We start from the raw sequence: 105,832 nt of genomic DNA, 5'->3' as shown, positions 1-105,832 counted from the left end.
TCTTAAAGCCATTTGGAAACCAGAACCTGGGAGCAAAGGACCTGCAGATGCCAGTCACTTGCATTCTCAGCTAGCAGAGGTGTTCCAGACACCATCGGCCTTCATTGAAGGTATCTTCTTGTTGGTGCTTTAGTTTGAACACTTTTACGGCCTTAGAACTGTAAATTTGTAACCTAATAAATCCCTTTTATAAAAGCCAACAAGAAATAAAAATATCCCTCTTTTATGAACCAAAATTTCTTCTTTTTAAATATTCATCAAAGTAGTGCATACACACGGTTCATAATCAAACAGTGCATTAAGGCTTAGAGTGAAAAACAAATGTGCTTTGTCCCACCCCTTTCCCATTCCTAAGTCCTTCTTGCCAGCGGCAATCCCTTTTAACTCCTTTAGCTGTTGCTTCTTGTAGTTACCTCCATTTTTTAAATAAATAATATTATGTTTTTTCTTGATTTATCCAATTTAGGCATTCTATATTTATTCTTGCTGTAATTGATAAGGAATTTAACTGTCTCATGCTGCCTTCCATCCCTTATTCTCCTAATATCATTAAATCATCATATTTAGTTACATCAATAGGTAGTTTTTATGCTATTGTGACTTTATAAATGTTGAATAGGAGAGCCAAATACTACAATGGATTATAATTATATTCATTCCTTATACAGATTTTCTTTTTGGCTTGCAGTTTCTAATTATATATATTTTTTCTTGTAAGTGTTTTCATTATAATCAATTTCCTTTCTCTCCCTACCCCACTCCAAATGCCATTGTACCAGTTATTCTATCAAACCCTCTCTTCCTTGGAATACCCCCTCTTGGAACCCTCTGTATTACTCCTCTAATCTGGACTGGTGGCTTTGGGTAATGCCTCCTATGTGGATATCTGTTCCAGTTTGCTAATGCTGCCCTTTTGCAAAATACCAGAAATAGATTGGCTTTTATAAAGGGGGTTTATTTGGTTACAAAGTTACAGTCTTAAGGCCATAAAGTGTCCAAAGTAAGGCATCAAAAAAGGGTACCATTAACTAGAGAAAGGCCGTTGGCATCCAGAAAACCTCTGTTAGCTGGGAAGGCACGTGGCTGGCATCTGCTTACTCCCAGGTTACATTTCAAAATGGCATTCTCCAAAGTGTTGCTCTTGGGACATTTTGCCCTCTATTTGCTACAGCTGCTCTTCAAAATGTCACACTCAGTTGCTCTTGGGGCATTTGTCCTCTCTTATCTTCTCCAGACAAAGTCTGCTTTCAACGGCCATCTTCAAACTGTCTCTCATCTACAGCAAGCATCTGGGCCTATGTGGCTCTTTTTAAAGTATTCCAGTGATCCAATTAAGACCCATCCAGAAAGGGTGGGGCAACACGTCCATGGAAATAATTCAGTGAAAAGTCCCACCCACAGCTGAGATTGAGTCACATCTCCATGGAAACACTGAACTAATAGGTTCCAATCTAATCAACACTAATACATCTGCCACCCACAAGATTGTGTTAAAGAATATGGCTTTTTCTGGAGGACATAATATATACAAGCCAGCACATTATCTTCTTAGAACTTCTCTTGACTGCTCCTGGGCTGGATCCACTGAATCCTTCATCTCAACACTTTTTTGTGTGCTCCCTTCTTTTGCTGGAACATATCAGAGACCTTCTGATGAGTATATGTAAGGCAAATTTTGTAAGTCCTTAGATGTCTAAAAATGCCTGTATATTAAACACACACAATTTAATGCCAGTTTAGCTCGGTATCAGATTTCATGTTTAAACCAAATAATTTTCCTTCAAAAATATGAAAGCACTGGTCTTTGTCTTCTAGCAACCAATGTTGCTGTTGATTCTTGTTCCTTTGTAGGTGACTTTTTTTTTCTGGATAGTCTTAGAATAATCTTATTATCTCTGGTAAAGTATCACGATAATGTGCCCTGGTATGTGTGTAGGTGTTTTTAGTTTTGATTCATTGTGCTCACAGTGAGTGGTGGCAAGAAGATGGTTGTTTTAATTTAAATAGTGAGATAAGCACAGAATAATAAGGTAGTCTCCATTTTTCCTGCTATATAAAATTTATTTTAAAAAAGCAATTGATTTGCATATTTTGATCTAGCAACCTCACTAAACTCTAAATTATTTTAGTCATTTATCTGTAGATGATTTCATTTTATTCATAACCAGTATTATCTCCAAATAATGGCATTTGTATTTCTTCCTTTTGGAACATTGTTTCTCTTTCCTGCCTCACTGAGATGCATAGGATCTCCTGCTGAGTTGCATAGAAGAGGTGGTAGTCCAAATGCCTCTTTGTTGCTCAGATGTTGCCCTCTTTCTCTCTAGCTAAGCCAACTTGGCAGGTGAAATCACTGCCCTCCCCTCTATGTGGGATCAGACACTCAGGGGAGTGAATCTCCCTGGCAACGTGGAATATGACTCCCGGGGAGGAATGTAGACCCAGCATCGTGGGATGGAGAACATCTTCTTGACCAAAAGGGGGAAATGAAAGGAAATGAAATAAGCTTCAGTGGCAGAGAGATTCCAAGAGGAGCTGAGAGGTCACTCTGGTGGGCTCTCTTACGCACAATATAGATAACCCTTTTTAGGTTCTAATGAATTGGGGTAGCTGGCAGTAGATACCTGAAACTATCAAACTACAACCCAGAACCCATGAATCTTGAAGATAATTGTATAAAAATGTAGCTTATGAGTGGTGACAATGGGATTGGGAAAGCCATAAGGGCCACACTCCACTTTGTCTAGTTTATGGATGGATGAGTAGAAAAATGGGGGAAGGAAACAAACAAACAAACAAACAAACAAACAAAGGCACCCAGTGTTCTTTTTTACTTTAATTACTCTTTTTCACTTTAATTATTATTATTGTTATTTTTGTGTGTGTGGTAATGAAGGTGTCAGGGATTGATTTTGGTGATGAATGTACAACTATGTAATGGTACTGTGAACAATCGAATGTACGATTTGTTTTGTATGACTGCATGGTATGTGAATATATCTCAATAAAATGAATATTAAAAAAAAAGAGGTGGTAGTAAGCAACCCTGTCTTGTTCCATTTTTAAAGGGACTTTATTCTGTATTTCACTATTAAGTCTCATACTGTAATTTTGTTTGTTTGGTTTTTGTTTTTTTTTTTGTAAATCCCCTTCAACAGGTCAAGGCAATTCTCTTCTTTTCCTAGATTATTAAGATTTATTTTTTTATAATAATTCCCAAACATTTATCTCCACCCCAAATCTTTCACCAGAGGTTCAGATCTGCACATCCAGCTGTCTAACTCTGTATCCATTTAACAGATGTTTGCTAAGCACCTACTATGAGCTAGAGGTTAGGTTATTCTATCACCTGGAGTTCAGCAGTAAACTAGACAGACCAAGTCCTTATGACCGTGGCACTGACATCCAGTGAGAGAGCACAATCAGAAAAGAAATGTAAACAATATTAAACCAAGTCAGCATTGGATTATTATTAAGTGTAATGATAGAAATAAATAGGATGAGTGAATAAATAAATAGGATGAGTGAATAACTGAGGAAGAGTCTATTCCAGAGAAAATACTTAAAGTTCTTTCTCAAGATATCATATTTGGGTTTAGATCTGAATTACAAGCAGAAGATGCCATTTGAAGATTCCAGGAAAGAGCATTCCAGGCAGAGGAAGCAGCTAATTGCTAAGGTATGAGAGAGTTCAGCTAGTCCAGAGACTAGAAAAGAGGTCAGCATGGTGGAGCAGCTCCATTGAAGCCTAATGAAAAAGGGACTTTGAGAGGTGGTTGGAAAAGCAGGCAGGGGGTCATCTCACAATGAGCCTCACTGACCACAGCAGAGTTTAGAATTTAGTTTAGTGGCAATGGAAACCATAGGAGGGGTATGATTAAATCTACATTTTTTAAAGCCCACTTTGGTGCTGTATGGAAAAGAGAAGAGATTGCTAGACCAGTCAGAGAGCTATTATAGAAGGTGAGGCAAGAGAAGGTGATTGCTTGAGCCAGGATGGAGGCAGAAGTGATAAACTTGGGGTGGGAGGGGGGAGAGTGGGAATGGATTTGAGATAAATTTTGGAAGTAAAACAGGGCTTGCTGACCATCGGAATGTGAATGAAGAGGAAAGGGAAGAATCAAAGGCAACTCCTAGGTTATGACTCCTGCAACAACTGGCTGGATTTCAAAATTGGGAAGGGAAGGAAACAGTTTTTAGGGAGATATGTGTTATTTTTTAGCTGCTTATTAGACATCCAAGCAGCAATGTCAAAACAGCAAGTGCATATATAAGACTGGAGCTCAAAGAGGCCAAAGCTATACAAATAAATTTGGGAAGATCAGCATTAGGTTTCCTAGGGACAGAGTATAGTGAGATTTAAAAAAAAAAAAAAAAAAAAAAAGCCTAAAAATCTAAAACTGAGCCCCTGAAGCACCCAAACATTTGGAGGTCAGGAGAGGAGGAGGAGCCGGCAAAGGAGGCTAACAAAGAGTGGACAGAGGTGGAAAACCAGTGTGTAGCATCACAAAAGCCAAGACAGGAAAATTTTCTCTGGAGGACGGATTGGTCAACTGCCAGATGCTGCTGAGGGTAGAGAAAGATGAGAGCTGAGGCACGTGCACTGAATTTGGAAACATAGAAGTTGTTGACCTTGATAGAAGTATTTTTCTGTGGCACTGCTGACAACAGGCCAAGCAGAGTGGGCTGAAGACTGAATGTGAGGTGAGGAAGTGGAGATCTCAGTAGTGAGTGCTTATTTGAGGTCTGTGGTCACAAACTGAAAGTAGAACCAGTAGGTCCAGTTGAGTAATTTTTTTTTCCCAGTAATATTCAGCTGCTCAGGTACAGGTACAGAAAAGGCTGATAGTTGGTTTCGTTCAGAGTTAAGCATTAGCCAGTCAAGTAAAATAGAGAGCTGAAGACAGACAGGTGAATTTGTTGAGGGCTCATGAAGAGAGTGATTGTATAATGGACCATTCCCCAAGCTGGATAGAGAAGTGAAAACAGAAGGGAGTTGATGGATAGTTAAAAAGAGGTACAGAAATGGGGTCTTGATAAGGTTGAAGAATTGCATGGTGTGGACACTAAAGCAAGTGAGCTGGACAGACAGCAAGTGGTGGTCATGGGAGGTGGCTTGAAACCCAGAATTTGGGTGTGGTATGTTTATGGGTGATGAGGCTGTCTCATGTGATCATGGGAGAGGCTGGCTGGTGGGAGAGATCACTAGAGGTGATGCTGATGAAATAAGTCAAGCCCAAAGGGACAGATGTCATATGACTGCACTTACATGAAATGGCTAGAATACAAATTCATAGAGACAGAAAGTAGACTACAGGTTATGGGAGGGTAGAGAGAATGGGGAATTAATGCATAATGGGTACTGGAATTATCTTTGGGATGGTGGAAAAGTTCTGGTAATGGATGGTGGTGAGGATAGCACCTCGTTATGAATGTGATTAATCCCACTGAATTGTATGCTTAGGAGTGGTTGAACTGGGACAGTTCATGCTGTATATAAGTTTCCACAATTTTAAAAGAGAGAGAGAGAGAGACTGAAGAGACAATAACAACTGAATGCAATATATGATTCTGAAGTGGATCTAATAATGAAGGGGAAAATTCCCAAAAGGAGATTGTTGGGACATATGAAAAAATCAGAATTTAGACTGTACTCAAATCAATGTTAAATTTCCTGAACTTGATAACTGTGCTTAATGTGGTTACATAAGTGAATGGCCTTGTTCTTAGGAAATGTAATGGAAGTATTAAGTGGTCAAGGAGCATGATATATGCAACCTACACTCAAGTGTTTAGAAAACAGATAGACAGAGATAGAGGTAACTAGATAGATAGACATATAGATGGATGGATGGATAGATGGATGAATGGGTAGACAGATGAGAGAGATGGATGTATAGAATGATATGGCAAAAGTGTCAAAATGTTAAAAGTTGTACAATCTGGATACTTGGTTGGGAGGTATGTTGGAGTTCTCTGCATGAGTTTTGTATTTTTGCAACTGTCCTGTAAGTTTGAAGCTATTTCAAAATAAAAATATTATTTAAAAAAAGTCATTTAAAGAAGATCATCGGAAGAGAGGAAGTCAAGAAGGTGACAGGCAGGGGTACTGGATGGGTTAACCATGTGGGTAGTTAAGTCCTCAAGAACAAGGGCTGGAGTGGGTTGAAGGTAAAAGCTGTTAACCAGGGGCCAAAGTTATTGGTGAGTGGGTCAGCAGATAATAGCACTAAAGGAAAGTAGCAAGTGGTACAGCTAGATGGCATTAACCTCAAAATAACTAGGGTTTGGGCAGGAAAAGGAGGAGGAAAGGTTGAGAATCAGCAATAGGGAACAAGGTGAATATGCTAATATCTGCTGGCCCTGAGATCCATGGGAGAAAAAGACAGCCTTCTCTGAAGAGTGGTGAGGAACCTGAGTCCTTAGATGACAGCCAGATTTGGGTAAGGCCAGGAAGTAGAGAAGTATCCCAGGGGAGGCACAGACTGTCCTGATGTGAACTCATAGTCTACTCCCCAGACCTGCTCTACCACAACAAATGGTTGTCACCCAGTCACCCAGATCAGAAATGGGAGAGTCAGCCTTGGTGTCCTCCTTCCTCACCCCTACATTTGATCCATCACCCAGGCCTAAATTTTTCTTGAACCAGTTCTCTCTTTTCCATTCCCACGGACACTCCTTAATCTCAGCCTGAATGACTGACACAGTCACCTTACAGAGGTCCTCTGGCCACTGATCTGGACCCTCTCTTCCCTCATCTATTCTCAGCAGCCAGTCCTAAGCAGAGATAAACCCAGAGCTGGAACCCAAGCCTCAGCTCTCATTTTCTGCTGTTCTCACAGAGCAGTGGTCAGAAACAGTGAATTTGAGTCTCAGAGCGTGCTAGGATCTATTTCCTTTCTCACTTGACCCAGGTGCTCAGGGCTCCAAGAGGCTGGCCCTTGTTCTTCCAGGTGCCACCCAGCTCCGAACTCTGGCCCCCTCACCTGTCTCAGCTCTTTGTTGACTTTAGCAACAAGGAAGTTGTTGATCTTAGTAATTATGTTAATCATAGAATTGTGGGGGTAGAAGTGATAGAGTGGCTTTATCAAGAAATTTGACTATCAAAGAGTTAAGAGATAGAAGGCAATGTATAGAAAGTGGGGCTGAAGGAGAGATTTTTGTTGTTGGGTTTTGGTTGTGCTTGTTTAGGATGAGGGAGTTGAGAATAAGCTGTAATATTGACGGTAAGCAGTCAGTAGAAAGAAAGAGGATAAAGATTCAGGAGAACAAGGGAGTAATGAATTGAGCAGGGTCCCCAAGAAGGACAGAGGGTGTGCCTCAGAGCACAGGTGGAGTAGTAGGCCTTAAACAGGAAGAAGAATACTGCCTTTGTAACTAGAGAGGAGGAGGAAGGAGCCCTGTGGATGCAGGTGTGAGTTTGTAGCTGTAGGGGCAGAGGCTGAGGGAGTTTTCTGTGTGATCTAAACATGAGGATAAAGGGGGGCTGAAGGGGAAAGAGTCACTGTGGAGAACAGTATAACGAGTTTACTAGGGAAACACAGAAGTATGGCTGGGCAACCTTGAGAGCACAGTTGATGTTTGAATAAATTTATAGTGGCACCATTCTACTCAGATGATTTCTTTTTTTTTCCAGCAGTGCTCACCTGACCAGATGTAAACACTGGGAATCAGTAGACACTGATTCAGGGCTGTTTTGACAGAAAGGCAGCTAGGCAAAAGAGTTGACTTGAGGATACTGGCAAAAGAGTTGAAATGATGAACCAGAGGCTCCTGTTACTGAAACACCAATGATACTATAAATCATAAAATTATGTTTTATTGGCATCATTCTTCCAAGACAAGGTTCTTTAAATGTGTGTATATAACCCATTATTAAAAGGAACTTCATTACTCAGTGATCCACATGCTGCAAAAAATGTTTGGAATTTGTTATGTTTGTAGCCACCTAAATTCCTTTAACAAAATACCTGGCAGTTGCTCTACCCCTTTATGATTTTTCAATATCAGAACCAACTCCAGGCAGCAGGGGTGTGTTTTAGGCATGGACTTGATGGCCTGCTGTGGGTGACATGGGCAGAAAAGCATGATTTCTCCATAAAAGACAGCCTTCGTGAGCTAATGACTGAAGCCTATGGCTCATACAGGGCATGGATTCTTGACCCCAAAAGGAGTGAGGATGACTAAAGCGAGCATACTGTGGGAATGGCACAGCCTAGCCTAGGACCGTGGCTTGGGGCCCTGGCATCTGATGCCACTCTTCCAGGTTCATGGCATGCTTTGCACATTGCATACCAGAATGAGTCAAGATCCACAGGAGTCTGTGTAAACTGTAGAAGCTCAAGAAGTAGCTGTGCTCTTTCTGGCTGCCGTGATGCCAACCTAGGCTTCGTCATCTTCCTGGCGTAAGAGGTCCCTTCTGGGGCTACCAGGATTCTAGGGTGTTAGCAATTGCCCATCCCTACTCAGTGAGATGCGGTGCTTGTGCTGAAATTGCCCATTTCCTGGTCTCCCTCCCCCAGTGCTGAGGCCAATGGCTGGCTCTGAAATGTTGACCTCCTCACCCCCCTGCCTGCCAACTCAGTTTTCTCATTGAATTAAAGGAGAACGCAACCTCATAGGACTACTGTGACGAATAAATGAGAAAATGTAGGTAAAGACTCAGCACAGTGCTTAACATGCGATAAATGCTCAGAAATTCCCTTCTTACTTTGATCTTCAAGACCAAACATAAACATTATTGTCGTCGTTAAATTTCCCTAATATCTCATCCCCACCTGGACACAAAATCAATCCTCCTCTGGAATCCCAAGGCCTTTTGCCCATTGTTTACAATGGCCTGCACACAGACACAACTACACACACACAAAATAACAGAAACATGGTTTGATGGCCATGAAGAGGCTGCAAGTTGATTTCTTAGTGGCTCAAATCCTGATGCTGTGGCTGCTGAACTTAACATTTCTAAATAACAGGTCCTATTTTTTAAAGTTTGTTTACTTCAGGGGGATGAAAGGATGCTCTCCTATGATGACCCTGTTATATTCCCGACGCTGTTGAAAATTCACTTTTTCACTCCTTCAGACAATCATTTATTCAGTCATCCATCCACTTATTTTTCACTCATTCATTCAGCAGGGATGTGCAAATGAGAAAAAGCTGGCTGTGAAAGGCAATCTTGGAGTATTCAGGACCTAATTCATATTCTACATGCAGACAAAACTCTGGCCCTTAAGGGGCTCTCCTTCCCAAAGAAAATCAAAGTCATTTAACCCAATGCTTTAAAGATTCTGATTTCGATTGAATTTGCACTTCAGTTCTCTAGTAGAGCTCTTCCTGAACCCGTGTTCTCCCTGGCACAGCTCTTGTCTCTGGACAGAATATGTTGAATTGCATAAAAAGAGCAAGCTCATGCTCATAAAGTCTTCCTAGACACTCAACGTACTAAACTAAGCCCCGCTCCCCAAAAGAAGCATACCTGCACCTGGTTGCCCTATTTAGTTCTACTTTGGAAATGTATATGTTGATATAATTATATGATCAATGATAACAGTAATTCTTGCAGAAGAACTGCAGCAACAGTAATTCTTGCAGAACTGCAGCAGATGTCTGGGCTCCCCAAGGCGGGGCACTGCCAACTCCACCCTCCGCATCTCCATTGGAGGATTTTTCTGGTTGGGTCTGCTCTGCCAGCATGGCCAGCCCAGAGTGCTGGAGATCTAACACAGCCTTCCTGCTCCCCAGCAGTTCTCCATTTGTGATCCATGGGAGCTGGTTATTTATCCCAGCTCATCACCCTCAGGGGGAGCAATTCTGAGGGGCCTGTTCTAAGCTGGCTCTCAGTGGTCCCCCAAGGAATTGAGCCCAATTGCCCACAGAGGTGACAGTGCTCTCCTAAACTGGCTTCCTTCTGTTCCTTGCTTCAAGTCCCTACACGTTTCCTGGGATCAGCTCCCCACTAAGCCTCTTGTGTTCAAATCATTGTCTTCAGGTCTCCTGGGAGAATCCAAACTAAGACAGGGGCACGTTGTCAAGCCCTTTGAAAATACAATTATTATATAATCAGAAGCACACACACACACACACACACACACACTCCCTCTCTCTCTCTCTCTCTCTCTCTCTCTCTCTCTCTCTCTCTCTCTCTCTCTCATCCCCCTAAATAATTTAGCTTTGAGGAAAACACAGAAGAATTTTATACTCACTCACAGTGTGGGAGTGAGGGAATGGGGGAGTGGGGAGGGGAGTAGGAGATGCAGTAGATATTGGGGGCTGGTTGTATGTCAGCCTTAGTGCTGCTTTATTATTTCTTTCACTTACTTAACTTTGACTCTTGCACATATAAAAGTAGAGAGAATAGAATATTGAACCCCTATGTACCCACCACCAGGTTTGACAATTACCAATTCATGGCCAATCTTATTTCTTCTATATCCCCACTCATTTCGTCTTCCACCATCCCCGCCAAGTTATTTTGATGCAAAATCCAGATATCCAGATACGATTCCATTTCACCTATAAATATTCAGTATCTGTAAAATATATGCTAGCAAATATTCAATATCTCTAAAATATGTGTAAACATAAGCATAATAGCATTATCACATCCCCAAAATTAATAATAGTTTCTTCATGTCATCAGATATTGAGTCACTGTTTAAATGTCCCCGACTGTTTTATTATTATTATTACTATTTCCAGTTTGTTTGTATTATGATCTAAATAAACTCCATATCTTTTGATTGGCTGATATGTCTCTTAAGTCTCTCTTAGCCCATAGGGTCCCCCTCCACCACTTTTTTCTTTCCTTGCAATTTATTTTTTGAAGAAACTTGGCCATTTGTTCCTATATGGCTTCCTAAGATCTGGATTTTACTGACTGCATCATCATGGTATCATTTTATATGTTCTCCTATTCCCTGTATTTTCCATAAAGTGGTAGTCAGATCTAGAGATTTGATCAGATTCAGTTCAATTTCTTTCCAAAACTACTTTGTATCTGGTGTTGGGTACATCCATCAAGGGGGTAGGTACATCAGTCTGGTTTTCCTTTTTTTCTAGTTTCTATCTTTATGAAAAAGCTGTAGTGTTTATACTGTCATGGGACAAACAGAATCAGGTATCACCAATAAAGTTGTGTAAAGCCTTTGTGTAGACATATGTTTTCAATTCTCTTGGGTATAAGTACCTAGGAGAGAATGGAGGGTTGTATGCCAAACTGTTTTCCAAAGTGGTTACCATTTTACATTCCCAGTGGTGTATGAGAGTTCCAGTTTCCCCACATCTTCACCAATACATTGTATGGTCAGTTAAAAAAAATTTTTTAGCCATTCTAGTGGTATCTCATTGTGATTTTTACTTGTATTTTCCTGCTGAGGAATGATGTCTTTTTCAGGTGCTTATCTGCCATCCATTTATCTTCTTTGATGACGTATCTGTTAAAATCTTTTTGCCCATTTTTAAAGTTGGGTTTTGTCTTCTTATGGAATTGTAAAAGTTCTTTATGTGCTCAAGATACAAGTCCTTTGTCAGATCTATGGTTTGCAAATATTCTCTCGTAGGCTGTGGTTCACCATTTCATTTTTATAACAGTGTCTCTTGAAGAGGAAAAGTTTTTATTTTGATGATGTCTGAGTTGTCTATTTTTTCTTTTATAGGTTGTATTTTTTGTGTCATATTTAATAAATCTTCGCCAAAGCCAAGATCACTAATATTTTCCCACCTGTTTTATTCTAGAAGCTTTATAGTTTTAGATCTTACATTTAGATCCATTCAGTGTTAGGTTTTGTTTATGGTGTGAGGGAAAAGTCAAGGTTCACTAATTACAGCAGGTATTTATTGAACAATATTTATTACTTGGGTTATCTGGTAGTCCTGACAACAATTCTTTGAAGTAGGTGTTTTCATACCCATTTTACAAGGAAGAAACAGAGGCTCAGAGATGTTAAGTGCTTTGTTAGCTCCCTCCCCTGGGTTGCACTGATAGACATGTGCACGTGATTCTTCCTACTCTATGAATCCCCATCTTCCCATTGTTAAAAATGTGAATAGTCCTTTATCCACTAGGATTCTTCTGTTGCAGACAGCTGGAATCACCCAACACTTAACCCTACTGCCTAAAACAAGCAGAGGATGTTATTGGGTGTCCTAACCCTCAGAGTAGGGCTGGCTCCCTTAGTTTATCGGGGCACAAGTGATGTCCCCAGGACTTGGAAGATTCCCGTCTCTCTCTGCATGTCTTCACTCACCTCCTTTCATTGGCTTCCTTCTCAGGTTTCTGGTAGAGGCTGAATGATGGTAGCAGCTTGCAGAGTCAAGGCCAGCCAAAAAAAGCATCTGCCTCATTCCCAGAAGCCCCAGCCTCCCGCTTGCTCAACCTGGAACCTCAGCTTCTGGGTAGATGACTCAGGAGGTAATAAGACAAATCCTCTTTCTGCAAATGAACCAGAGGGCTGCTGCTCAAAGCCTATCCACAGGCCACCTACCTTAGAACCACCCGGGGCATCTGTTAACATGCAGCTTTCTGGGCCCAAGTCCCTCTTCTTACAGATGGGCTATAAGGCCCCCAGAAGGGGAGCGACTTCGTCAGTGAGCCAGGGTGATCTAGGGCAGGAACTCTGGTCCTCTAATTCCAAACCCAGGGAGGAATGGAGAGTGAATGAGGAGTAGGAAACATGTCCCAGCTTTGACTCTTCTGAATCCCAGATATTTTTCCTTTGGCTCCAGATATTAGGAGAAAAGCCCAGGACTGATCCTGGCCAGAGCCTTTGTAAGGAGGTGGCCTCCAGCTGTGGCTGGGACTCTGTGTGTGCCTGACAGGCGCCACTGCCCCTCACCACCAGGGGATGCTCAGTGTAATCGTTGAGGATCAGGTCTCCCGGCCTCTTATAAGGCTTCCTTGGTTAAAGGAGGAGGCCTGGCTCAGGGGAAGGAGCTGGGTGGGGCCTCAGCTCTGACATGGTGTGGGAGAGCTGGACAGACAGGCAGGCAACCTAGGCAGAGCCCATCAGTTAGGGAGAGAATCACAGGGAGGCCAGGAAGTCAGCCAAAGAGGAGGCCACACCTTCTCCTTCTACCCAGCAGAACCCTGTCCACCGCCATCTTTGACTCAGCAAGGGCCTCCATGGGCAGAGGTGGGGAGAAGCTGCCAAGCCCTGGGGAGCTGAAAGCTTCAGGGACCTCAGCAGGCTCTTCCGGCCCAGGCTAATGTACCTTTGCCTGTGGTCACTTGTCAGCCAGGTAGTGGACACTGCATCCAAGCTGCATCAATGCCACTTTTAAACTGTCTGCCCTCTCCTGCCATCAAATGTCTCCTGTGGCCACTGCATCAGTAATCAATTCAACTTAGGAATAGTGTAGGAATAGAGTCTTCTGATCTAAAACTCTCATTTTGTAGATGGAAAAATGAGGCTTGGGAGGAGCAGGACCTGGCTGTATCCTACCTTTTCTCATGGAGCACTATGGTGAAAAAGTTACCTATTATTATTATTACTATTTACACATATGCACATGGATATAAAATATGAAATAAATATATACACATGTATCTTTATACCATATATGTATATATATTAATATGCATATATATATGTGTATGTATATATATGTATATATGAAATACATGAACAAAGTACAATATTCAAAAGACAAAAAAAATTAACTTTCCTTCCCACTACAATCCCCGGTCTCCCAACACCCCATTAGAGGACAACATTATTATCTGTCTCTTATTTATCCTTCTGGAGACATTCTATACCTATTAAACTGCTATGGGTTGGATTGTGTCCCTCCAAAAGCCATGTTCAAATCCTAATCACGATCTTTGTTGCTCAGATGTGGCCCGCTCTCTCTCTCTCTCTCTAACTGAGCCACCTCAGCAGGTGAACTCACTGCTCTCCCCCCTACATGGGACCTGACTCCCAGGGGTGTAAATCTCCCTGGCAATGCAGGATATGACTCCCAGGGATGAATCTGGACCCAGCATTGTGGGATTGAGAACATCTTGACCAAAAGGGGGATGCAAAATGAAACGAAATAAAGTTTCAGTGGCTGAGAGATTTCAAATGGAGTCGAGAGGTCACTCTAGTGGACATTTTATGCATTATATAGATAACACCTCTTAGGTTTTAATGTCTTTGAATAGCTAAAAGTAAATACCTGAAACTGTCAAACTCCAGCCCAGTAGTCTGGACTTCTGAAGACAATTGTATAACAATGTAGCTTACAATGTGATGATGTGACAGTGTGATTGTGAAAACCTTGTGGATCGCACTCCCTTTATCTAGTGTATGGATGGATGAGTAGCAAAATGGGGACAAAAACTAAATGGAAAATATGGTGGGATGGGGGGGATGATTTGGGTGTTCTTTTTTATTTTTATTTTTTATTCTTATTCTGATTCTTTCTGGTGTAAGGAAAATGTTAGAAATAGATCAGGGTGATAAACGCACAACTAAAAAAATAATATGAGCTTTGTAATGCATATAATATATAGGCATTAATACAGAATAGTCATACACAGTCTAGTTTAACTAGCATGTATTTAAATGTTCTGTTAATATAAATGACAGTTGACGAAATTAAAAACAAAAAACAAAAAACATTATGCTGAGTGAAAGAAGCCAGACACAAAAGACTAGATACTATTTGACTCTATTTATATGAAGCTCTAGAACAGGTAAATCTATGTTGGAAAAAAAAAACAGGGAGCTGAGGATATGGACTGACTGGAAAGGAGCATGGAGTGATGGTAACATTTCATATCTTAATAGGGGTTTGGGTTACACAGGTGCATGCATCTGTGAAACTCATCAAATGGTACACTTAAGATCTATGATTTCATTGCATATAAATTTCATCTATAAAAATCTCAAAACCCATAAACACTGAACTACTTAATAATATACATAGTAAAGTATACTGATGTTTGTCATTTACTCTGAAATGCATAAAAAATAAGATGGGTTGATGGATGAATAGATGGATGGAGAAATAGACATGTGATTAAAAAAACAGTAAAATGTAAATTATAGATTCTGATGGTGGTTGTATTGGTAATCACAGCACAGTTTTTTTCAATTTTTTGAGGTCATAGGTGCATTGAACCTCATTGGCAATTTTTTTTTTCCAGTGGTAAACATATGTGGATGTTTGTAATACTTTTCTTTATATGTCTGTTTTTGAAATATTCTGTAATAACTAACTAAATAAATAACATTTCCAGGTGAAAAAAAAAATAGATTGGGGTGATGAATGCATAGCTATATGATGGTACTGTAAACAGTTGATTGTACACAATGGATGAGTGTATGGTATGTGAATATATTTCAATAAAATTGAATTTAATTTAAAAAAAAGTATATGGCCTAGACTAAAACCAAATGATCTTATTAAAAAAAAAAAAAAAATCCTAATCACAAGCCATGAATGTAGCCCTGTTTGGGAATTGGGTCTTTGAGGATGTGATTAGTTAAAATAAGGCCAAAGTGGATTAGGATGAACCATGATCCAATATGACTGGTGTTCTGATAAGGAGAGGGAAATTTGCACTCGGAGACATAGACACAAGAAGGCCATGTGTGATGGAAGCAGAGATTAAAGTGCTATAGTTGCAAACCAAGGAAAGCCAGGGATGGCTGGCAAACCACCAGAAGCTCAGAAGAGGCAAGGAAGGATTCTCCCCTATGGATTTCGTAGGGAGCATGACCCTGTCAACACCTTGATTTCAGACTGCTGACCTCTAGAACTGTGAGACAATAAATCTCTGTTGTTCTAAGCCACCAGGTTGTGGTAATTTGTTACAGCAGCCCTAAGAATAATATACAAACATATACATGTTTTAAATCACAAACTTTACCATCCTTGGCTTTTGCATGTAATGATATATCTTATTAATTTTGGTAGCTGGCTACCTCATTCTTTTTAATAATGACATAATACTTAATTACATGGCTTTAGAATAATTAATTTAACCAGCCCCCTATTTAGGTTCTAAATTTTAGCTGCAAAAACAATACTGCATTGACTATACTGGTGGATATTATATGTGTCTTTGGGCACCGTATCCCAGTAGGATAAATTTCTGGAAGTGGAATACAAGGGGTTTGTATTTTCCATTTTTTGCTAATTTGTCCTCTGATGGGGTGGTACCAATTTACTTTTCCACCAACAGTGTGTGAAGGTGCCTCCTTCCCCAGCTTTACCAGCTTGTGGGGTTGTTAGTTGGCTTTTTTTGGTTTGTTTGTTTTGCCAATCTGATAAGTGAAAAATGATGCCTCTTAGTTTTAATTTACATTTCTTATATTATGAATGAGGCTGAGCATCCAAGACAAAAACGTGGAGGACAGTTTGCAACCGGACTAGGCTGCGGCCCCTACCCCAGGCTGAGCCACAGCACCCTCCCAACCCCCTCTCCAGACCTCCAAAAGAGCTGTACCACGCCCCCCCACCAACCCTCACCCAGGATGAGTAAGTTTCTCCTGGGTGCCTGGTAGAGTCATGTTTTATTCAGGCACCCTGGTCTGTCCTGCTTTTCTGTCTCCGAGGGCTGGGACTCAGCCTCTGCTGTAAAACAGAAGGATTCATGGCCAGAGCATGGCAAGATGAGACCTGTTTTTATTGGAAATAGAGGTGGATGAGTGAGTAGGGGGGATAGTGGTCTGCTCACCCAGAAGGCAGGAGCTGCTGAAGTCTGAGCCAAGCAGCGGGGATGGATCCTGAGGTATGTCAGAGGTGGCCCTGTAGGGCCCTGTAGGTCTGGGCCCTGAGGCCCAGGAGGGAGCGAGGCAGACAGGCAACGGCAGGGTAGCTGCGGTGAATTGGTGCGAAGACGAAGAGTAAGTTGGAGGTCACCTATGGGATGGACAAAGAAGAGGATGAAATGTTTGTCAGATGACCAGACGCCCTAGGGATGGCGTAGTCATATGCCCAAGCGAGGGGCAAGGAGTACAGGTCTGTCTGGCCACATCAGGTTAAACCACCTCTGGGGCATGTCCTGCTCCTGACTTGCTGCGATGACACAGTCTGGTTTCCTGGGAGACAATTAACAAAGAGCTGAAGTTGCTGAGCCCTCCTAGCAGTGCCCCTGATTTATCAGTGGTCTAACTCCTTTCTTTGGTTCCTTCTCCCGCCCTGCTGGCTGGGGGATGGGAGGATGGGGGTGGGGTGGGGAATCTTAGCCTGGTAGCTACACTGCCCAAGCTGGAGGGGGCAGCAAGTTAAGTCGGAGGTGGGGGCCAGCCCCACCAGCTTTCCAGTATTTGCTGCTGGCCTGAGAGCAGCAAGTGGTCAACCAGACCTGGAGGCCATTGCCCTTCCCGGGCCTCTGTGCTTCTCCCAGAGCTCCCAACCCCTCAGGTGGCAGCAAGAGCTCTTTCATCTCTATTAGGGCTGTCAGATAAAATACAGGATGCTCAGCAAAATATAAGTTTCAGGTAAACAATGAATAGTTTGTTAGTATAAGTATAACCCAAATATTGCCCGGGATATGCTTACACTAAAAAACATTTTGTTGTTTATCTGAAATTCGAATTTCATTGGACATCCTGTATTTTTACTTGCTAAAACTGGCAACCCAACCTGTTCTCCCACAGCTGGGGACCACAGCCACTGCGGCCTGCTGGCTCACAGGCCATGGCCCCAGAGAACACAGGCATGACTGCTGCCCTTCACCCCCATGATCTTGGTAGATGGTCAGAAAGGTAGAGGCTCCAAGGGGTGAAATGTAAGGTCAAACAGTAATAAGGAACCAAGGGAGAATCCCAGCCCTTGCCAGTCTGACTCCCAAGTTCAAGTTCTCTGCACACCCCATGCAGCTTGGCAGATCACCCCCTCTCTTAGCAGGAAGGCTTTAGCGGTGGGGTTCGATGCATACAAAAGGAAAAAGGCCAAGGGGGTGGAGGTCCCCAGGAAGTCAGGTGCAGAACAGACAGGATTCTGTGCTAGAATATTCAAAGCAATTTCGAAACCAAGCACCTCTTAGTAATAACAATACTAACCCTGGTCGTTTGCATAGCCCTCTACGGTTAACAAAGGGTGTCCACAGCTACTAATAAGAATGACAGAGAAAGCAGATGGAGGAGAGAGTGGCCTGTAGGACCTCTCTGCAGCCCTGGGACATTTCCTGTGCTCTCACTGGGTGTGGGGGTGGGGGTCAGAGGAGGGCAGACCCACCCTGGCCGACTTCCAGGAACTTCTAGCTTTGGGACCTGGACCCACAGGCAGGGAAGACGGAGCAGGGCAGCAGGCAATGAGCTCTCGTTGGGGGCTGCACTTTCCAGCTCTGCCTGTAACGCCCCAGCGGGTGTGAATGTGTGAACGGTTTACAGTTCCTGACACTTCCTGCTGCATTGTATTCCAAACAGTGGTAACCAATCTGTGCTCTCAGCGAGTGTCTGAAAGGTGGCTGGATCGGACTTGGATGGGAGGGAATGGGGAGCCCGGGCCCCGGGCTGCGGAGAAAGCCGAAGGCGGGTTAGGGACAGTTGGAGAGGAGGGGCTTGGACACCTGCGATGAAAGAAGACGTTGGAGAAAATTTGATCAGAATGAGATTTATGTAAATTAAACCGTATTTCCCCTTTGACTCAGGATCCTTTTGGACACTTCACCTCAAGTTCTGATCTCTGCAGTTGGTGGAGGCTACTAAATACTTGCATTTTGAGTTTCTCTTCTGCTTTTCATGTGCCATGGGGAGCAGTGGGCGGGGTGGGCAGTGTGCTTAAGGCCACCTGGGCTTAGGAGCTCCAGGAAGCTGTTTAAAGGAAAACTAGGGAGTCTTCTGAAAAGCTTAAAAAAAAAAAAAAAAAAAATGGGGATTCAGATACTCCTCCTCCCACACAATTTTTTTTTTTTTTGGATGTAGCTTTGTTTTTTTCTTACCCAATTTCCTCTGTAGTGGCTCTGTCTAAAAGTGTAATCATGTAAAATCTGCTAAAAGATGGGTTGATATGACCACAGGTTATAAGTTTTGTTTCAAATTTACTGCTAAGGAAGATACTTTTAAGAATCCAATTTGCAGACTCCCTTTGGGCAGAAACATCTGATATGGAAAAAACATTAGATAGTCATTGTCAAACTGGATTTAAAAAATAATCTGGGTAAATAAAGATCATTAGACTGTTGGCAAGATGGAAGGCTGGTTGTGTGTGTAAATCTAACTCCCAGAGGAGGTCTGACTCTCAATAAAATCTACTTAAAGCCACTCAAGAATTTTATGAGGAATGCTAATTACTTCCTGAAAGAGTCAAGGAATTACACTAAGCAAAATTTCTGTCCCCAGTGAGGTTTGAGCCAATGGCCACAGTGAGACCCCACTCCAGGCTGGCTGGACCCTTCCATTCTCACCTGTGAAAAGGCAGCCTGGGGGACACGGAGTCCCTGGACGCCCGTGCAGTGCCACGGGAGTGTCAATGGAAAGCATTTTGACAGTTTCTGCTAAAGCTAAACATAGCCCACCCTAAAACCCCTTGTATCCCTGAGCACATGCCCAAGAGAACTGAGGGCTTATGTCCATCAAAAGACACAGGCTGACAGTATGCCATGCCCTTAGCAAAAGTAGTCTCAAAATATCTAGGTCTGAGATTCCTTAAAAGATTCACTCACTAAGTTGTATCTCTCAGAAACTTAAATCTTCCAGAGTGCACCTAGGCCAGACAAGTCCTGAAACCCAGAGGCAACAGCCTCTTTAAGAACAACAATCAGATGCAGCCGCTTTCCCCACGCTGTCGACACCCTCTTTCAAGATGAACAAGTTAGGGTGGTCACTGTCTAGACACCCCTGAAGATCAAGAAAGAGTTTAATCGAGAGGAAGGGGTAACAACAGACAAGTCAGGCTTTAACAAAGGTTTATGAATACTGTAACTTTATATAAATAAATATGTATATTTTTAGATGCTAGAGTATTAGAATAGTTAAAAGGAAATAACTAAACTGGTGGAACCGTAACCTATAACATTTTTTGAAATTTGCTCTATAACTATTAGTTGAACTGTGCTTCGAAAGTTTTCACCTTTCTGTATATACCCTATATTTCATAATAAGGAAAGAACTGAAAGTGTGGAACTGTAACCCATAACAATTTTCAAATTTACCTGTGTAACTGCTTATTGAGCTGTACATTGAAAGTAAACACCTTTCTGTATATATATTTTACAATAATAGAAATAACTGAAATTGTGGAATTGTAACCCATAACATTCTTCAAAATTTGCTCTCTAACTGCTTGTTAAATCATGCTTTGAAAGTTATCACTGTTATGTATCTATCTTAAAGTTCGCAGTAAAAAAATACATATAAAAGAGACGGAGGGGCAAGATGGCGGCATAGAGAGGAGTGGAAGCTAAGCAGTCCCCCTGGAACAACTACAAAAAACCAGAAACAACTAGTAAATAATCCAGAATAACTGCGGGGGGACAAACGAGACCATCCACTCATCATATACCAACCTGAATTGGGAGGAATGCCCTAGAACACAGCATAAAATCTGTAAGTAAAACCTGCGGAACCAGGTCGGGAGACCCCCTCCCCCATAGCCCGAGCTGCGGAGCCGCATGGTGCCACAGAGAAGCTCTCTCCCAGCAAGCGAATACAGCTCAGCTGAGCTCCAACTGGGGTTTTAAGTAGCAAGTGTGAACTGCTCACTACAGGTACGCAGCCCCAAAAAACAGACAGAGGCTTTGGGTGACGACTGACCTGGGAGAGCCGGAGGGTCGCCTTGACTGGGTCTGAAGGGGACTATCTATTTCTTTTTCGGCTCAGTGGAGAAAGACCCAGTCATTTTAAGTTTCCAGGGCTGTGACTCAGGGAAGGGCGGAGACAGCACAAGCAGAGAGAGAGAGACCATTGAAATGCTAATGACCTCCACCTGGGGGCTCTGTCTTCTCTAGAAGGAAAGGGGAGGGGCCCTTTCCATTCAGAACCAGACCCCAGAGCCTGGGGGAACACGGCCATACCTCCTCACACCAGTCAAGAATTATAGGCTAACAGGCATCACCTGCTGGGCAGAAAAGCACAGTGACCCGAGGCATCAAAGGGTGGAGCAATTTTCTAAGACACACCCGCAGGGAAACCAGATACTGAATATTTCTTCCCTCTGTTCTGGTCTGGGAAAACCTGATTTGGATAAACAAGGAAACCATGCCTAGACAACAGAAAATTACAACCTACACTAAGAAAAACAAAGTTATGGCCCAGTCAAAGGAACAAACGTACACTTCAACTGAGATACAGGAATTTAAACAACTAATGCTAAATCAATTCAAAAAGTTTAGAGAAGATATTGCAAAAGAGATAGAGGCTGTAAAGGAAGCACTGGACATGTATACAGCAGAAAGCAAAAGTTCAAAAAACCTACTGGTAGAATCTATGGAAATGAAAGGCACAACACAAGAGATGAAAGACACAATGGAAACATACAACAGCAGATCTCAAGAGGCAGAAGAAAACACTCAGGAACTGGAGAACAAAACACCTGAAAGCCTACACACAAAGGAGTAGATGGAGAAAAGAATGAAAAAATATGAGCAACGTCTCCGGGAACTCAAAAGATGAAACAAAGTACAATAATGTACGTATCATTGGTGTCCCAGAAGGAGAAGAGAGGGGAAAGGGGGCAGAAGCAATAATAGAGGAAATAATTAATGAAAATTTCCCATCTCTTAAGAAAGACATAAAATTACAGATCCAAGAAGCGCAGCGTACTCCAAACAGAAGAGATATGAATAGGCCTACACCAAGACACTTAATAATCAGATTATCAAATGTCAAAGACAAAGAGAGAATCCTGAAAGCAGCAAGAGAAAAGCAATCCATTACATACAAAGGAAGCTTAATAAGACTATGTGCGGATCTCTCAGTAGAAACCATGGAGGCAAGAAGGAAGTGGTGTGATATGTTTAAGATACTGAAAGAGAAAAACCACCAACCAAGAATCCTGTATCCAGCAAAGCTGTCCTTCAAATATGAGGGAGAGCTCAAAATATTTTCTGACAAACAGACAATGAGAGACTTTGTGAACAAGATACCTGCCCTACAGGCAATACTAAAGGGAGCACTACAGGGTGATAGAAGACAGGAGTGTGTGGTTTGGAACACAATTTTGGGAGATGGTAGCACAACAATGATGAATAAAGAGAAAGAGAGAGGAAACCACAAACAAAACCCAGCAAAGAAGGAAGAGTCCAGCAGATGCCGCCATGTGCCTTGCCATGTAGCAGAGGAGTCTAGGATCGGCAGCAGCTGATCTTTGAGAAAAAAGTATCACCTCGATGATGCCTTGATTTGGACAGTTTTCTCAGCCTCAAAACTGTAAGCTAATAAATTCCCATTGTTTAAAGCCAAAAAAAAATAAATAAATAAAAGAAAGACATGGGCAGGAATGTTTGTAGCAGCTTTATTGAATGGCCCCAAATTGGAAATAGCCCAGATGTCCATCAACAGGAAAATGAATAAATAATTCATGGTATATTCATATCTTGGAATGTTACTTAGAAATTTTTAAAAGAACAGCTACTTATATACACAATATGTTCACCAAGAAGTTAGGTATCTAGATGTTTCTTTTTACTTTCTAGTACAGTAGAATAGCCAGAAGGAAATACCTGAAATTTCTGAACTGTAATCCAGCTGCCTTGATCTCTGATAATGATCATATAACTATACAGACTTTATTTTGTGATTGTAAAAGCCTTGTGGCTGATCCCTACTTGTACCCCTTTATCCTGTTTTTCAACTTTAGAATCTTATGATCACTAAAGATGGCCCCTAATGTTTATTAATGAAGGGCCTTGAGTCAGCCCAGAACTAACCACCCCTCATTTCCAAAACTATCTTGCTGAAAGGAGCTGAATCTAACCAAAATTGGCCTGCCTGACATGCACAGTAGCTTAAATTTTAACCTATAAGTGACCTATACTTCATTACAATACCAAAAATCAAGCCCATCATCATAATAAGGCTGCCATTTTCTTACATACGTTCTGTGACCAAGCATGCAATCAGTCTTTGCATGCTCAATAATTAGATCATCTCTAACCTCGCCACCTGGAGCAATTGTTCTCATTATCTTAAAGCCTGCCCATCTTTTGATACTACGAAACTATCAGAGTTATTGCAGTTTGGGGAGACAGACTTTTTGACCTATAGGCCATCTGATCTCCTGCTTCATGCCTAGCAATAAACTCTTTCTCTCTTTGAAACCCCGATCTTTCAAGAATTAGTCATTTGAGTGTATTGGGTAGAGATCCACCACTTATGATTAGTATCATATGGATAAACTTCACAGATATCATGTTGAGCAAAAGAATGCAGACATGTATATGTATAAATGTATGAAGTCCAAAAAGAGGCAAATTGTCAGAATAGCAGTTAATTGGGGGTTGGGAGGTGATGAGAACCTGGTGTATCTTGAACTGGGTGGTGGTTACACTACACGTTGCATTAAGCTGAATAATGGCCCCCAGAAATGTCAAGTCCTAATCTGTAGCACCTGTAAATGTCACCTTGTATGGGAAAAGAATCTTTGCAAATGTGATTACATTAATTACATTGTGATGGAGAGCTCATCCTGCATTATTGTGGTAGGCTCTAAATGCAATCACAAGCGTCATTATAAGTGAGAGGCAGAGACTTGGTAAGACAGAGGAGGAGAAGGCAATGTGGCGATGGAGGCAGAGACTGAAGGGATGTGGTCACAGCCACAGATTCTCCCCTAGACCTTCTGGAGGCTGCCCTGCCAATGCCTCAGTTTCAGCCCAGTGACACTGATTTTGGATTTCTGGCCACCAGAACCATGAGAAAATAAATTTCTGTATTTTTAAATCACCAAGTTTATGGTAATTTATTACAGTAGCCACAGGAAACCAATATACATGGTAGATACATATGCTAAAATTCATTGATCTGTACACTTAAGATGGGTGTAGTTTACTGTATTTATGATATACCTCAATATAAAATTTAAAGAGAAAGGGACTGCAGCGTGGCTTGGCTCTGTGGTTCTCAACATATTTTTTTGCCTCCACCTGGTTGCATGAGCAAGCCCCCTCCTTCCATCTCTCTCCACTGAGAGGGGCAGGTGGGCAGAGGGGCTTGAAGAGGGGAGAGAGGGGGACAAGGCTTTCGGTCCCAAGGAGGTATTTGACCAGGTAAGGAAGAGGGTCACCCTCAACACCACTTGGGAAGATTCCTGTATCAGAATCTTCATTTTTAACAAGCTCCCTGGGGAACTGAGAACCAGTTCATTAGGATTAGCTTAGAACCCAGAGGCCCGGGTCCCTGCTGAGCAGGAAGAGGCGGGGACTTCCTCTGGGCAATAGCGAGGCCACCAAAGATGGAGGAGAGGGCATCTGTGATAGAGGAACACAAGCTGAAGGGTAACATTTCATGATGTCTGCAATTGAAATTGGCTTTCAAATGGTTCTACCAACCTTCCCTGCACACACGGGTACCTGAGACAGACAAAGCAAATGTGGCAAAACTATAATGATTGTTGAATCTGCATGGTGGGGACACACATGATAACTGTACTCGTTTTTCAGCTTTCCTCTAAGTTTGCAATTTTTCCCAATGAAAAATTAGAGAAAAAAATTAAAAACGAAGATCCCAGCCTCACTCTGGGGTGGGGTCTTTCATCCCCAAGCCAGGGCGGTCAGTCTCTGGAGTGGACACAGGAGGGTCTGCAATTGGCTGTCCTTCTTTCTGGCCTTTTCTAGGAAAGTGGCCTCCCTGTTTCTTGGTGGGGGCAGGGAGAGCTCTGCAGCTTCCCCCATCCCATGGGGATGTCAGTACAGGGTCAGCCTAGCAGAGGCAGCTTAATCTGGGCTCAGAGGGTTGGGAACGGGGTGCTCAGAGATCCCTCTCTCTGCAGTCCATATACACAGGCTTACACAGAGAAGTGTGCACACACATGTACAGGCACACATGGGGTCTGTATGCACGCGGACGCTGTGTGTGGGGCCCTTCCCGCGCAACGTGGTGACCTCTGTGGCCGGCCTGTCAGCCCAGGACATCAGCCAGCCCCTGCAGAACAGCTTCATCCACACGGGCCATGGTGACAGCAACCCCCGCCACTGCTGGGGCTTCCCCGACAAGATCGACGAGCTGTATCTGGGAAACCCCATGGATCCTCCTGACCTGCTAAGCGTGGAACTGAGCACCTCCCGACCCAGCCAGCTCCTAGGAAGGGCGAAAAAACCCGCCTATGACCCTGTGAGTGAGGACCAAGACCCCTTGTCCAGTGACTTCAAGAGGCTGGGCCTGCGGAAGCCCAGCCTGCCCCGAGGGCTGTGGCTAGCGAAGCCCTCAGCCTGGGTACCCGGCACCAAGGCCGGCCACGGCGGCGGGGGCGAGGTCACGCTCATAGACTTCGGCGAGGAGCCTGTGGCCCCAGGCCCACGGCCCTGTGCTCCCTCCCTGGCCCAGCTGGCCATGGACGCCTGCTCCTTGTTGGACAAGACCCCGCCACAGAGCCCCACGCAGGCTCCCTTCCCTCCAGCACCAGGAGCTCTGGGCCTTCCTCAACCTTCTGGAGGACAGTTTTCTCCAGGAATTCCTCTCCAAAGACCCCTGTTTCCAGATTTCAGATAAGTATCTCCTGGCCATGGTGCTGGTTTACTTCCGGCGCGCCAACATGCAGCTCAGCGAATACACCCACAGCAACCTGTTCTTGGCACTGTACCTTGCAAATGACATGGAGGAGGACCTGGAGGACCCCAAATGTGAGATTTTCCCGTGGGCTCTGGGCAAAGGTTGGCGTCCTCGGGTCTCAGACTTCCTGCACCAGAGGGACAAGCTGTGGGCGCGGATGGACTTCCGGGCCGTCGTGAGCCGCCAGTCCTGCGAGGAGGTCATGGCGAAGGAGCCGTCCCACTGGGCCTGGACTCGGGAGCGGCGCCCCCACCATGGTGGGGCACAGAGGGGCTGCCCAGAGGGTCCGGTCTCCCTCCCCCGGGGCCCCGGCCTCTCGCCACCCCCCTGTTCCCTCTGTGGCCTGCCCCCGTGCCGCCACCGGCTCTGCCGCCACTTGCCTGTGTCATTCAAGTGCCCTTCCCGGACCCCTGAGTGTCGTGGCTCTCCCTCCCGAGTCTGTCTCTCGGTGGTTGAAGACCCCTGGGGTGGGGGCTTCCTCATTGTCCTGCCCTCACAGCTGCAACTGGAGCCAGGCATCTACACCCTCCACGTCCTCCGGGAGCCTCCGCTGTGCCCTGGGCCCTAGCACTCGGCGGGGTGAAGAGCCGCCGGCCTGCTGGCCCCTGCACCCAACGCTCCACTGGCTGTGCCCCGCCCCCCGTGGCCTCCTCTCTTGTTGGCTTCAGGCTGGCAGTGCCACCCACGCCCCCTGCCCCTTCCTCCCAACCTGCAACTTGTACCCACGCTGGCCCTGGCCCCCTCCAATAAACTCGTGTCACAGGACACCAGCTGTGCTTAAAAAAAAAAACTCACAGAACACTCACAGATACACATTTGCACCTAGCTGCAAAAAGCCTCTCTGGGAGAAGCATGTTCAGACTAGCGATGGATGGTGTTAGGCAGGGAGATTGGGAAAGAAAAGAGAATAAAGGGGAGCAGAGGAGAGAGAGTCCTGGGGACAAGGGATTGGAGAGGCTGGGCCATGCCTGGGGACCCCAGGAGGTGCAGGAGTCCCAGTTCCCTTTCTGGGAACTCAGTCTTTCCCTGGCCAGCTAGAGGCAAGCCCCTCCCCGGGGCTCTGCCCACCAGCAAAGGCATTTGGAGCCAAGAAAAGGCTGTTTTTTTTTGGAGTGATGGGTTCAGCTGGAAATTGGTGGGCACTGGTTCCTTGGGGTGATACATCCATCTACTCAGACCATGCTGTGGCTTTCCCCGAGCCTCTGTGCCGTGGGACCAGCAGTGCATGAAGGCAGTGGGGTGAAGGGGCCATTTTGGTGGTTCTGAGCTTTCCCCTTCCTGACCCCCTCCCTCTGTCCACCTGTGCTCCACCCCCACCTTGCCTGACTTCATTGATGGCCTGCCTCCACCCCTCAGGCTTCCTCCCACTTGCTTCCTGTTTTGACCAGGACCCCTACTCACCTGATGGCCATACGCTGTCATCCTCACCTGGTCTGGCCCACCCCCCAGGAGCCACTTTCTAGGTTTGTCTCCTAGTGGGGACCCAGGCTGGAAGAACTGTGCCAGTGAGGACAGAGGCAAGGATGAGGTTCAGAGGAGAAGAGGCAGGGAGAAGCCATTTATGATTAATAGCTTAGGGCACAGTTCTGTGCATAATTAATGCACGGGCACCTTTTTTAAGCATCAACTTTTAAAAATCACCACTTACAGGTGCATATTCTGGTTCAAACTCAAGAACAGCCCCACAAGCTTTGCCACAGTTATTTCCAGCAACACACTGGGCACCTTCAAGCTCTGTGTCCTAGCCTCAGTTTCCCCAACTCTGATAGACTGTGTCTACCTCTGTGCCCCTTGAAGAGGAGAGATGCCAAGGGAAGATACTCAGCTTCCAGCAGCTGTTCCCACACTCCATCAGACAGGCACCTCCAGGGAGGAAGCAGTATGATGGGGTGCTGGAGTTGGCTCCTCCCAGTTTGCAAGAGCCTGCTGCAGGCATATCTTCCCAACTCGGTGTGTTTAGTGATGTCATGTTGATAGCTTGGCCATGGTGGGAGTATTTACACCACAGAAACTGGCAAATGCTACAAATCCCCCTTCCCTGCTCAACAGGTTATTACCATTTACCCACACACCATTGGAATCTCCTTGTTTCCCAGACTCCTGCTGAAGCTCTCAGCCTAGCCCTGCTGGGCACGGGCTCTGGGGACAGGGTAGAAGTGTTATGGGCAGGAGAAGTGCATGGGGGTGGGGAAGTAGGCCGTGGGCGTGAGTGTGGGAAACGGGCATTTCTAGACCTGTGGGTGGCTAGGCGAAGTGGCACAGGGGCCTGTCCTCTGTGCTCCCAGTTACAACTGTTCCCTTTGCCTGGAAGCTCTTTCCCTTCTCCAGGTTTCACAATCTGAACTTCAAAGTCCAGCTGACTTTCTGCCTTCTCTGGGAGGCTTCCTGCATGTCCCTGCAGGGGGTGAGGATGTCTAGAGCCAGCCAGAGCCCCAACTCTGCCACTTACTAGCTCTGTGGCTTTAGGTGACTTAACTGTGCAAAGCCTCAGTCCCCTTCTCCATAAAGTAGGGTAATGATATTTATGTCAACATAGTGTAGGCACTGGGCAAGGACACCTGTGGGACACGTGTACCACAGAGCGGGCACCCAACCAATAATTGATAAATAGTAGTTCCTTTTTCCTCCTCCCGTCAGGCCCATGGCAGATCGCAGGCCCCTATGATTAGCCTGAGTCACAATAATTGTGAATGCACCAACCTGGCCAGACTGGCTGTCAGATTGGATTAAAAAAATCCAGATTCGTGTTGCTTACAAAAGACTCTCCTAAAACATAAGGATATGAAAGATTGAAGCTAAATGGATGGAAAATACTAATCAAAAGAAAGCTGGTGTATCTATGCAAATATCAAAGGAAAGAGTATATAAGGCAAAAATTATTTATGAAGGGAGGAAAGGATGTCAGCATCATGGTTATAGGAACAACTCATTAAGATGAAACATTTCTCAGATTGTATATTATTTTTTTAAATGTAATTTTATTGAAATATATTCACATACCATACAATCATCCAAAGTGTATAATTGTTCACAGTTTCATCATATGGCTGTTTACTCAACATCACAATAAATTTTTGAACATTTTCATTACTCCAAAAAATAAATGAAAATAATAAAAATAAAAGTAAAAGAGAACACTCAAAGCAACCCATGCCCCTCCTCTTCCCTCATTTACTTTATTTAAAAAAAATTTTTAATTGAAATATATTCATATATCATACAATCATCCACAGTATAAAACAATTGTATATTATTGTACCTCAAATATGTATAAAGAAACCGACAAAAAAGTGAAAAGGTAACTCACAGAATGGGAGAATATATTTACAAATCATATACCTGATAAGGGACTTGTATCTGGAATACACGAGAACTCCTACAACTCTATAATAAAAAGACAAATAATCCAATTTAAGAATGGGGAAATGATCCAAATAGACATGTCTCCAAAAAAGATATACAAATGGCCAGTCAGCACATGGAAAGATGCTCAACACCTAAACAAAAGGGAAATGTAAATCAAAACCGTGAGATACCAGGTCACACTTGCTAGGATGGCTATAATTGAAAAGATAGAGAACAACAAGTGGTGAGTATGTGGTCAAACTGGAACCCTCATATACTGCTGGTGAGATGTAAAATTGTGCAGCTGCTTTGGAAAGCAATCTGGCAGTTCCTCAAGAGTCATATGGTAACTCCAGCAATTTTACTCCCAGAGTAAAGTTTCCCGAGAGAAATGAAAGTGTAAGTCCACACAAAAACTTGTGCATGATAGTTCAAAGCAGCATTATTCATAATAGCCTAAATGTAGAAACAACCCAATGAATAAATAGAATGTGATATATTCATTTAATGGAGTATTATTTGGCAATAAAAAGGAATGAAGTACTGATACATGCTATAGTATAGATGAACCTTTATAGTATTATATATTATAACTGAAAGAAGCCAGTCACACAAAAGACCACATATTAAATGATTCCATATTATATAAAATGTCCAGAATAGGCAAATCCATAGATATAGAGTGTGGATGGGTGGTTGCCTAAGGTTGGGGAAGTTGGGGGGAAATGGGGATAGGGTTTCTTTTGGAGCGATGAAATATTCTCAAGTTGGTTGTGGTGATGGTTACATTACTCTGTAAATATACAAAAATCACTGAAATTTACACTTCAATTGGGTGAGTTTACAGTATGTGGATTACCTTGCAATAAAGCTGTTATTATATATACACCGATACATACATTTATATAGCAAAAGTGAATTAGCCTTGATTTTATTCTGCCTTGTTATTTCCAGGTCGGCTTCTCAGGAAAAGACCCGGAGCCCCGCAAGCCAGTCATTCCCATCTTGGAAGGAAACGCCTCTGCCACTTGCCATCAGGTGGTGTTTGGCAAGGACCTTGAGGCTGTATTTCCAAGCCTTTCATCAGCTCCTGCCTCAGAATGTGCCCTCAAAGGGTTCCCAACCTTCTCTTTTGTGACTGGATAGAATCAGGATGGGATGAGAGTTCTGGGGAGAGGCATATATAGACAATCTGCCCATGTTACTCATTTGACCATGTGTCTGGTCAGATTCACCCTAACTGGAGACTTGGGGTCTTGGGGAGAGTCACTCCGAAGCACCAGCCATTTCCCATTGTGTCTGACTCCCTCCCTCTTCTTGCCCTCTCAGAACCCAAACCGATCTCTTTCCTGGACTCACACACTGAGCAGTTTGTTGACCATATTGTGTTTGTGTATGTATTTTGCTTTTTATTTTGAAAACTTTCAAATGTAAAGGACAGTAACAAAAATTATACAAACCCCATCCAGGAAACACCAACAAACCCCCAACCCTCCAGATACCCAGATCCACCAATTTTAATATTTTGTCACATTTGCTATATCATTCTATCTATCCATCTATCTATTAATCCATTTACCTACCCATCTATCTGTTAATCCATTTTCTGAACACTTGGGTGTAGGTTGTATACATCATGCTCCCCAAACACAAGACTACCATTTTACGTTTCCCAAGAACAAGAGTATTCACTTATTTATCCACCTTAAGAGCAGTTAGGAGTTATCAAGTTTAAGAAATTTAACATTGATATAAAATTTACAGTCTATATTCCAATTTTTTGATATGTCCCAGTAATGTCCTTTAGAGCTTTTCTCCTCCCTTGTTAGATCCCATGCAGGATCATGCACTGCATTAAATTGCCACTGCCTTTTTAGTTGATCTTTCTCTTTTTTTTAATTGTGGGAGGATATATACAAAATAAACTTTCCCATCTCAACCATTTCCAAGCAGGCCATTCAGTGGGATTAATTTCATTCACAATGTTATGGTGCCCTCACTCTCTTCCATTACTGAAACTTTCCCATCTCCCCAAACAGAAACCCTATACCCTTTATACATCAACTCCCCAGTCCTCCTGTCCCCCATCCCTGGCAACTTAAACTCTAATTTCTGTTTCTATGAGCTTGCATATTCTTTGGTATTTTCTTTGTAGTTACCATGAGGTTTAAGTTTCACATCCTAAAGCTACAACAATCTTATTTGTTTTGACAGAAGTTTAACTTCAATAACATACACAAACTATGTTCCTCTACCCTTCTGTCCCCCTACCTTTAGGTAATTCTTGTCACAAATTACTTGTTTATACATTATGGGTCCCAATTTTTAGGTTCTGTAGGAAGTAAAAAGTGGAGTTACAAAGCAAATATACAATAGTACTGGCATTTATATTTACCTCTGTCGTTACTCTTGCTGGAGATCGTTATTGATCTGTTGTCTGCTGTCCTTTTCTCTCAACCTGAAGAACTTGCTTTCACATCTCTTGTAGGGTTGCTCTACTGGTGATGAACTTCCTCAGTTTTGGTTTATCTAGGGAATGTCTTAATCTCTCCTTCATTTTCAAATGACAATTTTGTCAGATATAGAATTCTTGGTTGGCAATTTTTTCCTTTCAGCACTTTGAATATTTCACCCCACTGTCTTCTTGCCTTCATGGTTTCTGATAAGAAACTGGCACTTAATCTTATTAAGGCTCCCTTGTAGATGACACATTGCTTGTCTTCTGTGGCTTTCAAAATTCTCTTTATCTTTGGCATTCAACAGTTTGAAACATGGCACAATGTGGGTCTATTTGAGTTTATCCTGTTTGGAATTCATTGAGAGTTTTGTATGTGTATATTCATGTCTTTCATTAAGTTTGGGAAGTTTTCAGCCATTATTTCTTTGACTATTTTCTTTGCCCCTTTCTCTCATTCTTCTTGTGGGACTCCCAGAATGCGTATATTGGTATGTTTGATGGTGTCCCACAGGTTCCTCAGGCTCTGTTTATTTTTCTTCATACTTTCTTCTTTCTGATCCTCAGACTGGATGATTTCAATTGTCTTATTTTCAAGTTCACTGATTCTTTCTGCCACCAGTTCCAATCTGCTTGTGAACCCCTCTAGGGAATTTTAAATTTCTATTCCTGTGGTCTTCAGCTCTGCTTGGTTCCTTTTCATAATTTCCATCTCTCTATTGATGTTCTCTTTCTGCTCGTCTATCACTTTTCTGATTTCCTTAATTCTTTGTCCATATTTTCTTTTAGTCCTTTGAACATATTTAGGACCATTAAAAAAAAAAGTCTTTGTCTGATATATCCCAAGTCTGATCCTCCTCATTGATGGTTTCTAATGTTTTTTTTTTCAATTAAATTCAGTTTTATTAAAATATATTCACATACCATACAATCATCCATGGTGTACAATCAACTGTTCACAATACCATCATATAGTTATGCATTCATCACACCAATCTATTTTTGAACATTTTCCTTACATCAGAAAGAATAAAAAATAAAAATAAAAAAGAACACCCAAATCATCCCCCCATCCCACCATATTTTTCATTCAGTTTTTGTCCCCATTTTGCTACTCATCCATTTATGCACTAGATAAAGGGAGTGTGATCCAGAAGGTTTTCACAATCACACTGTCACCCTAGTAAGCTACATTGTTAGACAATTGTCTTCAAGAGTCCAGACTACTAGGTTGGAGTTTGATAGTTTCAGGTATTTACTTCTAGCTATTCCAATACATTAAAACCTAAAAGGTATTATCTATAATAGTGCATAAGAATATCCACCAGAATGACCTCTCGATTCCATTTGAAATCTCTCAGCCACTGAAGCTTTATTTCTTTTCATTTTGCATCCCCTTTTGGTCAAGAAGATGTTCTCAATCCCACAATGCCGGGTCCAGATTCATCCCCAGGAGTCATATCCTGCGTTGCCAGGGAGATTTACACCCCTAGGGGTCAGGTCCCACATAGTGGGGAGGGCAGTGAGTTCACCTGCCGAGGTGGCTTAGTTTGAGAGAGAGAGAGAGAGAGGACCACATCTGAGCAACAAAGAGGTACTCAGGGGGAGACTCATAGGCACAATTATACGCAAGTTTAGCCTCTCCTTTGCAGTAACAAGCTTCATAAGGGCAAGTCAGTTTCTAATGTTTTAATCTTCTCCTTTGCCTGAGCCTTTGCTTCCTATTTCTTTGTGTGTTTTGTAACCTTTTGTTGAAACCTGGACAGTTTGATATTATAATGTTATTTTGTTGGAATTTAGACTCTGAGGCATCTGTTCCTCAAGCTTGTCTCCAACTAGTGTTATGATATGGCTGATTACATCTACAATCAACTGAGGAGACTACCTTCAGCAATGTGAGACATTTCATCCAATCAGTAGAAGGCTTTAAAAGGAGCCCTGATGATTTTAGCAGTCAGAAGAGAGAATTTTCATCTCTGCTTTAGCCAGCTAGCTCCTCCTGGGGGATTCATCAGAAACTTTCATTGGAGTTGCCAGCTTGCAGCCTGCCCCACAGAATTTGGACTTGTGCATCCCCACAGTTGCATGAGGCAATCTTATAAAATTTCATAATATTTACAGGTATCTCCTGTCGGTTCTGCTTCCCTAGAGAACCCTGACTAATACACCTTTCCCAGTCTTTGTAGAGTGACTTGTGCAAGTGGAAGGGCTCCCCTTCAGGGCTTATCCATCCATGCAATAAGTATAGAGACTAGCTGTAGGCTAAAGTATTGGGCCCTCCCTTGTCCTTTCTGTTCATGGGCCTTGTCTTGGGCATGCACAGTGTAGCTCTAGGAATTCCTCAGTTTACATGGATACAAATGTCCCCTCTTCTCTAGGACTAGTTTCCTCACAGTCCCAGGCATGGTACTGTATGTCCTACAGCCAGCAACCCTTGTCCCAGCAGCCATGATTCGACTGCTCTCCAACAGTGTTCCATAGGAGAGCTTGGTGAGCTGCCTTCTACACGCAGGGCAAGTTCTAGTGATGGCCAGCCCCTTAGGCCACCACCAGACAGACTGGGCCAGGCATATATGCTCCTGGTACATGCAAGAGGGTTATTCTGCTGGAACTAGGACCGCGGATCCAACTGAGAGCCTGGGCCAGCTCAGCACTGAGCTGGTGAGGAACGGGAGAGGGGCCTGCCGAGGTACCACAAGATCCCACTCCTTTTAAGTAGCTTTTTTCCTGATTCTGGGCTCACCCTGTTATGGCAGTCCTTTAACTGTTTTCTGGAGCTTTGAGAAAGATGATTCTGGTTGTTCAAAACTTCTGCGGTGGGGATGGAGCCCTGAAGCTTCTCACTCTGCCATCTTGATCGTGTGTGTTTTCATATAAAGGAAGTAAAGCAATGATCTTAGGCCTGTGCTCTTTCCTGAGCCTCCTCTGTTAAATAAACGCCTGGGACCCCAAGCGGCTTACTTTGGAGTTTCTTCTAAACCAAGCATCTGCAAACTCTGGCTCTGGGGCCAAGCTGATAATGGCTTTGAGCTAATAATGCCTCTTTAACATTTGTTTGTTCAGAAAAATACATCTCTCCTCTCCCTCCAGGAATCCCCCAGTCCCCAAAAGGGAAATTCCGAGGAATGCAATTGTTTCCACCTCATTATAGGTGGAAGGCTACACACACCCTGTCAGAGGAGAATGTAAAGAGAGTTCTTGGTGAAGAAGGGTCCCTGTCCCCAGGGAAGCATCCTTGGGAAAAGAACAGAGGAGTAAAGGAAGCCTCTCCTCTTTCCCTTCGTCCCTCCTTCCACCCTGATTTTGTCACAGAGGAAGGGTCTGAGTTGGAGGATCCTGGAGATGAGTCTACACCAGATGGGCAGATGGGAAGACAGGTCCAGAGACACCCCAAGGTCCAGCCAGGGTCATGGGCCTGGCTGGTTGACTCACCGGAGAACTCAGCACTTCATGGGTGCCCCAAGAAGGCATATGCTGACTCCAAGAGCTCTGGAGCCCTTGTCTGGGTGAGCCAACCCTGCGGGACGCTGGGACCCTGGGACCCTGCTCTGGAACGACAACCCGGGAAGAAGTGTCTCTTCTTTGTCTTTAGTGACACCTGGTGGCCACTCACCATCATAGTGCTACTTTCCCTTAAAAGCGGAGCCTCCGAAGCATACCCAGGCACATAACTTCATTTCATAGAGAAGACTCAGAGGATGGCGCTGACCTGTCTGAAGTTACACAGCAATTCATTCCTTTTTAAATTCTTAAAATGTGAATGACCCTGAGTGCCAAGCACCCTGGCACTGACAATACAGCAACCAACAAGAGAGACAAGTGAAGGGAAGGAAAATAAACAAGAAAAATATCAAACAGTGATAGGAGCTGTGCAGGGAATTAAACTGTGGAGCTGGGACAGAGAGTGAATGGGTGTTTACTTTGAATTGGGTGGTCTGGGAAGGCTTCTTGGAAGAGGTGACATGAGCCAATATCTGAATGATGAGAAAAACTTGTTGTGCAGCATTCTAAGCATGGAATTATTAAATTCCCTGGAATGGGGACAGCTTGGCACATTTGAGGAACAGAGAGCTATATGACTTAAGCAGAGTGGGCAAAGGGGAGGGTGATAAGTGGCGTGGCACTGAGAAGGTAGGATCAGATCACTAGGGCCTGAAGCCAGGAGGAGTTTGATTTTACTGTGTGTGTGGTGGGAAATCGTTGGAAAGTTTTATCCCCCACTGGAGTGTTTTAGGCAGAGAGGTGACTTTATCTGATTTCCATTTTACATTTACTCTGGCTTCTGTGTAGATGGTGGACTGAACGGTTGAAAGGGTGGAAGCAGAGAGTCCTGTTAGGATCCCATTACTGTGGTCCAGGTGGCTTGGAGTAGGATGTTAGGAGATGGAGAGAGGCAGTGTTGGCAGGATTTGCTGAAGGAGTGGATGGATGTGTGGGTGAAGGAAAAAGAAGACTCAGAGATTTTTTACTTGCGCATCTGGGTGGATGGTGGTGTGAGAAGACGGAGGAGGGAGGCATTTGGGAGCAGGAATTGAGAATTCTGTTTTGGCCACAGTAAGTTTGAGTTGCCAGTTGCACATCCAGGTGGGGATGTCAAGGAGACAGCTGAAAATGTAAGTCTGAAGCTCGGGGAGAAGTCAAGGCCGAGGATCCAGATTTTGAGAGTTGTAGAGATGACCTTAAAAGCATCTTGCTGGCCGAGTGACTGGCGTGTGTGTGTGGGGAGGGCAGGGGGGCAAGAAAGGTGGAGAGGCGGAGGGCCTGGGATTGAGCTCTGAGATCTACTTTTAGAGCAGACGGCAGAGGATAAAGATCCAGGCATAGAAACTTAGAAAGAGGAGAAGAGGAGCCGGCGAGGCTGCAAAGAGGGCATTTGGTGACCTGGCAAGCTGTGACCCTGAGCCATCTTGGTTGAAAGATGAAGACAAACTGTTGGGGCAGTGGGAAGAGAATTCAAGGTAAAGAGACCCATACAGTGATTCAAGGTGGTGCTGTGAAGGGGTGCGGAAAATTGCCTGGTGATTAGAAGGGGGTGAGGGAGTTAGGGTAACTTTTAAAAAGATAGATGATAATACGTACTGAGACTCTGTTTTGGGAATGATCTAGCAGCAGGGTGGGGGGTGTGGGTTCTTAGTTTCCTGCTGCTAAGACAAATGCCACACAATGGTTGGCTTAAACAATGGGAATTTATCGGCTCATGGTTTTGAGACTAGGAGAAGTCCATAATCAAGGCACGAGCATGGCAATGCTTTCTTCTGGAAGACGATGGCATTCTGGGGCTGGCTGTTGGGAGCCTTGGGGTTCCTTGGCTTTTCCTCTACATGGCAGTGTACGTGGTGGTGACTTCTCTATACTCTTCCAGTTTCCCTTGACTTACGGCTTTTTCCTCTCTGTGTCCAACTTCCTTTGCTTTTAAGGGTTTTGGATTAAGGCCCATGCTCACTCAGTGTGGACACACCTTAACTAATAACATCTTCTGAGGTCCTATTTATAAATGGATTCACACCTACAGGACCAGGGATTGGGACCTGAACATGCCTTTTGTGGGGGACATGGTTCAGTCCCCAACAAGGAGATAGTTGAAGCTGGAGGGATGGGATAATTACGGGGACAAACTCCCTGAGGATGAGAGCCAGATGGCGAGGAGGGGCTGGCCTTCGACTGGGAGTGGGGCCCTGTTCTGGTTTGCTAATGCTGCCATTACGCAAAATACCAGAAATGGATTGGTTTTTATTCACGGGGTTTATTTGGTTACAAATTTACAGTCTTAAAATGTCTAAGTAAGGCATCAAATGAGCATATCTTCACCAAAGGAAGATCAACGATGCTGGAAAACCTCTGTTAGCTGGGAAGGCACGTGACTGGCAACTGCAGATTCCAGGTTGTGTTCCAGCTCCTCTCTGAGCTTCTGTGAGTTTTTCAAAATGTTGCTCTTGGGGCGTTTTGTCCTCTCAGCTTCTCCAGAGCAAATTCTGGGCTAGCATCTCCAAAGTTTCAGTAAAGTTCTGCTTTCAGTGGCTGTCTCCAAAATGTCTCTCTCATCTTCTCTCCAAAATGTCCCTCTCAGCTGCCCTGAGCTCTTCTGTCTGTGAACTCTTTTATAGAACTCCAGTAATTTAATTAAGACCCCCCTGACTAGGTGGGGTAACACCTCCATGGAAATTAATCAAAAGCCTCACCCCCAGTTGATTGAGTCACATCTTCATGGAAACACTAATACAATAGGTTCCAACCTAATCAACACTAATAGGTTGGCCCCCACAAAATTACATTAAAGAACATGCTTTTGGCAGGACATAATGCATCCAAACTAGCACAGGCCTCTTCATCCTCAGAAACTCCAGGGAAGGCGGGGAGGTGGGGAGATGCAAGAAGGGTGGGAGATTGGGGCCATAGGAAAATGAGGGGTTTATTTTTGTTTGCTGCTTCTTTTTCCCCTCAATTATTTATGGAGCAAAGGCATTAACTGAGAGCGAAGGGAGGAACAGAACGTGGGCATTTGAGGAGAAAGGAGACCATGTGAAACAATCACTTTGGGAAGAGGAGCCTTGCTGGGCATTGCCATGTGCTCGATGGAAATTTGTGGCATGGATTTAAAGCATGTTCCCTGACAAACTACTTTATTTTCCAGTGACATCTGGCTGTTGGAATGCAGGCATGAAGCAGAGGGTTAGGCCAGGGCTGGGGCTTTGACAGGCCAGTCAAGGGAGAGAGAGAGGGATGAGGTAGTTAAGGGTGATGGTAGTGAAGAGCCTTGACATCAAAGCTGGCTCTGGCGAGGGATGAGCAGTGGCCCTGGGCTGGGTGTGGGGCACTGGAGGTCTCTATGGGTTAAAAATAAATGTGGGGATTTATGGTCAGAGAGGATGATGCTTAGAGTCAAGATTGGAAAGGTGCTGCTGCTGATGGTGGTGACCGTGGGACTGAAGGACATGAGAAGGAGTGCCAGGGAAGGACAAAAAGCTATTTATAAGGAGAAGTGGGGGAGCCAGGAGGCCCCAGTGATGGCATGATCATCCCCATGGATGGTGAAGTCACCAGAGAGGTGACAGGAACAGGGAGGGTGGAAAGAGACTGGGTCAGGCATCAAAGTCTGGGTGCAGCCAAGTAAGATGACCAGGAGACCACTGAGGATGTGGACCAGGAGGAGCGTGGCTGGGTCTGATGGCGTGAATGTCACAGGAGCTGGGGGTTTTGAAAGACAAGGAAGGAAAATGGTTGGAAGTGGCAATGGGCAAGTAGGACACCCACTGTTCTGCAAGGTCCTGAGGAATGAAGGGTAGGAGGGACAAAGAGCAAACTCTCCTCCACCTGAGAGTTTGCAGGAGGTCATGTCATCAGTGGATGGTCAGGTTCATTTGGGGCTAAAGTGAAGGGATTCTTCTGAGAAGAACGTGAGAGTGGCAGAGAATTTGGTGCTGATTGATGATGAGTCCTGAGGGGTGGGGTGCAGGAAATTGGGTCAGATGACGAGAGGTAGAGGGGAGGAGCAGGAAGATGAGCATGGTGGGGTGGGGTCCGGTAGTCTCCCATGGGAAAGCTCAGAAGCTAGTTGTGGTAGTCACCCTCCAAGTCAGCCTCCTGGTGTTCAGGTCCTTGGGTAATCTCTCCCACAGTGAATTAGGGTGGAGCTATGTGGCCAATGGAATATGGCAGAAGGGATGGTGGTGGTTTACAAGGCAAGGTCATAGAAGGCATCACAGTGTTTGCTTTGGTCTCTTGGATTGCTCCCTCTGGGGCAACCAGTCTCTGTGCCACGAGGATGCTCAAGCAGCCCGGCGGGGAGGCTCGCGTGGAGAGGCACTGAGGCCTCCCACTAACAGCCAGTACCGTCTTGCCAGTCCCTGTGAGGGAGCTGTCTTGCAAGCAGATCCTTCAGCCTCAGTCAAGCACATGACTGCAACAGTAGGGGAGACCCTGAGCCTAAGAGCCCAGCCAAACCACTCCTGAACTCCTGACCCACAGAAACCATGAAAGATCATAAATTATTATTATTGTTTGAGCGGCTGAATTTTGGAGTGATTTGCTAAGCAGCAATAGATAACTGGTATGGGGCCATGGGCATCTCTTCATTGCCTTAGTTCCCAGGGGTGTATGGCCATGAGGGCGGCAGAGAACTTCTCAGGGGCCTGATCTCTTAGGCAGCTGCAGGCGCCTTGTCTCTCCAGTAGCTTGGGGATGGGGTAGTTTGCCATGGAGCTGGGGGCCTGGAGGCTACAACTAGGATAAAGGACACTGAAGACAGAGCTGGGACTAGAACCTGAGACTCATGTCCCCTGGGCTTCCAAATTCTTTCACTGTCCTCCTGTGAAAATCCCAATAATGAGCAGAAAGTATTATGATAAAGGTGAGCACTTATAGAGCCTGAAGGCTTCCTGAGGGAGGGGGCTTCTGAGAAGATTCTGGGAACATGGGCAGGAGTCAGCATCAGGAAGCAGATGGGTGGGTGTGGAAAGCACAGGGAGTTGGGGATGGGGTCTTTTGGAGCATTCTCTTTCTCCTTTTCACCCACCTCTGCCTACTTCTTCTTTTCCTCTCTCTTTCTTTCTTTACTGCTCTCTTTCCCCCTCTTCCCCTCAGCTTACCAGCTCCATGCCCCCAGCCCAGGCCCATCACTCAGAGTGCTAGATCCCTGTATTCATGGCTGCCAAGGCAAAGGTGGAATTTTCAAAACTGCTACCAAATCAGGAGAGCACAGGTGAAGAGGTGGAGTGGGCCTTTCCGGGCGTGAATACCTGACCTTTCGGTTGTAGCTATACCCACAGGGCAGTGGCAGCCCTGACCCTGTGGCCACATGTCCAGCTCACACCTGTATATTTATTTTGTTTTGTTTCTAGCACTATTTTTTTTTGGTTATGAAAGCTATACATGCCACTATATTTTCTTTCATTATTATTATTACACAAGCGATACATTGCAGAAAATAAGACAGGGAGGTAATACAGCCAACAGGATAAGAGCACAGAGTTGGAGCAGTTATTTGGCCTCTTTGTCCCTCCATGTCCTCATCTGAAAAACATATAATTACCATACCTAATTCACAGGGGGTTTTGGGTTCTGAGTGAGCAGGACCCAACACACGGTAAGTGCTGTGTTAGTGTTCACCGTGATTTTTATAGGCAAGTAGAGAAAGAAAAAAGAAAAAAAAATCACCTATAACCTTATGATCTGAAGATAAATCCTGTTAATCCTTTGGGATTTATCCCTTCACACTTTTGCTGTGTGTGTGCACTGTGTAAATATGCCAGTTTCACAACTTGGCATACAATATAGTCACAAATATTATTTTCCCAATTAATCGCTCAAGCCTGCACGTGCTTTACTAGCAAGAAACCGAGGACCTTGAGACCACCGGGAATTATCTGGGAACCCCTGAGGGCTTACATCTCGTTTCCACGCCTGGAATAGCTCATGCCTGCTGTGGCCTCTTGTGACCACTGGGTGTCGCTATGGAAGCCTAGTCTTACCTGGTCTCCAAGATGCTAGTGGATGATGCAGTTAACGTCTTTTAGAAAATGTATTGAACTCTGCTAGAGGCGTCCCGGGCTTGAGATTCCAAGCTTGAGGCTTTCAGTGTTCAGAAGCTCTTCCCTGCACACTTCCCACCAGCTAGGGTGCCCACTAGCTTCAAGAGCCCTGGGGTAAGACAGCTTCTGCACCTGCCACCTCCTAGATCCAGCACTTCAATTTTGCCTTCCTCCTTTGGAATCTGCACCAGGCACTCATTTAAATCCTTCAAACTTAAAGGATCAAATTGCACCTCCTTTTCTTGGGAACGTGGTTGCTCACTTTTTCTTGCAGGACAGGCAATTCTCTCAGGCTCCAAGCTGCTTAGCCATCTGGGAAAGATGCTGTTTTCTTACCCAGTGACCATTTTCGTCTCCCTTCTTCCTCAGGGACAGAGGTAGCCTCTCAAGATACCCACCGTCCCAGATTTCCTTGAAGTTGAGACATGGATATATGACCAGTCCTGGCCCAGTGGACCATGAGGGAATGCCAGCTGGGAAATTTCTAGAAAAGACTTTCCTCCCAGATAAAGACATATGGATACCTTTCAGGAGAAATCTCCTTCCTTCTTTTTTATGAGATGACCAGCCTCAGGGTGAAGGCTGTGGTAGCCAGCTTCTAAGATAATCCCCAGTGACTTTCGCCTCCTGGTAGTAGCCCCTCCCACAATGAATCAGGGCTGGCCTGTGTGACCAATAGCATAAGGCAGAAGTGATGGGGTGTGTGGTGGACTGAATTACGTACCCCAATTTAGACGCATTCTTGGTCTTGATCTGCATTCCTGTGGGTGTGAACCATTCATAAATGGGATCTCCTGAAGATGTTACTTTAAATTAAGGTGGGGCCCAACTGAATGAGGTTGGGTCTTAATCTGGGTAATGGGAGTCCTTATAAAGAGAAAGAAACTGGACACCAGGGTGAGAGAAAGCCATGGGGAGGAACCAGAAGCTGGCAGTCAGTGGGAATCTAGAAGAGAAAGGAGAGGACATCAGCGTGTGATGGGAAAGCTGAAAAACCCAAGGGCTGCTGGCCAGGCAGAATGCTATTGACCCCCAGGGCGAAGCAAGTCTTCTAGCCTCCAAAACTGTGAGCCAGTAAATTCCTATTGGGTAACCCAACCCATTGTGTGGTACTTGTTATAGCAGCTGAGGAAATTGAGACAGTGTGTGACCTCCAAGGCTGGGTTGTGGAAGGTATTGCCTTGGTTTCCCTTGGGCTGCTCCCACTGGGGGAAGCCAGCTACCATACTGAGGATTCTCAAGCAGCCTCATGGAGATGTCCTCGTGGAGAGGAGCCAAGGCCTCCCACCAAGAACCAGTGCCATTTTTCCAGCCATGTGAGGGACCCACCTTGGGAATGGACACTCCAGCCCCAGGCAAACCTGCAGGTTTCAGTCCCACCTGACAGCTGACTGCAACCACACAGGGGATACCAGGCCAGAAGCATCTGACTAGGCTGCGCCTGAATTCCTGACCTACTGAAACCATGAAAGATAATGAATGATTATTGTATAAAGCCATATGTTTTTGGGTGATTTGTTATGCAGTGATAGAAAAGTAATCAAAGGCCAAAACAGTAAACATTGCAAAGAAGAAAGATGGAAGATATTGGACTTTGATGATGTCATGGTGCCGCTGAGTTAACCTACTGCCTACTTCCCAACTTCTAATCATATGAGGGAGATAATTAACATACCTGTTTAGCTGCTCTTAGATCCTACGTTACCTGTAGCCAAAACAGTCCTTACTGACAATCCTCTAAAAGAACTTCCTGGGAATTGCTGGACATGATTTCCAGGTGATTTCTGTTCACCTCTTATTCTGTGAGGCTTGAAATTTGTTTTGCTAAAGGGGAACAAATTTAAACTCTGACGGGAGCCATTTGGGAAGGGTCTCCACTAAAAATAATCTTGAATGAGCTTCTGTATCAGCCAGGGTCATGGGAGAAGGCAGCCAATTGAGTTGTGGCTGACTGACTCACATTTTTACACATTTTTCTTTTATTTAGTTTTATCATTTTACCAAAATGGGATCATACTGTACATGCATTTTGTACCCTCTTATTTACACTGCACCCTCATATCCTTAACACTGTTCAGATAACTTAGTGCACCATCATGTAGAAGGTGCTCTGTAAAGAGTGGTTCTAGTGTGTTAGAAGTGCCATTATTTGATGAACCCCCTGAAGAAAGAAATCTAGAATGTTGGATATTACAAACAGCACAGCTACTTTTTAAAAAAATACCTTTCTCCCTAATTACTTTGTTTATTTATCATTTTTTTTAGGGCAGTTGTAGGTTTATGGAAAAATCACACAGCACATACAGAGTTCCCATATCCCCCATCTACCATCACACAAACGCACACACACAGTTTTCCCTATTATTAACATTTTGCATTAATTGTGGTACATTTGTGACAATGAATGAACTGGTATTATTATAATTATACTATTAATTAAAGTCTATGGTTTACATCAGGGTTCACCTGTGTTGTACAATCTATGTTTTTTTTTTTTAATTTTATTGTGGGAACATGCATACAACATGAGGTTTCCCATTTTAACCACGGTCAAGTATACAATTCAGTAGAAAATACCACATACACCTTTTTCAGCTTTAAACTTTTTATTGTAGTGTAACAAATATACAGCACGCAATTTCCCATTTTAACCACATTCTGGCTTACAATTCAGTAGCGTTAATGATATTCACAATATTGTGCTGTCATCGCCGACACACATTTTCTTTTAAGGGAAAGTGATTTTGAAAGCATTATGCCTCAGTGTGTGAAAACTGCAGCTCTGCAGTGCCAGGCAGCCCGGGTCATGCTGCGGCTGGGAGGGACTGTCGCCCGTGCCGAAGGATTTGCAGGCAGTGCGGGGACCATCCATCCGTTCCCATTTCCTCCCATGTGCACTGAGGGCTCCGGATCACACGCAAAGTTATCCTCTTCAGTGGCTGTTTTTCTCCCTCAGAAACAGTGTTTCCTGTCAGAGAGTTTTCTGTTCTTTGGAAAGCAGGACTTTCTGGTCCTGATTCCCGCTTGGAAGGTCAGCAGGTGACAGTGGCAGCTTTCTTCAGCCAGGTGACTCCTGGAGAAATGAATGGGATACTTCCTGGGTTCCTCCTGGGAGACGCTCCAGGATGCCTGCTCTCAGGGAGCTGTGGCTGAGTCGAGAAACAGACACTTGCACAAACTGCAAAGCTGGGTGGGCCTTCTAGAACCATCCAGACTCCCCGCCACCACGACCACCAATGCTGATGGGGAAGCTGAGCCCAGAGAGGGGAGGGTCCTTTGGTGCCTCACATTCTTGCCACTAGAACCCAGAATTCCCACCTGGGTTCCATGACTCTTTGCCTCCCCTGCTGGCAGCCTGCTCCTGGGTGTTGGTGTCCTTCAGCTTTATTCCCAACATCCCTCTGGGGGCCGGATCCCAGGCATCCCTGGTGGGAGAAGCTACACGTGGAAGCCAAGGAGTCCAGGAGAACTGGTCATGTTCCTGCTCTCCTGGACATCAACCAGCCTCCCTGATTTGACCAACTATGGGGATTTCTGACCCAGCAGCCTCTCCCTTATCTCTAACTGGCTCTGAAAGCCAAGTCAGGGTGCCATTCTGGCCTGGAAAAGATGAGGGCCAGACCCTGGAAATGGACAGCCACCCAGGACACTTCCTGAGTTGGGAGCTTGGTGCTTCTCGCTGCAACACTGTGTGCAGTTTGTGCGAGTGTGTGTGGGTGTGCATGTGTGCACTTGTGTACCTGGGTTCACACTCATACACTTATGCTTGTGGGTGTAGCTCTGAAGGCAGGGGCTGAGACCAAAGTCTCCTCTATGTGTGCCAGAGAAAATCCCATTTTATTTGACAAACACCCACATGGCACTTCCTCAATGTCAGGGAAAGTCCTCGGCACTTTTCAAATATTATCTTATTTAGGCTACAACAACCCTATGAGAAATGTACTCTTATAGTCCCCATTTTACACATGAGGAAACTGAGGCACAGAAAGGTTACTGGTCACGTGGCCAGGAAGTGGTGGGTGTAGTTCCGGGATCGTAGCTACCATGCTGCACTGCCCCCATGTGCTCAGGAGGACCCAATTCTGAACTTCCCTTTGTTCCACCAAGAATGTCCAATCATCATCAGCATCACAACAAGAACAACACTCACCCAGTGCTTCCTCTAGGAGAGGAATATTACATGCATCGATCTTAGTTCCTTCTCACGATTACTCCAGAAGCACATGTTATTATTTTCTCTGTATAACAAATGAGGACATTGAGGCTCAGAGAAGTTAGGGATTTGCCCAAGGCACACAGCAAGGAAGTAGCTAAGGTGGAATTTGAACCCCGACCTGTCAGTCTGCAAAGCCCACACTGACACCATGTCACCAGACTGGCTTTTTGTATGCTTGCTTTAACTTTTTTTTTTTTTTTTTTTGGCCATTTAAACCATTATGATGTTTGCTATTCAGTGGCATTAATTACATTCACAGTGTTGTGCTACCGTCACCTCCATCCATTACCAAAACTTTTTCATCACCCCAACAGAAATGCTATACCAATTATTGTGGATTGAATTGAGTACCCTCCCCCCCAAAAGACGTGTTCAATCCTAGCCCCTGGTCCTGTGGGTGTGAGCCCATTTGTAAATAGGACCTTTTAAGATGCTATTATGAGTTAAGGTGTGGTCACATTTGTGAACAGGATCCTCAAAGATCCTATTTAGATGAGGCCAAATTAGATCAGGGTGGGTCTTAATCCAGATGACTGGAGTCCTCTAAGCAAAAGAAATTTGTATGCAGTTGGTCAGTAGATGCCAGAAACCACCAGAAATCAGAGAAGCATGTACTAGGAGAGATATCACCATGTGTTTCCATGTGCTGCCAGAATGCAGTATACCAGAAATGGGTTTGCTTTTTCAATGGGGATTTATTAGGTTATAAATTTACAGTTCTAAGGTCATGAAAATATCCAAATTAAAGCACCAAGAGGAAGGCTGCTGGCATCTGGGGTTCCTCTGTCACATGGGAAGGCACATAGCGATGTCTGCTGGTCCTTCTCTCCTGGGTTCTGGTTTTGGTGGCTCTCTCCAAAATGCCTCTGGGCTTCTATGGGCATTTTTCTCTCTCTTATCCTCATAAAGGACCCCAGTAAAGGGATTAAGATCCATCCTGAATGGGCTGGGTCACATCTCAATTGAACCAAAAGGTCCTACCCTCAATAGGACTGCCCCCACAGGGGTAGATTGAAAGGACATGGCCTTTTGTAGGGTACATAATAGCTCCAAACCAGCACACCATGTGATGGAGGATTGCCAGAATCTTAGAGTCTCCAGAATCCAAGCACAGTCTGTTGAGATCTTGATTTTGGACTTCTCATCTCCAAAACCACGAGGCAATAAATTCCTATTGCTCAAGTCAACTCATTTGTGGTATTTGTTGACATAGTCCTGGTAAACTAAGACATCCACTAAGCAACCCCCCCCCCCAAGCTACTCCTCTAATCTACTTTCTGTTTTAATGAATTTGCTTATTCCAGTTATTTCATATAAGCAGAATCATAAAATATCTATTCTTTTGTGTCTGGCTTATTTCACTCAGCATAATATTTTCAAGGTTCATTTGTGTTTTGGCATGTATCAGAACTTCATTCTTTTTTATCACCAAATTGCATGGATATATTACATTCTGTTTATCCATCTCTCAGTTAATGGATATTTGCATTGTTTCCACCATTTGGCTACTGTGACTAATGCTGCTATGAATATTGGTATGCAAGTATTGCTTCAACTTTTTTTCTTGGATATAAATTTCCACCCGACATAAAGTTGCAATACAGTACAAAGAACACCCATATACCCTTCACCCAGATTCATCTATTATTAACTATATGTATATATTACCTTTTTTCTGGAACTACTTGAGAGTCCTTTATCCCTAAATATATCAGAAAAAAGGATATTCATTTATGTAACAATAGTAGTTACCAGCTTCAGTAAATTTGACACTGATATATTTCTTCCTAACCTACTGTCTGCATCCCAATTTTATTAGTTGATCTGATAATGTACATTTCCCTCCAGTACAGGATCCAGTCTAGGACCCTGGGTTGCACTTACTTGTTATCTCTTTTGCCTCTGTTAATCTGAAACAGTCTGGATTAATTTCCCAGTTGCTAAAACAAATACCACACCATGGGTGACCTTAAACAATGGGAATCTATTGGCTCACGGTTTTGAGGCTAGGAGTAAGTCCAAAATTGAGGTGTCAGCAAGGCAATGCTTTCTCCTCAAAGACATGTGGCATTCTGGGGCTGAGTGCCCGCCATCCTTGGCTTTTCTGTCACGTGACAATGCAATGGCAATGTCTTTTCCTTTTTCCTCTGGTTTCCATTGACTTCCTGCTTCTCTCTTCTCATGGCTCATCTCTCTCTCTCTCTCTCACTCTCGTGCTTGCTCTCGCTCCCTGAATTTTATTCTGCTTATAAAAGATTTCAGTCATCTGATTAAAACCCAACCTGATTCAGTAGGGCCACACCTTAAGTGATGGAACATCTTCAAGAGATCCTATTTACGATGGGTCCACATCTACAAGATTGAGGACCAAGACCAAGAACATTCAAACTGGGGTACATGTCATGGCCCAAGAGGGCTTTTGTTGCCAAAGGACTAAAGAAAGCACCGGACACGTTCTGAGACATGAGCTTTAGTTATGGGGCTTATCAACAGGGTGGAAAGTTGAGTCAGTTTCCCTGAATTCAGTTTCCCTGAATTCAGGAGCTTTTCTGAATGGATTTAGGAGCTGCTCTGAATGGCGGCGGGGTTCAGAGTTCAACGTGAAGATATTTTGCCCGTTGAGGGGGCTGAATAAGCTGGTTATAAGGGCTCGACATTCCAGTAGATATGAGAGCATAAGGCAGGAGGTGGGGGGGGGTGTGTCTTGCAAAGTAAGGAGGGATTGCTTGTAATCAACAGGGAGGAGGGGAGGAATAGATTATCTTGTAGATAACAGTATCTCAGGGAGTCTCAGGGAGGAGGTAATTTCAGGTATAGATTACATTTAGCACCTGATTTTCAAGGAGACTAGGTCAAATCTTAACTGACCTAGGTCACACAAACTGCTGTATACAGTCTTCAATGTCCTTGGGGAAGGCCCCAGGCTCCCACAGTACACAACACAAAGGACCACACAGTCCCTCAGTCCTTCTCAGCCCTTTAGGACTTGAATATTTTATTTTTTAAAATAGTACAGTCCCTTTAAAAAAAAAAAGTCGTGTTCCTCATTTGAGTTTGTCTGTTGTTTCCTCATGTTTCAATTCAGGGTATACATTCCTGACCTGGATCCTGCGTAGACAGTCTTGTGACCTTCTCAGGGCATCGCATCTGGAGGTGCACAAAGCCCACCGGCCCTTCATTGGGGGTGTTATTTATTTCTTTATTTATTAAAGAATGAACTTTATTTTTAGAGCAGTTTTAGGGTTGACAGAAAAATTGCCCAGAAAGTAGTTTCCATATACTCCAACCCCCCCCATAAGGTTCCCTATTATTAATATTTTGCTTGAGCGTGGTGACTTTGTTATAATCGATGAACCAATCTTGATACATCATCAGTAGCTAATGTGCAGAGTTTACATTAGGGTGTGATGTTGTTTTAAGGTGTGAGGTCAGGATGTTGCCCGATTTCTCTGCTGTGTAGTTGCTAGTCTTTTCCGTTGTGACTGATAAACAAGCTGTAAAACAGACGCTTTAAGACCATGCCAATAACCTGCCTCATCACAAATTTCCCCCTAGACTTAGCGTCTCTTGATGAGTTTTGCCCATAGTCTGTCTCCTTGCAGGCCCCTCCCTCTGCCAGCTCTTTCTTTCTCCCGACAGTGTGGGGTACTCAGCGGGCGCCAGCCCTTACTTCCCACTGTGTCTGGGGCTGCTCTCCTGGCCAGGGCCAGCCTCCCTGCTTTCACCTGGGCTTGCGTCCCCTGTTTGTAGCCCACCTCTCATGGAGGCAGCCGGGCCCTCTCATGGTGAGTGGGACACTTGGAGAGTCATCTCACTTCCTGTCCCGAGAAACTTCTCTTTCTCACTGCAGCCACTGCAGCCATAGGCTGCGATCGAGGGGACCACAGAGCCATCCGGTCACCAAGGGGGGCGCGAGGAGGCGTCTGCCCCTCCCGCAGACCTCGGAGGCGGAGGATGGCTAAATCTTACCGGCGAGCGTGTGGTGGGCGCTGCAGGAACCTGCGATAAGTTGCCCAGCGGTTAGGGAAGCTGCCTTGAGGTCGGGAGGCCGGGAGCCCACAGGAAGTGAGTCACTGCAGAGCTGAGGTGCCTTCGCCCGGCACCTTGCCCGCAACAGGAGCTGCAGGCTGGCGCGGCTGCCGGCATGGCCACGGAGGGCCCGGAGCTTGGGCCAGCGGGGCCGCCCGGAGGGTCCCCGGCGCCCGGGAGGCTCTATGGGGCCTTGGCCTCAGACTGGGTCTCCCCTCCGGCCACACCCGCCGCCTGGAGCCTGCCCCGCTGGAGGGCGTACCTGGCTGCCGCCGTGCTCTGCTACGTCAACCTCTTGAACTACATGAACTGGTTCATCATCGCAGGTGAGGGAGGGGGCGGGGCATCCCGGAGCACCACCTGCTGGGCTCCGAGGGGTTCCTTCTCCCCTGGCGCACATCTCTGGTGGTGTTACCCCTGGAGGTGGGTTTTAGCCCTTCCTGAATGGGGGCACCCAACCAAGGTCCCAATCCTCTCAAAACAGGCATGGGGGGAGAGCGTGGTGGTGGTGGTGCAGCGGATACCGTGGGGGTGGGAGGGTGAGGACAGCAGGGAGGTATGGGCCTTGCAGGCAGAGGCCTCGAGGTTCTGGGTGGGGTGGCTAGGTTGTGCAGGACAGGGCAGCCTGGACCCAGTCCCAGGCAAGAAGTGGTTCTTGTGATTTCTGTTTCTAGGGTAGGAGATGCTTGCAAACCCTGCACATTGTGCCTTCCTTCCTGCAGGCCTCAGGGCTCAACCTGCTTCTGTAGTCTCGTGCCTCTCTCAGTCACTTATTCACTCATTCAAGATTGAATGGAGCTTAACTTGCTTTTCTCTTCTTGTCATTCATTCATTCATTCATTCATTCAAGATCAACTGAGCATTAACTGTGGTGGACTCTGGGAATCCATCAGGGGGGCATCAGACTTGTAGTTTCTGCCTGACCTCAGGAATGACCATTTCGTGGGGCAAAGGGAGAAGCTCATTAACAGGAATCCTGCAAGGCTGAGCGATGCAGCCAGTCAAGGAAGGCACAGCCCAGGCTGGGGAGATCCTGGGGGGCCCTGCAGCAGCCGGGTATCCCTGAGGCCAGGGCCTTGCTTTCTTGGTTACTTGCTCTGCACCCCAGAGAATGGCTGTGGAGTGAATGGGACTCTGGGGTCTACAGACATTACCAGACCCAGTCTCCATCTTCGAGGAGTGAAGAGGCACACACATCACACGTCCATGTAGCTCTAATACAGGACAGAGTGTTGGGAGAGTGTCATCTGGGCAGAACCCTGAGGACGATTGACTGAGGGATCAGGCAGACTTTATGGGGGTGGGCACATTTGGTTTGGGCCTTGAAGGCTGAGAAAGTTGAACAGGCAGGGGTTGGGGCAAGGGGAGGGCACTCAGACACAGGGGTCAGCATGAGCCAAGCCCACAGGGTGAAGGAGTGTGCTCTGACAGGGGTGGCGAGAGGGGGGGAAGAGGGAATTATTCAGCAGAGCATGTTTGGGGCCATGTCCTGGGCTTCCTGGGTGCCAGGCTGGGATCTTGGACTTCCTACTTTGGGCAATGAGGAGCCATGGAACTTTCCTTTTTTTTAAGCTGGGGAATGTAATCAGATTTGAAGTTGTGACGGAGGCAAAACGAGACAGGGAGGTGGGTTCGAGGCTACTGCAATGGGTCAGGCCAGGGCCAAGGAGGCCTGAGTTGGAGTGTGGGCCAAGGGGACGGAGAGGAGGGGATGGAGGCCAGAGTCAAATGGGCGTGGAGGAATCATCAGTATGGGGGGGAGGGGTTCACACTCTTCCTCCCACTCACCCTGGGGACCCCTGGCTGGGCTGCCAGACCCCAACTCCTCCCACCCAAGACCTCTTACTTGTTCAGACTTCTTCTGATGTGGGAGAGGCGAGGCTGCATTCTCATTCGGATGATGGAGGGGGGCCTGGAAAAATGAAGCCACCAGAGCCCCCTGGGGACTGTGGGGGCAGGGAGTTCAGAGGGCAGTTAAAATGATTCCATGGGAATCAGCCTTTTTGGGGGCCAGAGGTGATGGGGTACAGGTAAAGGTGAGGCTGGGTTCACACTTGTCCCTGGGCCACCTCCAGAGTGCCACAGGGCTGGGAGGAGCCCAGGAGAAGACAAAACAAGAGGACAAATCCCCATTCCTAACGTTTGAAGATGAATGTCCCATTATAGAGAATTTATATTTAGCTATTTATTTTGCTTACCCATGTTGTCTATTTTTCTCCAATAAATAGGGCTTCTTTGTATAATTAAAAACATTGAAGAGGAAAAAAGACATACATACTTGCATGCCCGGATGCTGTGGCAATCAGACCCAAATTCAATGTCTAAACAAAAGTCCCTTATTTTGCTTCTTTGATTCTTTGATCTTTCTTCACCAGGAGGAGGTGAGGAGGCAGGCTTTCTCCCCCACTGGTGGGTGTTTCTGCAGCACCCCATTTGGGGGCTTCTGCTTCCTTTCTGGGCAGGAAGGCGGGGCATCTCTGGCTGGGATTCCAGGACCAGCTCCCCCAATTCCAGCTGGGCATACCCTGGGCAGGCTGGAGCATCTGTCTCCTCATGTGTAAAATGGGGAAAATGATAGCCCCCTAATCACCACAAGTGTCCAACACGGGGCCTGGCTCTCAGCAATCTCATAATTAAATGGAAGTGACACTTGTCCTCCTTCATGATAATGGCAGGACCAGAGGCCCAAGGCCCAGAGAAGCAGGTGCCGTGGATCCTGGCTAGCCCTTTCTACACCAAACCGTACCACTGAGGGGCCGAGGGGATTTCAAGAAGCAGAGCTTGGTGTCTGGAGGCCCGTTCCTCCCTCTGCCTGAGGCTGAGTGTCTACTGCACCAGCCACGGCTTAGCAAGAGCTTGGGGCAGCTGCAGAGAGCCAGCTGGTGTGGAACCTGGCTGGTGCACAGCAGAAGCTTGCCACCCTCGGGGAGGTGGGGTGGATGACAGATCTCCATGGGACCTAAGTCTCTGAGGCTCTGTGTGTGCATGCTCATGATGTGTGCTCATGCCTCTGGTAGAATGTGCTTGTGTGTACATGTGTGCAGGCTAGGGCATATGCATCTCTTTGTATATACATCTTCATGTGCATATATGTATGTCTATGCATATCCGGTGTTTGTGCACAAGCAGGGCTGCTGGGTTACACAATTCCAGGAACTTCCACTTACACTGTAGTTGAAGCAAATGGCTGCACACTGTGCAGCAATGGAGAGCTGCCAGTCACTCTGACACCAATGGGTGCTATGTATGCACACACATTCCATGTGTGCCTATGCCCTGCACATGTGCATCTGCACGCATGCTTGTCTTGGTTTGTCCTTATGTGGGCATCTCAGTGTATACGTGTATGTGTGTACATACGAGGTATATGAGGTTGGGTTTACAGCTTGTGAGTGCAGGCTCCCATGCCTGCAAGTGTATCTGTGCCTCTGCAGGTGTATTTTTCTGGGAATGCCTTTTTGCATGTATGCACTTATGTGTATATGCATGTCTATGTGTCTCCATGACCACATGTCTAGGTGTGTGAGTGCATGTATGTGTAAATGTGTGTGCCTATGTGTGCTTGTCTCTATGTGGGCCTGATGTGTACACGTCTCTGTGTGTGGCCCCTGGATTTATGTGTGCATGTGGTTATATATGCATATGGGAGAGAGGACAGAACAGTTGGTCAGCTGTGGTCAACTGTGGCCCTATCCCAAAAGCAGAGGCACCTCCTGCCCATTTCCTGAGCACTGCCCCTCTGCCCACAGGAGTGCTGCTGGATGTACAGAAGTTTTTTCAGATCAGTGACAGCAATGCTGGTTTGCTTCAGACGGGTAAGGAGCAAGTCCCCACCCCCTGGATCTGGGGTCGTGGGTTCGTGTTGGGGTGGGGTCTTTCAGTAGGTCCTGCTCTGTGCCCAGTTCCAGCTCCTGGGAAATGGGGAGTGTGGCTGAGCCCTGCTAAACCCCTGGCACAGAGGAGGGGCACTGAGGATGGGTGGGATTTGGGCATGGGGATTGTCTGTGTAGGAGGAAGAGACAGCTGGAGCCAAGACCCAGGGCTTGAATAGGCCCTTTTTGGTTTGAGTGTGGGGGTTGCAGAGAGAGGGCAGGGGCGGGGCTGGAGAAGGCCCTTGAGCGTCAAATCACGGCAGGGGAGTTGGTCTCTCATTCTGTTCATATTTGTCAAGCTCAGCCATGTGAAGAGACTCTTTGGGGTTTGAGAACCCCTGCCTTCCTCTCAAGGACCTGAAATATCTGTCCATCAGGACGTCCACGTCTGTGCACACACACCGGCACACATGCACACAAACACACATGTGCACACACAAGCCCTGGGGGAGCTGCCGCATATCCCATTACATGGTGCGGCAGTTGGGGTCATGAGGCACTAACTTTTCCCGTGGACAACTGGATGGTGACATGCACTTGCACACACATGTACCGTCGGGTATGCACACAAAGACCCAACACATGAAACACATGTGTGCACACCCCCAGCCTGTAACTAGCACACACACAGTTCCTCTCGGCAGCACCCTCCCTCCTCCTAGCAGTCCCTCCCTCGATGCTTTAGAACACAGCTCTCAACCTGGCATACGGGTGCCCCTGGGGACACACAAAAACGTTCCAGAGGGTATATGAGCACAAAGAGCTTTGAGAGAATCCGTTTGCAGATCCTCAAGGCCTGTGTTTCTTTCCTAAAATGGATCTGCTTGAGAACATGCTTGTGGGCTGTCTGAGGTTCTCCTTTCTCACCTCCCCTTTTATGATGGCTTTTCTGCCATTTTCAGCAGGCAGGCACACCTCTCACCCCATCCTGGATTTTGCTGTAGTGCACCACCCTAGGGTGTAAAAACCCTCCAGGACACCAAATACCCTCTGTGAATACTTGGCTTCTGTGGGGAGGCCCTGGGAGCAAGGCAGAGAGAGCATCATGGCTTGGGGATATTTCCTCCTGGCTGCAAACCCAGGGCAGGGTGCCAGCCTTAGCTGGCTATCCTGCTGTGTGGCCGTCTAACTTTCATCTATGAGTTAGAATTCACGAGTGAGATGGCTGGCTCAGGGATGGGTGGCAATGTATTTATTTCAATGAAAAAGTGAAAGACAGTCTGATTTGGCCGTTTGGTTTGGCAAATGAGAACCGGCTTAGCTAATTAGACCCTGCAACAGTGGACAATTCCCATAGACTGAGTGAATGCAATCTGCAGCTCCAAGGATTTGCATGAAAATATCTTTAGAAACATTTACTCTAATGCTGAAAATTGCATCCTTTGCAACTGTTTAAACTTGCAATAAAAACATTTTAAAAGTCTGCTGAAAATGTGTGAGGGGGTACATAGTTCTCTAAACTTCTTTAAGAGTCATGAGAGCAAAAGAGAAGCCCACTGCTTCACTGCTTCAGTCGTGCCTGTAGCTAAAGTAAATCCATCTCAGCTGAACACCCTGAACATCTGTTTGATCTTCTCGATTAAACAGATAATAGTAGTTGAGTCAACACTTCCCATCCCTGTCTATTACCATGGTGAATACAAGGCCCCTGATAAGTGAGGCATCGTGGAGGGAAGTGTGTATGACTATGAGTGTGTATGTGTGTGTGAATGCATGGTATAGGGATGTGTGTGTGAGTGTGTTAATGTGTGAGTTAGTGTGTGCATGGATGTGTGTGTGTGTGGGTGGATGTGCTTGTGGTAGGAGTGTGCTTATAAGAGTATGTGTGTGTAAGTATGAATGTGGGAATGTGTGTGGTATATATGTGCTTGTGAGTGGGTGAAGGGAGGGGTCAGCTTTGCAGAAGCAGCCGAAGAAGGTGTGTGGAGAGGGCAGTGGGCTTGCAGGCCTGATGACCAGGCTTATCCCCAGCACTTAGTCAATGGGTTACCATCGTGTCGTAAGGGCGCCCCCTGCTGTCTATCCACAGGGTGCAGAGAGGAGGAGACCCAGAGCTTGGTCAGCTGTGAGGGGTGGGTTTGGGAAGGGGGGAAATGTGTCAGATACCTCCTCCCGGTAGGACAGAGAAGCTGCTGAATGGCATTAACTAATTTGTTAATTAATTAATATTTAAAACTAATATTACCATGCCAGACACTATTCCAAGTGCAGTACAATATTACCTCATTTAATCTTCACAACAATCCCATGGGGCAGGTACTATAATTATCCTCATTTTACTGATGTGGGACCTGAGGCACAGAGAGGTTATGGACTTGCTGAAGGTCACACAGCTAGGTAGTGGCAGAGCTGGGATTCGAATCCAGGCAGTTTGCCTCCAAAGTCCATCTCTTATCCCCTGTGCTTATTAATGACTCCCACCTTGCCACAGAAATGATTTGAATTTTGAGATGCCAGGAGTGAGGAGTGCCTGCCTTCCCCTTGGGGGTAGGTCTCCCCATCCAAGGGTATCTTCAGACATAAGGCATAAAGGACTCTGGCTCCCAAACCATAAAAGTATTAGAAGATTTGGGGAAATATTTTTTATAACCTTTGGGTAAAGAAGATATGCATAAACAAGAACAACCCCCCCCCCCATAGAGGCAGATTGATAAATTTGACTGTATCAAAACTAAATATTTCTGTGTGATGGTGATTGAAACTATAGATGCAACTATAGCTATCAATGCATCCCGCACACTGACACACACATCCACACAGTAACAGTTATTGAGCATTTACAGGAAGTCACTTGCTGCCTTTTTAAATTTAATCCTCTCAATCACCTTATCAGGGAGGTATTGTTACTATCCCATCTGAGAGTCGAGGAAAGGGAGGCATGGAGAGACTGAGGCATTTGTCCAAGATCTCAAATCTTGGTAATTTAGCCAGATAATTTAGTCCCAGAGCTCACATTCTTAATCTTTAAAACAAATATAAAGAATAGGGAGAATTTACTTCCAAAATATACTAGAAGTCAAGCAACTGCCCAATAGAAAAGAGCACTCTCTGCGGAAGTATTAGGTCGAACCGTATTAAATTGCCATTTTTGTAGGTCAAAACGGGGCCTAATTTCGGCAACCGCATATGGCTCAACCCGATTCTACAGCGGGTCAGGAAGAGTGGGAGGGGCTGGAACCCGAGCCGGGAGGAATCTGGTCATTCATTGGGCTCAGCACATGTCAATCTTCTGTGCTCAGGGGACAATGGACGCCCGGATTCTGGACCGGGTCCTCAAAAGCCCGCGCGCTTGATCTGGGGACCCGGTGGAGGAGGGTTCCAAGCGTCCCTTCTCCACCGCTGGGTCTTGCCGGGAAGTCCAACAGGGGGGCGGCGAGCCCGTCCCTGCAGGTTGGAGGCGATTTTCTCGAAGGAGCGGGAGCCTCGTGGGCAAAGTGTCCGTGTGCCACAACCACGGGGGTTTCTTTGTCTTCACAGACTAGCTAACCACTTTCATTAATTCAGTAGGCTATATTAGTAAGGGTTTACTTTTAAAAATTGATTGTATAAATGCCACTGGCATTGTCAGGGGACTGAAACCAACTCGTTCCCAGCCTCCTGGGATGGCCGGTTTACAACCACCTGCTCCTTCTAAACTGGCTCATCTGTACATCAAACAGGCCCCTTCCCTCCTGTTACCCCTTTACCCCCACCCTCCCCTGCCAGTCCCAATATCTTGACAGGAAACTAGCATTGACTGAGCACTGCGAGGCTCTGAGCCAGGGTCCCCATATCCATGGCTTTGCAGAGAATGCTGACTTCTCCATTGTTGAGATGGTGCTCAGCGAGGTGGAGTGAGTTACCCAAGGTCACACAGTGAGCAAGTGGCAGAGCTGGGATTTGAACCTGGGCCCAGGTTGCCACATAATTCCCAGGTGCCCCCACTCTGGGCACCAGTTCGTAGGTTGTACAGAGATTGGAGATTTGCCCTAGCTTTTCCTCCTCATGCCCTGGCCCCACTGGCCCCGTGCCAGCTTCTGGCATCTGAGCCAGGCCCCTTCCCTGGGCTTGCTGGGTCCATCTGCCACCCACCGTCGTACCCCTTCTGTGTCGTGTCTCCACCAGTCTTCGTTGGCTGTCTGCTGCTGTCTGCACCTGTGTTTGGCTACCTGGGCGACCGACACAGCCGCAAGGCCACACTGAGCTTCGGAATCCTGCTCTGGTCAGCGGCTGGCCTCTCCAGCTCCTTCATCTCCCCCCAGGTAGGTGCCCACACCCCTGCCAGGCCCCAGGGACCTCCCCCTACCTGCTTCCACCCTGGGATGGTTCTGCTCCATTCCAGGCTCCGGCTTGGGAAGAGAGGAGGTGAGGGCACAGACTCTAGGTCCGAGCCTGGGCAGGGTCCAGAGCTGGTTAGACTTTCTTAAGAGGAGGCTTCCTCTCTTGCAGCTTCATTTCTCCTAGACTCTGCTGGGGGTGTGTATGTGGGGGTGGTGGGAGTGACAGCCACTCTCTTGGAGAATTGGCCTGGTTAGCAAAGGAAAAGGGGATCCCTGGGCTTGCGGGGAGATGGTGGCTGCAGGCAACAGCAGGAGACACCCATGTGATTTTGGGAACCTGGGGTAGCTGAATGGTAGCCCCAATCCCCAATCCCTTCGCTCTTCCTCCTTGCCCCTGGGTGATTTCTGGAACTCACTGTGGTCCTGTGCCTGCTCACCAGTATTCCTGGCTCTTCTTCCTCTCCCGGGGAGTGGTGGGTGCTGGGACAGCCAGCTGCTCTACCATCGCGCCCACCGTCCTGGGAGACCTCTTTGTGAGGGACCAGCGGACCCAGGTGCTGGCCATCTTCTACATCTTCATCCCCGTGGGAAGGTTGGTATCGTCCCTGGATCCACTTCCCCAGGTGGTAAACTGAGGCCCAAAGGAGTTGGAACAGGGGCTGGGTGGAGGAAGAGAGGTCAAAGCAGGTGGGGGTGGGCTTTGACTCCCAACTCTGCCCTTTTGAGACTATGCTAGTTTACTTCTCTGAGCCTCAGTTTCCTCATCTGCAAATGGGGTCAAGAACACTGACTGACGGCTGCGGTGAGCATTAGAGATAATAAGGTTGCTCCATACAGGCCTGCTCACACCTGGAAGAGCAGGATGGGCTGCTCCGGCGGGTGATGCTTCCTTGCAGGAGAAGCAGGGCCCTGCACTCCAAAGTGGAGAAGGACACAGTGGGGTTTGCAGTCAGGCCCCCGAGGTGTGACCGGGTTGCCTGAAATTGCCTGACTCAGGCAGGGCTGAGTCTGGGGTGGGGGTGGAATGAGGGTGGGGCTCAAATAGGGAGGGAGCAGTGCTGGGGGTGGGTCAGGAGCCACCCAAGGCATTGGACATCCGGGCCTCTCTTCTGGTGTTTGCTGAGAGCAATGGGTCTGCCAAGGGCTGGCTTCCTGGAGTGGGGGCACTCCCGGTCAAGCTGCAGGCCTTGGGGCCTTGGGCCTGCCTCCTTGCCTCCCGCCTCACTGCCCATTTCCCTTGTCACAGTGGTCTGGGCTACATCCTGGGGTCGGCTGTGACGGCGCTGACTGGGAACTGGCGCTGGGCCCTCCGAGTGAGTCCTGCTTCCTTTTCTTCCCTCTGCTTTCCTCTGGGCTGGCCGGGACTTTCCAGCCTCGGTGGCCTTAGCCAAGGGAGGTGTCAGATGTCGGGATATGTAAGCATTGGGGCTGCATACGGAATGTGGGTTATAGAATTTGTGGGCCTGGCTGCTTAGTTTACCAGCGGTGTGACCTCAAGCAAGTCAGCCCCTTCTTCTGAGCCTCAGTTTACCTGTCTGTAAAGTGGGCTTAGAAAATGCTACCTTATTGAACCTCGAGGATTCGTGGTATGGGCATGGAAGGTTCCTGGGCCAGGATACACCATAGGGTCACTCAGCTGGTAGAGGCAGGACACCTGGGAGTATGTGAAAAATTCCTGCTGGGTTCTGCTGGGATGCATCAGCCACCACTGGATCAGGCTTGGACAGGGATGTAGATCAATAGCAGGAGAAGGCTCCGTGGCAGAGGGGCCAGGGGCTTGGCCCTGTGAGGAGTGTCCTTGGACATGGTCTCTGAGTGCAGGTCTCTGCTGGGCCACCCTTCCCTGAGGGAGCTGACCATGCCATGTGTGAGACCATGGAAGACAAAGTCGGGACCTGGGGTGGGTGGGCTTCAAGAGGCAGGTCTCAGCTTGGCCTGAGTAAGAACCTTCTCGTGGTCTGAGCTGTCTTCAAACAGTGAGTTCCCCATCCTTGGGATATTAGCAGAGGGGCTGCTATGGCAGGACTGGAGTGGTAAATGGAGACATGGGCCAGGAAAAGGGGCAGTTCTTAGGGCCAGAGTACTCAGCATTTGGGGCCAAGGTAGTGAGAGCTCCAGCCCTCAGCCTTCTCAGGCCCAATGATCTGGGCATCTGCACTGGACAGACAGGTCCCAAGGATCATGTCCCAAGGGGACCCCACTTCCCAGTGAGGCTGTTTTCTGGGTGTGTTGGGGGCAGGGGGGCAGGAAACAGTGATATGTCAGCTCTGTGTGCCTGTGAACCTGGATCCCAGACTTCAGACACCGAAGCTCAGGATCTCCTGAGCTTCCTGGGCTCTCCTGTCCCCAGATCATGCCCTGCCTGGAGGCCATGGCTTTGCTCCTGCTTATCCTGCTGGTTCCAGACCCACCCCGGGGAGCTGCTGAGAAGCAGGGGGAGGTGGCTATGGGGGACACGAGGAGCAGCTGGTGTGAGGACGTCAGGTATCTGGGGAGAAAGTGAGTGTCCCTGCTTCCAGCCACAGAAAACCCCCTTCTCTGTTCTAGCATTACCGGCCTCCCTCCCTCTGCCTCCAGGGAGCCCTCCTTGATTGTCCCAACATTCACAGCCCTCTTCCTCCTCTGAGTTCCCATCTCCCCAGCTGGGCAGGCTCCACCCTCCCTTGGGGCTCAGCCCCATTGCCTGGCCACGGGACAGAAATGCGGAGGGAGGCAGGTGGCACGAGATCCAGCCTTGGTTCTTCCATCAACTTACCCCGAGTGACCCTGAGATTCAGAGCCTGTTTCCTCTTTTATTTGAAGGACATAATCCCCCAGCCTCACCTGCCTGCTGGGAGGTGCTGGGAGTTAAACAGTCAGCTCCATGCATCGGGGGACTGCCTCATCCTCTGTCCCAGGCATGGTGGGAGACACAGGTGGGAGTCAACTGTCCCCCTCCCCCAAGCCTCAAGATTCACCAAAATGTGGTCATGGACAGCACACAAGTCTCTGTTACGCAGAGGAGGGAGGGAGGCATAGCACGAGAGTAGGTGTGGAGGCGGGATGTGCAGGTGTCTTCAGGGAATGCTGGAGCCCGCGGTGACCTGAATGCCGAGGAGAAGATGGGGGCAGATGGGCACCTTTGCCCCTCCCTCTGCTGACTCCAACCAGGGTGCCTTCTCTTGCAGCTGGAGTTTTGTGTGGTCAACCCTTGGAGTGACAACCATGGCCTTTGTGACTGGTGCCCTGGGCTTCTGGGTCCCCAAGTTTCTGTTCGAGGCCCGGGTGGTCCATGGGATGCAGAGTCCCTGTTTTCAGGAGCCATGCGACAGCCAGGACAGGTGAGGGGCCTCTGGGGGCCTCTGGGAGCCCTGGGCACGTGGCCCAGGTGAGGGGGGGTGCATGGTGAGGAAGTTCCCTGGGGGTTCTGAGCCCCATAGCTCAATTTGTCTGGGCACATGACGCTTTGTGGAGAAAGCAGGGACCAGGAACCCAGCTGGCAGGCAGGAGGCCTGGGTTCAAGCTCTGGCTCAGCCTCCACCACCCCAAATGGCCACAGGCAGCTCAGTTGCCCTCTCTGGGCCCCAGTCACTGTCTTTCCATTCTTGGGCTGCTGTGGGGGTTCAGAAGACACTGGACGGGGTGCCTTGAGATGATGAGAGTCCTGAGCAACCTTCCTTCATGGGGCCCTTAGTGTCTTCTGTGATGCATATCTATCCATTTTACAGATAGCAAATTGAGGCACCGAGAAGAAGGCTCATCAGCGTTCCTTTATCTGGTTTAGGGAATGAATGCATTCATTCATTCTCAGTCTCATTTGAGGCGCTGAGAGTCCTGGGACGGAAAGGTGCTGCAAGGCTGGGGAGGGGCTGTCAGAGGCCCTCAATCACGCACTCTCCTTGGCTGGGATAAGCCCCAGGATGAGGGTGGGGCAGGGGCAGGAAGCTGTAGGACATAGGCCAGCTCAGCCTGAAGGACAGCTGACCTATATGGATGTGGGGTAGTGAGCTGCCCATCCCTGAGGGGTTAGATAGTGCCAGGATTCAGGACATCAGGCCTGCAAGTGCCCTTTGGCTTTAGAGGGTCTGTGATTCTGGGAAGGACTTGTGGGGATGGGGTTTGGGGGCCTTTCAAAGGAGGAAGGTGCAGGGCTTGGCAGCTCCGCATCCTACCGAGGGGTCACCTTTGGGTTGCCTGTCTGAATTATCAATCCTAAGTATCACAAAGGTCTGGAGAACCTGCCAACGCTGGCTCAGACCAGGGCTTGGAGGTGGGTGGCATTCATCTGGGATTGGGGTTACTTGACTGGGCTCAGCCAGAGCCTTGCACCTTTAAGCTGCCTAAGGGCAGGCTGGGAACTGGGGTGCTGGGCAAGTCACCCACATGGTCCATGAACACCCCTAGGATGAGGGTCCCTGATCAGGGTCCCAAGGCCCCAGGAGCACCAGTTGGGAGAGAGGGGCAGTGGAAACCCACATCAGGGGCACACAGCCACATTCCCTGCAGGAACCAGACCCTGAACCAGGAGCAGGAGGCTGAACCTGGGGTTGGTTGGGGGGCATGGAGGACCCCACCCAACTGACCTATCCCTCTCTGCTCTCCTTCCCATCAGCCTTATTTTTGGGGCATTGACCATTGTGACTGGCATCGTTGGGGTCATACTGGGGGCAGAGGCTTCGAGGAGGTACAAGAAAGTCAACCCGAGGGCTGAGCCCCTCATTTGCGCCTCCAGCCTGCTTGCCACGGCCCCCTGCCTCTACCTGGCTCTCGTCCTGGCCCCAACCACCCTCCTGGCCTCCTACGTGAGTAAGGGCCCCTTGGGGTGGGCGGGGATTTCGTGTCAGGTCTTCCCGTACATTAAGTTTATTGCTCCTTCCAGGTAGAATGTGTTGGCTCCATCTTACAGATGAGTAAACTGAGGCTGAGATGTGGTTACCATCCCTCGGCTGGGCTGACCCAGAGTTAACACAGCTAGGAAAGCACAGAGCTGAGATTTGAACCCAAACTTCTTTGGCTCTAAAGTGTGTCCTGGGAGCTCCTGGTTAACGCTTTGAATTGAGATAACTGCTCCGCCATCTTCCCTGGGGACGCATTTATTCACAGGGTATGTGAGCCAGAGAAAAAACAGGGCAGTACTCCCCAGGTTACAGATGAGGAATGCAGTGGGACAACTGCTTTAAAGGTGGCAATCGTGGTACTCTCGTGTTTTCCAGACCCACGTCCCCATCCCTTCCCGCGCCTCCCTCTCTGGCTGTAGCGGAGACCCCGGTGCCCTCGCTGCCCGGCTGTGCTATGCCCGTTCCTCCCACTAGGGGCGCCATCCCCCCTCTTCTGGGCATCCCGAAATCCTCCCGCAAGACCCGACCCAAAGGCCTTCCCAGTTCCCTCTGCCCTCTCGGCAGAATCCACGGCTTCTTCCATTGGGGCTCTGCCTGCCTGGGGGCCCCATGAGCCTCCCTGGTAGGTGGCGTGTCCCATATGTGGGATTCAAAGGGCAGGGACCACATCCTGTCCCTCCTCGTGTGCAGCAGTGTCCCTGGCATCCCAGGCCCCAGCCCTGCCTGTCCCCCACGTGGGGAGGGGCCGCTGCTTCTGGGAAGATGGCACCAGCCCACCCCAGCCCAGCCCGACGGGCTGGAGTCCCCACCCCTCCCCTGGCCCCGTGGTTCTTGATCTTCTCTGCTGGGCCCAGGGGACCCACCCTTGCACCTGGGCCCCAGGACCGTTCTGCCTTTGGGTGCTGATGCCCCTGCAGTCTGGGCCAGAGGGTGAATCAACAGCAGCTTTATTGTCCCCCCACCCAGTTCCAGTGGTTTTCCACCCACGACCAGACGCCAGAGATCTTCTGGTCACATCCATGAATGAAAAAATCTGGTCCATTTAAATAACTTTGGATATACTTCCAAATGAAGCTTCTAACCAAGCCCAGAAAATTGCATTGGGAAGAGAGGGAGCTGCTGTCTGGTTTCATTCTGGACAAAGCATTACCTTCCGGAGTGGTTTTGGCTGACTGTCACTCCACGTGGCAGATGCCCAAGTGCTGGTTTACTCGTCTCTTGGGAGCCCTTTTGGGGGGTGTTTGGGGATCCCTGGCCCTGGCTTTTGCATTGCTCATTTCCTTGTCCAGGTGTCAGAGTCATGTGTGGTCGGCTCACAGACTCCCTTCTGCTCCTCCTCTGGGGTCTCCCTCATCTGGAGTCTCTCTCCGCCTGGGGTCACCCTTCCAGCCCCTTCCTGCCATGCCCTCTTGCTCTGGATGTGTGCTCCCCTCTTTACCACTCCCTTGTCTTGACCTGGACAAGCTCAGGAAGTGCAGGCCGCACCCACTGCTGCCGTCTCTCCTCACTCCACCCCTGCAGGGTGCTCCGTCTGGTCCCCTCCCTTCAGATGTCCCCAGGGTCCAGGGCCCAGACTCCCCAAGCTCTAAGTGACAAGGATCGGGGTGCCTGGAGGATGCCTTTGGTGCAGGCCCCTCAGGTAGCCCTGGGGCAGGAGGGTCTGCCTTTAGGCAGCGTCCAGACAGGGAGCAAGGCTACTTCCCTCTGGGCAGGCCCTGCCCTCCTCGTGGGTGGTTCTCCTGAAGCTCCTCAACTCAGCTCAAGAAGGGCATGCTTCAAAGGAATCCTCCCAGCCCGCATCTCCAGCCTTTTTCTGGGTAAGCTGGTGGGTGGGTGGGGGCCTGCAGGACAGTTTCTTTTCTCTCACCAACTCTTGAAGGAGTGTCTGGCACCTGCCACCCCTTGTCCTTGTCCTTGGGCTTCGGCTGAAATTCCCGGAATATAGAAAAGTCCTGTTACCATTCTCTTCTCCACATGCTTCTCTTTAGTCTTCACAACACCCTTGTGGGGAAGGGTTTTTTTTTTTTTCTCATTCCCACTTGACAGGTTGGAACCCTGAGGCCCAGAGGCAGCACCAGACAAATAGTGGGACAGGTAAAACTCAAATTCAGCTCTTCAGATTCCAAAGCCTGTGTCTTTCCTGTGTACTGTCCCTTGTCACCCACGTGGGAGACAAGCCAAGTCTGGTGTACACTAGGTGCTATTAAATGCATTTATGCTAATGTGGTCCCCCTTGAGTGAGGGACCATTGTCCAGTGGCCAGGGAGATGGTGGCCCCTCCAAGGCCTGCCCCTGCTTTGGCTGGAGCAGCGGACCCCCCTCCAGCTCTGCTTCTGCCACCGCCTTGGTTGACTCTGGGAGGTGGCTCTGTGGCTGAGCTTTGGGGACACAGCTGCCCCTCCTTCCCTGCAGCCTGGCGTGTCTCCAGAGCTGAATGGGCTCATCTGCAAGTGACATTGTGTCTTGGCCAACAAAGCCAGCTGGAGAAGTTCTTCTCTTGGCTTCTTCTTGGGGGGTGAGTGTGTGTGAGGGGCTGGAAGGCAGGCAGGGTCAGTGCTGAGAACCCGCTCCTCTCTGTGGCCCGTGTCTGGGCCTGGTGTGATACCAGAAGTGCTAACCCACGCAGGGAGAATTTCTACTTGTAAATTACCCTGCAGGAGTGGTGCAGTTCCTTCCAGACCTCCTGATCTGATCCCGCACCTGTGGCTCCTTCCACGCCTCTGAGGTCCGGAGATTCAGGCTCCAGCTCCTCTCCTGCCTCCATCTGCCAGTCATGGAAACCTTAACATCTCCCAAATCTACCCTGTCTTCTCCTTCCCATCTGCCCTGCCCTGGCTTACCCCTTACCATCTTTATCCAGGACTGTTCCGGAGCCACCTTGTTGGTCTCCTTGCTTTCCAGTTCAGTCGCCAGAATCCATTCTTCTAGCACATCCAGAGTGAACTTTCTGACACTATGGACCTTCCCTGCTCAAAAGCCTTTCATGGCTCCCTGGTGCTTCTGGAACTAAGTCTACCTCCTCATCCTGGCATTTGAAGCCCCTCACTTATTGCTCTGACCACCTCAGTAGCCTTATCCCTCCATGGTGGTCCTGCCACACAAGACCCCTCCCTCATTCCCTGGACGTGCCCCACGCTTTCCACTGCTGGGTCCTTCCTTTCCCCCTCCCACTTCTTCATATGCCCAGATCATCCTGGGCTTTTAAGAGTCAGGTTACACACCATCTCCTCCATGGAGCCTTCCCAGATTGCTGGACCTGACCCTCTCCCCCTCCTTAGCACCCCTCAGCCCTGTCTTCCTTAGGTCATGGTTATTATGCTCTGGTCTCTTGCCTAGCTCCATCTTGGGAGCTTTAGCAGGGCAGGGCCCAGGTCTGGTTGCTATGTTTTTCTGCACTACAGCCTGCAGCACAGTCAGGCATGTAAAGGGAGGAGGTGGTGGTGGTGTGGTCACTGTTTGCTGAATGAATGGCTGAGTGATGAGCTGAGCTGTTTGCATTCATTTATTTATTTGATTAACATTCATTGAGTGCCTATTAAGGAGCATGCTAGATTAAATGTTGTGCATATAATATCTAGGGAAGGGAGATAGGATGTGTGGGAGTCTTGTTTTTTTTGGAGGGAGGAGGCTTCAATTTTTTTTTAATTGAAATATGTTCACATACCATACAATTATCCACAGTGTAAAACATTTGTTCACAGTATCATTTAGTTGTGCATTCATCATCACAATCAATTTTTGAACATTTTCATTACTCCAAAAATAAAAATAAGAATAAAAATAAAAGTAAAAAGATCACTCAAAACATCCCATACCCCTCCTCCCTGTTATTCATTTACTTTTTGTCCCCATTTTTCTACTCATTTGTCCATACACTGGGTAAAGAAAGTGCAAGCCATGGGTTTTCACAATCACGTGGTCACACCAAATAAGCTATATAGTTAATATATGCTCACCTTCAAGAATCAAGGATACTGGATTGCAGTTCAACAGTTTCAGATATTTCCTTCTAACTATTCTAATGAACTAAAAACTAAAAAGGGTATATATATATAACGCAAAAGAGTTACCTCCAGAATGACATCTCAACTCCTTTTGGAATCTCTCAGCCACTGAAACTTTATTTTGTTTCCTTTCTCTTCCCCCTTTTGGTCAGAAGTCTTTCTCAATCATACCATGCAGTGTCCAGGCTCATCCCCAGGAGCCATGTCCCACGTTGCCAGGGAGATTTATACCCCTGGGAGTCATGTCCCACGTAGTGGGGAGGGCAGTGAGTTTACCTGCTGAGTTGGTTAGAGAGAGGCCACAAATGAGCAACAAAAGAGGCCCTCTGGGGGTGACTCTTAGGCACAATTATGAGTAGGCTTAGCCTGTCCTTTGCAGTAACAAGCTTTATAAGGGTAAGCCCTAAGATTGAGGACTTGGTCTACCAAGCTGGTAGACCTCAATCCCTGTGAGAACATCAGGAATTCCCCAGCTGGGGAAGTTCAATATTTCCACACTTTTCCCCAGTTCCCCAAGTGGGCCTTGCAAATACTTTTTATTCTCTGCCCAAATTACTCTGGGTTGTATCAGGGCTTCATGCTAACCTGTATAAACCAAGATATCACTCCTTAGTCAAGGTTCCATGTAATTATGGTATTTGAGTAAACTGACCATACAAGTTAAATTATATAGTGTGCTATAGAAAATATAGATTTTGTACCAAATAAACATCTCTTCCTTTAGTTTCATATAGAGGTTGAAGTTTTAAAACACAGTTATTATCATCCTCTACCCTTTAGTCTGATCTTCCCCAATCTCAACCAAGTCCATTTCATTCATATCTCCAATCGCAGTCTGATCTCCTTTTCAGCCTCTTTAACAGTTGATTCATGGGGCAATGCCGACACTCGCAGCTGCCAAACTCTGGTTCTGAGTCCCAGGTGCTACACAGACACCTAAAGCTCCAGGGATTGACCACATCACACACAAACAGCTCAGTGCCTCAAAATTTAGAAATAACTGTTAGAACTCATGAACAGTCTCAGCCTTTATCTTCTGTCTTTCCTTCTGGTGTCATACATATCTCCAACCTTCCCCTCTCAACCATATGCACAGTCATCTTTTTTCAGTGTACTTACAATATTGTGTTACCATTTCATAGTATTGTGCTGTCCATTTCTGGATCCATTCAATCAATCCTCTAGAACATTCCATACTCCTTCAATATCAAACGCCCAATCTCTACCCTCTTTCTACCTCCTGATATCTTCATTTCTACACTCTTCTCCAAGTCTCTCTACCTGTCTTTTCCTATCTGTCTGTAGCACTCCCTTTAGTATTTCTTATAGAGGAGGTCTCCTGTTTATGAACCCTCTCAGTATCCGTTTATCTGTAAATATTTTAAACTCTCGCTCATTTTTGATGGACAGTTTGCCAGATATAGGATTCTTGGTTAGCAGTTTTTCTCTTTCAGTATCTTCACTGTATCATATCACTGCCTTCTCCGCTCCATGGTCTCTGCTGAGAAATCTGCATTTAGTCTTATCGCGCTTCCCTTGTATGTGATGAATTGCTTTTCTCTTGTTACTTTCAAATTCTCTCTTTGTCTTTGACATTTGAAAATCTGATTGGTAAGTGTCTTGGAGTAAGTCTATTTGGATCAATTCTGTTTGGCATATGCTTTGCTTCTTGGACCTGTAATTTTATGTCTTTCATAAGAGTTGGGAAATTTTCATTGATTATTTCCTCTATTATTCCTTCTGTTGCTTTTCCCTTCTCTTCTCCATATGGGACACTTATAACATGTATATTGTGCACTTCTTGTTTTCATTCAGTTCCCTGAGACCCTGCTCATATTTTCCCATTCTTTTCCCTATCTGTTCCTTTGTGTGCAGGATTTCAGATGTCTTGTCCTCCAGCTCACTGATCTTTCTTCTGCCTCTCCCAGTCTGCTGTTTTATGGCTCCATTGTGTTTTTCATCTCTTATATTGTGCCTTTCATTCCCATAAGTTCTGGTGTTTGTTTTTTCAAGCTTATGAATTCTTCCTTATGATCACCCAGTGTCTTCTTTATATCCTTCATCTCTTTTGTCACATTCTCTCTCAACTTATTAATTTGATTTAAAAGATTTGTTTGAACATCTGTAATTAGTTGTTTCAACTCCTGAATCTCAGTTGAGGTGTTAGTTTCTTTCTCTGACTGGGCCATATTTTCGTGTTTCCTAATGTGGCTCATGATTTTTTTGCTGTCTTGGCATCTGAGTTTCTTGACTGGTTTATTCTGGAGGTTTTCTTGTTGTTTGTCTTTGCTTTCTATGTTTTCTTTGTTTCTCTCCCTGGCCAGTTGTCAGATTGGCTCTGCCCCCCAGTTTTCCCCCAAAATCAGGCACCCACTGTGACCTGCCACGGGGATGGGAGTTAGGCACTGGGCACCCCAGCAAGTTCACTGTGAATGGTAATATAGATCTGCTGGCTTCCAGTGGTGCTCTGTTTTCCACTGACTAGCAAGACCTGGGTTTGTTTTGGAGCCCTGTTTTGACAGTTGTTTTCTCAGCCCAAACAGGGTTGGGTTTCCATACAGGGCATGTAGACCAGTTGCTGTGCTCCTAAGAAAGGGTCTGAAGTATCTTTTAAAAAATATTTTATTTCCTTTGTACTATCCAAGCTGTTCAGCAGTTGGTGCTGTTTGGCAACTTAATTGTACTCAGAGGCTGCCCTGTCTCTGAGCACAGGCTCTGTCTGACCCAGCAGGGCTGAAACTGTGGGATTTTTATTCCCTCACTTTGCCAGCCAAAATCTGGATCAATGTGGGGCTACACCTGTGACCGAGTACTCTCTCAGTTGACCCAGCACTCCAGCTATCTCCAAGGCAAGGAAATGGCTGCCGGCTCCTCCTTCCCTGAAGGGTGGGGGAGGGGCTTTCAGACCCAGGGCTGGAAACAGTCTCTGTCCACGTTTTCTTGGTCTCTTTTTTCCTCACTGATCTGGGCCTTGAATGTCCTCCCCTGTCCCTGGGGTCTTCAAACAGTGAAGGTATTTTTCATTGCTGTGTGAGATTTTAGAATCTGTGTCCCTGGTGGGAGGGTTCCCACATGCTGATTCTGTGCCTCAGAGACCAAGTGAGGGGGAGGGGAGAGGACTGGCTGATCTGGGACCAAAGATTCCTACCTGATATTTCTTCTTCTTCTTCAATTCGGCATTTGCAGGGTCTTTTTCAAGTCTACATTCTCCTCCAGAGTTTCAAACAATTCAGAATTGTCCTTTTTTTCATTGAATCTCTGGAGACAAGTTTTCAGTAGCTGTTTACCTTGCCTTGTTGGTGACGTCACCAACCAGGGGCCTTCGGTTTTATGTGGCATGGTCAGAGGGGCAAATTGAGAATGTGAAAGGCCTGTAGTAGGCAAAGGGGTGAAATACGTGGATATTTGGGGAGCAGTATTCCAGGCAGAGGGAACAGCAACCATAAAGGTCCTGAGGCAGTAGTGTACCTGGTGGGTTTGAGAAACTGCAAGAGGCCACATGGTTAGTGTGGAGAGAGTGAAGGGAGGGACAATGAGGGTGGAGAGATGATGGAGGCCAGATCCCATTGGGCCTTATGGGCACTAGCAAGACTTTGTCTTCTCCTGAGAGTAAGATGGTGTTCTGTGCAGAGAAGTGGAAAACCTGGCTTATGTTTTCTGTGTCTATTGGGATGATCATGTAGTTTATCCTCTTTTCTAATACAGTGTAATACATTGATTGATATTTGTATGTTGAACCAACCTTGCCTTTGCAAAATAAATCCCCCTTGTTCATGGTGTATAATTATTTTTAAGTGTTCCTGGATTTGGTTTGTTAGTATTTTGTTGAGAATTTTTATATCTATATACATAAGGGATATTGGTCTGTAGTTCTCTTGTAATGTCTTGGTCTGTTTTGGTATCAGGATATTGGCCTCATAGGATGAGTTGGAAAGTGTTTCTTTCTCTTTTACATTTTGGAAGAGTTTGTGAAGGATTAGTATTAATTCTTCTTTAAACATTTGGTAGAAATCACCGGTGAAGCCACCTGGCCCTGGGCTTTTCTTTTTGGGATGTGTTTTGATACTAATTCAATCTCTTTGTTTGTTTTAGGTCTATTCAAATTTTCTGTTTCTTCTTGAGTGACTTCAAGTAGTTTGTGTCTTTTTAGGAATTTGTCCACTTCATTTAAGTTCATCTAAGTTATCTAATTTTGGTAGCATAGACTTGTTCATAGTATGCTCTTATAATCCTTTTAATTTCTGTTAGGTCAGTAATAATGTCCCCTCCTTCATTCCTGTTTTTAGTCATATGAGTCTTCTCTCTTTTTTCTTGGTCAATCTAACCAGACCAAGTCAATGTTGTTAATCTTTCAGAGTACCAATATCAGCTTCATTGCATTTCTCTTTTGTTTTTCCATTATTGGCTTAGGTTTAATAGAATCACTCTGGTTACTCCATTGTGATTAGACTTGGGAGCAAGGGCAGAAGCAGAGAGAAGAGTTAGGTTGCTTCTATACTCCAGGTAAGGGACAATGGGGGCTTGAACGCAAAAGGCAGCAGTGAAGGTGGTGAGAAGTGGTTGTATTATAGATACAATTTTGAAGGTAGGGCTATCAGAATTCCCTGATGGATCTGATGTGGGCTGTGGAAGAAAGAACAATCAAAAGTGAGTTCTAGGATACTGGCCTTAGCAGCTGCTGGAAGGAAGAAGAGGGCATTGACTGAGATATGGAGGCAGGAGCAGTAGGTTTGGGGGAAAGATCGACAGTTTGATTTTGTACATTCTGCGCTGTGGCAGGAGTTGGCATCCAGGTGGAGGTGTTTAGGAGAGAGTTGGATTCAGGGCCTGGAGCCCAGGGAAGATAGCACCATCCCTGAGATTGCAATGGGTAGGGTCTGGCTGCAGCCCACCGTGAAGGATAACATTAGGTCTTGGGGAGCTCTGGGCTCAGCATCAGAAGGAGCATTCAAAGGGGTTAATGAATTGGCTTCTCTCAGGCTTCAAAATATGAAAAAGTCACTTTAGTCTCTTCCATCCATCCATCCATCCATCCATCCATCCTTCTATCCATCCATTCTTCCATACTTCACTTCACTTTCTCAAATTCCATAAACTAAAGTCCTTCCTCACTATCTCTGCTGCTGAGGGAACAAGTGCTGGGGAGACTAACAGGTCCCCAGATCTTGGAAAGGGCCCATGGAAATGTGGGCATGTGTGTGAATGTGCAAGTATGCTGGTGTGTGCATGCATCTAAGTGTGAATGTATTCAGACCTGTGAATATGAGCATGTATGTGTGTGTTCTTGTGTATATACATCTCTCTGTGAGTATATGTATAGTCATGCAAATTTTTGCACATATATATATATATAGGGGCACATATATATGCACCATGATATATATGTGTGTCCACATGTGCCGTTTTGTATACACATGTTTGCACATGAGTGTGCACATGCATGTGTTTCAGGGTATGTAGATAATTTTGTGGGATGTGTGTGCACATGAGTGTTTGCAGCTGAGGACAGCTTTTCTCCCATTGCTTTTGTGGTGTAACTGCATGGCATGGGAAGGAGTTTTTGGCAGCAAAATCTGCCCCCAAATTTCCTGAAGTGGGGACCAAGTTGTGCTGCATGTTTCATGCAAATGAGGTTTCACGTGCACATAAAATCTGGTCTAGAGCCTTCCCTGGGGAAGCCCATGCCCTGTAACCCACCTGCAAGCTCAAAGGCTTCCATCCCTTTCCACCTTCCCGTCCCCTTGGCAGGGGAAGTGGACTTTCCGGCTGTTAATTGGGATCCAGACACACACAGCAGGTCTTGGCTCAAACCCCCTTGCTTGGCCTTCTTCCCAGAGCCTCTGCCCTTCAGAGGAGAAGGGGTTTGTGCTCAGAGGAGGAACCGAGCCTGAGGCAGGGACTCCAGAGAACAAAGCCTCTCACCGTCACTGGCTGGTGGCTGGAGGACATGTCTGGACTTTGGCAATCCCTTACCCGTGGGCTTTGTGCTCAGATGGAGAACTGGGGGTGGGGTGGGGTGGGAGAGAGCCCTCCCTGAGATGTCTGAGGGATCCGGACATCATTCCCGATTCTTCAGCGTGTGACCTAGGGCAAGGCCTCCACCTTGCTGAGCCTCAATGTTCTCAGCTATCAGATGAGACTACTAGTATTTACCTCTTGGTTTCTTTGAGGGCATAAATGAACTTTGGGGCCTGTTCTAGTTACTAAGGATGCCTAACAAAACCTAGTGGCCTAAAACAACAAAAATATTTATTTTGAAATTGCATTTGGGGCCAGACTTGGAGAGGATAACTTATCTCTGTTATGCTTAGCTTTAGCTAGCCTGTTGGGCGGTGGATGCTGGCTATTGGCTGACCCCTCAGCTGGGGTGGAACACCTACCCATGGTCTTTCCATGTGGCCTGGGCTTCCTCATGACATGGAGGCTATTTTCTGGGCCCTAGCATCCAGATAGAGAGAGAGCTGAAGCTGTAGTTGTATTGCTTGTTATGGCCTGGCCTTAATTACACAGCATCACTTCTGCTGCATTTAACTCTTTGAAGCAGCCACAGATTCCTGCTCAGATTCGAGGGGAGAGGAAAGGGACTCACTCTGTCCTTTGATGGGGAGTCTCGATGATCTGAAACAGCATGGGCAGCAGGAAGTACTGCAATGGCCATTTTTGGAAAATAAAGTCTGCCCTGAGTCTAAGGACGACTCCTCCATTTTGCAATGTCTGGCATTGCAGGAAAGAGTGTCTGTGCACGTGGGCCACCTCCCAGGTGAGCCTCTGGTTCCACGCTGCCCTCCGGTCTCATAGATGAGAAACCTGGGGTTAAGACTGAGGGAGCAGTTGTGTCCGAGGCCACAAGGGGTGTGAATGGGAGGCAGGTCTCAGCCATTTCACTTTTTTATCAAGCACCTCCTGTGTGTGCAATGCTGTTCCAGGCACTGGGCAAACAGCATTGAACAAAACAGGCAGAAATATGTATGTAAGAAAATAAAAATGAAAAATAAATAGTATGTTAGCCAAGGACGAGATCCACAGAGAATAGTTGAGCAGGGAAAGAGGACGGGCAGAATGGGTGGGGCAATGCAGTGGGGTCAGGGAAGGGGCCGCCCTGAGGTGACATCTCAGTAGTGGCCTGAAGGAAGTGAGGGAAGGAGCCACGCAGATGTGGGGGTGGGTAGGTGGAGACGAGCCCTCCAGGCAGAGGGGCTAGCCAGTGCAAAGGCCCTGAGCTGAAAGCCTGGGGTGGTGTGTGGGAGGAAATGTGACTAGGGTGGAGAAAGCCGGGGGGAGAGTAGAGCAGATGAGGTCGGAGGGGTAATGGAACTGGGGAGTGGGGCTGCAGATGTTGAAGGATCTTGGACATAGAATGATTTTGATTTCAAATTTAAGTGAAGTGGAAACCATTCAAGAAATGAGATGATCTGACTTATAATTCATATTAGTTACCTACTTCTGCATAACAAACCATCGCCAAACTTAGTGGCTTAAAACAGCAGTGATTTTTATTTCTTAGGATTCTGTGCCTTGGCTGGCCAGTTCCTCTGCTGGTTTCCCCTGGGTTCCCTCATGTGGGAACCTGGATGAGCAGCTGGGCTGGAATGTCCAAGGTGGCCTCGCCTGCATGTCTGCATGTCTGCTGGGACTCACTGGCTCTCTCCTCCATGGGGCCTCTCATCCTCGGCTTCCTTACATGGTGGTCTCACGGCAGCATTCCAACAAAGCAAGAGTGGAAGCTGCAAAGTCCCTTGAGGTCTAGTGCAGGAACTCACGTAGGCTCACTTCTGCCTTCCTGAGCAAAGCAGGTTGGGAGGCCAGCCCGGACTCACTGCGGGAGGCTGTGTGTACTGAGAAGCAGGGTGAATTGGGGGCCGTTTTGTAATGATCTACCACATGGTTGAACAGACTCTCTGCCTGCTGTGTTGAGAACAGAGCGAAGGAGGAGAAAGTCAAAAACAGGGAGACAAAATAGGAAGTGTCTCAATCAGACAGGCAAGACGTGGTTGTGGCTGGCACCAGGGTAGTTATGGAGAAAGTGTGGGGAAGTGGTCAGGTTCTGGTGTATTTTGGAAGTAGGATCAACAGGATTTCCTGACGGATTGGGTGTGAAGTGTGACAGAAATGGAGGAGCTGAGGGGCCTCCTAGGTTTTTGGCCTGAGCCACTGGAAGCCTGGAGTTGCCATTTACAGAGATGGGGGAAACGTGAGGGAGGAGCAGGGATTTTTTTGGATGAGGGCAGGTTAGGAGTTCAATTTTAGACATGCTAAATTTGAGATGCCTGCTAGGACATTCAGCTGGAGATGGTAAGTGGCAGTTGGATATATGAGTCTGGAGTTTAGAAGAGAGATCCAAGACGGTTCTTTCTTTCTTTCTTTTTTAATAATTCAATTTTATTGAGATATATTCACATATCATACAGTCATACAAAGCATACAAACAGTTGTTCACAGTACCACCATATAGTTGTGTGTCCATCAACAAAATTAATTTTTGAACATTGTCATTACCACACACACAACAGTAATAAGAATAAAAATTAAAGTGAAAAAGAACAATTAAAGTAAAAAAGATTACTGGGTGTTTTTTTTTTTTTTTTTTTTTTTTTGCCCCTGTATTTCTATTCATCCATCCTTACACTGGAAGAAGGGGAGTGTGATCCACATGGCTTTCCCAATCACATTGTCACCCCTCATAAGCTACATTTTTATACAATCATCTTCAAGATTCAAGGTTTCTGGGTTGTAGTTTGATAGTTTCAGGTATTTACTGCTAGCTATTCCAATTCATTAGAACCTAAAAAGGGTTGTCTATATTGTGCATAAGAGTGCCCACCAGAGTGACCTCTCGGCTCCTTTTGGAATCTCTCAGCCACTGAAACTTATTTCATTTCATTTCACATCCCCTTTTTGGTCAAGAAGTTGTTCTCCATCCCATGATGCTGGGTCTAGATTCCTTCCCGGGAGTCATAATCCACGTTGCCAGGGGTATTTATACCACTGGGTGTCAGATCCCACGTAGGGGGGAGGGCAGTGATTTCACCTGCCAAGTTGGCTTAGCTAGAGAGAGAGGGCCACATCTGAGCAACAAAGAGGCATTCGGGAGGAGGCTCTTAGGCATAATTATGAGCAGGCCTAGCCTCTCCTTTGCAGTAAGTCTTCCCAAGGGCAAGTCCCGTGATTGAGGGTTCAGACCATCAAACCACCAGTCCCCAATGTCTGTGAGCACATCAGCAACCATCAAGGTGGGGAAGCCCAACACCCCATGCATTCTCCACCAGCAATGTTCACATTAGTGATTGCATATAATATTTCTCTTTTTGTGCCTGGCTTATTTCGCTCAGCATTATGTCTTCAAGGTTCATCCAAGTTGCAAGAGATGAGATGAGATTGAACAAGATCACCAAGGGACCAAGCATAAATAGAAAAGAGAAAAGGACCCAAGGATGAGGCTTGGGGGCTGTCCACATGCCAAGGGGTGGTGCATAATACGACCATAGGAAAGTCAGGACTTCGGACCAATAATCCCATCTACCACACTGTATCAAATTACATGGCATGTGCTTCATATCTCAATAAATTTTGTTTAAAAATTACATTATCATGGATAATTGTATATGAACAATCACAATAAAAAAATTACATTATCATATGACTCAAATGACCTTATATTTTCATTTGGAGGAAATTTAAAACCAAAAGCAAAAACAGAAAAGCACAAAAAAGTTGAAAATAACAATTATTCATATTCTCATTACCCAGAATTAACTATTTTTTTAAACTTCTTGGCTAATTTGCACCTATTTTAAAAATTTAATAAGGTGACCATCATTCTATTCATTTCTTTCTGTATATATACTGAGATTTATAGTTAGTTAGAAAGAAATACCTTTTATTATTCTTGAGTCATATAATAATGTAATTTTTTTGTTGTGATTGTTCATATACCATACAATTATCCATGATAATGTAATTTTTAAACAAAATTTATTGAGATACAAAGCACATGCCATACAATTTACCCACCTGAAGTGTACAATTCAGTGGATTTTAGTATATTAAGAGTTGTGTGACCATCCCAACAAACAATTTTAGCACATTCTCATCACCCCAGAGAGAAACCCATACCCATTAGCCAACACTTTCTATTTCCCTCCACCGTTCTTCTCCCACCCTGCCCATCCTAGGCAACCACTAATCGACTGTCTCAATGGATTTGCCTATTCCAGGCATTTTATATCAGTGGAATCATATAATATGTGGTCCTTTGGGACTGGCTTATTTCACTTAACATAATGTTTTAATGGTTCATCCATGTTGTATCATGTATCAGGGCTTCATTCCTTTTTTTTTTTTTTTTTTTTTTTTTTTTAATCATCATTTTATTGAGATATATTCACATACCACGCAGTCATACAAAACAAATTGTACTTTCGATTGTTTACAGTACCATTACATAGTTGTACATTCATCACCTAAATCAATCCCTGACACCTTCATTAGCACACACACAAAAATAACAAGAGTAATAATTAGAGTGAAAAAGAGCAACTGAAGTAAAAAAGAACACTAGGTACCTTTGTCTGTTTGTTTGCTTCCCCTACTTTTCTACACATCCATCCATAAACTAGACAAAGTGGAGTTTGGTCCTTATGGCATTCCCAATCCCACTGTCACCCCTCATAAGCTACATTTTTATACAACTGTCTTCGAGATTCATGGGTTCTGGGTTGTAGTTTAATAGTTTCAGGTATCCACCACCAGCTACCCCAATTCTTTAGAACCTAAAAAAGGTTGTCTAAAGTGTGCGTAAGAGTGCCCACCAGAGTGATCTCTCGGCTCGTTTTGGTTCATTCCTTTTTATTGCTCAGTAATATTCCATTGTATGGATATAGCACATTTTATTTATCCATTCAACTATTGATGAATAATTGTGTTTTTTCCCCTAATATTTTGGCTCTTGTGAATAATTCTGCTATAAGCATTCGTGTATAAGTTTTTTTTAAATACAGTTTTATTGAGATATATTCACATACCCTACAATCATCCACAGTGTTTACAGTACCATCATACAGTTGTGCATTCTTCACCAGAATCAATCTTTGAACACCTTCCTTACTCCAAAAAAATAGAAATAAAAGTAAAAAAGAACACCCAAAACATTCCATTCCCCCCATCTCACCCCATTTTTCATTTAATTTTTGTCCCCATTTTTCTACTCATCTGTCCATACACTGGATAAAGGGAGTGTGAGTCACACGGTTTTCACAATCACAGTCACACAGTGTAAGCTACATAGCTATACGATCATCTTCAAGAGTCAAGTCTACTGGGTTGCAGTTCGACAGCTTCAGGTATTTCCCTCTGGTCATTCCATGTGTATAAGTTTTTGTGTGGGCATATGTTTTCATTTCTTTTGGTATGTACCTAGGAGTGGAATTGCTGGGACATATGATAATTCTGTTTCTTTGAAGAACTGCCAGATTGTTTTGCAAAGAAGGTGCACCATTTTTCATTCCCACTAGCAATGTGTGAGGGTTCAAATTTTGCTATATTCTCACCAATACTTGTATTATTTTCTATTCAAAAAATTATAGTTATACTAGTGGGTGGAAAGTGATATCTAACTGTGGTTTTGATTTGCATTTCCCTAATTACTAATGATATTGAGCATCTTTTCATGTGTTTATTGGCCATTTGTATATCTTCTATGGAGAAATGTCTATTCAGATCCTTTGCCTGTAGTGCAGTTTTTCTAAAAATGTTTTAATTAATTTGTATGAATTTACTTGAATAAATTGAAGGAATTATTGACCTTCAAATTAATATAAAAATTTGGAGTTGTATAATGAATCCCAGCTATGAAAGAGACCATCAGCCTCATACCTCCTCCCTTCTTCTCTTCCCCAACTTGCTGATTTTTGTTAGTTATATTATTTTTACTTTTTGTAGATTGGTAACATGCACAATCTGTCTAAGCATAATCCTTATATTTTTTTGGCAATAGTCCCATATTTAAACAGATTAAATGCTCATTATCACTCCATTGATATAGATTCTCCACTCCTGAGTTCTTTATTTTGCTTTAGCTTCTAACTATGTAGACTTTGTGGTTAAGAGGACTTTTTATACCTCACCCCCCTACCAAAGGCTACAGATATTTTATGTCTTTGATTCATTCATGGTTGAGATTGTCTTCCTCTCTTTGACTCTTTATTTATTCTTTTATAGTACTCGCAATATATTTTTATTCTGTGCATACCAGTACATTGGGGGAGAAGAGGCAGGAGAGATGTCAAGATTTTTTTATTCATTTTTTTTGAGATATTTTCACATACCATACAATCATCCATGGGGTACAATCAGCTGTTCACAGTACCATAATATAGTTATGCATTTATCATCACAATCTATTTTTGAACATTTTCCTTATACCAGAAAGAATCAGAATAAAAATAAAAATTAAAAATTAAAAAGAACACCCAAATCATTCCCCCCATCCCACCCTATTTTTCATTTAGTTTTTGTCCCCATTTTTCTACTCATCCATCCATACACTAGATAAAGGGAGTGCGATCTACAAGGTTTTCACAATCACACTCACCCCTTGTAATCTGCATTGCTGTACAATCGTCTTCAAGAGGCAAGGCTTCTGGGTTGGAGTTTGGTAGTTTCAGGTATTTACTTCTAGCTATTCCAATGCATTAAAACCTGAAAAGTGTTACCTATATAGTATGTAAGAATGTCCACCAGAGTGACTCCTCTCTCTCAGCCACTGAAACTTTATTTAGTTTCATTTCACATCCCCTTTTTGGTCAAGAAGATGTTCTCAATCCCACAATGCTGGGTCCAGATTCATCCCTGGGAGTTTGACTCTTTATTTTAACAACATCTGACTAGATGTAACATTCTGGGGTCACGTTTTCTTTTCCTCATTACTTTGTAGACATTTGCTCTCTTGTCTTTTGGTATCAAATATGGCTATGGAGAATAGAGCCCATTTTTTTTTTTATCCTTAATGTCGATTAACTTTTTCTGCCTGGATACCTGAAGACATTATCTACTCTTAAAATTCAGTAGCTTAACTAGTGTGTTAGTTATGTATTGCTGTGTAACAAATTACCCCAAAACTCAATGGTTTAAAACAACACACATTCCGTGTCTCACAGGTTCTGTGGGTCAGGAATTTGGGCAGAGTTCAGTTGGGTCCTCTCCTTCAGGTTTCTCTCATGGCTGCCTTCAAGGTCTTGGCCTAGGGTCTGTGGTCTCATCTGAAGGCTCGACCAGGGAAGGGGCCACTTGGTGATTGTTGGCAGCATTCAGTTCCTTCTTGGTTGTTGGGTTGAGGCCTTGGTTCCTCGCTGGCTGGAGTCCTTGTCACATGGGCCTCTTTCACATGGCAACTTGCTTCATCATAGCATGCAGGCTGGGAGACAATAGGGAGAGTCCAGTGAGAAGGCAGTTGCAGTCTTTTATAATCACAGAAGTGGCATCCATCGCTTTTGTGATATTCCTTTGTTGGAGGTAATTCACTAGGTCTAGCTCACACTCAAGCGGAGGAGATCATGCAAGGCATGAATAACAGGAGGCGGGGATCATTGGGGGCTGTGTCAGAAGCTGCTTGCCATAGCTAAGGTATGACTCAAAGTTACATTTTCTATATAATATCAAAATTTCCTCATTCCAATGTTCTATGTGCTGAATCGGTATTACGTATCTCCCCCATTTTATCTCTTTGAATATTTCTTCTGTTTATTTGTTGTCATGTGTTTTTACTTACGTTGGATCATTTTCAGGGCTGGGACTAGGGTGAGACAAGCGTGACATCTAGGGCACAAAATTTAAGGTGGTACTCACTTTCAGGAGACAACTCCGCTTTTGCACAACCCTGAGGATGAGCGCCTCCTTATGTTTTGCACCCTAGGTGTCTGCCTTGCGTCACCTTTGTCCCAGCCCAGATTGTCTTTATCTGTCTCCCTTAGCATTAGCTTCCAATGGTTTTATTCTTGTTATCTTTTTAAAAAAATCTTCAATGAAATTATCTCAGCTCTTTTCTCTATATCAGTAATTCTACTTTCATTGGTGTCTATTCTGTTTCTAGCTATTTTTCATTTATTAGTTCTGTAATGTTGTTTGTTTTCCCCCCTTTCCATTTATTTCCTTAGGTCTGAAATATCCCTTTCATCTTACTCTATTGGGCCTTTATTTCACCTTAAAGCTTTTTTAAATTGAATTACTATTCTTATATTGTTCTGTAGTTTGAAGCAATTGTAAGGAATTTCTTCTGGTCCTTCTCCTGTCATCATCTATCATCGGTCTTCTAAATTGGATTATTTTTTCTTCCTTCCTTCTCTCCTTCCCTCCTTTCTTTTCTTTTTTTAATTTTCCTTCCTTTCTTCCTTCCTTCTGCTTCTTTCCTCCTCCCCACCACCCCATAGTATGTTTGCATGGTTTACGTATTGCATGCTTTCCCCCAGCTTGGATGCAGGCTCCTCTGCTCACATACTGAATTTGCTTTGACATGTTATGGGTGACTCCTTGTTCCCACCTCTCTTGCAACCTTCTCTGGGACCCTTCTCCTCTCCAAAGGGGCTGCAGAGTCTGGCTGTAGGTTCTACAGACTTTTCTGCCTCCTGAGGGAATTGCAGGGCTCAGGTGAGGCAGTGAGGGGTCTTTGTTGGAGCACCTGAGCTCCACTCTCTCTTCTGGGATTTAGGTAAATGCTCTATAACAGGATTCATTCTGCTTAATTACCAGGTGCATCTCCTTCCTGCTATGGGGGGTACCCTCAGGTCTTGAGTGGAACCAGTGACTGCAGTCATTGTTCATTTTCTCCACTTTTACCCATTTCTCCCTGGTAGCTTTTCCATCAGTTCTCAGTTAAAAGTGAGAACTAAGGGCCTGCACTCAGTTTATTTCCCTCTAAATATGGAGGTTTTGGTGAAAGGTTTTGAGGAGGGGGAGTTGAGAATCATCTGTTTTTTTCCTTGGCTGCCAATATTTAATATTTATTTCACTATACTTTATTGTTTTCTTTGGTGAAAAACTGTTTTATCTTGGATTTTATTTTTATTTTTATTTTTTTTTCTGCTTTTGGAGAGAAGGAGAGTCTGTGATCCAATTTCAATCTTCCATTTTTACCCAGAAGTGCCCCAGATGACCTTAAAGGTGCCTTCCAGTCCAAACTTGCTCATAACTCTGAGTTCCCTCCTTGTGCATGGAGAGGTGTGGTCACCAGCACAGAGTGGAGCCAGCTTGGCTGTCACCAAGGCCTCGCATCTGTCATCTGAGAAGAGATCCGCCCTTCTGCTAAGCGAGGACAGGGATGGAGGCCCAGCATCCACCCAGTCTGGTGCCCAGAGGGGAGCCTTGCAAGGTGTTTGGCAGAGAACAGCCAGGCTTGTTCCAGCAGAGCTGTAGTCAGCTGTCAGCCAAGGATTCTGGGGATGGTTGTGGGACCTACTGTGGTCCCCGGGGAGGCCCCGACAGCTGGACTGTTTGGTGCCCCAGCTCTGGGGTCTCTCCCACCACTCACCAGACTTGGCCATCAGGGGTTCTTCTTTGAGACATTCTTTTTCCCTTGCTGCCGGGCTGGAGTGACCAGGCTCTACCAGGGCTGCCTTGAAGGGACTGAGAGAGGCCCCACCGCCCTTCCTCTGAGGGCCCCACCTCCCTGCCAGGATCCAGCAGGCGTCTCTTCTTGGGTGGGTGGCAAGCCCACCAGGGGAGCCCACAGTCTCAGTCAGAGCCCTGCTCCCTTCCCTACTCCACTCCCCACCTGCCTGCCAACCAAGTTGTGGGGCTGCTGCCAGCCCCTGGAAACCAGATGGTGCCCTTGTGCCCTCATGCCAGTCCTGTACTTATAGATTGGCAGGTCTGGGGGCAAAGTGTGCCAGCTGGGGTGGCAGCTTGCTGGCAGCCAGTCTGCCCCAGGGCTGTGTCCTGACTGGCTCAGCCATGCTGGGCGAGGAGTGGACCCGCGTTGAAGAGGCTTGGGCCCCAGCTCTGCCCGTCTCTGTGACCCCATGGGAGATGTTTGCTTTATCCCTTCCTGCCAGAGGCTTACAGTTCAGAGACCAGTCACTACTGCCCAAATGGAAGGCTGGGATGGTCCAAGGTGAAGACTTAGAAAGTCTGCCTTTTCTACCTCACAGGAGCTGCCCCTTCTCTGGGGCTGATGCTGCATCTTCCCTCCCTGCTCCTTCCTCATGCCTACCTGTGTGTGCAGGTGTACCTGAGGAGAGATGTGTGTGTGTAAAGATCTGAGTGTGTACACACTTGCATGCATGTGCATGACTACGACACACACACATTCATGTACATGTATGTGTGTGCATATGTGGTTGTGTGTGCAAATGTTTCTCTGCAAATTGTGTACATGTTAGGCTGCTGTTATTTGACGAGGACACACTGGCAAGCCTGTACAGTGTTCATGGCTACCATCTGTTCTGTTGGTTGGTGCCCTTGCCTCACACTTGAGTAGTTTGAAGTTACCCCTGTGACATGCATATGTGTGGATACCTGTGGTGTCTTTGTGTGTCCATGTATATGTACATATGCATGAAGATGCACGTGTTGATGTGTATGTTTATGTTTGTATGGTTGCACATGTGAGTGTGTGTGTGTGTGTGAGTGACAGCATGAGTGTGCACGCCTCTCTGGCTGGGCATGTTCACTGTTGCTGCCCCAGCCCTGGGGAGAAATTCCTCTTGGTCTAAAATGGAGGAGGCCAGGGCCGAGGGGGCCCCACATGTCATAGGCTCTAGGAGGCTCTTCCTGGCACTGTCACCTAGGAGCGACCCAGTCAGGGTGCCAGGCAGCACGGAAGGGCTCTCAGGAGACAGGGCAGAGTCAGATTTCCTTTTCAGAAGGCCCTGCAGGAGCTGGTGTGGGGCAGCAGTGCTGGAGCTTGGGAAACTGAGGAGGGGACAGTGAGCCAGGCCAGCCACAGTGGATGGGAAGAGGGGGCAGATCTGGGAGACTCTAAGAATGAAGAATGGTCAGGAGCCCGTGACTGGATGGGGAGGATGAGGGTGAGCGGGACATGTGGAGCCCCCGGGTGAGCTCCCTGGAGCCCCCTCAGCCCTGGCCTCCATTTCAGAGTGAGGAGAAGCAGCCTCAGTAGTGGCTGGCAGCCTGCCCGTGCCTGGGGGCCTGCGTCCCGGCTGGCTTGGCCACTCCGAGGGGTCCGGGGAGGAGGATGATGTGGGGGGACCTGTTTGGTGTGAGGCCTGTGAACCCCATCCAGGAGAGGGGAGCCAGGAGGCTTCTGGGGCTGAGATGCCCTTGTTCGTAGCTCTGAACAAGTTGGTGGAATTCTTCATGGTGACTTTATTTCAAACCAGGACCTCTTTTATTATTATTAATATTTTTGTTTGCTTGCTTTGTTTTTTAATTGTGGAAACCGAGTCTGAATTGGTCAAGGGAGCAAATGAAGTCTGAGACTCAGTTTGTACCCAGCCACGAGGATCATAAAGAGCTTACTACCAGCCTTAGAAGCCCAGACTGTTGGCACCACCCCTTCATTGTACAGTTGGGGAAACTGAGGCCCAGAGGGCAGTGGTGGCTTTTTAGTGTTACTGCCTACCCCAGGAGGCCGCGGCCCTTTGTTGGGGAGCCCCTCCTTGAGCTGAGGCTGGCAGGCGGCCTTCTGGGGAGACAGTAATTACGGATTAGGAGGCAGCCTGTCCCCAGCCCACTCCTTCACCCCTCAAAGCCACCGAGTGGGCACGGGTGGTTGGTGGCCCCGTGCCGGTTTCCAGGTGTGTCTGAGGAAACCTGGCATGCTCGGGAGGCTTGTTCAGCCTGAAAGGCCCCATTGTGGCTGCTGTCTCCCTCCAGTTGGCTCTATTTTGGGGTCGGGATCCACCCTGCCCCAGCTGGAGGAAGGAAAAGGTATATTTCGGTGTGTCCTGGTGGGTGTGGGGGTGCAAGGGAGGGACAACAGGGGAGGCCGCAGCAGAAGCAAACCTGTGAGCAGCTCTGTGGGGCCGGAGCTGGTCTGTGTGGATGGAACAGGGCCAGGGCCAAGCCAGAGGAGTGAGGAGGGGAGCGGCCTGCGTTCCAGGTGGAGGGGCCTGGGCCGGGAGGGGAGCTGTGCTGGGCCTTCATGTGGCCCCAGGAGGCTGGGTTTGGCAGGGCCTGCTAAGCTGGAATGCAGGTCTGCAGCCTCTCTGGGGCCCGTCTGGGACCTGCTTGCCAGCTACTTCCTGATTCCCACTCCCTGTGGGTGCCCAGCCCTCAGGGGCCTCCCAGTTTGGGTGTGGAGGGTCAAGAGCTGCACCCACAGGGAGTCTGGTTAGATTGAGAATACCCACAGCTATCGTCCCTCCTGGGTCTGCTCTGTGCTCAGTGGGCCCCAGCTGGGCCGTATTCGGCCCCTGGCATGCCAGGCAGCCTCCTTTGCCCCTGCTCTCATGGGTCGTCTGCCTGGTGAGGCCTGGCCTCCGCTTTGGCCCATCGTAACCCTGCCTGGCCTTCGGGGCTGTGCTCAGCGACCCTCTGCCCAGCCCCTGCTCCCCATCCAGGCATCGTGGATGCTGAAGGCCTCCCAGAGCTCTTCCCCCGACTGCCTCCCACCTTCGCCTTGCTCCAGCCAGAGGCAAGCGGCCTGACCTATGACCTTGGGCCTGAATTTCCTCAACTGTGACATGGAGGTTAGACGATAGTTGAGGTCACGAGAGTGAGCATGCCTGGTGCATTTTAGGGGTGCAGGGAGGGGCCCTGGTACTCACAGGCCTCTGGACCTCAGGTGCTGGGGCCAGAGCCTGGCTGCCCTGCTCACAGCCCCGTGACTCCAGAAATGACTAATTCTGCTCCTGCAATAAGCTCTTGGAAGCTCTGAGAAATGAGATTTCTTTCCCCTCCTCCTCCTTTCCTTATTAAACTCCTCTTGAGTGAGGGGGATGAGGATTGTCCTAATCCTTTGGCACGAGGTGGGGTGGGGGAGGTTCAGGGAGCTGGACGAGATGGGTCTACAGTGGCCTGTGGTCACCAGAGGACATTGGGGGGAGGGCAGGGGGCGGCATTTGAGGTTGCCCCAGCCCCACAGATTCCCAGGGCAGGGGTTGGCGCTGGCCTGGGGCTGGAAGATGCAGGTTCCAGGCCAGCTTTGCCTTGGGCCTGGTGGTGACCTAAGACAAGCCCTGGGCCCAAGCAGAGCTCAGCTTCACTGTCTCTGCAATGGGTGTTGTAGGTCCTGCTCACTCCCCTGCGCTGTCCCGAGAGTCTGGGAGGAGGATGGCCCACAGGGCTGGGCTTGGGGACAGGCTGTGGCTAGGGTGGCCGGGGCCCAGCGGGCCTCAGGGGAAGACAAGGCATGTTGGGGCAAGCTCTGAGCAGTCCCAGGGCTTCTCCTCTCAGATTCTGTTTCCCCACCTTTCAAACGGCCTGTGGGCCAAAGCCTCCTCTTACGAGGCCCCATGGGTGGGCTCCAAGGGCTGGAACCTGAGGGCCATCCATTAGGGTGAGTGCTGAGCCCACTCGGGCCTGGCCCTCACCTCTGGGTTGTGGATGCTGGCCTGGCTGATGGGACTCTCCACCCACTCTCAAGGCTGCTAGAATTGGAAAAGCAGTTCCAGACCTCAGCCAGCCCAGTTATGTCTGGTTGGTGTCTTCCTCTGGAGCCTCGATCTGGAAAGAGATCTCAAGCAGCAGGCAATGTGGGCAGGGGTTAGTGACTGAGGTCGGGGGAGCTCACCCAGGCCACCCTCTGTCCACAGGTGTTCCTGGCCCTTGGAGAGCTGCTTCTGTCCTGCAACTGGGCAGTGGTTGCTGACATCTTGCTGGTAGGTGTGGGGGTTGGGATAGGTGGGCTGGTCCTGGAGACTCTTAAGCAGGGGGAGATGGAGTCCGTCCAGCTCAGGGCTGGACCGCTGCTGCTGGCTTGTCTTGGACCAGGGGGCTCTGACATACCTTGAACATCTCTGCTAGCCATCACTGGATTAGCAGATGAACAAATGGAGGCTCAGAGATGGCGGGTGCCTGGAGCAAGGTCACACAGCGCATCAACTCTCTGAGCCAGGCTTTCAAATTCAAGGCTTCCTCCCTCCCTTTCTTTACCATAGCCCTCACCAAGCAGACTCCTTGGCCTTCACTCTGGGGTATGCAGAAGGGGATGCCAGACTTCAGGGCTGTAGCTGCTGAGCCCAAGTGGGTCCAGGCCGCTCCAGCTCCCGAATCACAGGCTGCAATGCAAGGGGCACGGCGGGGTTTGTATCGAGCCCTGACACTGTCCAGACCACGTGACTCTGTGAAGTCCTGAGGCCTCACGGCCCTTCCTTTCCTCCACCCAGCCTCCCTCCCTCCTGGGAGAAATGCAGGAAAGGACTTTGAACACTGTGGAAGGTTGTGCCTTTGTAGATAGCACAAGGAGCACCCTGGGACCCCTCCTCCCGCCTCCTGGGTCCTGGCAGAGTCTGGCGCTGGGCACATGGGAAGCAGAGACTCTGGCACTTGGCTGAGAGCTGTCTTGGGGGTGGTTCGGGGCAGGGGCTCACCTGGGGTTCAGCCTAGGCTCTGCTGCTTATTCTCCGTGCAACCTCAGGCAAGTCACTTTGTGACTCTGAGCCTCAACTGTGGAAAATGGGGATGGTCATAGTACCTACCTCATGGGTTGTTGTGAGAACAAAATGAGATTATTTGTGTTATTTTGCCCAGTGCCTGGCAAGGAGAAGGACCTCCAGGAATCCTGGCTAGGTTCTGATAGCAGTTCAGAGGCTTCCACTTTCTCATCTTCTATCCCCCAAAGCAGTTCTGGCTATTGGGACAGGTAGTCATTTAATGATCCAACTAGGCCTGCTTGAATACTGCTGTTGATGGGATGCTTACTCCCTGAGACAATGTTCTCATGGTCCCCCCACCCTCATGGTCCAGGCTCCACAAGTGTGGAGCAGTCAGCACCCTCCTGGGCGGGTGTCCGCTGCAGGGCTGCCTTCTCTGCCCCTCTCCTTCTCCAGCCCAGGCTCAGCCCCAGACTGGCCATGTGTGGCCTTGGGCCTCAGTTTCCTTGTCTATAAAAAGGGTTAATTGTAAGCTCCTGGGAGGGTGGCTGAGCCTGTGGGAAAGCCCTTGGTACGTGGGAAAGTGCTGGTAAATGCTTTGGTTTGTGTGAGCCACTTTGGGAAACAGGGAGCTGAACGCCTCTCCTTCCCCAGTATAGCTCCTTCCCAATCAGGTGGCTCAGGCAGACCTGAAACCTGCCCCCTGCCTCTTTCTCCCCTTACCTCCCACCACCCACTCCCTGCTGCACTGCCCTCTTTTCCACATGACAGCCCCACAGATATGTGAAGACTGTGTCTGGGTCCCCCAGTGTCTGTGTTTGCGGGAATGATTAACCTGGAAGAGCTCGAGAGGAGTGTGTGTGTATATGGGAGTGTGTGTGTGTGGCTGGGATGGGGGAAGGGGTGCTGTGGGGCCAGCCAGCCATTCTTTGACCCTTCTGGCTCTGCTGGGGAGCTGGCTGGAGCTGCCCAGGGAGCAGGGCTGGACTCAGTCCAGCCCACCCCCCCCCATGCTCCCTGTGCTCTCTCCCTGACCTGGTGGCCTCCATCCCAAAGCTTAGCAAGAGTCCCCCCTCCCACCCAGGAAGGTTTCTTGGCCACCCCCTGCCTTCCCACCTTACTGAAGCCCCTTGGGCACAGATCTCCTTTCTACACTTGGGCAGCCAGAGCTAGACCCATCCTTGCAGTCCGTGGAGTTCAGTTCCTCCTCGTTGCTGTTTTCCAAGCAAAGAAAGGGGGAGTGGCTGTCGATGTAGGCTTTGGGAACTCTCAGAGGAAGATTAATGCCATTTCAAGGAGACAGGGAGTACCAGTGTTGCATTAGGTGCGATCCAGAAAGATTTGAAGCCTGATGTGGGGTTGATTTTCACAAAAGACTTTTGAGGATTTGCTGTGAGTAGGAAAGAGAATAAGTGTGTAAATGCACGTTCGGGCACCAGTGCCTGAGTGGGTGCACGTGTGGGCTTGGACAGTTTGCATCCTTGCTTTGTGGTCTGCAGTGTGGAGGGGCAGATGCCAGGTTGGAACACAGGAGGGAAGAGGGGTTGGTGAAGGAGGACCCGGAGTGTGGACAAACCCCTCAAGAAGCTGCGCTGAGAGGACAGGAGAGAGGAGGTGAAAGCTGGAGTTGGCAGAGGATCTCAGGAAGCTGGTGCTATCTTTTCAAGAAGTGAGGCAAGAGAAAGGGGCCGGGAGGGAGTTGACTGAGAAGACGAGAGCTTGAGGATCCAGGATGGAGAGAAGGAAGCCCCCGGGGAGAGCAGACGGGGTGGGATCGGGGCTGGGTGATCCACAGGCCGCTCTTGCCCAGTGGCAGCAGGGCAGGGCCAGGTGTCGGTTCAAGAAGTATGTGGGGAAGGAGTTGTGGGGCAGGAAGTGAGGAGGTCCAATGCACTGGCCTGCAGTTGCTCCTTGAGGTAGGAGGTGAGCTGCTCATCAGGCAGGGCCTGAGGGGGTGAGGAGGCCCTGGGAGTGCATGTGTGTGTGCAGGGGGAGCAGGGAGCTGAGAGCAGGGGGACAACCAGTTGATGGGAAGACAGAGGTGGAGTGCTTGCATGTCTCTGGGAAATCGGGAGCCTGTGGGTGGGGTCAGAGGGTGAGAGGGCAGCACAGCCCAGGAACTAAGCCTCTGGAGCAGACAACCCATGTCAACTCCCAGCCCTGCTACTCACTAGCTGTGTGACCCTGGCCAAGTGACTTAACCTCTCTGGATCTCTTCAGTGGTAATTAGGTAGAATGCACTAATACCTGCATCTTGATTATTCTGGAGGGGTGGATCCTGTCTTTGGTCTACTTATCCACAAGTTGGAGAATCCAGATTCCCTCTGGGGAAGGGACCTCAGGACTCTCTGGTCCAGTGGTTCTCAAACTTCGCTGTGCATAAGAATCATCTGGGGTTGGGGGTTGGGGTGCTTGTTACAAATTCAGGTTTCAGGCTGTCTGTTCTCAGTCTAATTCGGTGGGATCTGCATTTCTAATGAGCTTCCCAAGTGATTCTGATCTAGGTGTTCCTCAGAGCACACTGACAATCACAGGTCCTTTGCAGAATCTTGACTAGCACAGAATCCTGACTAGCAAGTCCTGTCCCCTATGTTAAAGAGGGAGCTCATCCCATTTATCTCAGGCATCCCCTGCCTCCTGGAAGTTCAGTCATAGCCTCTGGCACCGCCCGCCCCTACTGGGGCTCAGTCCTGGTCCCTGCAACCTTGGGATCCTGTCTCTTGAGCCTGCTTCTCCCCAGGCTGAGCTTCCTGCCTCCCCAAATCTCCCAATGGGGTCTCCAGCTCCCCACCTCCTGTCTTTCTGCCCTACCCCTGGGGTGGCTCTCCCGGGGGTGGCCCAGAGCCAGCTCACCCCACTTTCCAGCATCGAGAGTAGAGCATGCACTCCCTCTTTCCCAGCTCTGTACTGGGGGTTCTGGAATCCAGCACCAGGCTCACTTCCCACCTCCTCACAGACTTTCCCAAATTCCCTGCAGTTATCATCACCCTCCTTGCCCCATGTCCCAGGTCTCAGGGCTTCCCTGCTCAGCCTTCTGCAACACCCCCCTCCTGGCAGCCGCCTGCTCGTCTGTCTCCCCCTTCCAGGGCTGTCTGGGAGCGAAGGTGGAGTGGGAATGGGGGGCAGGCTGCCGGGAAGCCTGCACCTGGCAGCTGCCGCCCAACTTTCTGTTGCCCGTGGCTGGCACTGGTTACGCCTCGGGCTGTAAAGGGACTGGCTCTTGCAAGAAGGGAGAGCCAAAAACAGAGGTGTTTTTGTTTCTGAAGAGGGCAAGCCTGGAGTTTTCGGAACCCAAAAGCCTCTCACTTCTAAAATTACCCCCTGGGCTTTCTAGCTGCGGGTGGGGCCCAGCCTCAGCCCCCGAGCTGTGTGGAGACAATGGGGTCCTAGAAGAGGCTGGGGGCAGCAGCAGCTGGTCTGGGGAGGAAGGGACCCCCAGGATCCAAGCAGCTCCCTTGTGTCAACCTTTGTGGACATCCAGGGCCCACCCTCTGGCGGGCCCTGCCCTTCTCCCCAGAACCACCAGTGAGTGATCACATAATTATGGGCTGAGAAGGAAGCACTTGCAGAAGGTGCAAACCTGTGGCCGGTTGCTTCCCAGGCCTGTTGGTGAGTCCCTGCGGGGCGGGAGGCCCAGCTTCTCTCACCACCTGGGCAGAGCCGCCGGCTCAGGGGCTGCCTCAGGGTCGGTGACTCTGAGGCCAGCCCCAGCCTGCCAGCTCCCACCCACAGGCCCCCTTCATTGAGACTCCTGTGGCCCCAGTCCCTGGGTACTGACCCCCTGTCCGGACTGCCCTTCCCCACGTCTCTGCCAGTTGCCCACGACTGTCCTACCCAGGTGCAGGGATGGGGAGGAACTTGTCCTCTTTTTCTTTCTCTCCATTTTCCAAATGTTTGGTAATGAGCACACAAACCCTGCTGGAAAGGCTGTTCCTTGCCTGTGACAGTGGAGTGGTCAATAGCCCGGGCCCTGGAGGGAGAAGGTCTGGGATTAAATCTCAGCCCTGCCATTTCCTGACTGGGTGACCTGGGCGAGTTACCTAACCTCCCCGTGGCCTCAGTTTCCCCACCTGTAACATGCGGATAGTAACTGTATCTCCCTCGTGGGTTGTTCGAGTTGATACATAAAATGCATGCAGGAAGCACTCAATGCATGTTAGCAATTATTATCATTGTTATTATACTCTGATGGGGTAAGATTTATGGACCCTTAGGCCTTGGGGATGGTCTCTGGGCTGGGAAGCTCCCCTATGGCTGCCCCATTGGGACCTTGTGGCCTCTGCTCAAACCCCTCCCTCTCTTCCCCCTTTCCCCTCTCCTCCTCTTCCCTGCTGCAGCCTTGGGTTCCGGCAGGGGTTTCTCCTGGGACTAGTATCCCAGAAAGTTCCTCTTGACTTATTTGGTTGGCAACTTCCAGCCAGTCCCCTCTGTGACTCTGACCCTGCTGGACCAAGGGTTTTACCATTGAGGAGCTGCCTAGAGGGTGTGGGGGGTAAGAGGAAGGAGACAGAGAAAGGAGCCCTCCCAGTCCTGGGTGACGTGCACTCCCTTAGGGAAGGCTTCGCAGAGGAGGTGACTCCAAAGCTAAGTCCCCAAGAAGGACAAAGGGGGAAGTTCCAGCTGGCCCAGAGAGGGCAAGGCACGCTGGGCAGAAGGCACAGCACGTTCAAGTGCACAGAAGTATTCTGCCTCCCTGCCTCCCGCTGCCCCCCAGGTAACCGGCTCTTTCAGGGTGTGGAATTGTGTGGGCCCTTCCAGCAGGGCTGCCTTTAGTCTCTGCCCACCTGGGCTCAAACTTCCTGAGAGAAGGACTGAGCTCTCTGCACTGCCCTGCCACTGGCCACACGTGCAGCCCCCTGGTTGTGCACCCACTTGCGCCCACCAACCTGTACCATGGCCTCCTGGGCCCTGAGCTGGGATGCCCCAGCCCCATCACTCTCATCACAGCCATGCATGTCCCTACCCAGCTGGAGAGCAAAACACAAGAGGGGTTGTCCTGACCAGGGACCTTGGCACTGGGAGCCTTCATAACACGTTAATGGGGGACCTTTGGGCTGTGGGGGTCATCAAGTCCCTCCTACCCCACCCACCTGGCCAATCTGCCACATCTCCAGGCCTTCGTCCTTGGCAGGTGGGGAACGGGAGGTGGGTGCAGTGGACCCCCACTCTCTGCCGTTGCTTGGGGAGCTTCCCTGGTGCTCCCGTGTTTTGCAGTCTGTGGTGGTGCCCAGGTGCCGGGGAACAGCCGAGGCGCTTCAGATCACCGTGGGCCATGTCCTGGGAGATGCCGGCAGCCCTTACCTCACAGGACTTGTAAGGCTGGATTGGTCCCTGGGCTCCAGGCAGGCCAGTATTGGGGAGGGGGTCTGGGGAGGGTCTGGGGGAGGAACCTGGAAGCTGGCCGGGTGGGCCTGGCAGACCCAGCCTCTCTCTTCTGCAGATTGCCAGCGCCCTGCGGGCCAGGCGCCCCAACTCCTACCTGCAGCGCTTCCTCAGTCTGCAACAGAGCTTCCTGTGCTGTGCCTTCGCCATTGCGCTGGGCGGCGGCTGCTTCCTGCTGACAGCGCTGCACCTAGAGAGAGACCAGGCCCAGGTCCAGCGGTCTGGTGGTGCAGGTAGGTGAGAGCAAAGGCTGGGAGGAGGGGAGGGAGCGAGCCGTGCAGCGACCTGGGGAAGAGTGCTCCCGGCCAAGGGAACAGCAGCTTCAAAGGCCCTGAGGTTGGGCATGCCTGATGTGTTTCAGCAGCAGCAAGGAGGCCAGTGTGGCTGGAGCAGGAGCAAAAGGGAGAGTGGCATGGGATATGGGCAGAGCAGGAGCAGGGCTGGACTATGAGGGGCCTGTGGCCTTACTCTGAGTGAGATGGGAGCCGCTGTGGGGTTCCCAGTGTAGGAACAGTGGGGTGGTCAGATTTACACTGTAAAAGCATCACTCTAGTTCTGTGTCAAATAAATACCACAGGGCTCAGAGTTGAAGCAGAGAGGCCATTGCAGGCTCTGGGATGATGATCCAGGGGAGAGAAGATGGTGCTAAGACTGGCGGTTGCAGCGAAGGTGGTGAGAAAGGGTAGGATTCAGAATTTATTTTGCAAACAGACCCTGGAGGATTCATGAAAGAGTGTGCCCAGGCCTGGTTCCAAAGCATCGCCTACCTCCTTTGGGGCTGGACAAGCTTCTTTCTTCCCACAGGGACCCCGGACAGCAAAAAAGCAGAGAGCCAAAGCCTGCTTTCTGGCACTGGTGCCTCCAACGAGGACCCGAGACCCCTGCCCAGGAAAGAGGGTGCCTCCCCCACCCGGCCTGCAGTCCCCAGTTGGCCTCGACAGTAGCAGTAACTCTGCCAACCTTTGGCTGTGGCTCAGGACCCTGGCCGAGCTGCACCTGCCACTTCTTTGCTCCCAGACAGAGAGCTGGCAGAGCCTGGCAGCCAGGCAGGGAATTGAGCTGTCAGCACCCTCTGTGGGAGGCCTGGGCTTGTGCCTGCACCCAGCACCAGGCCACCCCAGCCTAGGGTCCTCAGCCTGGCTGCTGAGGGGCCCCCATTAAAGTAGGATCAGCGCAAAGACCATGGATTTCAGGCCTTCAGGCAATCATTTCATTTATAACTTCACAGGTGCCTCTGCTGGGAGGGTGAGGGGAGAGGAAGTGGGGGCGGTCTAGGCCAAGGATGCAGGGCTGCCTCCTGAAGCGGGCGAATGGAGGGGTCTGCTTGGCATGGGTCTCCAGGTATTCTCACTTCTGGTCCTCCCAGCTTGTGACATGGTTGGACTCACTCTGACCCAGACACCCCTCTGAATGAATTCACCCTCTGAACAGGTGGTCTTGGAGATGGAGTTCCGCTCTGATGCTCCAAGTTCCGTGGAACAACACAGAGGAGCTCCCCAGCCGGCACCTTCACAGACTGCTGCCCACGGTGCTCACGTGGCTGTACATGCCTCCTCCCAGCTGTGCCCTGTTCTGCACACCCCCACTCTGATCCCCCCAGCACAGCTCGTGGGGAGGAATGGCTCTGTGGGACCCACACTTGCCACTAGGTTCAGAGCAGCTGGGCCCAGCAGGCCCTGCAGGAGATCAGTTTCCTGGCGGGCGGCAGTGGGAAGGCATGTTCCTTCCACCCAAGAGCACGAGCTCCTCTCCTCCTCCCCTCATGCCCAGCTAGGAGGTCACTTGTTCACTTGCTGATTGCCACCTTCGCCGTGCCAGGCTGTGCTTGACTCCTGACAGCCGTGGGAGGAGCAGCGACTGGCCTTGTGGGCAACTCCTGACTTTTGCTTGCTCAATCCCTGCCCCCTGGGGTGTGCTCCCTGCCCCTCACTGTACTGTTGGATGTGACAAACTCCAGGAGCAGTGCTCTCCAGCTCAGCCATGCTCACCGCCCAGCCCCAGCCCTCTCTCAGGAGCTGGCACCATTAGGCTGACCAGCCCCTTGACCCACCATTTGACACTTAGAACTCATGAACTGGGATGTCCCTCATATTGCAAGGAAGAGGTTGCATGGGGATATTGGGTTTCTCTTGGGAAGGAGGCAGCCAGTCTGGGCTGAAATTAGGATGCCATGGTCCCCCTTGGCATTCACTGGCTGTGTGACCTGGGCCACTCCCCGCCTTTTTCTGAGCTGCAAACTTGCCTGCTATATAGAGGGATGTTGGACATGGCTTTTCCAGCCTAGGCCTCATGTGGTTCTCACAGGCTGGGCTTAGGTCCACAGAAGCCCAGGTCCAGGCTCTGAACCATTCTCCCAGCAGCCTTGGGGGGATGCCTGTGAGGCTCAGCTCCCAGATGGTGCAGCAGGGAATGGGTGAGAGCTTCTCTAGAGTGGGAACATCAGCCACCTCACCCTCCAAGCCAGACTCCTCTGGCCTGGGAGGTACATCAGAAACCCCATTAACATCAATTCCACAAATAGGTATGGGTATCACTGGGTGCCCATCATGGTGTTGAGCAATGACTCCACCCCTGCCCTCAGAGCTCACCACCCAAAGTAGTGCAGGGAGACTCTCGATGGGGCAAAGGGGAGCTCCTGCTGAAGGAGGCACCATATGGGCAAAGGAAGGGATGAATCCAGGGTAGTTTAAGCCCATAATCTAGGGTAGTTTCTTCGGCTCAAGTGCTTGCTGGTGTTTGGGTGGCTGGGCTGGATGGGTGGTGCTTCCCAGGACCGAGCTAGATGAGATGCCCAGCCAGGAAGGTATGGTCTAGCCTGTTATCTTCCAAAGATGTTTGGAGCAAGGCAGAGATTCTAGGGCTGGTGTTCCCTGGGGGAGACAGAGACAAGCATTTCCTTTGCAGCCGACCCCAGCTGTACCCAGCTCCCACCTCCTGCCTCCCTGGGGCCAGGCCCGGTGGGCTAAGGTCACAAGCGTAGGTCTGTGAGAGCTCAGGAAGGCGTGGCCACTCAGGCCAGAGTGGAGGAGCCTGGTAAATTAGAAAAAGGGCTCCTGTTGGGTAATTCCAGTTCCTAATACTCCAGACATGTTTGTTGGGAACAGCAGTGAGGAAAACACTGCTCAGTAGGACAAAGTCCTTCTGCCTGGCCCCCTTGCTTTGTGTGTTAATTACTCTTCTCAGACACATCCTGCATGCTAGCTCCCAGGTGTTCACCTAGCATGCAGGTGTGTCCATCAGTGTGCACGTGTTCGGCTGTTTGTTGGTGGGAGAGTATGTGAGGGTGTGTTTTAGTTTGCCCGAGTTGCTGTTACAAATACCACACCATGGGTTGACTTAAACCACAGGAATTTATTGTCTCACAGTTTTGGAGGCTAGAGGGCTTGCTTCCTCCCATTCTGGTGCTGGCTTGCTACAGTCCGTGGGGTTCCTTGGCTTGCATCACTGCCTCCCATCTCATGGCCATGTCCTCCCTCTCCTTCCTCCCTGCCCTTCTGGTCTCTGCTGGCTTCCAGCTTCTGGCTCCTCCCTGTGGCCTTCTCTCTATGAGGCCTCTAGTAATCCAGATTAAGGCCCACCCCGGTTCAGTTTGCCACACCTTAACTGAAAATAACATCTTCAAAAGGTCCTATTTACAATGGGTTCATGCCCACAAGGACATGGATTAAGATTAAGAACCTGTGTTTGTTGGGATGCATAATTCCACCTACTTGTTTATGGGGTACTGATAAAAGCTCTCCTTTAACTTTGACCTCAGCTTGGAGGGTTGAGCACGTGCATATAGATGGTCACATCAATCTTGCTTATTTCCCTGCAACTCCAGACACCAATCTGCTTATTTCGTTCTCTGAAGCACTTGATTTTCCTCCAAGCCTGGGTGGCCCCATGAGGCCATTTGGTCTAATGCAGCCTCTAAAGACAGAGCTGGCAGGAGACAGCCAGAGGTTGCCAGAGGCAGGCTTTATCCCCAAACCTATGAGGGGTCAGCCAGGGAGGTGGTATGACCGCACGTGCTCCCTCTGTGTGACCATTGCAGTTAGGGTTGTAGGGTTGTATGCAACAGAAACTGACGAAAGGAAAGGGACTTGTAGGAAGTATGTCAGGCACTCACAGAGTCGATGGAAAGGTTGGAGATTGTATTAGTTAGGGTTCTCTAGGGAAACAGAATCAACAAGAGATATCTGTAAGTATAAGATTTTATAAAAGTATCTCACACAACTGTGGGTATGCATGAGTCCAGATTCCATAGGGCAGGCAGCAACTGGCAACTCTAATGAAGGTGTTCGATGAACTCCTCAGGAAATGCTTCACTGGCTAGCCGAAGAAGAAGTGAAGGTCCTCTGTCTGTCTTGCTTAAAAGTCTTAGACTGATTGGATTAAATCCAGCTGATTGAATTCTCTCATTGTGGAAGACACACTCTTCATTGATGTAATCAGTCACAGCTGCAGCCAATTAACTGATGATTTTATAAACCAGCCTTCTGGTTTATTAACCAGACACAAATGTCCTTGCAGTAATGGTTAGGCCAGTGCTTGCTTGACCAGACACCTGGACACCATCACCTGGCCAAGTTGACACGTGAACCTAACCATCACAGAGATTTAGGGCTCCTGAGTTATCTTATCTGGGGGCTTTCATCAGAGTTTCAGATATTTTCCCCATTTTTTTTGTCACTCTATTCAAAATTTAAACTCTTGGGGAAGACAGTCCAGTTGGGCTACCCCAGGCCTTGATTTCTAGCTCCGTTAAAACCAGGAAACCAGGGTGGTGTTAGGAAGAAGAATGGATTCTCTTCATCAAAACAAAACAAAACAAAACAAAAAGGCAGAAAGCCAGTGTTTGCTATAATGATCTTGGGTAGGCCACTGCCCCTCTCTGAACTCAATGTTCTCTAAGGGATTCTTCATTTCTGATGGTCCAAGTCCATGAACAAAGGAGACTGAGCCAGGTATAATTTAGAAAGTGTTAAAAATGTTCAAATGACAGAACAGGAACTTCTGTATTATTAGGGACTCAGAGCCATCTGTTCTGAGCAGGAGAGAGAGGCAGAGACGAAGTGTTCTGAGCAGAACTCGTGAGGCAGACCCAGGCTTGGGGCTGGGGAGCCTCCAACAGGTACCCAGTTTGGCAACAGCAGGAGCAGAAAGGTGTGCTTTCTCCCCATCCATGGGTGGTGACCTGCAGAGGAGGCTAATCGAAGGGTGGAGGCAAATGGCAGGTGGAGGCTAATGGAGGGTGGAATCAGTCAGGGAGAAAATGCCTTTTCCAGAGGGACCAGGAAAAGAATCCGCCTGGTTGTGAGTCATTTAGAGCAACAGATACGTGATGCAAATCAACACATATTTCCTGGGCACCTACTAAATGTCATTTACTCATTTGATCAACAAACACATTCTCTGAGCATCTCCTCTGTACTGGATCGTGGCAATGAATCAGACTGGGGATGGGCCCTCGAGTCTCATGGTCTGTTTTAGGGTGGGGGTGGACTCATATAATCAATCAGCATAATGAGTTTGGTATGATGGACGGATGCACAAGTTACTCAAATAGCCTAGAGGAGGAAATGACTGATTGTCCAGGTGGGTCAGGGAAGGCTTCCTGGAGGAAGATGTCTCTGCTGGGTTTCTCAAGGACTACAAGTGGGAAGAGTGAGCTGGCAGACAGCATAGGAAGAGCATGACCAAACGGTGGGGATAAGGGGGTTGTGGAGGTGGGGTTGCAATATGACGCTCTCCGTGGTCCTGAATCATCGTTGCATTAGAAGGAAAAGGCTTTTTTGTTGCGGGGAGGGCAGGGACTGTAGACAAGTCCCCCAATTCCTGCCACTTCCCCAAGCTACAGGAAGTTTTATAATAACTGTGCAAATCTGGGAGCTCCATGTTCAGTGTGATGGGAGTGTAATTTTGAGAGAGAGGCAGCAGAATCTGAGACTAGAGTCTGGTATGTATCATGAAAAGTCTTGGAGGTCATGTTAGAGAACTCAGATGTTTTTTATCCTATTTGCAATTGGAGCTATGGAAAAATTTTGAGCAAGATAGTTGTTCCAGTTTGCTAGAGCTGCTGTTATGCAAAATGCCAGAAATGGATTGACTTTTTTAAAAAATATTTTTATTACAGAATATAACATATATACATAAAAGTGATAACTTTCCAAGTGCAATTTAACAAGTAGTTAGCAAATTTCAAAGAATATTAGTTATAATTCCATAGTTTCAGTTATTTCCTTATTATGAAATATATATACAAAAAAGTAATATCCTTCAAAGTATGATTTAACAAGTAGATATACAGGAAGTTTCCAAAGTTATTGTGAGTTATAGTACCACAGTTTCAGTTATTTCCTTATTGTGATATATAACATATATACAAAAAGGTATAGCTTTCAAATTACAATTTAACAAGTAGCTATAGAACAAATTTCAAAGGATGCTATGGGTTACAGTTCCACCATTTCAATTCTTTCCTTCTAGCTATTCTAGTACCCTAGCAATTAAGAAAAAGAAAATTATATAAAGATTCAGTATTCATAATCCTTTGTTAAATTCCATCTTGTCTGTTGCTACCCCTTCCTCTAGTTCAATCACTTTCCCAATCTTTAGGGATGTCTAGGCAGTGACCACCCTAACCTGTTCATGTTGAAAAGGGGTGTAAACTTTATGAGCAAAGGGGGCACATCTAGTTGATGTTCTTGAAGAGGCTATTGTGACACATTGCCTTTTTTTTAAATTTTGAAATAAATTCAAAGTTATAGGAACAGTTGCAAAAACAATACTAACCCCATACACAGAATTCCGTCATACCCTGACCCCCCTCCCCTAATAGCGCAATCCACCAACTTTAACATGCTGTCACATAGCTATTTCTTTCCTTCCCTCCCTCCCTCCCTATCTATAATCCATCATCTGTTGCTCTGTCTTCTGAACATATGAAAGCTAGCTGCATACACCCTTGAACAAACACTATAATTCACATATACACTTCCCATGAATAAGAACATTCTTTTATGCAATCCCATTAAGCACAGCTAAGAAGTACAAGAGATTCAACAATGATACAAAGCTTACATTCTGTATTTCCTTTTCCTTATGTCTCAACTGTGTCCCTTTGAGCCTCCTGTCCTCCATCCTCCAATCCCTTCTAGGTTCATCCTTGGCATTCAGTTGTCATCTATTTAGACTGTCTTTTTTTTTTTCAATTGTGGAAACATATATACAGCCTAAATCTTCCCATTCCACCCCCTCCCTAGCCTTCCATTAGTGGGATCAATCACATTTAGAATGTTGTAATGCTCTTTCCCACCATCCATTACTAGAAATTTCCCTTCACCTCAAACAGCAACCTTACACTCATTTCTTAACTCCCCATTGCCCCTTCCCCCATTTCTCTTAACCCAAACTCTACTTTTCATCTCTATGGTTATATTCTCTGATAATTTCTTTGTGTTTACTGTGGGGCTTAAAATTAACCTCTTAAATCCATAACAATCTTGTTTTTCTTTGATACCACCTTCATTTCAATAGGACACATAAACTATGTTCCTATACTCCTCCATTCCCCCACCTTTATATAGTTGTCTAAATTACATATTTTACATTGAGTTCAAAACCACTGATTTGTCCTTAGAGTTTGTGTATTTTATATCCTGTAGGAAGTAAATAGTGGAGTTACAGTTCAAAAATTATTGACTTCTATTTGTATTCCATGGTGGTTGGAGAATGTGCTTTGAGTATATTCAATTTTTTTTTTTAAATTTCTTGAGGCTTGTTTTATGTACCAGCTTATGGTCCCTTCTGGAGAAAGATCCGTGATCACTAGAGAAAAGTGAGTGTCCTGGTGATTTGGGATGTAAGGTACTATATATGTCTGTTAAAATTCTCTATATCTCTTTCTCCTTTCTTTGTTTCTCTGTTGGTAGGGCTCCTGTAGAATCTGAAGTAGGGCAGGTCTTTTACTGGCAAAGTCTCTCAGCATTTGTTTGTCTGTGAAAAATTTAAGTTCTCCCTCAAATTTGAAGGAGAGTTTTGCTGGATAAAGTATTCTTGGTTAGAAAATTTTCTCTCTCAGAATTTTAAATATGTCCTGCCACTGCCTTCTTGCCTCCATGGTGGCCGCTGAGTAGTCACGACTTAGTCTTATGTTGTTTCCTTTGTATGTGGTGAATTGCTTTTCTTTTGCTGCTTTCAGAACTTGCTCCTTCTCTTCAGTATTTGAGAGTCTGATTTAGAATATGTCTCAGAGTGGGTTTATTTGGATTTATTCTATTTGGAGTTTGCTGGGCATTTATGCTTTGTGTATTTATATTGTGTAGAAGGTTGGGGAAGTTTTCCCCAACAATTTCTTTGAATACTCTTTCTAGACCTTTACCCTTCTCTTCCCCTTCTGGGACACCAATGAGTCTTAAGTTTGGATGTTTTATTTTATCTACTGTATCCCTGAGATCCATTTTAATTTTTTCGATTTTTTTCTCCATTCTTTCTTTTGTTCTTTCATTTTCTGTTCTGTGGACTTCTAGGACACTGAGACATTGTTCAACTTCCTCTAATCTTGTATTGTGAATATCCAGAGTCTTTTTAATTTGGCCAATAGTTTCTTTGATTTCCATAAGATCTTCTATTTTTTTATTTACTCTTGCAATGTCTTCTTTATGATCTTCTAGGGTCTTCTTTATGTCGCTTATATCCTGGGCCATGGTCTTCTTGATGTCCTTTAAATCCTTTGCCATGTTTTCATTCTTCAATTATAGTTCTTTGATTAATTCTGCCAAGTACTGAGTCTCTTCTGATATCTTGATTTGTGTGTTTGGAGTTGGATTCTCCATGTTGTCTGGTTTTATCATATGCATTAAGATTTTCTGTAGTTTTTGGCCTCTTGGCATTTGCTTTGCTTGATAGGGTTCTTTCAAGTTGTAAAAAAAAGATACCAATCTAATTTTTCAGAAACACAGTTTGGTGGCGTACACTTTCTCTAACTAACCAGCAGATGGCGTCTGTGAGTCACCTATACCCCTCAAGTCAGTTCTCAACCTTGTTCCCGCAGTGTGTGGGGAAATGATTCTTGTGGGGTTCAGTTGGAGAACTCAGTTTGAGTGTGTTGCTGGAGCTGTCTGCCCTGAATGTGGGGCGTGTGTACTGGTGGCCAGGGAGGAAGGGCAGCTTTAATATTCAAATCCCCCAGGTTCACGGAGATTCCAGGCCACCTCAAGAGTCTAAGCCTTCATTTCATTTCAGCCCCAGACCCTCTCTCTCACTTTCCCACAAACCACCGGATTTGGCGTAGTGTCCCTGGGTTCTCTGAGTGGGTCCCCCCTCCCAGCCACGATCCTCCGGGAGCTCTGCTGAGGGAATGCCGTGGTACGTCACAAGTGCACGTCATCCCTCAAGGGAAACCCCGGACCGCCGGGCCGTGCAGCGGCGCTCTCAGCCTGATGCAAAGATGGCTGAAAGGGGCATCTCAACCCCCCCCCCCCCTCCTCGCACAGTTCCTCCTTCCCAGCTCCAGGACAACTGGTGGAGCTCTGGGCTGTGGGCACAGCCCTGGGCAGGAGTTTATCCAGCCCTCCGGGGAGCCAGCTGCGAGCCGTGGTGTTTCTTTCAGCTTCCCCTCCATTCCCCTGGCCCCAAGGGTATCTGCAGTGGACTATCCTCCAGGCCAGACACCGAGAGGCCGGCCCAGCCCCCACTTGCTGCGTTTTACTGCATGGCTCCCACTCCCGCAACTGCAGCTGCTCCTGGGTTTTTCCCTTTTTTTTTTTAAAAGAGCCAGTTGGTCTCCAAATGCCAAGCCCTGGCTTCCCCACAATGCTGTGTGGCTGCGGGTCTTCCAGCCAGCTTACTCACTTGTTTCAGAATGCAGACTCCCAGTTTCACCAAGTATACGGCCCCTGTGATACTAGCAGACCTCGTCCAGCTGGTGCATCGCTGTAACCGATATTCTGGGTCACTTTCTGATTTTTATCTAGTGTTTTTCACGGAGGTGTTTTTTTTGTTTTTTTTTTTTTAAATAAAGAATTTTTATTATTAGATTCAACAGATATAAATTACTTTTCAATAACTATAATTAGAACAAGCATAATATAGGAAAAGTAGAAAATAATTATAAAAATTGAGGACACTTATAGTTGAAAGTGTATATAAGGTTGTTAACAGAGAGAATTGCTATGACACATAAAATTTTGTCATTTGCAGTTACAACTAGTCAATTATGAATACAATAGCTTTTCCTCTGATTAATGCCTTTATTCACACTTTGAACAAACACCATGTTTATCAATATTTAATGTTTTTTTTGTTTGTTTTTATTTATTTTTTTATCTTCATTTTATTGAGATATATTCACATACCATGCAGTCATACAAAACAAATCGTACTTTCGATTGTTTACAGTACCATTACATAGTTGTACATTCATCACCCAAATCAATCCCTGACACCTTCATTAGCACACACACAAAAATAACAAGAATAATAATTAGAGTGAAAAAGAGCAATTGAAGTAAAAAAGAACACTGGGTACCTTTGTCTGTTTGTTTCCTTCCCCTATTTTTCTACTCATCCATCCATAAACTAGACAAAGTGGAGTGTGGTCCTTATGGCTTCCCCAATCCCATTGTCACCCCTCATAAGCTACATTTTTATACAACTGTCTTCGAGATTCATGGGTTCTGGGTTGTAGTTTGATAGTTTCAGGTATCCACCACCAGCTACCCCAATTCTTTAGAACCTAAAAAGGGTTGTCTAAAGTGTGCGTAAGAGTGCCCACCAGAGTGACCTCTCGGCTCCTTTTGGAGTCTCTCTGCCACTGAAGCTTATTTTCACGGAGGTGTTTTTTTGCCCTGTCTCACCTAGCCTCCATCTTAGTTTCTCCCAGATTGACTTTTAAACAGGGGTTTATTTGGTTACAAATTTACAGTCCTAAAGCCTTAAAAGTGTACAAACTAAGGCATCAACAAGAGGATACCTTCACTGAGGAAAGGCTGATGATGTCCAGAACACCTCTGTCAGCTGGGAAGGCACGTGACTGGGTCTGCTGGTCCTTTGCTCCTGGGTTGTGTTTTGAAATGGCTTTCTCCAAAATGTCTCTGGGCATTTGTTGTAGTTCCTCTTTCAGCGCCTATGTGTCCTTGCTTCTTTCTCACAGGATGTTTCTCTCTAAGCATCTGGGGGTCCTCTCTTAGCTTCTCCAGGGCAAACTCGGGGCTTGATCTCTTAGCTTAGCATCTCCAAACGTCCTTCTGTCCACATCTCCAAGCATCTCCAAGCATCAGCCTCTGTGTTGGCTCTTGAGCTCTCTTAAGGACTCCAATGAACCAATCAAGACCCATCCTGAAAGGGCGGGGTTCACACCTCTATGGAAATAACCCAATCAAAGGTTCACTCATAGCTGGATGAGTCACATCTCTATGGAAACACTCAATCAAAATGTTCCAACCTACTCAAAAGACTAATAAGTCTGTCCCCACAAGACTGCATCGAAGAACATGGCTTTTCTGGGGGACATAATATATCCAAACCAACACAATAGTTATGGAATCATATGTGTGTCTTAGAAAATCTCTCTGGCAAGCAATATGGAGAAGAGACTGGAAGATGTTGGGGCACGTAGTCTCGAGCTTTACAAGGGTCCAGGTGAGAGATGGAGAAGTTTCAGTACATTGGCAATGGGGATCTTGGTATATATTAAAGAGAAGAAAATGATAGGCCTTAGATGTGAGAGTTGAGGGAGAAGGAGTTCTGAATGGTTCCCAGGTTTCTTGCTTGGTGATGATGTGGATGACAGTGCCATTTATCCAGAGATAAATGATACCAGGGGTTGGAGAAGGATTGGGGAGAAAGTGATGAGTTCAATTCTGGATGTGCCATACTTAAGGTACCTCTGGGGTTTCTAAGGGCCAGTATGCAGAAGATTATTGGACATATGGATCTGGTGCTTGGAGGTAAGGCCAGATCTATAGAGGACATTGGCGTATCATCAGCATAAAGGTTGGGGTGTCATGAACATGTGGCTGAGTCCTGGAGGAATTAAGAACAGCATTATAGGGCACTAGATGAAGCACTGGATTAGGAGGTAGACACAGCTAGGTTTAGTCCACTGTTTACTATGTATGTGACCTTGGGACTCAGTGTCTTTACCTGTGAAATGCAATAGAAATAAGAACCTTACAGGTCCTACCAGTTGATGGTCCTAGGATACTGCTCGAGGCTCCCAGAAGGCCACTGTGATTTGCCCAGGCTCACATAGCCAGAAAGGGCTTATTGTCCTCCCCATAGCCCTGCTTTTGGTGGTCCCTTATCCCACACAAGGACCTGCTCTAGTGTTTGCCTTTGAGTTAAAACCCCAGCAAAACCCACACCATGGGAAGGGCTGGCTTGCTTGGTGGCAGTTCAGAGGTCCCCCAGATTTGAAAGGGTCAAGACTTGCCCCCTTCCTTTGCTCCAGGGCTTACCCAGCAGTGGAAAATGAGGGCCATGGAATGCCCTGGGCAGGGGTGTGGGTATAAGCACGAGTTTTGGTGAGTGGGAAGGGAAATTGGGATTGCCCTTACAGTCATGGGTATGTCCTGCAGCTGGGCAGCATCCCACAGCTGGACATCATCCTCCAGCTGGCACCATCTCATGTTACAAGGGTCATTGCTGGGGCCCAGCCCCAGCCCCAGGAAGCTCCTGGGCCTTTCCTTGCTTGTTAATCACCTACCATCCCAGGCCACCTTGTGGAACTTCTCCCCACCCAGCTTTTGCAGACCCGAGCTCAGCAAGCTGGAAAGAGGCAACAAGGCAACTTTCAGAATGAAATCTGTTTTCCTAACTCTCCCGTCACAGTCATTCATATCCAACATGCTGAAGAATATTTTTAGTCACTTTGCAGAATTTAAAATACACCTCGAAGGCGCCAAGAAACACCAGCTTGGGGAAGAACTCTGCCCACAAGAGACTGTGTGTGTGTGTGTGTGTGTGTGTGTGTGTGTGTGTGTGTGGCACCCATTGGCTGTGCCATGACTCACCGTGGCCGACACCTTCACGAGGTGCACCTGCCCGAGGATATGGGGCTTGGGAGCAGCCTGCAGTGGGAATCGAGCTCCTAGCCTGAGGGGATGGTGTCAAAGAGCCCGGGATCAGCCCCAATCCTGCTACTGACTGGTTGCATGTCTGTGGTGGGGTCACTTCCATGGGCTGGGGCTTGTCTGTGAAACATGGAATAATTATTTGGCTTCTGAGGCTTTGTCCAGGTCTAACATTCTGTCCTCTGAGCTTCATTTGTACAAACTTTCATTTTCATAACCCCCACAGAGATAAGAGGGGGAGGGCTGGGGAGGGGCTGCATGGAGCCACAGCTCCTCTGAAGTGGGTCAGAGAGGTGATGGTGGCCTGAACACAGAAGCTACCCACCCACTCTCTATGGGAGATGTGACTCCCTCCGTCTTCCCTGGATGGAAAGACTCAGACAGATGGGAAGGCTTCCAGACAGTCTGAAGCCCACCCTCCTATCTCCTGCCAGATGGAGACACTGAGACCCAGAGAGAGGCTAGGTCTTGTACAGGGTCATGCCACACACAAGGAAGAACGGGTTGGGACTCAGCCTCTTATCTTCCACTTGGGGCTTTGTCCCCTTCCGGAGTGCACAGCTGAAGTGTGAAGCCTGGAGATACTGTACCCTCAGGAGGGGAGGCCCCTTCTTAACTCCCTGTCCTCAGTGGGCTTTCCCTGTAAAGCTGTCTCTGTGTGGGGCAGGGTCTGGGTGTGCACACAGGACTGTGCTCCAGGACGGTCCAGGCTGGGCTGGGCTGGGCTTCCCTGGGCAGG

The 105,832-nt window shown here is 47.3% G+C and overlaps 2 protein-coding genes across 4 annotated transcripts; both read left to right on the top strand.

The window, feature by feature from the left end:
• The first annotated feature begins 24,917 nt into the window (after positions 1–24,917).
• On the top strand, positions 24,918–26,399 carry LOC119514626 (speedy protein C-like). The gene is made up of 2 exons (XM_037810444.1): positions 24,918–25,376; positions 25,492–26,399. The coding sequence occupies exons 1-2, from the start codon at positions 24,918–24,920 to the stop codon at positions 26,209–26,211; spliced, it is 1,179 nt and encodes a 392-aa protein (XP_037666372.1). The 3' UTR covers positions 26,212–26,399.
• Positions 26,400–49,050: 22,651 nt separating this feature from the next.
• On the top strand, positions 49,051–93,213 carry SPNS3 (sphingolipid transporter 3 (putative)). Of its 3 annotated transcripts, none has more exons than XM_037809892.1 (12): positions 49,051–49,541; positions 52,965–53,030; positions 57,192–57,328; positions 57,787–57,938; positions 58,593–58,659; positions 59,697–59,830; positions 60,514–60,666; positions 61,938–62,127; positions 85,874–85,939; positions 91,868–91,966; positions 92,094–92,268; positions 92,840–93,213. In XM_037809892.1, exons 1-12 carry the CDS (start codon positions 49,331–49,333, stop codon positions 92,977–92,979), a joined length of 1,590 nt encoding a protein of 529 aa, XP_037665820.1. In that variant the 5' UTR covers positions 49,051–49,330; the 3' UTR covers positions 92,980–93,213. The 3 variants fall into 3 exon arrangements, with proteins under 3 accessions (XP_037665820.1, XP_037665819.1, XP_037665821.1); XM_037809891.1 differs by having other exon boundaries at positions 59,697–59,845; XM_037809893.1 differs by lacking the exon at positions 85,874–85,939 and having other exon boundaries at positions 59,697–59,845.
• The last annotated feature ends 12,619 nt before the right edge of the window (positions 93,214–105,832 follow it).

The sequence above is a fragment of the Choloepus didactylus genome, chromosome 18 (genome assembly GCF_015220235.1).
Source record: "Choloepus didactylus isolate mChoDid1 chromosome 18, mChoDid1.pri, whole genome shotgun sequence".
Taxonomy (NCBI): domain Eukaryota; kingdom Metazoa; phylum Chordata; class Mammalia; order Pilosa; family Megalonychidae; genus Choloepus; species Choloepus didactylus.
Note: the sequence above shows the minus strand (reverse complement) of the source record. Positions and strands in the feature narration are given on the sequence as shown.

Bases quoted from the DNA above. Each gene is read 5' to 3' on its own strand.
- SPNS3 (XM_037809891.1), top strand. From the start codon at position 49,331: ATGGCCACGGAGGGCCCGGAGCTTGGGCCAGCGGGGCCGCCCGGAGGG. The intron at 49,542-52,964 runs GTGAGGGAGGGG...CTCTGCCCACAG, and splicing joins GAACTGGTTCATCATCGCAG to GAGTGCTGCTGGATGTACAG. The intron at 57,329-57,786 runs GTAGGTGCCCAC...CCTGCTCACCAG, and splicing joins GCTCCTTCATCTCCCCCCAG to TATTCCTGGCTCTTCTTCCT.
- LOC119514626 (XM_037810444.1), top strand. From the start codon at position 24,918: ATGGGGTCTGTATGCACGCGGACGCTGTGTGTGGGGCCCTTCCCGCGC. The intron at 25,377-25,491 runs GTGGCCCCAGGC...CCTTCCCTCCAG, and splicing joins TAGACTTCGGCGAGGAGCCT to CACCAGGAGCTCTGGGCCTT.